The 127,577-nt window shown below is 38.9% G+C and overlaps 2 protein-coding genes and 1 pseudogene across 3 annotated transcripts; 2 read left to right on the top strand and 1 right to left on the bottom strand.

Annotated features, from left to right (window-relative positions):
• Positions 1-6,712: 6,712 nt before the first annotated feature.
• On the top strand, positions 6,713-92,667 carry CFAP43 (cilia and flagella associated protein 43). The gene is made up of 38 exons (XM_090279547.1): positions 6,713-6,888; positions 8,145-8,398; positions 12,156-12,252; positions 17,652-17,819; positions 19,467-19,617; positions 28,067-28,226; positions 29,882-29,949; positions 31,695-31,826; positions 34,147-34,263; positions 43,126-43,206; positions 46,579-46,727; positions 48,247-48,350; positions 51,676-51,816; positions 52,601-52,773; positions 54,112-54,261; positions 56,139-56,269; positions 58,152-58,299; positions 60,728-60,820; positions 61,559-61,636; positions 66,861-66,986; positions 70,832-70,936; positions 71,963-72,079; positions 72,977-73,204; positions 74,719-74,925; positions 76,543-76,616; positions 76,895-76,991; positions 77,461-77,586; positions 79,875-79,994; positions 82,108-82,215; positions 83,707-83,793; positions 84,692-84,780; positions 86,159-86,372; positions 87,506-87,618; positions 88,612-88,771; positions 89,520-89,684; positions 91,402-91,482; positions 92,136-92,289; positions 92,483-92,667. Exons 1-38 carry the CDS (start codon positions 6,815-6,817, stop codon positions 92,647-92,649), a joined length of 5,007 nt encoding a protein of 1,668 aa, XP_090135673.1. The 5' UTR covers positions 6,713-6,814; the 3' UTR covers positions 92,650-92,667.
• Positions 92,668-100,246: 7,579 nt separating this feature from the next.
• SFR1 (SWI5 dependent homologous recombination repair protein 1) lies at positions 100,247-103,602 on the bottom strand. Of its 2 annotated transcripts, none has more exons than XM_090279545.1 (4): positions 103,448-103,602; positions 102,555-102,676; positions 101,572-101,979; positions 100,247-100,562 (listed from the first exon to the last, which is right to left on the bottom strand). In XM_090279545.1, exons 1-4 carry the CDS (start codon positions 103,458-103,460, stop codon positions 100,371-100,373), a joined length of 735 nt encoding a protein of 244 aa, XP_090135671.1. In that variant the 5' UTR covers positions 103,461-103,602; the 3' UTR covers positions 100,247-100,370. The 2 variants fall into 2 exon arrangements, with proteins under 2 accessions (XP_090135671.1, XP_090135672.1); XM_090279546.1 differs by lacking the exon at positions 103,448-103,602 and adding an exon at positions 102,942-102,972.
• Positions 103,603-105,168: 1,566 nt separating this feature from the next.
• On the top strand, positions 105,169-106,078 carry LOC150010591 (calponin-2 pseudogene; annotated as a pseudogene).
• The last annotated feature ends 21,499 nt before the right edge of the window (positions 106,079-127,577 follow it).

Below are 127,577 nucleotides of genomic sequence, written 5' to 3'. Positions count from 1 at the left end.
TGGTACAAATACAGGAGAAGGGCAGTCAACATTTGCTTGTCTGCCTAGATTTGAGAGCTGACGACTGCTATGCCATTTATTTGCAAGCTGGAAAGGGGTCTTTTTATTTTGATTAGGTCTATTATGGGAGAAATAGAAAGTAGATGATAAGCAAACCTGTCTCAGAGCCTCCCTGCCTGAGTTTGACCCTTACTCTATCCCTGTATTTATTAGTTTGCTAGGGCTAGGGCAACAAAGCACCACAAACTGAATGGCTTAAACAACTGGAAATCTGTACTCACAGTTCTGGGGGCTAGAAGTATCAAGGTGTAGGCAGGGTAGGTTCCTTCTGAAGACTGTGAGATAGAATCTGCTTCTTGCCCCTCCCCTAGCTTTTGGTGGTTTGCTGGCAATCTTGGGTATTTCTTGGGGTGTAGAAGTGTCACCCTATCTCTGCCTTCATCTTCACATGGCATCCTCCTGTGTGCCTGTGTCCAAATGTCCCCTCTTTATAAGGATACCGGTCATAGTGGATTAGGGGTCCATCCTACTCTAGTAGACCTCATCTTAGTTGAACTAATTACAAATGCAATGAACCTATTTCCAAATAAGGTCACATTCTGAAGTCCTGGAATCAGAGCTTTGACATATAAATTTATGAATTCCTAATCCAACATATGAATTTTTACAAACTGTATAAATTATAATAACCCCTTATTAACCGTGTGACTATGGGCAACTTCCCTGTTTCAGTTTCCTCACCTGTAAAATGAGTTAGTAAAAACCTAACGGCTATCATAGAATTTGAATAAAGATTAAATTAGTAAATATATGGGAAGCGTTTAGAACAATTCTTGGCACAGAATAAGTGTTAAATAAATGTTATTATTGCAGATACTCAATGAAAAAAGTTGACATTTCTGCTAAAGCATGGGTCTTGCTTAACTCTTTTTTCAGAGAAGTAACTTTTTAGAAGGTCTTTTAGCACATTACTGTATCATGCAAATTAACCCTGTAAATTTAAACTTGACCAGGCAAAACCTCTGATTGCCCAAACTAAAAATTTCAGGTCAAGATATTATTTGAGAACTTTTACTTGAAATGGCCTGTTCCCATATTAGTGTCAGGGCAGCCTTGCTCTGAGAAATCACCCAGAGACCTCTGTGGGAGCAGGCAAAGGGTTTATTGAGGGAAAAGGGGGAAAGGGGTGTAAGGGCCACTTCCCATCCTCCTTGTGGGCAGAAGGAGTCACCCCCACCAGGACTTCTGCAGATGCGCTTTTTAAACTTGCCAACCTCACATTTCAGCAAGAGTGAGTTTGCCATATTAGTATATTCAGTAGATTGTTTGCATCTTGTTGTTGTCCTTCTGACCAGGTTGATTAACATATCCTGTTGTTGTCCTGACAGGTTTGCATCTTGGCTACCTCTATATTCTGACAATTAGTATGAATAGTATAATGTTTTGTTGTAATGATTTGAAAGATCCAACTCATTAATCAAGTAAAAAGTTAATTCCTCAAAGAAATAAATTGAAAAGAAAATATACATCCCAGGAAACGACTGCACTATTAGCACTGCTCTACATTATAGTGGGTCATCTCCAAGCCTCCTGTGGTTATGTGCATGGCATGTGAACATATGGATACACACTGCTGTTAGCCACAGGGAAAAACACAGAATTGCACATTTTGCAGCTATAATTGTCAGTAATTAACCTGAGTAGGCTAATCTCAACTGATTCTGCCGGTTAAAGATCCAGAGTTAGCGGTCCAAGTGAAGAAATGGTTTTCTGCCTTCTAAGTACCACCTGTCTTTACTGATGATATACATTGCTTGATACAACATTCTTTGACTTTTCAGAAATGTTACTTGAATAATTTTATACTTTTTAATGTATAATAAATTGATATTTATAAAGTATTTTACAGGGTAAGTTAAGAATATTGAAGGTCACATGAAGCGTTTCACTGTTATTATTTTAATTACTTATATTTAAAATCTCTTTTAAAAAATTAGGGGCCCTTATTTTGTGAATACAAATGTTTCTTTAAAAACTAACATGCTATGACAGTCCATAACAGGGAGAAATAGCCTTCATAAAAGAGATTCCATGGAAAGATACTGGCTGAATGATTGAAAGTATTAGTAAGGCCCAGAGTGAGGTCAAATGAAAAAAAAAAAAAAAAGTATAATCCTCACAATAAGAAGCCATACATATAGGGTAATATTAAAAGTGCATTGAGAGTAGAATGGATAAGTAAATTGTGGTATATAAATTGTGGTGTATTCATATAATGAACAACTACCCAGCAATGAAAACTAATAAACTATAGCTACAGCTAGCAAAGTAAATGCTTCTCAAAAACCAAGACTGAGTCATAAAAACAAGTCACAAAACAATATATATGGTATGGCTATATATTAACTTTAAAAACATGCAAAACGAAAAGGCATATTGATTCTGGCACATGAATATGTAGTAGAATTGAAAAGCAAGAAGCAATAAACAGAATTCAGAAGAGTTGCTACCTGTAGGGGAAGGAAGACAAGAAACAGGGAGGGGGTATGTATGGCATGGGGGGTGCTTTCCTGGTACTGGTTCATTCTATTTCTTAAGCTGGAAGGTGGTCTCTGGACAATGAAATTGGGAGGAAAGGATGAGGTGAGAAGAAATGAGGTGGAGACTGCTGTCATTTGAAAACCTTCCTGTAGAATCTGAATTTTTATTATATGCTATAGTAAAAATTTAAATTTAAGAAACTGATTTTAAAAAGAACAAAATAACAAAAAAGAAACCTAACGACTGTTCAAAAGCGGTGAAGTAGATCTATATATACTGATGCAGAAACATAGTCAAGTATTTTCTTAAATGAAAATGTGGTAAAACAGCATAGATAATTCCACTGTTAAATGTACACTGCCTGCCAGCTCTCCGCTAAGCATTCTACATGAAAAACTTTTAATCCTCACAACAACCCTAAGAATTAAATAAGAAACCCTGTTAATGTTACCATCTCATGGATGAAGAAACTGGAGGATGGCAATTAAATGACTTACTTTACCAAGAAAGACACACTTTTGACCGGTGGAACTGGTTCTTCAACTATGGACTGACTTCAGAGTCTGATCTCTAACTACTATCATATTTCATCAATTCTAAGCTGTACACTTCTTCACTTTTGAACACCTCTGAAAATTTGGGCTATATCTTCAAATCAATGTAGGCTGAATGCAGTCCTGACATATATGTTATTGCTTAAGGTTAAATTTGTAGGATGGATGTCAATGGCTTGGAAGAAGATCCCAGAGATTATAAGGGGGCACTCTTAAATGAAATGCTTTCGTTGGCACATCAGACAAGGCTGGGGTGGAGGATATAGGGGAAATGAAGGCCTATGACTCTAATTTAAATAATTATTATAAAAAACTGCATTCTAAAAGTGATGATGCTGTAGAAATACCATAGCTTATGTCACTTATATTTTTTTATACCTATACAAGAGTAATATAGGATAAAAGTCTACTTCCATATAAGTTTAATTTCTTTTGTGATAAAAAGTCTACATTTAAAAGGATTCTTTCAATAAGTATAAAATTAAAATTCTAGGTGATGAGAAAGGATTCTGTTGTAATTTCACTGGTATATATTTTTCCCATTTATCATTTTATCTTAGATTTGATGAAATACAATATTTGGTGACCTTTTAAAGGGAAAAGTACATTTTATTTAATTACCAAATACAAAATTACAAATATACATACACGGATATCTGAAACATTAATTTACCCTTACCATGTGGGGTGCATTGTGAAATTTCCTGTTTCATGTTATTTCATTAAAAAAAAAAAAAAAAAAACTGGTCATGACTTAGTAAACATATCATACCACAAATATGTTCCAATCTATAACTGCTCTAGAACACAATCTTGTGTTACTGATGCTAATTAATAATTTAAGTGAACTTGATAATCTTCCTTCTTAGAATTAACTCACTATAGTAGTCTATGTACTCAGAGAAATAAATTTAGCCGTCCTGTGACCAGGTAGCCAGCCTGAACATGATGTATGGAGTCAGCGTGCACATAAAATCATGGTCCTTCCCAGGCTCAGTAGCTGAAGGAAATGACTGGAAACTAGGTAACAAGACCATGTGTCTGTATTACACATTTTATATAAAGTTCTTTTCATATATATTATTTCATTTTATTTTCCTAATAACCTTGTGAAGGAAAGCAGAGAAAATATCAGATTCACTTTACAGATGATGAAGTTAAATTTTAGAAAGCTTCAGTGACTTTTCCAGTTATCACATACCTTAGTAAGAAGCAGAGACAGAATAAAAACCTGAAATTTTAGGTTAATGGTTCTTTTCTCTAAACCACATAGCCTGAGAGTATAATCTGAACTCAGATATTTTCACCATTTCATCTTCATTTTCTTGTGGACTCAAGTTATAGCCATAGGGTATTCTGAAATATCTGATTCTAACTTTGTCATGCCAGGTTTCTACCAGTAAAAACTTATGGCCACAAGGCATATATTTTTTAAAAAGCAGTTTCTCTATCTCTAGTCTAATGGAACACAAGTAATACGAGAAACCCTAAAGGCAAAGGAAATTGAAGGGTAGTCAGATGAAAGGACATAAAGTGAAATATGTAGTGATGGATTTTAGTGCTTATTAACCTTTTACTTTTGTGAGAGGTTCAATGGAGAATTTAATGCAGATGAGATGAAGCTTTCAGAGAGGATCTTAAGCCTTGATGAGGTTACTCAAACTCAAATCTTGAATGTGTAATGATGGTAAACCACAGTCTTCGAAAACCTGAACTTAATGCTCTCCTAAAGTGCTGTTTTAACTGATATTTATGCCACAACATAAATTAATTCCTGTTTTTCTCCATTAATGGCTCTTGGATTTCTTTATGAAGTCCATGTTAGAGTCCATTGATATCAGGGTTCCGCAAAATTCCAGGGGATCCAAATCTCCCAGCAACCCCGGAAGTCCCACCCCACCCAATACAACACCTCCGTGTCCTTGTATCACCGGCAGGGGTAACGTTCTGACTTTTTGGTACATTTTAGAGTAATTTCATCAGACTTCTTATAAGCTCTACTGTTTCCCCTTTTCACCAGTGCCTGCAGTTTTCCTTCTACATTATTTAATCTTTCATTAGCGCATAATTTGTCAGACATGTGACATAGTGCCACCTACAGATGCTGCAATATGTGACCTTTCCATGCCCCTTCCGCCCACCCCTCTGTCACATGGCTACAGATCTCAACATTCCCCCAGCACGACTACAACCCTAAAGATATATGGTTGTGACTAATCCCCTTTCCCCTAAGAGAAACACTTCACTTTTGGCCCAGGTCCCTGAAACAAAAGACTACCTAGTGTCTGAAGAATGTGAGGTTTGTGTGTTGCACCTCTATCCAGCCCAAAATGCCAGTAGTGCTTTGGCTCACCAAGAAATGGACTCCTAACAGATCTTATTTCTAGTCTCCCTACTCTCCTACTTAATTGGTAATACTCCTGTAGCCAGAATAATCTTTTATAAACAAATCTGATGGTCATTTTCCTGTTTAAAAACATGTACATACATAATGCCTTTCCATGGCTCTTAGGATAAAGACCAGAATTCTCAACCTGACCTTTACCTGGCCCTTGGCTCCTTCTCCAGCCATACCTTCGGTATTTTCTACCCATCTCCCTCTGCTCCAATCACACTGCCCTTCCCAGTTCATCCAATCTGTTGCCCTGCTTTAATACCTTTACGAAACTGCCCTCTGCGCATTCCCCGCCTCCCCCGCCCCGCCCCACCCCCATCACTCCTCATCCCTTGACTCACAACAACACATGAACACAGAAACCATCTCTGACACCACCCATCCAACTAGGTGAGGGCCCCAACATAAGCTCTCATATATCATGTTCCTTTTCTTATTTCAATCTATAGTTCTATATTTGCATAATTAAGTGAATGTCTACGCCACCCACCCCTCACCCCTACCAGTCTCTTAAGTTCCAAGAAGGAAGGAATTTTACCTGTTTTGCTGATTATTTTGTTCCAAGTGACTAGCATAATTCATAAATATTTGTGAATGAAATGATGGGGAGAGGATGGCAAGACAGGAAGGAGGGACTTGAGAGGACTGGAGGGGAGGAAGAAGGAACGGGAGCGATGGCTAGGAAGGGTCTGAAAGGGAAAGGAAGAAGCAAGGAGAAGCTGTTGACCCTTTGATCGGGTTATTTTCAGAAGCTGTCTGCCTCCTTTAAGTAGCAGTGGGTATATGTGGAAGTGTGTACAACAATAAAGGCTTGGAACTTTAGGTTTGGATTAGTCCTTGATTTAAATCCCACTAAGTGTTGTAGCCTTAGACAAGTTACTTTTCTTATCCTCACTTTCCTTATCTGTAAAATGGGGTCAGTTGGGGGATTTGAAGATTAAATAAAATAATGCCTGCATGGAGCTTGGAGCAACGTCTGGCTCGGCCAGCACTCAATGTTAGTTTCTGTTATTGATGTTTATTAATATTGTAATTATGTGCCGTGAGCTGGGTGGGGGCCCTCCCGCACCCTTTCCAAGGGACCGGCCCCTCGCTTCACTCGCCCATTGGGTGACACAATGCAGGGCTTGCACCAATCCGCTCTCCTCTAGAGGGACGGCTAGAAGGACAGAGCCAATGGGCGCAAGGGTTACGGTCTCCCGGCTACGCGGCAAACAGTGGAGGCTGCACCGGCCGGACCGCTTGTGGCCCCGAGTAACTGTTGCAGACTCAAATCCGGGTCCAGCGTTTGCTGCCCGGGGCCCAGCTTCGAGAAACAGGGCCCATGGCTCAAGGTCAAGGCCGGGAGGTAGAGGAGACCCCCTACGCCAGCGCCAGCAGCGCGTCCCTGTCCGTGAGGTGCGGCTTCGCCGCCGGGCGACTGATTTCGGTCTCGCGGAAACTTCCTCTGACTTACATCCCTTTCCTAAACTCTTCTTCCTCCCATTCTGTAGACCTGCTTTCCCAGACACTTTGACCTCTTCAAACGTTTATTCAATGACTCCATTGCCATTTTTCCCTGCCCCACCCCCTTTCGTTTTTCCCTCCCCTCCCTCGTTTACCCAGCATCGCTCTCCCCCACTCTCCAGTGCTGCCTCCTTTTCCCGGCCCCGTATTACCTTCAGTGATCCTTTTCCCTTCGACTTTTCATAAATATCCCCCCCACCCCGCCATCCCAGTAAGAGCCCCCATCCCATACTTGTAGTCTTTGGTGGTTTCCCTCCAAATTTAGGGCCGTCCTTCCTCCTAACTTCTGACCACTAATTTTGGATTTATTTATATTTATAGTGGCCTTTGAAAAGCATAAACTTCTGCACAAAGGTGGTTTTTCCTTCCTTCCGCGTTCCAGAGTGTTTCCTGCAGTCTGTTCCACACAGCATACTCCCCTGGTCTGGCTCTTCTCTCCAGTCTCTTGAAGCTTCTTACCAACCCAGTGTCCTTCCCTTAACTTCTCTATCATCCATCTTGAAGCATATCCTTAATATTTAAATAAAACAAGTATCTCCCCGCATCTCAGACTCTCCTTACTTCTAGCATATACCCTCATGCACTCCTTACTGAAAAGCATGTTCCTTTTGTGTTCTAATCTTTCATTCATGTTGGCTTAATTCCTTTTAGTTTCTACATTTATCTATATTTTTAGATCTAAAATATTGGCTACATATTCGTAAAGAAGAAAGTGTCCTACTCTGCTTACAACCACAAAGCAGGATGTCCTATTCAAAGTTGTTTTTTAAAGTTTATTTTTACATTCAGAGATAATTATAAAACAATGGCCCAGGATACAGCCTATTTTCTATTAGGGTCAAGCTTTTTTCTCTGTGTGTTGTTTTCATTTTCTCAGGTTTGATCAGAGGATTTGCTTCACTGAAAAAGTTCTGAAGAAGGCTCCTGAGACATATGGAATTTTAGGTCTACATTTAAATTTTTATAGTACCTGGACTTAGACTGGCCTCTCAGATGGCATAAGTGTTCTTTTATCTTAGAGATTGTTTGGGGCAGAAAGGGGGTGAAAACAGATGTGTTTCAAGGATTTTGATGACCTTTTGTTTGCTTTGTCAAAAAAAAGTATTTGGAATGTATTATATTGATGGTGATATATCTTTTCCCTAAAGGTGGGTGCAAGGATTCCCTAAGCAGAATGTCCATTTTGTCAATGACAACACCATTTGCTATCCTAGTGGCAATTTCATAATATTTATTAATATTGCAACGAAGAAAAAAACTGTACTCCAGTGTATGAATGGAATAGTGGGCGTCGTGGCAACTAATGTTCCTTATGAAGTCGTGGCTTTTTCTGACCGGAAACTAAAACCTCTCATCTACATATACAACTTTCCTGGATTGACCAGAAGGGCCAAATTAAAAGGTAGCCTGCAAGACCCTTCCTCTGCCATAACTGAAGGATTTTGTTATAAGATGTAACCAAACCTAGTTCTTATAAATGAAGAATTTTTTGGAAGGTTTTTGTTTTGTAACATACATTTTTAAAGAAGGAATCAGGCTGACCACAAAGTGTTTAATTAATTGGGCTAGAACCTTGCTACTCATAGTATGGTCTGCTTACCTTCAATATTGTCATCACCTAGGTTATTGTCATAAATGCAGTAACTCTGCTCCCAACCCACACTTAACTGAAATAGAATCTACATTTTTAACAACATTCCCCAGGTGATTCATATGCACATGAGCTAGAAGACTCATTTATAGCACTAAATGCAGTTTGAAAAAGAACTTTCAGAACATCTTTTTCCTTTCCTGATATTTTATTGAAAGTCCAGGTGGATTGATGTTGCATAACTTCTAAAGATAAGTCTCCGAGCCTCAATTTCCTTTTCTGTGAAATGGGGATAATGGTAATATCTACTGTTAAGGCTGTGGTGATAATAAATGAAATTATATATATTATTATATATAATGTCTTATAATATAGGACATATGTAATATATATGTCAGTCAATGTTATCTACCATTTAAATTATCGATGACTCATTCTTAGATACAGCTGACCCAGTCCGGGCTGCTGCACATCTGTTAGAGCCCATCTAACGAGTCCCTCATTTAACACATCATGGAGAAAAAACTCAGGAGAGAGTAAGGCTGGTCTCGGTTCTATTCTATAGCCCTTCTGGGTCAAATCAGTGTTTGGGTCAATCCAGCAAACTTCACTCTAATTTGACATTTTATCTGTGGGGAAATTTGTGTTCTCACAGATTAAAACAACTTTAAAACCCATTTGTACATTGGGAACTGTCTGTTTGTACTGTAACTACTGTTCATCTTTCAAATTTCCCCAACTTGGTTATCTGGCTGTAGCCCTGTCTAAGAAATTGAAAGTTAACTCAAAACAATAGCCAACATTCATATTGAATCACGAAAACTCCAGAGACATTCACAATAAAATTAGGAATAAGTAATCAAATATATCAGTTGTTTCCGTTGTTTTTTAATATCAACCTGGAAGTTCTAGCCAATGCAACAAAATGTGAAACTGAGAAAAATTATAGCTCTGAGAAGGGAGATAATAGGTAATGCAATAGTCTACTAGGGCCCATAAGAGTGCTCAGTAAGATGCTGGTCTCAAAATAAATACCCAGGCAACTAGAAGATTTAAATACTTTGCAATAATCCAAAGAATAACTGTGATTGACCTCAGTGAAGGAAACTACAAAAATCACTGATTTAAAATATTTAAAGATACAGAGACATTCCTGGATGGGAAGCCTGGTTATTATAAATATATTTTTTATATTCTTCACAGAAAGTAATTCATAGGTTTATCATATGTTTTAGAGAGGCAGGAGTACTTAAATGAAATGATTCCAAAGTTCATCAGGAAGAACATAAAATAGAGAATGGAAACAATTTGAAAGAGAATGATGGCCAGGCAGGGGCCCCTTTAACATCACGGTGCTACAGTAATTAAGGTTGTGGCATTGGTGCAGCGATCACCAGACCAATAAAAGTTGAAGTCTGGGGACAGAGTCCAGAATACATAAAGCCAAGTATATGATGAAAGACATTCCCACATAAAAAAAAATAGATGATATGGATTATTCAACAGTGGTGTTAAGGAACAATCTGAACAGAAGTATCAAGTTAGGTAACTCATGTTATACTGTACATCAACACGTATCAGATGAAAATAAGAATTCAGCAACAAACCCATTGAAAAGGAGAATAAAACACAGTAAGAAACTGAAATAATTTCAGGATGTGGAAGAACTTTTCATACAAAGGAAAAATTAAAACTAGATTGACACTTGATTACATACAAATTTGAAAATTAGAAATATAAAAATTGCCATGGAAAGTCAAAGGGCAAATAATAAACTGAGGGAAGTATCTGGAACAAATATGATCAGATATTTTCAGGACATTAGGAAACAATAAGAGAAAAGACTAATATCCCATCGTAACAATGGGAAAGGAACTTGCCCACACCATGAACTACAAAATGGTCAAAAACATCAAAAAATGTTTCATTTTAAAAAGCGTCATTTAAATCAAGATGAAATTTTTGTGCTTATCAAGGTCACAACTTTTTTTTTAAACCTGATAACTGCTAGGCAGAGTGCAGTGAAATTTTTGCAGAAGGTGGGACTGTAAATTGATACAATCTTTCTGGGAAGTAAATATTTTTCTGACTCAGACCCACTTCAAGAACTAGACTTCACTTTTAAGAAAATAATCAGAAATATGGTCAATGATCTGTGTGCAAAGGAGTTAAAAGCACTCATAGCGAAAGACTGGAAACAACTTACATCTCTAATAACATGAATATGGTTAAATAAGTTAAAATATCCCAGAAAGGGATGTTCTATGAACATTAAAATTCACATTATTAATTACAAAATGCTCAATGTAAGGTAGACAACAACAACAAACCAATAGGAGTAGCATTATGTATAAGTCAAGTTTCCTTTTAAAAATGAATTATGTGTAATATTTAACCTGTGATTATTACAGCTATAAAAGGCAAAGTTATATTTAAAGAAAAAAAAAACATGTATTTTTACAAGTAAACACAGAAGAAAATGCCAGAAAGAAGTATACCAAATTTGGTAGTAGGATTATAAAGGATATATTTTCCCTTTTATGCACTTTTTTGTATTTTCTTCAAGAACCATGCATTTTTAAAAATTTAAAATAAATGAAAGGTAAATATAAAATTAATAAGCTTCAGTTTGGGAAGGAAATTGTAGAGCAAAGATAGAAAGTTATTCTATTAAGGCCTCTATTCCACAGAAAAATTATTTTTATTTTTACATTGAATGCTTAAAAAATAAAAGCTGTTTTCTTTGTTGATCAGACTATGCTAAATAAATTTAATAAATAACAATTTGGCATTATATTATGATCATAATGGTAAAAAAAAAAAAAGCAGAACCATTAAAAATACAGAGTAGCAATAGAGACCTGAATGTAGAAAATTTAAAAAGACAGGCATAGGGAAAGGTAAAGCTTGTACTTGTGGAACCATGCTGAAGAACAGCAGATAAAGAAGAAAAAGAACCCAGAGCCTCAAATACAGAGAGGCAGAAGCAGGTGCTTCTTGTTTTAGCATCCTCATGGTGTACATTTGAACACAATGTTGCTAAGACTTTTAAAGTCATTTTTCATTTCTTTAACTATAGATACAAATGAGAATAGAAATTTTTATGTTAGTTCCAAGCAGTGGAGGATATTAAACTTAGGGCCAGATATGGCCTAAGGTATGGAGATACAGAAGTAAGCTAGAACTGTTTCACTTCCTCAAGGTATTAAAGTTGTTTGAGTAATGTTTCTAATTATAATGTTTCATATATTTATGGAATATTTTACAGTTCTTGGATCATTTCAAATCACACTGGGACATGCAAGCTGCAGTTTGCTTAGTTGTGCATTGAAGTCTAGGGACAGTGAACTAACAATCTTAATTCACTGTAGTATCTTTTAAAAATGGATCTTAACTTCACTCTTAACTTTCTGTTCCTTATGTTAGAAATCAGCCAGGAAATCTCTTATTCCAAGAGCTAAATGTTTTTGAGTTATGTGTAACTTATAAGAATAGGAAAATAAATGACAGACTATAGTTAATCTCAGAATATGATCATTAAATCCTTGTAATGGATTTTATATTTTAGGCAATATTCTTCTGGACTATACTTTGCTTGCATTCAGTTATTGTGGCACCTACCTGGCTAGCTACTCCTCTCTCCCAGAATTTGAACTGGCTGTCTGGTAAGTTCCAGCATCCTGCAGAATTCCTTTCATTTGACTTGGTAAAGGAATTTACAGAATTCCTTATGTTAGGTTACTTGTCCTGGCTTTTATCAAAAGACATATACATGAAAAAATCTGAATCAAGGGGAAATGGGAGAAGTAAAAGTCTTAATCATAATGTCTAATATTAGTTACAGCTTTCAGGCATAATATTTGGTAGGGCAAAAGCTATATGGGAGCTAAATTAATGATCATATTTCTTTTTATTTATGTATTATAGTATTTCCTTTGTCAGGTAAAGAATACACGTATAAATGTGTAAACTTTAATCTTTTCTTAAGTAGTACCTTTGAGTTGTTTACATATTTCCCACTAATAATGAAATTAAGATGGTCTCTATGTTAGACCTCAGTTTGAAGTAATAGTTTTTAGAAACATTAGAACAATTCTGTGTTCAGAGAGTGGAACATTATGACATATTTGCTAGCGGCACAGGAAAAATCTATGGATAAGACATATCTGTGGTCTTTGCTGGGTTGACCCATGTGGCCAGCTTCAAAGCTGCACTTACTCTTCCATCTTTAATATACACTCCTTTGGGGGAGTCTTATTAAGTGGAAGTGCAAAATGTCCCAAAAATGATTGAGGATGCTCCTTACATATTAGTATTTCTTATGTAAAAATGTGATAATATAGGTTCAGTGAGCCACATTTAATTTATGCAGTTTCTTTTTTTAATAAAAAAAGCTTTATTAAGGTATAATTGACATATAATAAACTGTTTAAATATACATATATACAATTTGATAAGTTTTAACTTATGAATAAACCCATGAAACCATCACCATAATCAAGAGAGTAAATGTATCCATCACCCCCAAAAGTTCCCTGTGCCCTTCAGAGCCTTCCTTATTGGCCCCTGCCACACATACCCTTACCCCATTGCTGCCCTGCCCTCTGCCCCCAGTTCACCACTGATATGCTTTCTGTTACTCTTAATTTGTGTTTTCTAGAATTCCATAAACAGAAAATCATACATTATATATACTCTTTTTTTTGGTTCTGGCATCTTTCATGCAACATAATTATTTTGGATTGTCTCATTTTGAAACTCTCTTATGCTATATAGTTCATTCCTTTCTATTCTATGGTATGGGTATGGCACAGTTTGCTTATCCACTCACCCGTTGATGGATGCATTAGCTTGCTAGGGCTGCCACTAACCAAGCACCACAAACTGAGTGGCTTACATAACAGGACTGTATTGTCTCATAGTTCTGGAGGCTAGAAGTCTGAGATCAAGGGGTCAGCAGCATTAGTTCCTCCTGAGGGCTGTGAGAGAGAATCTGTTTCAGGCTTCTCTCCTTGGCTTGTGAATATCTCTTCGCACATTCACATGTTCTCCTTGCATCTGTCTCCAAATTTCCCCTTTTTATAAGGTTACTACTCAGATTGGAGTAGGCCATACTAAATGACCTCATTTAACTTTAGTAAAGATCCTATTTCCAAATAAGGTCATATTCTGAGAACCTGAGCGTTAGGACACCAACATATGAACTTTGAGGAACACAATTCAACCCATAGCATTATTTAAAGGATGAGTAGAGAACAGCATTCTGAGGAGAGAAGGAAGAATATTCCAAGCAGAGGAATGGCATGTGCAAAGGTCATGAGGTCAGAGCAAAATATAGCAGGTTTGAGGATTTAATTAAGCTATTAAGAGTGCATATGATGAGAAAAGATATTAGCCATAAGAGACAAGCCCAGAAGGGCTGTCTGAGGGCAGCTCATGAGCAGCCTTGTAAATAAATGACCATAGAGTTTATGATCCAAACCAGGACACTTTCAAGAGTGAAAGGGGATGTTATTAATAATTAATATAGAACAACAGGTCTAATCTGAGTTTGTCCTAGACATACTGGGTAGGTTACTCACCCTGTGCCTTATGTAAGCCATGCTAATGGGCAAGCACATCCTTTACACTAAAATCAGTGGGAGGCTATTAAAGGGTTTTAAGCAGAGATGTGACATGATCAGGTCTGCATGTAAGAAAACTCCTTCCAGTCATATCATGGAAAGTATATTGGGAAATAAGACGGACATCAATTAGTAAGCTGTGGTGGTCCAAGTGAGAGGTGATTGCAGTATGGACTAGGGTGATGGGAGTAATGGAGGGAAGTGGAGATAGTTGGCAGGTGTTTAGAAGACAATTCCATGGGAGTTGGTGGCTGACTGAATATTGGGCATGGTGCTGAGGGAGAGTTACAGTCAAGAGTTTGACCCAGAGTTGTGACTTGAGCAACTTGGGGACATTATGGTGTTATTCAGAAAGATGATAAGGGCATGGGAGGAGGGAAGATGTGTTGGGAGGAAATGGAGTTGAGGGTGCCTGAGATAAATAAATGGAGATGTCTAGTAGGCACGTGATATATCAGTTAGAATTTAAGTTCAGTAGCTCTCCCAGAAACCCAAGTTACCCTTGAAAACTGGCTTAAATAAGACAGAAGTGACTTCCTCTCACATGCAGTGGTCTGGGTACAAGAACTCATGGCTGGTATGGTGGCTTCCCAGAGTCATGGGCCAGTCTCCCACTATCTTGCTCTTCTACTCCTAGGGTGTTGCCCTCATCACTAGTGTAAAGTGGGGGCACCACCCATCAATTTTTAAGAGCAGTGAGAAGGGAATAGGGTAAGGAAAAGGCACAAACCTTTGTTGGAGTGCATAGCCTGGAAGTTGCACACATCACTGACACTTAGGTCCCATTGGTCAGCTTGGTCACAAGCAATGTTGAGCTGCAAGGGAGGCTGGGAAATGTTCTCCTGGTGGGTGACTGTGTGCCTGGCTAAAATCCAGGGGTTCTGTTACTTGGAAGGAGGGATGGAGAATAGGTGTTGAGGGACACAACATGTCTCTGCTACAGATACCTGGGATGGGAGCTCAGGATAGAGGGCTGGAAATAAACATTTGGGAGTTGTTAAATCAGATTGGTGATTACAGTGCTAAAAGTGAGTAAGAACACCTAAACAGGTCCTTTGGACAGAACTTAAAGTAACACCAATAAAAAAGGGATTTAAAGAGGAAGAGGAACCTCACTGGAAACCCAGGAGCAGTCACGGAGGAAGGAGGGTTCAGCAGAAATCAGAGCCTATGGCAGAAGCTCAGGAGCCTCGTTAGTAGGGAGTGCAATCTCAGGAAAGAGGCATGCAGGAAAGGAGGAGGAAGGCAGGGAAGGAGACGAGCTCATATAAGTGCGCATTACTTGGCTGGCCACCACTCGGTACCAAGTGGCAGTTGCTTGCTCTGTCCCGCAAGTAGTCGGTCATCTGAGAGGCTGTATGAACAGGGGGCTGGGAAGGGGAGAGTAAGATGAGACCTTATTCACCAACTCCTGTTACCCTATCAGTCAAAGGCCCACAGCACATGGTGTTAACTTCACCACACATTTAGGTTTATTGTGACCTCCTGCATGTCACGCTCGGGGGCTGCAGGGAAGCCTGGGCATGTGAAACAGGCATAAGGTGAGGCCCAGGTGGGTGTACCCACAGGAAGTTACTTAAAGCCTACGGAGTTGGACAGCCACCAAGTAAGCTAGTAAGGACAGGCGGTCTAGGCCTTGGAAACAGTGGGAGACGTGACGGAGAGTCCAAGAGTTGTTCCAGAAGGTAGTCACAATAAGCAGAGTCAAATCCTGCAGAAGTAAAGTTAGCAGGACTGAGAAGTGCCTGTTGGATTTAGGATGAAGGTGCGTATCAGTGGATCTGGGAGACAGCTGTGTCAATGAAGTAGTGGTAGTGGGATGCAGATATCCTGGGAGGAGGAGTGACCAGGAGTGAGGAAGAGGCAGTGAATTAAGAACAACTTGCTCAAAAAGTTTGGCTTGAAGGGGACAGGAGAGAGACATGAATGCATGAGACTGAGGGAGGACTTAGAAAAAAAGATGGTCCAGATGAACACTCCATGTAAGTGTTGACAGGAAGGAGTCAGGAGAGGATAGTCTGAAGATGCAGAAGAGAAGGACAGACTAATGTTCCTAAGAACACAAAAGTTGTAGGATCCAGAGCACAGGTGGTGAAATTGACCTTAGGCATGAGGGACATGCTTTCCATTGTAATAGGAAAGGAGGAAAGAGTGGTACAGATCCCGAGCAGGTTGTTACGCTTGATAGCGGTTATTCAGCTGATGACCTCTACCTTCTTCGTGGAAAACAAGGCTGTTTACTGAGAGTAAGGTGGAGAGGTAAGAGGCTTCGGGAGTATAGAGAATATTAAAAACAACCACTTTGGAGAATAGGAGACCAGAGGAACAGTAAGAGCTGAGGTTATATTGAGACTCCAGGGGAGGGTGGCAGCCAGGAATGGCTAATGTCAGTGACACACATAGCCCTGTGGTCCTTGTTCCTATGTCCCCAGTAGCCCAGACTTTCAGTTGTATCCATCCAGGCTTGACAGTTTTTGCCAGGTATCTACGGCATAAAGTCTAAAGATCCAAAGAACAAGCAGAAGACTGGTTGATATGATGGGCAGGACATTTGTGACAAGGATGAAAGGAGGTGAGAGCAGGAGGAACCCAAATGACCAAGCAAGCTTCATACATACTAGACCCACTTTCCCAGTCACAACTCTGAATGGATAGCTCGCGTTAATATTTTTCTCTTTATTTCATCTAGCAAGGGACCTTGCCTATGGTAGGCATTCAAGATATTCTCTCAAGTGAATAAATGAATTAATCAATTTTGAAGTACTAATACTATGATTTAAAAAACTCAGTGAATGACTGCCCTGACTGGTGTGGCTCAGTTGGCTGGGCATCATCCCGCAAAGCAAAAGGTCACCCATTCCAGGCACTTTCCTGGGTTGCAGGTTCAGTGCCTGGTTGGGACGCATATGAGAGACAACCGATCGGTGTTTCTCTCTCACATTGATATTTCTTTCTCACATCGATGTTTCTTCCCCTCCCTTTCTCCCACCCTTCCCCTCTCTCTAAAAATAAATAATTAAAATCTTTAAAAAACCTCAGTAAATGATCAGTTGTCATTAATGTATACAGTATACCCAGAACCATAGAGTACTCATATGTATCACAGAGACATAGACACCTATACTTATTTTTCAGCAAATGTGATGATATATTCCCTTTTCTAGATTTGGATGAGTTAAATACAAATTTAATAAGGAAGATAAAATAGCCTTGGTAGCATATGAGTAATATTTTAAAAACAGTTACTTTGCTTTCTTAATAGGTACAGTATAATGATAAGCATAATTAGTTATAAACTTGATATTAATGTCATAGATTATATAAATTGTATAATGAATTGTCTCAATTTATGTAAATTATTTTCAAATAATTAGATAAATGTTCTCAAGATATGGAATTCAGACAATTTTTTTTTTTACCAAATGCAATTTTTCTCTAAGGAATTGGGAATCGGATGTCATTTTGTGCAAGAAGTCACAACCTGGTGTCGATGTCAGCCAGATGACTTTTAACCCCATGAACTGGCACCAGCTGTGCTTATCAAGTGCAAACTCAGTGACTGTGTGGACCATTGAAAGAAGTAACCAGGAGCATTATCTCAAAGCAAAGTGAGGGACTTCATTGCAACACAATATAGTGGTGGTTTTCGTTTGCATTCACGTAATGTGATTAGATCAGTTTGATGCAAATGGCTTTATACATACTTCTTAAGTTATAACATCTTTCTACATATATAACGACCTTGGAGTGTTTGTTTGCATTTGTAAGAGATTCTCTGTGACTTGATTTCCCAATGAGGTTCCTTTAAATATCAAGTCCTCTTAGAGCTTTCTCCAACATGGTTTAATTTTCCAAATTTTTATTTGCTCTTACTATTTCAAAACATGACTTTTTGCTCCTACTATTTTGATGCCCAACTGAAATCTCCAAAATTATAAACTTTTAGATATGGAAATTTTATATAGATTATACCTTCAGCCACATTATCTATAAACAAAAGAGTAGTTGCATATAGTGGATCATTGGAGTTACCATTTATTAATAAATAGAACTGGATCAAAGATAAATTCTATGACCAATGTCCTGGTGATAGTTGATGATAATGGTGTCTTGTTAAAAAGGGTTCAAAGACCCAAGATGCCCCTGACCTCACCATACTCTCCCAAGTCAAAGACTTGTAATTGCAGTTTTGAAAACTTCAGAGAAATATAAATCTGATAAATAAAGTTTTCTAAATGGAGAACCCTAAGAGAGACACTTGTTTCTGCTCAGTGCTGTTTATGTCACAATTTCATTTTCATAAGGACCCACTGAATAGCCAAAGCTGTCTCCAGGCAGAGTTGGCAACACTATAATTTCTCATAATGTGGGCGACAGCTCTAGCAGATCCTTGCCAGGGTAGGCAAGTAATTTATTACGCCCTTCTCTCTTTTTGTTTCCTTTGAATGTTCTCTTCTAAATACTGAGTTGTGATTTTTTTAAACAGTAGGAGGCAAAGTGAATGGATTTTCCAGTTCAGAAAGCAAGAAGGATTTAAAAATACTTAAGCTTTACATTTGAGTAGTAGGTACTATTTTTGCGTGGTAATTTTTACAAAATTATTCATCATTCACCAAGTATAACCAAGAAATTTTTACTTTAATGCATAAAGCCATGAATTCTCCAAATTCATCTTGACAGCCATGGTATGAGTTAAAAGTAGATATATGGTAAATTTGGAAAGGAACTCTTGATACCAGAGGTCACAGAGGTAGCTGAATACAACCTACATATATGTTTGTTTTGACCCACAGTGTTTTTTATTTGAATTGGTTGTCAACATCTAAAATTTGAGAGATTTCTCATGATTATCCAGATTATGTTCATTCTCTCAAAATTTTGGAACCAGACTTCTCACATGTCAACAAGCCCTGTTGGCTGGAAATGAGTGGAGCCTGCCGCCCGCAGGAGGGAAAACAAGAACCCATTTGCCACCATTGCCTCCTTGCCACACACGACCTGCCTGACCCCATCGACGTTCAGAGTTACAATCTTACTTTAGATACTAACTTAGAAAAATTTTGAAAATCCCTGTGTATTTAATTTGTATCTGTGCATTACTTACCTTTTATGATACATGTTTTAAAATCTAATATTTGGCCTGTATCTGTTTTGTTTGTTCTTTATGTTATAACACCTCCCCATCAATAAGCAGCAGTTACATTAGTTACTAGGTTCTGTTAATGTGATTATTCTGATGTTTCTTCTTTCTATAGGTCAGTAAAACTGCCTATGGAAGATGGGTCATTTTTTAATGAAAGAGACATAATTTTCCCTGACTCATTGCCCAAGGATCTTATCTATGGACCTGTGCTCCCACTGTCAGCCATTGCTGGGCTAGTGGGCGAAGAGGCCGAAACTTTCAGGGTAATTACCTGGCACGCCTTCCTGTTTGCCTTCATGTAATCATCCCGTGAGACATGCAGGATAGGGAGAATCATCCTGGTTTTTAATACAGATTAGCCTGGAGACCATGAGAGACGAAGACTAGAGTTTCAAGTTTGGGTGACTGGGAAGATAATGGCATGCTAACTGAAACAGGAAGCCCAGATGTGATTTCAGTTTTGAACCTACTGAATTTGGGGTGCTGGGAATGCCTCCAGGGGGAGATGCGGGTAGATGTTGGCAAAGTCACTTAGTGTTAGGGAGACGTCAGGGCTGCAGATACATGATGTCAGAGTCTTTCCCACAGAGGGGACAGTGGAAGCACTGAGTGGAGGGGTGTGAAGAAAAGGAGAGAAAGGGGGTCAGGGAAGAGAGTCAATGAGGAAACCAACTGCCGATAGTTGGGAGGAGGAAGACGAGTCTAAGACGGAACAGTCACAGAATAGGAGCAAGTCCAGGGAAGAGCAGGACTGGAAAACAGTGGAAGAAAGTTTCAGAAGAGAGTTTGTCAGCAGTTGCACACTCATTTATTCATTCATCCAACAAATTTATCAAGCTCCTACCACATAGCAGGGACTGTTTTAGGCAATGGGGTCCCATGGTGACCAACCAGGCATCATAATCCCTGCCTGTTGGAGCTTACGTTCTATCAGGAAGACAGAGCAACACCACCAAAAGTAAGGAGGTACATTAAATCATTGCAATATGTGATAATTATTTTAACAGGATAAATGGGGGATGGAGGTAAGGACAAGATCAACATTTGCTGGTTTGGCCTTTGGGGAGATCACACGTACCTAAGCTGAGACTTTAAAGCCCAGGAAGCCACACTACAAGCAGCGTGAAAAGTGTTTAGGAAGAGGGAACTGCGTGTTACAAAGGTCCTAGGGGAAGAAAATAATTCAGTGTGTTTGAGGAACTGAGGAAAGACCCATATAGCTGGAGCAAATAAATGAGGGCAGCGTGAAGTCCAGGTGGTGTTCAAGAGGGAGGCAGAGAGCGGAGAGGCCATGCAGTGCCTTTGAGATGAAGGTAAGGAGTTTGATTGTTAGCCTTTCCAACCTGCATTATGCTAATGCTTGTGTTGAAGATGGAGATTCCCAAATGGTTTTGACCACCACAGAGGATTAAGCTATAGATGTTAAAAATAATTCAGTGTGGTAGATTATTAAAAATAAGCCCTGGCAAGCAAGAGAAAAGATTGTATGCTCTTTGTGTTTCTTCTCAAGAAAGACAATTACTCACTTTTTTAAATTACAGAAAATTATTAATTCCTTTTAAGAGCACAGATCTTAGCCTTGGAAATACAACCACGCTCAGCCACGGTGGGGCAGCAAAGTAAACACAAATAGAACAGCCATCAGAATTTACAACTTAAAAAAAAATGTTTCTATGTTTAGTATTTGATACCTAGGACTCCAAATATTCAACTATCTCAAATCTTTGTTTTTCTGTAGAAGTCCTCATCTTACACTTTTGCAGCAACATGATAAACCCTACATAAAACATGTAAATTTCAGGCAATTGTCCTTGTGATTTGAAAAATCCTATAGGGATACCTTCCTTAAATATTAAAACGTGCAGTTACAATTTTTAAAATTGCTCATAGTTATACAGACAGCTTTATTTCCCAGGACTTTTGTACTCAGCGCATTTTGACCTTGTTTTAAATTTAATGTTAAAGTTCGACATCTCTAAATCATACAGGGAATATTAATGAAGTCATATACTTTGCATTTAAATAGGAAATTAACTCTCCCAGTTTTTATTTCTTCATTTTATAGGTAAAGAAGGTGAGAAAAATGGCTACAACATTAATTAATGTCTATACAATGAGTGAAGGCATAAAATAGATCTCGAATGTCTTGATTCTCTTCCTTTGAATGGCATTTTTTGTGGCCTGGGTACCAGTGGCAAACAAATCAGTAATGACTTTATCTATATAAGAGTCTTAGACATTGACAAGCTGGGTACTTTTACAAAATTACAAACATTAAATGCTCTCATTATATCTCTTATAGCTAATAATAGAAAGGCATGTTATAGGTCGCTAAATAGGCTGCATCACATTACACAGCTTATTTAGGGCATTAGAAACGTATCTAGTAGTAGTGTGGGGGAATCAAAGGCAGATGTTATCTGGCCAGAAATTGGATCCAAAATAATTAATTTAATCTCAAGTGTCCAGTTTCCTTTTTCCATCTACCTTTAAAAAAAGAAAACAAGTTGCTAAATAAGAATCTCTTTTATAAATTCAAGTATTCTGAAACATATTCAGGTGCTTACATTTCCTAAAGCAATATTAAACTGGACTCAAGTTTTTCATGTTTGGTCTTCAAGTGACCAAAATGTTTGAATCATGATTCCAGAGGATTAAACAAGGAGGTGGTGTTAGCAACAGATGTTTTTAAATACTATTGGCACCTTTTCTTTTATAATTCTCAAAATTCTCAAAATTAAAAATTATTGTTTCTATTCACATAATCCATATAATATCGCATTTACTTTTTTATTTATATATTTTTATTTACATATTTTATTTATTTATTTTTTAGAGTGAGGGGAAGGAAGGGAAAAAGAGAGGGAGAGAAGCATCAATGTGTGGCTGCCTCCCACATGCCCCAAACGGGGAACCCAGCCTGCAACCCAGGCATATGCCCTGACTGGGAATCAAACCAGCGACCCTTTGGTTCACAGGCTGGTGCCCAAGCCACTGAGCCACACCAGCCAGGGCCACATTTACTTTTTAAATGGCACAGAACAGATCTGGCTGGTATAGCTCAGTTGGTTGGAGTGTCATCTGCACACAAAGTTCGCAGGTTTGATTCATTTATACCTAGGTTGTGGGTTCAATACCTGGTCAGGGCACATATAGGAGACAATCAATCAATGTTTCTCTCATGCATCAATGTTTCCCTCTCTCTTCCCCACCCCCCTTCCTCTCTCAATATGTTTGGCACAGAACACACTTATTGATGAAAGGAAGTAACAGGAAAACAACCCAAGGTTTATCTTAAAGTAAGAAAAGCCACATATAATACTAATTTGACATACCAAGGCCAGAAAATCCCAAGTTTTAATCCCCACCTTCTGTTGCACAGATTCGCTGGTATTGTGGGGACCAGATATGTGTGTTCTTAAGATTTTAAGCTCATCACAATACCAGGTAGAGTCTGTCTTTTGTGATTTATAGGCTAAGGTTATAGATCATCAAGACACCTAAAAAGCTTTTAAATAATGGTATTTAGTTAGTAATTCTTTTCTATGAGTCGAATCTCAGACACTACAAAAATGTCATTAATTAGTAGCAGTTTAGACTTCCAGCCAAGATGGAGACCTAGACAGATACACTGTGTCTCCCTCCACAACTAAGAAGGAATACAACTACCTCAAAACTAGAGACAACTAGAAGTTCTAGAAAATCGAGCTGAATGGAAGTCCAACAAAGATATAAAGAAGAAATACTCATCCAGACAGGTAGGAGGGGTGGAGCCAGGATGGAGAGGACGCAGTGTGGTGAGGGGCAGCAGTAGTGGCAGGCAAGCAGAAAGCGCAGTCACACGTTTTAAAAACTAGGGAGGGGCACCTGGGGAGCACTCCCAGCATCAGACCAGATCGTGCAGCTCATGGTCCCAGTGCCGGGGAAAATAAAGCCTCATTGCTTTTGACTGTGCAAACCAGTGGGGGTTGGGGCAGAGGCAAAAACTGCTGGTCTCTCAGCAGAGTCCACTTGTTTAAAGGGCCCCCACAGTCCTAAAATATTCGCAGACCCACCCATTCTTGGAATGACAGCCAGGGCAACAGCTAGAGGGGTGCCAGTCCCATACAAAGTGGGAGAAGTGCCTGGAAAAGGGGCAAATGCTGAGCAAGCAGCATCGTTCCCTCTTTGACCCCTCCCCCACAAACAATGCCACAACGTGGTGAAACTGATTGCCCTGCACTGACGAACCCCTAAGGCTCCACCCCTTACAACGTAACAGGAGTGACAGCTCTGCCTAAGGCACAGAGGCAAACAAATACAGGAGCCTGTCAGCATGAGGAGAGAGAGAAGTATGGCCCAAAAGAAGGAACGGATCAAGGTTCCAGTGGGAGAACTAAGCGATGAGGAGATAGCCAACCTAACAGACGTAGTGTTCAAAACACTGGTGATAAAGATGCCCACAGGCTTGACAGATATGCTTAAGTATGGGAGACACATAAGGGAAGAAGTGAAGTCTATGCTAAATGAAATGGAAAATCCATACAAAACCAATGGTGAAGGGACTGAAACCAGAGTTTAAATCTATGATTTGGAACATAAGGAAGAAAAAAACAGTCAACCAGTACAGAATGAGGAAACAAGAATAGAAAAAAATGAGGAGAGGCGTAGGAACCTCTAGGACAACTTTAAACATGCTAACATCTGAACCAGAGGGGTGCCAGAGAAGAGGAAGAGCAAGAAATTGAAAACTTATGTGAGAAAATAAGGAAGGAAAAATCTCCAATTTTGGGGAGGGAAATAGACATACAAGTCCAGGAAGCACAGAGAGTCCCAAAGAAGCTAGACCCAAAAAGGACCACACCAAGACACATCATCATTAAAATGCCCAAGGTTCAAGATAAAGAGAGAATCTTAAAAGCAGTGAGAGAAAAGCAGAGAGTTTCCTACAAATGGGTGCCTCTAAGACTATCTGCTGATTTCTCAAAAGGAACTTTGCAGGCAAGAAGGGACTGGCAAGAAGTATTCAAGGTGATGAAAAGCAAGCACCTACAACCAAGATTACTCTATCCAGCAAAGCTATCATTTAGAATGGAAGAACAGATGATGTGCTTCCCAGACAAGGTAAAGCTAAAGAAGTTCATCATCACCAAGCTTTTATTTTATGAAATGTCAAAGGGACTTACTTAAGAAAAAGATCAAAATTATGAACATTAAAATGACAACAAACTCACAACTATCAACAACTGAATCTAGAAAATAAAAACAAAATCCAACTAAGCAAACCAGAATAGGAACAGAAGCATAGGTATGGGAATTGTTTGGAGGGTTATCAGCTGGGAGGGGGAAGAGGGAGAAGTGGGGAAATGGTATAGGGATTAAGAAGCATAATTGTTTGGTACAAAATAGACAGGGGGAAGTTAAGAATAATGTAGGAAAGGGTGAAGCCAAAGAACTTATATGCACGACCCATGGACATGAACTAAAGGGGGGGGGAATTGCTGGAGGAAAGGGGGGTACTGGGTAGAGGGGAGCAAGGAGGAAATATTGGGACTATTGTAACAAAATAATCAATAAAATATACTTTAAAAAAGACCTTAAAAAAATTAGTAGCAGTTTAATCTATTTGGTTTTCTCCCTTTGTCCTACTGATGGCCAGATTGATATTCAAGTTTTATTTTTAATTTTTAAGTATATTTTATTGATTATATTGTTATCAAGTTTTTTTTCTAACAATCTAAGGGTATGAGGGCATGAAATAGACCAATTATATAATCAAAGTCAATTTATTTTTTTTTTAATTATCATGATGAGCCCTGGCTGGTGTAGCTCAGTGAATTGAGTGCTGACCTCTGAACCAAAGGGTCGCCGGTTTGATTCCCAGTACAGGCACATTCCTGGGTTGTGGGCCAGTCCCCAGTTGAGGGCAAGCAAGAGTCAACCATACATTGATATTTCTATTCTTATCTTTCTCCCCACCTTCCCCTCTCTCTAAAAAAATAAACAGATAAAATCTTCAAAAAAATTATCTTTAAAAATTATGATGATTGTTCCTGTATATGATTTTTGCCTTACTCATGTTTCAAGGTCCATCCCAAATGATAATTCTCTTTCTCTACACTTCCTTCATTGCAGCAGGAAGAACCAATTGCTTTCTTATGGATGCATGTACAATACAGGGGTGGGCAAAAATAGTTTTACATTTGTTTGTATGTAAAATAATATAATAATGAATTTTAAATAGTTGTTGTTGTTGGCAGCCGTCCGTCTCGAGAGACGATGGTGTAGCTTCTTAAGAGTCTATCTGCACCGCTGAGAATGGCTGTGCAGTCCAACTCGGGAGTGACATGGTATCTGTCTCCTCCCGTGTTGAATCGACATCTTGTGATGACGCTGAAGCTACAGAGCCTGGGCAGGGTGATATGGAGGGTCTGCTGTTGCCCATGCAGCAGACCCCCCCTCTCTTCGCAGCTGAAGGGTCCAAGGGAAAGACGGAGTCGATACAGCTTGGGTTCAGGTGCGCCGCAGGAGTTGCCGGTGTTGACTACAACGTCAAACCGCCTTAGGGACTCCGGCTCCGGATTTTCTGTCGGGGTTTACTCCCTTAGCCTTTCCCCTGAAGAGGTATGCCGCAAGGCAGCGGAGGTTTTTTGGAGTCAGAGTTTTCCTTCTCTGATGTACCCTGACTGGAAGATTGAACCAGCGACACTTAGCTCGCAGACCGACGCTCAATCCACTGAGCTAAACCAGCCAGGGCATTTTAAATAGTAATTAACTTAAAATAATACAATAATTAATTTAAAATAAACTGTTTCATGTACTGTAAACCTACTTTTGCCCACCCCTGTATTTAAATACTCTCCTCTCCTATAACATGACATGTTTTCTGGTTCTGATATTTGTTGATAGTAGTTCTTCCCTCAATAGGTAATTATCTTACTGAGAAGAGGAATTTCTGAGGTCTTGGTGCAATGCCTGGTATATAACCAAAACCCAATGAATGTTGCATAATTGATATTTCGATTTATAGAAGTTGAGAATCTAGTAGAAATAGTTACTTTGACAGTGTCACACCTGCTTTACCTTAAAAGGACAAAGCTTTCCTAAATTAAAAGAGCAATATATAATATTTTATTCAATTATTGAGTAATTATTAGAAAGGTGACTTGCATACACTGGGAAGTCCTGAGTAGAAAAATCACTGTCTATATGGGGTTGAAGTATTCCCCAACTGTGGAACCAATTCCAGCTTGCCCTGCTTTATTTTTCTCCACAGCACTTTTCAATTCTATATATTTAATTAATTAATTTTTTTCTATTTCCCCTCACCAGGATGAATGAGGGCAGGGATTTTTTTGTGTTTTGTTCATTGCTGCATTCCTGAGCTTGGGATGTAATAAGTATCCAATAAATATTTGTTAGATAAATGAATAAATAAGTGAAATAAACATGGAACTCTCAAGGAATTTAGCAAGTCTGGTAATTTAGCTAATGGCTCATTTAAAATGTTTTCTATTTCTATGGGTGTAAGGATGTCTAAAGAAAACAAAGATATGTTGTAGCTAATGTAATTCTAAATATTAGTATATCATAACAAAAAGCTCAAATAAGTACTAAACCTTATGTTTTTGATACAAATTAAACAAACAAATTTAAGCTCCATATGTTTGATTGTTTAAAAGGAAAGAGTGCCATGTTATTGGATCCTGAGTTCACAATCTTAATCAGTCCTGCGGCAGTGGGAGACATGCCCAAAATTGCTGTTACAGCTACCTTGACCTCCAGGAAAGAGAACAGGTGGTCCTAGAGTCTCCCTAGAGCAGGGAGACCTGCTCTGTCTTTCCAAAAGGGGGGAGTTTCCTCTGCTCTGCTGGAAACAAGCATTTGAGACTGAGGGAGGCATAGTACTGAGGTATTACTGTCTAAGTCAGCAATCAGTAGACTATGATGTGCTTTTGTATGGCCCCAAGCTAAGAATGTTTTTTACACTTTTTTAAGGGTTTTTAAAAAGGGGGGTTGGGTATGTGGCAGAGAGCAACATGGTCCATAACACCTAAAATATTCCTTTATAGGAAAAATTTGCCTTATATCCTTGGCCCATATTATTTTATAGTCTCCAAAGCCAGCTTTTTTTTTTTAGGTACATCCCATAGATTGTGTGCGTTTTTCTTTGAGTTTTCTATAAAATCAAAGGCATGTAGGATGTTTCATTAACCGAATTAGAGAAGCACCAGAATCAGACAAGGAATCCTCATCTCATTTGCCATGAAAACTAAGCCAGCGGTCTAGGCAGACCTTGCCGCAGCCACTCCAGGAGAATCACATCCGTGCCCCTTGCAAAACCAGGAGGGAGAAATGTATAAAAATCTCCTTCAAAAGATTGTAGCTAAACAATGACTTTCTTAGATTCAAGAGACCAAAAAAAAAAAAAAAAAAAAAAGTCCACCAGGAAACAGTATAGAAGTTATGACTCAATACTCATGAGAATCTGTGACACGAGACCCCTGAATGTGTTGGCAAGAATAGCTTATTTTTTTTCCTAGTGAATTAAAATGTAGAGAATTGGAGGGAAAAAGGAGAAGTTCAGTTAGTTCTTGGCAAATGGTGGGGCCAATCAATGTGTGTATGTACATATTCATTTGTTTCTTCTTGGAAATTGTTTTAATGGGTATTTCTCTGGCTTTTAGGCCATACTTGTTGTCATAACACAAGGTTTCTAATCTTTCCCTGAAGCCCAGAGATGATGTATATCCTTTGCTTCACCCAACTATGCACTGCTGGACTCCCACAAGTGATCTATACATCGGCTGTGAAGAGGGTCCTCTTTTAGTGGTTAATGGAGAAAACTTGAAGGTGGCTGTGCTTGCTAAGATAGAAGACATACCTACAAAGGGTGAGAAACCGCTTTGCTTTATATTCACAGAAATGTAGAGGCATGGGTAATGGTTTTGCACCTGAAGATGAATGTTTTATTTTCTACTTTTCTCTTTCTTAGAGACATCTTTGATTCCTTCTTCTCCTTTATCCTTTAGTTACCAAGTCCTAGTCCTTCTAGCTAGCGAATGCTTCTTAAATATTCATGCTCCAGACATTCTGCTATCATCTATAATGCAGATTTCACGTGTTCCTCAAACAGCTTTACAAGGAGATGCATTTTTTATCTCCATGATATAGATGAGTAAATGGAGGCATTGAGGGGTTAACAGACATGCCCAAATTCCCATAATCAGTAAACTGTGGAGCTGAAACCTGAACTCAGGCTCTAAGACTTCAAATTCTTAACTACTATGCAGTATCCTTTCCCATACATATGCCCATTCTGTTTAATAAGTTAATGTGTTCTTTCATGCCCTTCATCCCTCTCAAACCCTTTCTCTATAATGGTCTTGTAAGTCCAACTGCCATCTTGAAAATTACCTTTATGTTAATTGGTTAGAATTTTCAAGAGAACCTGATCTATTCTCTTTAGATCTGGTGTCTGTTCCTAGTCCCATCAGCTCTGGCCAGAATTGGGTCTGGGTCACCGAAGGGGCTAGGTGTAGACCCTTTGAGAAGGGAACCTTGCCAGGGCAAACTGCCCAAACCTGTCCATTGCACTCTTATTTCTTCACACCTTGATTTTTGCAGCAATCTTACATCCGACTTCATTAACCTTAATCAACAACTGGCTCAAACCGGGGAGCTCATTCCCACCAAACTGCTCTTCTTGAAGACCGGTTTTCACATGTAACTCGAAGATTCTAGAAGCAGGTGGCTATAAGCTGCAGGCACCTAGACTAGGGGAGGAGTCATAAGAAGCTTGACTCTAGTAGCAGCTGGATTAGGAAAGAAGAGACTACCAGGAAATGAATAGTCCTTGAAGGAAAGAATAGTAGCCTTCTTAGCATCTGGCAAAATGACAAGCACCTAAAATGCAATAAACAAATAATTTGATGGATACAATCTGAACTTTCAATCTTGAAGTTCTTGTGGTTTTTCTACATAACAAATAATATACTTTTGTTATTTCCCCTCAAAGACAATATTTTTTATTGAGGTATAATTAACATGTAATATTATATTAGTTTCAGGTATACAACATCCAAGGCCAATATCTTATTAATAACAAGTGCTGTTATAGAACTTTTTCTTTCTTTTATCCACTGTGCTTTATTTATTAGGTATAAATTTATACACCATAATATGTTCAGATCTTAAGTCTACAGCTTAATGATAATAATATAGTTTTTTTCCTGGCCTCTTAAAATCTCTGACAATGCTTTCCTAAAAAAGAAAATATATTTGCTAACTCTACAGTGTTCATTACATAGATCTGATGATAATGACCTTAAAAAAGTTTTGTGTGATTTACATCAGTAATCATTGCTAAGCAGCATTTATTATTCATTGTTTGGGAGGCATCGTAGCACATAGCACAATGAAGTTGATTTTTAGGAAAAAAAGGATTACAAAGAAATGAATAGTCCTAGGAAATCGAATGCAATGAAGTACTTTGTACTGTTCTTTTAATTGTGTCATCTGTTTTACCTCGTTTTTCTTTTTCAAAAGATGGAAGAAATCTTATCAGTCCAATCACCATTGCATATCAGAAGGGAGGTGTGCTTGCTTCTGGAATGGTAAAGTATTTTTTCTTCAAAATTAATTGCTTTCAAGAACATATACAACTTCCATTTGTTGTCATTTACTGTTATGAGCCATAATTTGTGATGTCAGGTTCTGTCAGATTATTAATTAAAATTGTTTCCTTCTTGGATGCTATTATAAAACTTTTTTAATGAGAATTTCAAATATATACAAAAGTAGTGATCACAGTATAATGAACTACCATATATCTTATTGAAAATAGGCAAAACTAAAAATTTAAAAATCCACGCCTCCCCCAAACACCTAGTATCAATTACCCAATTTTATTCCCGTTTGTGCACTTAATGTGTTAAGTTTTCAGATGCAAATGGGACCTTTTGTCCAAGCTTTAGTTTAGTCTCTTGTGTGTGCCCATTTAGTTTACCTGTATCATATTGTATTTGTCCATGACAGGATTAGTATTAATAGCCATCATTTACTTGATGCTTATTTTGTGCCAGGCACCATTCTAAGTGTTCTCCTTGTATTATCTTATTATTCTTTAAAAAATTTTTATTTTATATTGTATTTTTATTACCATTTATCTCCCCTCCACCTTCACAATGACCCTAATGAGTAGAAACTATTGAGGAAGGAACCAAGTCTTGCTGAGTTCCCTCAGCCTCCACAGGTCTGAAAAGGGGTCAGACCATGTTACTTTTCTGTGCTGTGGTAATCAGTGGTAAGGTCTAGACCTGACCTACACTAAGATCTCAGCCCCATTGGTAGCTGTCCTGAGACTACTGTTGAGTTTTCGTCTTCTGTTGCCACAGATCACATCCCCAGGACCCTGAGGGCAGCTGGTTAATGTTGCCGGAGTGAGAGATGCAGCTCCACCAATGAGAAGCAATCTGGAGCTTGTAAACCTATACTCAGTTCATAATCCCTTCCCCCAACCTTGCAGTGGACTACCCCCACCTCCTATATTGAGCCCGCATTTATGGCCTTTGTGTTTTCTTAAAACAAATTTAAAGGAAAGATTGGAGCATCTGCTCTGGTGAGGGGTACAGAATGATGATAAAAATGATGAATTCACCTTGCATGTTCCCCTCAGTGTATGACCCAGGCATCTCACAAATGCTTACACTTAGTTATAATGGGGTCTACTCTAGAAATTATGAGTGGATTTGACCAAAGCCTCTCCACTACTGTAGAAGTAAGTCAAATTTCTCTTGAGAGTAGTTAAACTAACCTGGATCTCTTCATAATCAACTAATCAACCAACAAACTAACTCATTTTTATTGGATACTTGAATAATATAAAGGAAAGAAACAGCACATCTCTACTTTTGTGTCATTTAGGAAGACAAGAAATTCCACATAACCATGATTAAAGAACATACATTAAGACTAGTGTGATTTAAAGTAAGGAGACTGCTGTATATACAAAACACACAATAAACTCTGCCCCATTTCCCCACCTTCTGTATAATAAACAAGGAAATAGGAAGATAGATACTAGAAAAGTTCAAAGAGAGGACAAGCCAGTAAAATTGCAGGTAATTGAAAAATATGTCACAAATGAGATAAAATTGAAGCTTGACCAGGAAATATGGCTATAAATTGTCTAAATAAAGATAAGAAACAAGGCATTCTAGATAATATAAATATAGATAATGATTCCAAAAATAAACAATAGATGGTAATCAATAATTCTTAGCTTGTCTGATAAGGAAAGTATACTGTGCATTGACTGAGACTGATTTTCTGCATTTATCTCATTGTTTTTGGTCTCTAGGATGGCTTTGTGTATTCTTTTATTATTAAAGATTCAAATTACAAAGTAGAGGATTTTCTTCAGGTTGAAGAGCCTGTGGAGCACTTGATGTTTTCTCCCAGTTACAAAATGTTGCTGATTCAAACAGACAAGGTACGCTAGATGGTAGTTTCTCGGTATGCAATTTTCAGATATTATTATCATCATTGCATCACAGGAGTGAAGGGCAGGGTATGCTGCATAATGATACTCTCCATGTCGGGACTCTTTTAAGTTGCAAGTGGAAAAAAAAACAATTTAGAAGCCTTTACTAACAAAGGGAGTTTTGTTTGTTTTCGTGCATGTAGCTGAAAGGGTGAGGAGTTTGTCTGAGTTCAGGAGCTCCCATAAAAGCCACTGGCCTTGCTTTTCTGCCATCTCTTGACTCTGTTTCCTTGCTGCTGTCTCCCTTCCCATGCAGACTCACCACTAGGAATTCTAAAGAGCCTCCTGTAACTCTAGTTTATATTTCTGTCTCTTTGTTGACTGTGGTAGAAAGATACCAAGTAGAAAAAATGTCCTTGAATCCAGATTCCTTGTACTAATATGGGTTGCCTCTTCCACTATGTGTCAATTACTATATCCAGATGGATTCTAAACTCTGATTGGCCAGGCCTACCCTTGGACTCTGGGTAGAGTCAACCCACTCAAATGTGGACTGAGATGGGCATCATGAGTGGTTCTCTAAGGAAAATATGGGTTCTCTAAGAAAAGAAGGAAGGGGAATAAATACAGGATAACATCAAATGTCCACCTCAATTACACTGTTCAAAAGACTCCTAATTAATCACATGACCTTCAAAGGTCATGAGTAGCAGCAGTTTATATTGTTAGGCAACAATCTTAAATGAATTGCAAAGTTCAGTGCTTTTCTGCCTAAAAGAAATTTACATTTAAATATGGAAAGACTTAAGTTTCTGATAATTACCAGAAATTTACACAGCTGTACTAACTATATTTTAATAAATGACAAGTAAAGGACAAACTTAAAATATTTAGAACAGGAAATAATATTAATTAAAAGGTAACATAACAGAAGGTAGAAAGACCCAAATAGAACTTCTAAAAAAGAAAAAAATACTAAAAAAAGTAAAAATTAAGTTAATATGTCTGACAGAAATTGGACACAGCCAAAGAGAGAATTAATGAACTGGAAAATAGATTAGAAGAAGTTATCCAGAAGGCAGCCCAGAGCCACAAAAGGTAGGAAATACAGAAGGGAAGATATGAGACATGAATGATACAGTGACAAGATCTAACATATGTTTGATTGAAATCCCAGAGAGGAGAAAGAGTGGGGCAGATGCAATACTTAAAGTGATATTTTTCAGAACTGATTGAGGACATGAATTTACAAATTCAAGAGACCTAGTGAATCTCAAGCTGAAGTCCTAAAAAGATATCCACACTTAGAAATTGTTGAAAACTAAAGAAAGAAAAATCTTAAAAGAAGTCAGAGAGAAAAACAGGTTATTTCAAAGGAATTTCAATTAGACAAACCACTGACTTCTGTGTGGCAATAATATAAGTAAGAAATAATGAATATATCTTCCATGTAGTGCTGGGGTCAGCAAACTATGGTTGAATTCTTTAGTAGAATGTAAGCTCCACGAGGGCAAGGACTTTTTGTCTATTTTGTCCTCTGAGGTAGCCCCAGCATCCAGACCAGTTTTTGGCATAGTGTACCCATTTAATATTTGTTGAAATAATGAGTGAAAGGTGAAATCGGTAAGTATCTACCAGATTTTAGAGTCTACAAAGTTGTATTTTTATATAAATAAGAACAAAAATATTCATGTTTAACTCAAACTCGAAGAGCTTGTGATTGGTAGAGAGCAGACTTCTTATTGCTAGTTAAGTGACCATACCATATTCCAGCTACTTCGCAGGGATGCATAATTTACAGGATAGATTTCTTTTCTTTCTTTTTTTTTTTTTTTCTTTTGAGAAGTGAATTTTGGAGCTGGGAATGATAAGTCATAAAGTTACAGCTTTGGCCACATCTTCACAGTGCCCACGAAAGCTTGTTAGAAGTTTTCATTAGTGTCCACCATGATCTAGCATGTGATAAGACTTGGTTCATCTTAACAACTTTTCTGGTTTTCTACATTTTTCAAATTTTATGCAAAAATGAGTTAGAAAAAAAAATTTTAGTACACTTTATAACTTAAAAAACAAATGCCTGGAATTGGAGGAAAGAACACAGTCCCATTTATTGATTATTGTAAATAATGAATGAATTAATAAACAAATATTAAGCATTTAGATTTTAAGTTCTTCAAGACCAGGACCTTAAACAATTGATTTCTAATATTCTATCACCTAATCCCATGCAGTTCCTTGCTCATAGGAGGTATGTAATAAATATTTGTTGAATTGCTCGCAAAACAATTGCACTAATTTTTTTTCTTTTTTTCTTTTGGTATACTTAAAGGGATCCCTTTATATTTACACTTTTGGTGAGGAGCCAACCTTGGATAAAGTCCTAGAGGCTTGTGATGGGAAATTTGAGGCAACTGACTTGATCACACCTGGAAACGAATACTGCATGGTAAGGAATTTTCTGTTGTGTCACAGTAGGATTTAAAGATGAGATTTTGGATGTTCATGGGCAACCTGATGCAAATAGGAGATAGAGGTTATTCTTGAAGATGTGGTAGAAATGCCAACCACTTTCATCATCAAATGTACTCCCCAGTTAAAATGATATTATCATATTGAAACTTCAGAATATTACATCTCTATAAATGGCCAAGGCAATTGAATTAGGGACTATTTTGTTTATATCCACCATACAAACTTTGCAAGCCAGACCTTTAAACACATTCATTGTTAATGAGGCATCAATGCTTATTAAACTAGTAGCATTTGCCCTTTTCAGAGTGATGCAGCTCCATCTGAAGATGAAAATGAAATAGTTGCCATGCACAAAATATGAATTGAGTCTAGTTAGGAAAAAACCCACCATTGACATTTAGAAAAGAAACCTTTTTACCAGGTGTTTAACTTTTTACCTATTGTTTATCTCAAGAAATGTATTTCAATCCTATAAACTCCACTAAAAGACTACTCGATATAATAAGTGAATTTGGCAAAATCGCAGGGTACAAAATAAATATACAGAAATCTAAGTCATTTCTGTACACCAACAATAAAATAGCAGAGACAGAGACAAAAAGGAAAATACCATTTACTATAGCAACAAGAAAAATAAAGTACCTAGGAGTAAACTCAACAAAAGAGATAAAAGACCTGTACTCTGAAAATTACATAACATTGAAGAAAGAAATTAAGGAAGAAACAAATAAATGGAAGCAAATACCATGTTCTTGGATGGGAAGAATCAACATCATCAAAATGGCCATACTACCCAAAGCAATTTACAGATTCAATGCAATCCCTATTAAAATACCAATGACATATTTCACAGACCTAGAACAAATACTCCATAAATTCATATGGAACCAAAAAAGACCCCGAATAGCAAAAGCAATCTTGAGACAGAAGAACACAGCAGGAGGAATCACAACACCAGATATCAAACAATACTACAAAGCCACTGTAATCAAAACAGTATGGTACTGGCATAAGAACAGACATATAGATCAGTGGAACAGAATAGAGAGTCCAGAAATAAACCCAGGCCTCTATGGTCAACTAATCTTTAATAAAGAAGGAAGGAACATAAAATGGAGTGAGAAGAGCCTCTTTAACAAATGGTGCTGGGAGAACTGGATAGGGACCTGCAAAAAAATGAAACTAGACCACCAACTTACACCACACACAAGAATAAACTCAAGATGGATCAAAGACTTAAATGGAAGCCGTGACACCATAAAAGTCCTAGAGGAAAACATAGGCAAGAAAATATTAGATATCTCACGTAACAATCTCTTCACGGATACATCTCCTAAAGCAAGAGAAATAAAGGAAAAAATAAATAAATGGGATTACATCAAACTGAAGAGTTTCTGCTCAGCAAAAGAAAACATCAGCAAGATGAAAAGGAAACCAACCATATGGGAAAACATATTTGCCAATGACATCACAGACAGGGGACTGATTTCCAAAATATATAAAGAGCTGATACGACTCAATATCAAGAAAACAAACAACCCAATTAAAAAATGGGCAAAGGGGAGAAACAAGATGGCGGAGGAGTAAGTGGAAGCTACACTAACTTCCTCCTAGAACTAGTCTGGATTTACAACGTAATTTTGGAGAAATCATCTGGAATAACCAACCGAACACCAGCTGGAGAGAAGTCTTATAACCACGGAGAGACAGAAAAGGCCGCTACATCACAACGTGACCGGTAGGGAGTGCGGAGACACGGAAGGGCTGGCTGGGCTCACACGGGTGGCAACTGAAGGGACTGAGAAACAGCTCAGCAGCCGGGGATTCCACCTGAGAAGGGCAGGGTCTAAACCCCCAGCTGAGCTTCCCAGCCTACAGCAACAGAGTGGAAAGTAAAATAGTATCCAGCTGAGAAAAGCGAAAAGCCACAGGGTTTCTTGCTAGCCGGAGAGAAACAGCTGGAGAAAAAGAGCTCTTAAGCGGATCACATATGAAAATATTCTGCCCCCACTTACCCTGGGCACAAGCAGAGGAAAGACAGAGAGGACTGGAAATGCTTGGGGAGAGTTTGGTGTGGTGGCTTTGAGGGGAGAGCTGGGGAAGCGGCCAGCCGGGTCCCAGTGCTGACTCATCCCCACACTGCAGGCAGACCATTTCCGGCCAAGTGGCGTCAGCCTGAGGGGAAGCAAAAGCCCCGCCTACAGGAATTAAGCTGCCACACCCACGGTCCTTAAACCTGACAGCTAATCACAGATTGAATAGATTATCAACTAAAGGAGTCAGACAAAGGCAGTAGATCCCTGGAAGTCTCCAACAGGCTGCCTAGGCCCAGACTGGTACAGGATCTGACGCCACCAGGGGCAGATCCAGGAAGTGCAGATCATTCTAAGAAGCACCAACAAACAATAGGAGTCACAAAAATGGGGAGACAGAGAAACAACCCCCCATCGAAAGGAAAGGTAGAGTCCCCAGAAAGAGTGCTAAATGAAATAGAGGGGAGCAAACTATCAGATATGGAATTGAAAGCATGGATTATGGAGAAGCTCAATGAGCTCAGCGGAAACTACAAAGAACTCCAGAAAAACTACAGTGAACTCCAGAAGAACTATAAAGAACTTACTGAGAATTATACCAGCATCAAAAAGGACATGGAAACTATCAATAAGAGCCAGGAGGAAATGAAGAATACGATCTCTGAATTGAAGAACACAGTAGAAGGAATTAAAAACAGGCTAGAGGAAGCAGAAAATCGGATCAGCGAGCTGGAGGACAACATAGACAAAAACTCACAGACAGTGCAACAAAATGAAAAAAGACTGAACAAGACTGAAGGGCTCTAAGACAGCTGCAGGACAACATGAAATGTAACAATATCTGTATCATAGGAATTCCAGAAGGAGAAGAAGAGCAAGGGATAGAAAACCTCTTTGAAAAACTAATGACAGAAAACTTCCCTAACATGAGGAGAGAAAGAATCATGCAAGTCCAGGAAGCACAGAGGGTCCCAATGAAGATGAACCCCAACAGCCCCACTTCAAGACACATCATAATTAAAATGCCAACATTCAAAGACAAAGAGAGAATCCTAAAAGCAGCAAGAGAGAGACAACTAATAACATACAAGGGAGCTCCAATAAGGCTATCATCAGATTTCTCAGCAGAAACACTACAAGCCAGAAGGGAATGGCAAAATATATTCCAAGCAATGAAAAACAAAGGCCTACAACCAAGAATACTCTACCCAGCAAGGCTCTCATTCAAAATGGAAGGTGAAATAAGGAGTTTCCAAGACAAAAGAAGGCTAAAAGAATACATCTCCACCAAACCAGCATTGCAAGAGATGCTAAAGGGTCTGCTTTAAGAAGATGAAGAAACAGAGAGAGACAGAGAGGAACACGAGTACAAAGGGGGAAAATGACAATGAATAAGTACTGAAAGAAAGAAGGAACTTCTACCATTTGCAACAACATGATTGGAACTAGAGAGAATTATGCTTAGCGAAATAAGCCAGGCAACAAAAGAAAATTACCTTATGCTATCACCTGTTACAGGAAACTAATGAACAACACAAATGAGCAAAATTGAACCAGAGGTATGTAAACAAGGAATAAACTAACAGTAACAAAGGGGGAGATGGGAGGGAGAGAAGTGGTAAGAAGGGGAAGGGTCTAGTCAAAGAACATGTATAAATGACCCATGGACATGGACAACTGGGTGGAGACTGAATGTGGAAGAAGGGGGGGCAGGGTGCAAGGAAGCAAGAGGGGGAAAAAAGTGAGACAACTGTAATGGGAAAACAAACAAACAGAAAAGTTTTTAGTGGGGGGAAAAATAAAAATATAAAGAATAGAAATGCAAGTTCAGTGAATATTAGAAGGACAAGGATTTTCCTTCACACTGTATATTTTTCTCCCTATCTGATCCCTCCAGAATTTGGCATTCTAAAGAAGTAAGTAATGACCTAACTTTCTTTGCATAAAATTAATAAGACCAGTTGTTAATAGAGGTTTTTTTTTTTTTTTCTTTTTTAACTAAGACTTTGAATGGAATGTCATGCCTAAAGGAGACATGCTTGGGCTTTGGTTGTTACCAAAAAGCCCTGAGCAACTGGGACTGACTTTCAAAGGTAATAAAAATCCACGAGATAAAAGGCCTGGTACCTTGGATGGATGAGCGGTCCATAGCAATCTTTCCAGGGAAGGAATGAAGGTTGTTTTCCTGAAAGATGGCTAGGAGGGACCTTAAGGCACAATGGAAAACCAGAAGGACCTGGAAAAGACAGGTGTTTACAGGCAAGGCTGAATGCCAGGTATGTGGCTCAGCTTCTGTGCCCTGAAGGGCAGACTGAAGGTCACCCTAAATGTTCCTTGCGTAAGTTCCAGCAAAGCAGAACTAAAGATCATAAGTGATCGTTTGCTGCTCTTGTTGTGTTTATGCAAATGAACAGGATAAATTTAAAATGGACTTAATGCAGTCCCTTTAATGACAAGGAGGGTAATCTTAGGGAGAAAAATCATTATTCAAGGAAGATCACAATGCCCAGTGGTAGACTATAAAGTAGTGCAGCTAACCATCTTTAAAGTTTCTTTTCATTTAAAATTTGTTTTCATTTGAAAGTTAAACTATGTGGCATTATCAAAGATGTTTAATTTACAGGCAAGAAGAATGTCAAATGCCTTGCAACTGGATGTCTTTCTGATAAGACAGTCCTACAGATTTAGAGACTTGTATGTGGGTTATGTTACATAAATTAACATGTGTTTTCTGTTTTCAAAGGGCATAAGCCTACGATCTCATTACCTGAGTGATTGTCTGTACGTATAGGCCTCACTTAATCCTGTCTGCATTGCTGCCTCCTGAGACTCAATGGTTTGGCTGAACTAAGTGGCTGGGTTGGTGAAGAACGGGGTGGTCTGTGGGCTTCACTTTAAAACTGGTTTCTCTTTTCTATCCTAATGGCTTGGACAGAAAGAGCCCAGAGGCCTGAGGGGGGGGGAACCTAAAATATTTCCCTCAGTCCAAACTAAGTATAATGGGCAAAAGGGTTTTGGACAGGTGAGATGTACTTGGCATACCTTCCTCCAAAGAAGCCCTTTTTTTCCCTAATGTGGGACATTGAAAAATTAATACCTGTCTTTTGTCATCTAGTGGTTACGGATTGAATGATGTCCTTTAACCCTGTTGCCCCCAGAATACAACAAGGATGCCAGCCTGTTAAACCAAGCATGCCGTTGTCCAGAGACAGCCAACCAACCTGGAGTCTGCACGATCCTTCCCCTTGTGGGAAGGCCACCCTCCCCTCCACACCCCCACTCTTATTAGGGATTTCTTGACCCAAGGGTAGGTAGGACGACGACCATGTCCAGCTTGAAGCAGCTAGAGGAGCTCGAGACCTTCGTCCATTGTCCTTTATAAGATTGTAAAGGGTCTTAAGTCTGAGAGGGAGGGATTGTTATTTTTTATTGTTAAAATATTTAACTAATTAATTATTTAAAAAAAAAGAAGAAGAATATATGAAAGGGTGAGGCAGGAGAGCTTGTATGTACGACCCATGGGCATGGACTTGGGGAGGGGATTGTTGGGGGGGGGTGCTGGGCGGAGGGGAGCAAAGGGGAAAAAATTGGAACTATTGTAACAATATAATAAAATATACTTAAAAAAAATAAATAAATAAAAAAAATAAAAAATGGGCAAAGGACCTGAACAAACACTTCTCCGAAGAGGACATACAGAAGGTCCATAGACACATGAAAAAATGCTCAACATCATTAGCCATCAGGGAGATGCAAATAAAAACCACAATGAGATACCACTTTATACCAGTCAGAATGGCCATCATCAACAAATCAACAAGCAACAAGTGCTGGCGAGGATGTGGAGAAACGGGAACCCTACTGCACTGTTGGTGGGAATGCAGACTGGTGCAGCCACTATGGAGAACACTATGGAATTACCTCAAAAGATTAAAAATGGAACTGCCTTTTGAACCAGCGACTCCACTACTAGGATTATACCCGAAGAATCTTGAAACACCAATTCAAAAGAACTTATGCACCCCTATGTTCATTGCAGCACTGTTTACAATAGCTAAGTGCTGGAAACAACCTAAGTGCCCATCTGTAGATGAGTGGATCAAAAAACTGTGGTACATTTACACAATGGAATACTATGTAGCAGAAAGAAAGAAGGAACTCCTGCCATTTGCAACAACATGGATGGAACTAGAGAGAATTATGCTTAGTGAAATAAGCCAGGCAAAGAAAGAAAAATACCATCGTCGGCAGCCGTCCGTCTCGAGAGACGATGGTGTAGCTTCTTAAGAGTCTATCTGCACCGCCGAGAATGGCTGTGCAGTCCGACTCGGGAGTGACACGGTATCTGTCTCCTCCCGTGTTGAATCGACATCTTGCGATGACGCTGGAGTGTCCTCTCCAGTGAAGCTGAAGCTACAGAGCCTGGGCAGGGTGATATGGAGGGTCTGCTGTTGCCCATGCAGCAGACCCCCCCTCTCTTCGCAGCTGAAGGGTCCAAGGGAAAGACGGAGTCAATACAGCTTGGCTTCAGGTGCGCCGCAGGAGTTGCCGGTGTTGACTACAACGTCAAACCGCCTTAGGGACTCCGGCTCTGGATTTTCTGTCGGGGTTTACTCCCTTAGCCTTTCCCCTGAAGAGGTATGCCGCAAGGCGGAGGTTTTTTGGAGTCAGAGTTTTCCTTCTCTGATGTACCCTGACTGGAAGATCGAACCAGCGACACTTAGCTCGCAGGCCGACGCTCAATCCACTGAGCCAAACCAGCCAAAGAAAGAAGGAACTCCTGCCATTTGCAACAACATGGATGGAACTAGAGAGAATTATGCTTAGTGAAATAAGCCAGGCAAAGAAAGAAAAATACCATATGATATCACCTAATACAGGAAACTAAAGAACAACACAAACAAAGGAACTAAATAGAACAAAGAGCAGAATAGCAGTCAATAGTGGGGAGGGGAGAGGGAGAGAAGGGGGATAAGTAAGGGAAGGGTTTAATTAAAGAGCCTGTATAAAAGACTCATGGACATGGACAACGGGGAGGGATATGATTGCGGGAGAGGGGGTGCGTTGGGTGGGGGAGAGAAATTAGGGGAAAAGGGGACAACTGTAATTGAAAAACCAAAATTAAAAAAAAAGAAAAGAAATGTATTTCACTTTTCATATGATTTATCAGCAAATCCATAAGATTTTGGGAGTTCTAGCAAATAAAAAATACATAGATTGTGAAATAATTACACTTAAGTTTTCTTCCAATCTTGAAATTCTTAATTATGTGATTTTTTGTCCAGATGTTCTCTAATAAGCATTATGTATGTGTTTATGGTTGTTTCAACTCAGTTAAAAATTCCATACAAGATCTTCACATTTAGGATTTATATACTTGATCCACATTTTCCTGTTACCCACTCCCTAGTAGTCAGAAAACAGAACTTAAATTGTATTACATTATAGTTACTTTAAACTGCTTTTAGTCTTGATCCTGTGAAAAAGTAAAAATTATTTGTAAAAATTAGCAATATGAACTTCAGGTTTCCAGTCCAGCATATAAGGAGACTTACAACAAGAAAAAAGCTGAATGAATTAAAAATCAGCAATTCTTCTTAGATCCATCAGAGAATTGAGGTCATAGGGAAGACCACTGCCCCCAGAATTATAGAGACAGACAGGCAGATCCAGAGAACCACAGCTTATGGAGCAGATTCCCAGAACTAGAAACCACACTGGAGCCAGTATGGGGCCGGTGGGGAGAGGGAGAGTGGGCTGCGACTGAAAAATATGCAGATCTCTGGTCTTATTTAAGAAATCTCATGAAAATTTAAAGACAGAAGGGGGAAACAAAAACAAGAACACCAGAGGAAGCATCCAAGATGTCCTTCAATAGAAGAATGAATAAACAAATCGCGGTATATCCATACAATAAAATGCTATTCATCACTAAAAAGAAGTGTGCTATAAGGCTGTGAAAAGACATAGAGGAAACTTCCATGCATATTGCTAAGTGAAAGAAGCCAATTTAATAGGGCTGTGTGATTTTCTCCATATGACATTCTGGAAAAGGCAAAACTAAGGAGGACAGTAAAAAGATCAGTGGTTTCTGGGGGTCCACTGGGAAGAGAGACAGGGAAGGAAGAAATGATGGAGCAGAGGATTTTTAAGGCGCAAAACTGTTGTGTATGATCCTGTGATGGTGGATCCAAGTCATTAAACACTTGTCAAAACCCATAGAATGTATAGTACAAATAATGAACCCTAATGCAAACTATGGGCTTTAGTCAATGATAATGTATCACTATTGGCTCATCGATTCTAACAAATGTACCACATTAATACAAGATGTCAATAATATGGGAGTTAATTGTGTGTATGGGGGAGGAGGTAAGTCTCTGTGCTTTCTGTTCAAATTTTCTGTCATCCTAAAATTACTCTTAAAAACAAAGTCTATTAATTAAATAAATAATAATGTGTACTTTCCTACTTCTAGGTTTATTCTCTAGGCAATAATCCCACTGAATTTTCAAGTAATTTTTATTTCAATTATGTTACTCAAAAGTAATCTTTATTTCACTTTTGTTATCCTAATTAGTTTTTATGTTACGTAAGTCATATTAAAAATAGTAGTTAATATTTGTTAAAATTAGAAGTATTGATGTTGAGATTGTGAAATAATTATAAACCACATAAATAAAAGAAAATTTTATACTAAGTAATCAGTGATAGATGTACTAGAAAGGGATTTAGAACATCCTTCCAAAGTGGAGTCTTGTTTCCCATTTTGAGTTTTTTTTTTTTTTTTTTTTTTTTTACAGACACTCACATACTCAGGGGAAATTTGTGTTTGGTGTATAGAGGATGGTTCTTGTGTCAGCAGGATTTATCTGAATACCCCAGTACGTATGCCTTTGATATGGACTTTAAAAAATAATGAATTAGGATCCAATCTACTTTTTCATATTCACCTGTCAATCATCTGGGGCAATGATTGTTACAAATGCCTTATTGCATTTTTGCCTTATATATTTAGAGTAATTCTTGTGCATAAAGTATATTCCACAGCCCAGAGGATGGAACTTAAGGTACTACATTGGTATAGAGGAAAGGACCAGTTTTTCTGTGGTTGCTGTTATTTCTGAAAATCTACTAGTTTATTTCTCATTCATGCCATAACTTCCCTGTGGACTGGCAGGGCTTCTGCTCCACTCAGTCTCTCAGGGAGACAGGCAGATGGGGGCTCCACCAACTAATCACTCCTCAGTGCCATGGTATGCGAAGAGAGTGCTAGAGGGTCTTGAATTAACAATTAAGTGCTTTTCTCAGAAATAAAATATCCCCTTGGTAATAACTAGATAAATAGCCCCACCTAACCTCAAAGGAATTAGTTAGAAATGAAAGAAAACTGCCCTGGTAAGCAGCTTCAGCCAAATATTAAAAAGTAGAGTTATTGGGTCAATCAACTATAATGTATAGAACTTGTCTGGCCTCGGGTGGGCCCAATCCAGCTGTGCACTGTTTTTAGTTTCATCTTAGGCTTCATGTAGCGGTACCCAAATGCCACAGGTGCCAAGCTCACATCAGCCCATCAGGAAACAGTGCCCACTACAGTGGGAGGAGGAAGAGAAAAGAAGCTTCTCCTTTTTAGAAGGCTTATTAAATATCTTCTAATTCCCTAATAACACCCCAGAAATGCGGACAAGGGGATGAGAAATGATAATTGGTCTAAGTTCAGCCCTGGAAATGGAAGTCAGATTTATTCAACTCAACCCTGAAAGTAGGAGAAAGATGGATTCTCAAAGGACAGTCAAAATTTTTCTAGTAATTACAGGAAGGCAAAGTACTGCATAGGGAATATATTCAAAAATATTGTAATAACTATGTACAGTGCTGGTGGATACTTGGACTAGTGGGGGAACACTTTGTATAGTATATGATTGTCTAGCTACTATGCTTTACACCTGAAGCTAATACAAAATAATGTTGACTACAAACTGTAACTGAAAAATAAAACTTAAAAAATTTAGAAGGAAGGAAGCTATCCGAATCATGGGTGGCAAACCACAATTTCTCATAACGCCTGCCAGAAGGTGATACCATTTTTCCACCATGTTCACAGTTCACTGTGCATTTTACATAAAATAGAATTTTAAAGACATAAAAGGACCAAGGGACAATGATAACTGTCTCTTCTTAAATTATCATCATTTGCTATACTTACACAGTTTTAGATGAGGTACGGATTTTGGCAATAGGTAGGGAAATTACAGTCCTTCTCACTATAAAATTAAAATCTCAACGATAAAACAGGATGAAGCATCATATCGCATATAAGGAGTTTACAAAATAAAAAAGACATATAATTCAATGGGATAAATAAAAATCATCCCAAAAGGTAAAGATAAAAATTCTTCCCTAAAAGACTGAAATATAATTAGATCCCATGATCTGTGACAAAGGCTTGTATGTATTTGTTTCTGTTAGATTACTAGAACTAGAAAAGATCTTAAAATTCGTATGATCACATCTCCTTTGACAGAAGAGAGACATACAGATTTAACAACCCACCCAAGGGGCTGCATAATCGGGACTTGCCTTCTTCTTGGCTAAGGAGGGAAATAGGCACCATCATCTATCTGGATGGCCTGCTTTCTGCTTTAGACATCTTCCCTTCATCTGACCAGAGGGCAGAGCTTTGGATGACTTTCACAATGAATTCATCAAACCTTCATTGAGCTTTAAGCCAGGCATGCGGTTTGGCCTGCACTAGGGAGAGTCGGCGGTTTTTCCTCAGTGGAGGATGCTGCTGTCCTGTGGGGAATTGATAGGCTGGGGCCAGATCTCCCTGCCTGGGCCCACAACTGTGACCCCATGAATGTTTTAGGCAGTGCTTCTCAGAGGACCCGGCCCAGCACTGTGACAGCAGGATACCTGGACACTACCAGCAGCTTGCCTTTATGTCACCTGCAGGGGTACCTAAGAACCCTCCAGATATTGCTGTACATTTTAACCGAGCCCACTGTTGCCCTGGAGAGGAGAATAATTTCAACTGATTATTCTGAGAGCTCACACCACACACATACATGCACACACACACACACATTAAAAGCTCTATAAAGTCTTTCAGTTTAAAAAAAGAAGAAAAAAAAAAACATTTTGTTTCTGATTGCACACTGAGATGCCACTGAAGACTTAACCGGGTTAGGCCTTGGAACACTCACTTTTAAAACTGGAATAAAAACCTGCTCATTGGGGAAACTGTGCATTTAATGGGTCAGGACACCTGAGTTGTCATCTGAGCTGTCACCAGCTATGAGATCCTGGGGCACATTGCTGCCTTTTTCTTGGCCTCTATTTCCTATTCTGAAAACATGATTATCCCCTAAGATATTTTCTAACATTCTATGATTGTATCCGAAACAACCTACAAAGTTTAATTTATACAGAAATGAATCTGATTTCTTAAGGGTCATGAAAGCAAATTCTCTTAGACATTATGTTCTATAAATCATCATGAGAAAAGCAGGAAACTGTGATGTATTCTTTTTTTTTTTTTAAGATTTTATTTGTTTATCTTTAGAGGAGGGGAAGGGAGGGAGAGGGGGAGAGAAACATCAATGTGTGGCTGCCTCCTGCACACCCTGAACTGGGGACCTGGCCCACAACCCAGGCATGTGCCCTGACTGGGAATTGAACTGGCGACCATTTTTTGCAGGCTGGCACTCAATCCACTGAGCCACACCATTCTTTGGTGCATTCTTTGGTGACTGAATACATAGCCCAATGGTAATGGCTATTTTCTGAAGTCTTCTTCAGTCATTCCAGCACCCCAGGATCTACCATAATCCAGCAGATGAGTGATGATATTTAAAAATCTCTTAACATTCTGTAAAGATGTCCAAAAGGTGCTAGGAATTAATTTTAAATTTCTTATTTTATTTTTCATAATATTGGTGTAATTTTATAATCATTTAGGGATAAAACTAGAGCCATGGCTTAAAGTTCAATAAATGTCTATATTTTTATCACTTTAATGTTATGGTAAAAGAACAAGATGTACAAATTCCTGTGACTTATTATATAATCTATTAGTTCAGGAATGTTGAGTATATAATTTGTCATACCACACAACACTGGTCACTCTTCTCCAATTCTGCAGGCTTTCCAAGGAGAATTCTGATGTGTAGGAGAGCCAGCTTAGCGTGTGTGTGTGTGTGTGTGTGTGTTTTCGGCACAGTGAAGTTAAGCATCTGGGGGTTTATTTTTAACAGACAACAGTTCTGGCGTGTTCTCCCTCCTCCCTCTCTGTGGCAGTGGGCACTGTGGGTGGCTCTGTCCACTTCTTTGACATCCGAGATGCCAAGTCCCCTCTGGCAGTTCACCAGGCATTTCTGTCCGAATCCTCCGTCCAGCACCTCCTGTAAGTACTGTGTGCTTCTGTCAGCGACTTCGTCGGACTTGTCTGTTGAGAAGTCCAATGAAGCCATAATTCCTTTACATTTTAAGTTTCATATGTGTTTGTTTTGGAAATTAATGTCTTGACTCGGTTCAGTGATCAAAAAGTACAGAAGGGCGTGTGGAGAAAGGTGTTCTGCCCTTGTCTCTGAACATCCAGTTCTTCTCCCTGGAGGCTGCCTGTTATCAATTTCTCACGTCTTTTTTCCAGAGATATTTATCCATAAATAAGCAAAAAGATAAGCATTTCCTCTTATTTACACAAATAATTATCCAGCACTTAGAGCATGCCAGGCACTTCTATTATTTTAGCTTTATGAGGTAGAGACTCGTCTCCACTTTACAGATGAGGAAGACGAGGCACAAAGAGTTTAAATAACTTGCTTAATATTACACAGATGTAAATGGTAAATGTCAGGATTGAACCCAAGCTGTTGGGCTCCAGAGTCATTGCCTTTGCTTTAAAAAGAAGCTAACTGTATACAGTGTTCTGCATCTCTCTTTTTTTTTTTTTTCAGAATGTTTCCTATCCACACGTAATTACCTTCCTCTTTCTTTTTTACAGCTACATAGTACTTCACTATATGAATATACTATCATTTTTAAAAGATATATTAATGGGCATTTAGGTGATTTTAAATGTTTTGAAGCAAAACTTTTAAGAAGGCAGCATAGAGACATTGGTTTGGATGCACGTGTGGCTGTTCTTTCTTTTGTTAATTTCTCATAGTAATAGGAATTAATAAGAGCTGACACGTGTGTCCTGTCACACATTGTAGCTTATTGAACGTTATCCTCACCCCACCAGTTAGGAAGGTATTATGCTTGTACCCATTTCACAAATGAGGGAGTTCAGGTTCAGAGAGGTTAAGGGAAGCATTTGCTTGGAGGTTACCCACCCAGCGCCTGGAGGACCTGGCCTTCCACCTGCACTGCTCCTGCCAGCCCTGCTGCCCCCAGCTCAGTGCAGAAGGGCCTGTCACCTCCCTCCAGTTACGTTCAGCTCCTCTGTACCTGAGTTTTTGTTGTGTCTCCTTTTTCAGATCCTTCTCCCTTATCCTAATTTGCATTTCCCCAGTTTTTCTAATTTGATGAAGGTATAGAAACATTTTACTACATTCTTCCTCCTCCTGCCAGGTACTGCTCCTGAAAGGTATTGAAACATACTCAACGCTAATTTGAGAATTGCTTATTTCCACTTGAAATGTCTAGAAAGCTCTATTGTCATATTTCATTCACTTATGATGAAATAGTTGCCCGTCTTTAGTGAATCTTCTTGACTGTGTTGCAATTTGGAAATGACATTAGCCTAGAATGTAATGATTGTATTTATAAGTAATTGCTTGGCTTTCATAAGGTCAAATAATATTGAAAATCGCTGACCATAAGAATGACTGATTTTGAATGAATCTCTGTGCTGTCATTCAATAAATGCTTACCATTTCATTAGTGGAACAAGTAAAATCAGACTTCTTCTTTTCTAGTTATGACCAGCGAGGAATGTATCTATTAGTTGGAACATCAGAAGGATACATCTTTCTTATCAATGCCAGCCCCTCGAGCTCCTTTGAGATTCTTGGATTCATAGGTACTACATAAAATGCTTATTTAAAGTAAAATATTGGTCACTTTCTTCCAAAGAACTTAAGGTGGTGAAAATGGGGCTATAGTGAGATAATTTTTGTGGTATATTTTCTAAAAGAGAAACACTTAAATAACGGTTTAAAGTTACTTTGGAGAATTCCCATATCATATTTAGAAGTTTTTGGTATATCTGCTTGGTGCATAGTTGATCCTAAATAAATTTTCTTGAGTCAGTCATGAATTAATTAATGAAATGGCTAAATATATCTAATGTTATAGATATGTCACAGAAGTTGGGTTTTTTATCCCTGAAATATTTTTAAAGATATTATTTGATCTCTATTTAATAAACTTATGTAAAGAAAGTTTTATGACATGAATCTGTAATGTTTCCTCTTTAAACAAAATGATATCTAGCTTTTTTAGTGTTGTTTATTTAAATGCCCAGGTAAACTGCAAATCTGGTAGACAAGATGGCACTTACATGATAAATATTAAGAACTGATACATTTCTCTCTGACTTTAAGTACTAAATACATATGTCTATTTACCCCAAACATGTATTTTTAAATCCATTATTAATTTTTAAAAATTATTGAGTACCTACTAGGTATAAAATGCTGAATCTAGGCCTGGAATTTAGGCACAGAAAGGTCAAAGAGACAATTTAGTGGAGGAAGAATAAGCGGAGTGCTGTGTAGGCTCAAAGAAAGAAGCGATTAATTCTGCCAGGTGTGAGGAAGCGAGTGGAGGTTTATAAAGGGGGCATCGATGGATGGAGGGGTGCAGAGGATAGGGAAGAGTTTTCTGAGGGCTTAAAGTAGTGGAAGATGGACCGTGTTAATATTTCATCTTGAGATAAAAGTCAGAGGAAAAGCCCTTGGAATGGTAAGAAGACTGGTATAACAGGTAAACAGAAGAGTTTACTAGATGATGACTTGGCAATGAAGTCTGAAAGAAGACAAAGGGTCTTGAGTATCATTCCAAGGAGTCCAGACTTGGTTCTGTGGTTAAAACAATATCATCAAAGGTTTTCAGGTGGGACTAGCATGATTTGACTTGGTTTTTCCGAGGATGACTCTGGCACAGGTGTGAAGGATGAGACAGAAAGGTAAGGGAATGGAATAAAAAAGTTAGGCAATTATTCTAGTAGTCCAGGCATGAGGCAATATTAATCATGACAAAAGCCAACATTTATCGAGGGGTTTTAGTGTTTTAAGCACCTGCATGTGTTAATTTATTTAATTCTTTTTTTTCCATGATTTTATTTATTTATATTTAGAGAAGGAGAAAGAGAGGGAGAAAAACATCAATTGGTTGCTTCTCGCACACCCCTCAACCAGGGACCGAACCCACAACCCAGGCATGTGCCCTGACTGGGGACCAAACTGGCCACCTTTTGCTTTGCAGGACAATACCCAACCAACTGAACCACACTGGTCTGGGCAATTTATTTAATTCTTACTGACAATGTTTATGAGGTGGGGACTGTTATACTAATTGACAGATGAGGCAGCTGAGCAGAGCAAGGTTAAGTACTGCTCAGGGTCATGCAGCGGTGCAGCCCAGACGCAGGCTCAGGAGATCTGTCCCCAGGCTGCTGCTCCCACTCACCCTGCACTCACCCACGCAGCAGCCATAGAGAGGAAAGGGGAGAATGGTTGTGAGTGACAGAACTGATAGGACTTGGTATTTCATCATATGTGAAAGGGAAAGAGAAGGAATGACTAACATTTCTAGCCTGGATGTCATCCATGGAAGTAAAAACTCAAGAAAAAAGGAAGTTATAGATGTTGAGGAATAGGGTGAGCTGAGGAGCTCTGTAGATTTGAAGCCAATAAGCTCTTCATTTGAGGATCTTTAGTATAAATTTGGAGAAAACAACTTGTAGTCCACAGCTTAATGATAGAATTCTGATCTTGAAATCATGGAAGCTGTTGAGATGGCATAAGAAGACAGGGTAGAAGGAAACCCAATTGCTTAATGAGACCAAACAGGTAATAACTTTAATATGTAAATCAGATGACAGAGTGTAACAGGACCTATGGCTGGCCTCAGAGTGGATGCAAGTTCTGCCTAAATATTTCATTTTTGAACATATCTGGTCAGTCAGAGTATGGGATGGGAAAAAGTATTTCCACTGAAGCTGTGGACAGAGAAGGACAAGGCAGTGAAGAAAACTGGGAGTTGCCCACCCTAGACAGAGCATGAAAGAAGAAGGCTGGGTGAGGGGGTACACTGTGGCAGAAGTGTGAGCGGGGTGAGCCCTGGGAGGAGGCCTTGATGTATTTGCCAATAATGAGTGACCCCTGGAAGAGTCACTTCTTTGGGACGGAGAGACAAAGAGGTTGGGGAGGGAGTGGAGGTCAGAAAATGAAGTCAGTAAGTGGCAACCTTTGTTCTGAGAAGTTTGCAGTAGAGAAAAGAGAATTGGATGGTGACTGGTGGGGAAGCAGGGCTGAAGGAAGGCCTGATTTGAAAATAGGGGGGTCTTGAGGGCAGAATAGAAGAAACCATAAAAGACACAAGAAACCAAAAAGAGGTCATTGATAGCACATGGTCTAACAGGACATTGGAGGCATGAGCTGGAAATCACAGCTGGAAAGGGTTACATTTTGTTCCTACAAAAATGTCAGGAGGGTGGGAACACTGAGATTTGGATAAGAAAGTTGGGGTCAGATTTCTGTCAGATGTCCTCGTCTTCCTCGCTAAGAAGAAACGTCATCCACTGAACACCTGAGGGGAGGGGCTGATACTGGGGGCCTGAGAAAGTGGACACATGCAGGACAGCCCTCATGGAAAGTAGGAGCAGTGGAGAGAACCCATGGCGGGGCCCGGGCATAAATCTTGCAGAGGTGGAGTTACTTAGGTTCCTGGAAGACAAACTCAAGTCCTGCATATTTTCACCACACCCTCAGTACCTTGACTACAGGTGCAAAGAACACTAATGGCTGAGTTCGTCCAGTATTAGGAGTGGGCAAACCAGCCTGAGTGGACATTCAAGGGGCCGGAGCATGTCGGTGCTGCTGGATGGGGTGGTCATGGAGAACTCCCTGGAGTAGGCCTCCTGCCAGGGAAAGAAGCTGAGTCCATCCAAGCTGGGTTGAAAAGGCCAATAGACATCTTATCAGGAGACTCCTTTATCTGTTCATCAACAATGTCCCTGTCACTTATGTTGAAAGGCTACTTTAAATATCTAGTAAATAAATTCGGATCTAAAGATTTAGCGAAGGCGATTCTGTAATGTGGTATCTTGCTTGGGAAGAAACGATTCTTTAAACCTATCGATGACCACTAGTGGTGTTGTGTTGACTTCCGTTTTCTTTCAGAGGTGGGCAGAGGCGTTTTACAAATATCCACAGTGTCTCTTTTGGAAACAGACATAGTGGAAGTGATGGTGCTTTCATCACTTCCAGGAACAGGAAGAAGCAGGTTGGAAATATTTACTCTGCCTAAAATACTATCACAAGGTAAAGAAAAGACAAGCAACCAGTTCTGTCCTGGGTTCAGACAAATAGTTGATATAACTTTTTTTTCCCCTGGTGATAGCATTTTTTTTTTCTTAACACGTGAAGAGGTAAAGTGGCCATTTTTTGTGTATCTTACAAAGTGAAACTAATGAGGCTGCTAAACAATGTGAAACGTGGGCTTTCTTCTAGGCCTTGTCATTCATATGAATCTGTCCAATTACCAGAGAAAAGAGGCAGGACCGACTGGCACTTTTGTCAAATCGATTTGTCATTTTGTGATGTCTCTCTTTTGTAGTTTTAAATTTACATAGTCAAATTCATATAGGTTACTGGGTAGTTCCTTTCACTGATAAAATTCTAAAGAAAGCTTCCTGGCTAGAGTTCTGATAAAAAACACTCTGTTTTAGGTAACTAATATCTGGGTAGCTATTTTGCAAATATATAATTATAGAATATAAGATAGCCAGAATCTCAAAGTACTTTTATATATTATTAACCATGTTTTAATTAAAGATCATCATGAGTTTCTTTTAATATGTCTATTTAATTGATGTAATTAACCAAGGCCTTATAAAAGATATTTTATTCACTATCAATTATTTAATATTCAAGTGTTTCTAATGGAGCCAAGTTGTTTTTAAATCATTTTTATCACCTAATAGCCTCTGCATTATTAATTGAGTATTTAAATTCTTCATATCACTTTTCATAGTTGTTCATAATAATTTAAAAATAAAATCAATATATGGTGCAAGTGACCTCTCTTCTTCCTTAAATCTTACAGTTTCTGAAACCTTTGCTGATGAAAGAGGGAGGATGAGAGATGAATTCATTCATAGGTTCCTGTATGAGATAGAGCACAGCCTGTCCTCTGCAGTGCTGGACTTCCAAAGTAACCGGATATATGGCTTCTGTAGCGAAGTGCCCTACGTCTGCAGCTACCTTCTTCCTCAAAAAGTATGCCAAAACTGCCCTGGCTGGTGTGGCTCAGTGGGTTGAGTGCTAGCCTGTGACCCAAAGGGTCGCAGGTTCGATTCCCAGTGAGGGCACATACCTGGGTTGCAAGCCAGGTCCCCAGTTGGAGGTGCATGAGAGGCAACCACACATTGATGTTTCTCTCCCTCTTTCTCACTTCCTTCCCCTCTCTCAAAAAAATAAATAAGTAAATTGTTTTTTTAAAGTATGCCAAAACTTAAGCTTACTATCATATATCTTAGCGATCAAGATTGACACATTGTATTAATTAGACATGATCCATGCCTTAATATTACAGTCCAGTTAACAAATGGCTTTATTGTTGTAACATAATTGCCTTGAATTAGATATGTATTAGCATGATTTGTTAATCCATTAAAATATGTTTGAGCAACCTCACACTTGTGCTACATCTATCATACTTGTCAGATAAACATGCAAATGACCCAATATTAGTTCAGTGCCTTGAAAAACCAATCTAACATTAGAAAATCTATCCCACAGGTGTCAGGAGCTACAGGGTTGGTGATTTTTCAGTGGAAATTTGCACCTAGACCCTAAGCAAAATTGCACAAAGTAGTTAAACTATGTTTCTGGCACCTTTCATCTCCCTCTCTTCAAGCCTCTCGCATATTGCATCACCTCCTGACACATACTCTGACCCAGATTATTTACCATCCTTCCTCCCAGAACCCTTCAGTCAAAGCCCTTCTCTCCCAGAGTAGCCCATGTCAGCAAGGTGTGAGACCAAGAAACTCAGGAAAGGAAGAAATGGCTAGTGATAGGGGGATTCAAGAAAAGCTTCATGGACTAAGTAAAACGTGAACTGAACTTTGAAGAATAGGTTAGGTGAAGACATGGAGAAATATTGTGGACCATGTTGGTGGGGGTGGGACTGGGGTTGCTGAGGTCAAGAGGGGCTAGATTGGTGGGGATGTGGAGGGGAAGGGCATTCCAGACAAGTCACGGCTCGTGCAGAGACTTGGAGGTGGAAGTGCATGAAACACATAGGGGGCATAGTGAATAATTTATTTTGACTTGAGCATGGGGATATATGAAAATGATTAGTGAGGAAGATTGTCAGTATAGTCTGGGACCGGTAGCTAACATGTAAAGACTTTCCTTAGTTGGCCAAATTTTATTTTCAAACAAAGATGAACAAATGTGATACAAATGCAGGTGCCCACTTTATCATGTATCAATTTATTTCCAATGACAGAGTTTGCAAACTTGAATCTGACTGTATATGCACAACTGCAAACCTTAAGTTGCTGCTCCCCTGATCTTTTCTGTAATGCAGTCATTTTCTTTGATTGGCAGGAACATAGTGGTATTTGCATTCTTAAGCCATACCAAAAAGTGCAGAGCAAACAATATGGACCTGGAGTGCTGTCTCTGTCTCCGCATGGATTGTGGCTCATAACAAGAGCAAAATGTGGAACTCTGTGTATACGAGACGTTCACACTTTGGTAAACTTTTTTTTTTTTTTAAATAATGGAGTGTATATCTTGATCTCATATAAGAGGCAAAAGCCCTTAAGATAGGAATTGGAATTCTTCATTAGGTAAATTGAGCCATAACTTATTACTACCGATGGTGTCATTGACTTTAACACGAGGTGTATTTATGTGCTGAGGTTTGAGTCTCTGAGGGAAGAAACACCAGCCAGGGAGTGAGATCAGCAAAGAACAAGCCTGGGGCAGTTCTGCCGTAGGTGAGCTCCAGCCCAGCTCCTCCACCACTTAGTTGTGCGCCTTGGAAACTCACTGAGCTTCAGATGCTCCTCTGTAATACTTGGGAAGCCTGCTTGCTCTCACCCTGTGGGATTCTGGCAAGAGCCAGGGAGAGGGTGTACGCAAAATTGCTTTGGAAATAGTGAGTCGCTGTGCAAACCTATCTGCCTGGCCTGAAGGGCCTCTGGGCTGGTTGCTGCTGCTCCTGCCTGACTCTATGTGATGCTGGAAATAAATGCTCCGGTCATCGGTATAATTTAATGCAATCAGTGACTCTTACCCAGCATCTTACCCCACACATGTGAAGCATCGCAATGACCCACATGACACATGCCTATGGGTCCGGATCAACTGGGCCCTGGCTGTGCCCATCCAGCTCTCCTTGCTCACACACGCAAGAAAGCACATTTGGAACACAGTTGGGCAAAAGTGATATTATTGTTATACAGGAAAAACCTTAAATCCCTTAGAGATTTTTTGTAAGTGAACAATGCAAACTTTGTTATGCTGTCTCTTATTTAATTGATTTGTAATGTACACTATGACTGACAACAGCATGATATGGCAAGGCGTCAAAGTTTTGGGGGGCTATTCTATGCAAAGCACCTAATATAGGAGGTTACCGAGGGCAGCGCTGTTTGTACGGCAACCTATTGTCCATCAACAGAGGACTGGATAAATAAATAATGGTACATAAACAATGCATAAGTAAAATGTGGAATAGTGCACAGCTGTAATGCAGAATGAGGAGATCTTTATGCAGCACTATTGAAAGAACCCTAAGATATTGTTAGGGAGGAAAAGCAAGGTGCACAATATAGGTATTATACTACAATTTATGTTAAAAATTACTTTTGTAAAAATTTATTTATATGCGTAAAAAAACCTGAAAGTATGATATATTGAAGATACTGCCTCTGAGAGGTGTTTGGGGAATGGTGACAAGAAGATTGCACTGTGTGCGCTTTTATAGTTTTTGAATTTTTAACCATTTAAATGCATTACCTATTCAAAAGTGTTTTTAAAAATTAAGGTATCAAGGTCGAGAAGCAGTGTGACCCAGAAATCCCAGTGTTTAGCAAGGGGCTTAAACTATCACCTTGTGTACCAAATTACGTAGTGATATGTTTTGTTTGGGTTCCAGTTAAACAGGTTTCATTAACATTCTCCACGTGGGGCATATTCTTCTTTCTTCACAGTGCCCATCACTCTCTCATCACACGCAGCCTCTTTGCACAGGGGCAGAACTGGCCTGATGCTTAAAGGCATCTGAATTTGCCCCCTTTGCTTGTTCAAGGCCCCTCCCTTAACTTCAGAGCCGTCCACAAGTTCATTCGCTTCTCTGTGCTGGATTTTCCTGGTACAGATTGGTGGAGGTCACCACTCTCCTTCCATACTGGCACAGATGGGAGGATGAGTCAGCATGGCGAACATGCTTTGAACCAGGGGTTCTGAGTACCCAGTGTTACCCAAAGGTGACTTCCATACCAGCCAAAATGCTGTTGACAAATAAAAAGAAGTTCATCAACAAGCAATGTGCATGTAACACCCTCAGCGAAACCATGTGATGGAATTGTTTGTAACTTTTGCACTTTGTTCCTAAAACTATTAAGGAAACATTTGTTCGGTGTCAGAGTCATTCCCATCAGGCGCATGGAATTCAGTCTGTGAGAATTTCAGTGGACGGCCAGAACATTCTGGTGAATGGGAGAGATGATGGCACCCTTGTTTGCCTAAAGTGGAGGTACGTTCAGTAAACAGTGAGCAACCTCACATGGTACGGTGTTTTAAAATAAAGATTGTGTTATTATTTAGGTACAGCAAGGCCAGTATAACAAGAGACAACTGTGATTGAAAGGACTGTTATACCCACAGTCCCAAGAGCAGGGGGCACGCTGTGCTATTGGGGAGCCACCTAGAGGAGAACAGGGTGGGTAAGGAGGCAGAGGAAGCAAGGACACCATGGGCAAGAGCCTTTATATGGTTTCCATGCAAAGGAGCGGGCAGATGAAGAATTGACTGCTTTGGATAATTTCAGAGGTTCTGGGGCACAGGGGCTGCCCCAGGTGTCTGGTGAGGTGATCAGGGCAGGGAAACAGTGGCCCTAACTGTGGAAGCCAAGTGGAGGAGATGCTTGGGTGGAGGTTCTGGATTAGTTGGTTTGCATTTGAAAGGTGATCTCCAAAGTGAATTGTTTACTATTTCTAGGAGTTGGCTAACCCTGGGAAGGGAGTCCCTCCAGGGTCAGCATGGCCCCAGATGTCAAAGCATCAAAATACAGACACAGAAAAGATATGGTTAATACATATGAGATGATCAGTCCTCTTGTTCATAACACTTGTTGGAGGAGCACAAGAAATGAGGACAATTCTGAGTAGTCGCTGTCTTTAAAAACTCCCGCTTATCCCTGAAAACCCTTATGTAGATGTGTATGTATGTGTACACACATACAGACTGACTTGCCTAATGAGACTTTGCTTAGGCAATATTAACTTATTTAGACTTTGATTATACTAAAAGTAAAACTCTAGATAAAACAAATACTACTGAACATACAGATGATGACCAGAGAGCATGAAGGTGACAGCCAGAACTTTAAACGCTGCCTTGTTTGATCTGCGAATGGGCATTACTGGGTAAAGTGCAATTCACTTCCACAAAAATAGTGTCTCACAGGGCCTTATGTGATCAAAACTATCATCAAACATGGCCTTTCTCGGTCATGTTTAAAAATGTTAAATATTGAAGAGATTTTATAACAATTTTGGTAGCCACATAGTTCAAAGATTCACTTGAAAACTGCACCATCATGCCCATGTTACACATGAACTGTTAATTAACTTGTATTTCATATGTGCCTTAACTTATTCTTTATAGTCAGTGAACAAATAGCATCTCAGGTAACACCAAACAAGTGCAGGAGCCCTATTTATGGAAATAAAGACACTTACACCCATAGTAGTTAATCGAGTGGACTTCTGACTCAAAACAAAGTTGACTTTGAGGCCTCAGTCCAGGAAATCCTAGCTTATGACCTCAGGCACGTGACAACCCTTCCAAATCTTTGATAACAATGTTATTCACGGTGGGGTTTGCAGCACCTGTGAGTTTGTTAGAAATTCATGAGCCCTGCCCAGACTTTCTGAATCAGAATCTCCAGGAATTTGTTTTCATAAACCCGCCAGGTGATGCTGGTGTTCCCAAAGTTTTGAGATGTTCTGGTATATTGAGTGGGGCGGGGACTCTGAGGGTTGAACGTGACAGTGATTATGCACGAGACGGGTTCATGAAGCAGCACAGCGCCTAGGACATTTTAAGGGCTCAATCAGAGGACTGGCTTTTCTGGGCTGTAGCCACGGCGGGCATGGAGGACATGTAGGGTAAGGGTATGGGGACAGCATGAGGGGAGGGCCACCCAAATAGGTCAAGTGGCTCGTCGTGTCCTGGAGCCATGAACAGGCTCTCCTCTCAGAAGGAGGGCCCTAACAGCTACAGGGCAGCGCGGAGAGTTATGCACATATTTCTTTGTGTAGAAATGGTTGTGTACCTGGAAATAATCCTGCTGAGTGTGCCGTTTTAAAATTGTGATTCTATATCCTGTGTGTTTTCTCTTTTTATTAATATAGGCAGTTTGGAGGAAACCTAGCCAGTGAAATTCTTGAATATTGCCAGCAACTTTTAACTTCTCTGAGCGACACCATGGAGGAAGAGAATAATTATTTAAGTATAAGACAAAGCGATTCCTTGGATTTGGGATCAAAACCTGAACACACAGTTGAGTTCCCATATAGTTCTTTTTTTTTTCCTCCTTCTGTTGATGTAAGAAATGTCCAAACCCGTAAAGAATTTTTATAAGAGTTTATTTGAGCCAAATTGACAATTGCCAGGAAGCCAGATCTCAAATGCTCCCCAGGTGGACAGTTTTGCAGTTTATTTTATGCATCGTAAATTAGGAAAGGAACTAAGGAAGGTCAGGTGGGTGGTGGATTCCAGGGTAGTTAACGAGACTGTGTGCTCCATTGAGGGTGGTTACCCTTATTTCAAAGTCGTGTTGACCTGGATTCAGAAAAACAATGGATAGGGCTTGCTTAAGACGAAGATAAATTTTTTACTAAAAAAGTTATCTGCCTGGGACATGACTACCCACCGTAACCTGCCCATTTAAGAATTTATGATCAGATCACCCTGTGCGTTTCCTTCCCATACACCCCCCTTTTTTATCTCACTTCCTTTCTTTTTAAGTCAGCTATCAGTTTGCAGTTTTCTTGAAGCAGAAATTCAGTAATTTTTCTCTTTATCCAGGTACACCATTATTCTCAAAAAGAGCATGAGCTACATATAAGAGAAAAGTCAGCCTTTCTCAAAGCAATGGCAAATATTATACCTCAGGTCTTATTTAAACCATAGTACAAGATTCAGTCTTGCCTGGAAAAAAAATCTTACTACCAATTTTGATTTGTCAAAGTGGTCTGTCTTTTATACTTTTATGTCACATACATTATTTAGAAAGTACCTAGCCAGAGAACAACATTCATCCATTCAATCATTTAACAAATATTTATCAAGCACCTACAAAATGCTAGGCTGTGGGAAGTATAGGCATGAACAACATAGAAAAAGTTTCTGTTTTCATGAAGCTTACATTCTAATTGAGGGTTGGTAGTGAGCAGACAGAGAGCTAAATAAGTAAATAAGAAAAGGAGATAGTAACAAGATCTATTCAGTGAATAAAAATGGCTTGGTGTGATAGTGTTTGTCCGGAATAACCTCTCCAAGGAGAAGATGTTTAGGCAGAGACCTGAGCTAAAAGAGGGTGCCAGCATGCAACGTGGGGCAGAAGTACTCAGGGCAGAGAGAGAAAAGAGCTTGACGTGTCTGAGAACCTAAAAAACGCATGTGCAGTGGAAGGGAGCAGGAGAGAATGGTGGAGATGAGGCCCTCAAGGTGGGAAAGGCCAGGTAACAAAGGGCTTTGTAAACCAGGTGGAGTTTAGATTTAATTTCACATTTAATGAAAACCTATTAAAGTGTTCCAAGGAGAGAACTTATAAGCTCTTATTTACATTTTTGAAATAATTACTTCCTGCTGTGTGGAGGATGCTTTGTGTAGGGGACAGGAGTGGAAGCAGGGAGATTAGTTAAGAGGCTAGGGCAGAGATCCGGGTAACAAGGGTGGAGGTGGAGGAGTGTCGTGGACAGGAAGAGGTAGATTCCAGGTAGGTTTCCGAAGTAGAGTTGGCAGAACTCCCTGGTGGATTAGAGAGAAAGGGCCTTCTAGATTTTTAACTTGAACAACTATGCAGGAGATAATAGTAGTGAAGATGAGGAAGACTGTGGGTCAGGGAGCCACAGTGGGGAGAAAGAAGAGAATCTGAAATCAGTTACTCCTGCCAACCTTGAGAAGTCAAGAGAAGATACCAAATGGGCCACTGGATAGATGAGCCTTGAGTTCTGGGGAGAGGCCAGGACTGGAGATGTTGATTTGAGAGTCAAGGCCTGTGGATGGAATTAAAGGCCAGAAAACCAGGTGAGGTCATCATGGAAGAGTGAATGATAAGGAACAAAAGGGACCAGGACAGAGCATCTTCTAGAGATCCAGGAGAAGAATTTGGGGAGGCAAAGGAGACTGAGGAGGGGTGGCCCATGAGGTTGCGGGGGGCAGGAGAGTGTGACATCCCAAACTCGCAAAGACATTTTGCTGCGAAGAGAATAGAAAAGGGGCAGGAGCTGAAGGGAGATGCAGTGGTCAGTGGAGCGTAGCTTCCCTAGGACAGGAGATGCCAGCGCACACTTGGGAAAGGTTCAGTAGAAGAGAGAAATGGATGATGCAGAAGGGCAATGGGATTTTTTTTTTTAAGTGTAAAGGCCTTGAGAAGGTGGAAAAGATTAAGATCCTAAGTACAAAAGGTGGAGCAGGCCTTGATAGGAGCATTTGGTCTACAGGAACAGGAAGAAGAGTGATTTGGTGAACATGTGACCTATCTGATCATTTTTTTCTCAGTGAAAAGTGTAGCTGATATAAGGATGGACGGGCAGGAATTAAATTAATAAAATATTACATCTTGCTTAGGCAAAATGGTATTTTTTCTTTTTAAAAAATACAAGTTCAAAAGGACTCCAAACAATTATAGGAAGTAGCATGGGAGAAAAACTTGATGGATTTTAAACTTAAGAAATGCCTGTCTTTTTCTAAGGTGAACGAGGATATGGATTTAAGCATTGACTCATCACAAGAGGAATTAGTCCAAGTTGATAATACAAAGGAAATTCCCTGGATACAACAAAAAAGCCAAGAGGTATTTACAAAACATGGGAGAGGTTTGAAATAAGGCTTTGTAGGTTAGATTAGTTTCCTGTGAAAACCTGTTGGAAACATAGAAAGTAGCACGAGATACTACTTGGCAGAGCACTCCATTATACAAGTGTAACTTTCCTGAAAGCAAACAAACACCCTAAATACAGCCCAGTCTTTTAGATTAAGTTATAGGAGCTTTAAGAACTGTACTTAAGCTAATATGAAACCCAACAAAGCTGTCCGTGTAAGTCAAAGCGAAGAATGAATTGTGATACCTTGTGCTGGAGGGAGTTTTGGGGGAGCCGCACAGCTGATGTAAGAAAAGGTGGGCCAGGAGAGGGGACATCCCGGCTTCAGGTGTGCAGAAAGGTGACAAAGGTCGTATGGTAGTAGCTCGTGTCTGGATTCAGCCTGCTTATCTAGTCTCACTCAAGTTCCCACTAAAACAGCAGACTGCTTTTCCTCTGTCAACTATTCTCTATTTAATTTTTTTTACTTATTTCCTTTCCCTTCACCTTATAATGGAACAAAACTACTATGTTGCTTCAGTTGATGTGACAGCAATTGACTTAAGCAAGGTCTTGCAGTAGTGTTAAAAAAAATTTGTTTCTAGAGAAGCACTATTATGTATCTGTCTATGTATATTTGTGTCTGTATGGATGTAGGTATGTGTGTAGCTGTCAGATGCCCCTCTACCATTTCTTGTGCCTGTTTAAGTGAAATACTTGTCCCATTTCAGGCCCTCATAAAGGAAATTAAACTGTTTTCCAACAAAAGGAGAGAGATAAAAAGAGGAATCAAAGAACTTGCTAAAACTGTAAGTGTTGTGACTTCATATACTAATACATTTGACCCTCAATTTTAAATTACTTTTTGAACTTTTATTTTGCTCAATACAGCATGAACGGTACCTGTTTTTTTGTTTGTTTGTTTTTTCTGGCTGTATGTAAGCTCAGTTTTCTGAGGTATTTCCACAGGGTAGAAATTTTACCATATCACGCTACATGTAAGCAGCGGTTTGCTTCTCTATGTCTTCTCCAAATACTGTATCTTATTTTATAATTATGCTAATCCAAGTTATATGTTTACAATTTTATAAATTAAATGAGTTACATAATTAAAAGTAATATTTTAAGGCAGCACCTGCCTTACCTTTTTTCACTGTGATTCCTGTACTCTGGAGGTAACTGTTTTCAATTCTTTCAGGTTTTCTGTTTGGCTGTTTACCTCCATCTTTCTAAATAGTTTTCTTGATCCTGCTATCTCTCAACATTTCTCTTTCGACACTAACTATGGACTTGCTGGTGTGGAAAATCAGCGTTTCAGTTCTTTTACACCCACCCCATCCTTACAGCACATACATAAATTCATACTTAGTATGCACATTATTGTAGGTACATAAATATATTTCAAAGCTTAGCCACATGGTATATTATAATTACATTTCCATTTTTACAATTTTATTTTTCCTGAAACTAATAATTTCCTTTGTTTTGGATTGCCTATTCAAACTCTGTGAAAAATTTAAACAGCAACAGCAAACAACTTCTCACTACAAATGCCTGAGGAAATTAGGCTGTCTGAACTTTTTTTTTTTTTTTTTACAGTATTTTGTGACCTCCCTTCTAGAGTTTTCCATCTTCCAGCTCGAGTCTAATCACCTTGCTCTCTAACCAGGCACACAGTTGCTGTCCTAAGGGACTTCTCTTGTCCATCCTCCTGGAAAATCCTCTCACCTGCCTCCTGAATTGGAGCTCCTGTTTTGGAGGGTCCCATGGATTTTCCTTTGTTTTCTTGGTGTGCACTTTCCAGTAGCTTCCTAAGCAGGCCTGCCGTGTTGTCCCATGCTTGGGAACATCATTTATTAGTGGCTGTGCTTCCTCCTATCATTTACACGTAATACAATGTAAATGTCACCGCCCCCTAGAGTTGTACAATGCTTTGGCTCTTGAGAAGGAGTACACTTGGTTTTTCTTAAAACGTCTTTATCCCACTCACACACTCATTTGAGAGTTTGCTTCAGTGTTTTCTAGCTCTCAGCATTTGCTTTAAAGAATGCAATACTCTCTGATTCCCAGTTCTTTGTAGATAACCAGATTTTTCTATCTGAACTCTTATAGGACCCTTCCTTTTTTCCTGCTGTTATGCGCCTTGAGATGTCTGATGGATATTTTTGGTTTGCTGGTACAGATGTGCTCTCCACCCTGTCCTGAGCCTCAAGAGGCTGGCCTTTGTGGTGGCATCAATGAGCTGTCTTTCCTTTGGCTCCTGTTTGAGTTTAGCCATCGAGTAGTAACAGCAGGCAATCAGAGGGCAGGAGATGACTAGGATCAGGGTTTTTATTCCTCCTGTGGTGTTATGAGTTGGCAGTGACTGCCAGCCCTACCCTACAGCTACTTACCTCTTCAGGTTTCATTAAACACTCCCTACCGTTGCCCTTCAGACCTGGGAGTGGTGTCAGATTTCTTGCGGTTGCTGGCCTTAGATGCCTAGATGCCTAATTATGCCTTGCTGGTTTCCCTTACCCAGCCAAATCTTTTTTTTTTTTTTTTTTTTTTGACACTCTCGCTCCTCAATTACCCCATTTGAGTGTGCCATGTGTTTCATACCAGGACTCTAGTTTTTTTAAATTTATTTATTTATTTTTAGAGAGAGAGAGGAAAAAACATTAATTTGTTTCACTTATTTATGTATTTATTGATTGCTTTATATATGTGCCCTGACTGGGGATTAAGCCTGCAACCTTGGTGTATCAGGATGATGTTGTAACCAACTGAGCGACCCAGCCAGGGCAAGGACACCAGTTTGTATTTTGGGGTTTTTGGTTTTTTTTCCCCTCTTTCATATGCTGGGTATTGGTGAGTACTTTCAATAAGAAACTTGTCTTTCACTTCTGGTTGTTCTTAAATTTTTCTTTGTTAATTTCCTCCCCTTTGTTTTATTTTCCTGATCATTAATGAGGTTGAGCATCTTTTTATAACTCTAAAGACTATTTATATTTCCTCTTCTGCAAATTCCCTGTTTGTATCCTTTGCCTATTTTTTTCTATTGGGTTGTTAGTCTTTTTCTTTTTGACTGTAGGAGTTCTTTATTTTTATTATTAATATATTTATTTATGATAATTAGGGTTAGCAGAGCTGCAATAATAACTAAACTCAAAAAACATAATGGCATAGAAATAAGAAATGTATTTATTTCCCAAAAACAATTGTGGGTGGATATTGAAGTCAGAGCCACTCTGTTCCATGCGGTCGTTCAGAGACCTAGGCTGGTGGGGACTGCTAACTTCCCCACATGGCTTCTAAGGTTGTCCTGCATATCTCATCCCAGGCAACTGGAAGAGGGACAGCAGGGAGGTATGCGTGGGGCAAATCTAGAGGTGGCCCTGATTATTTGATTGAACTACCTGAAATTGCCGTTTTATATGGTTCAGCCTAATATACTACAAATATTTTCTGTCTTCTCTCAACTTTTATAATATGCCTTTTTAAATGCAGACTTTAAAAATTATGACTCAAGTGTATCGATCATTTTATGTATAGCTTTTGTCTTTGTGTCTGATTTTAAAAGGGCTTCCAAAGTCTTTATGTGTTTTCTTCTAATACTCCTTTATTTCAGCCGTAATTTATTTTCATGAATGGTATGAGATGTGGATCTAATTTCTTTTTTTTCAAGTAAATAGCCCATTTCATCAATGCTTTTTATTGAATATATAGTCCTTTTTCCACTGATTTGCAACTCCTCCTCTATCAATCTCTGGAGTCCCATGTATTTGAGATTGTTTCTAGACTCTCAATTCTGAAATTGAGTATTGATCTTTTCCTGGGATAATTCCAAACTATTTTGATTATTATAGCTTTATAAAATATTTTTATATATCGAAAGTAATTCTCCCTTTGCTTTTTTTTACAAAAAAAAAAAGTTGACTTTTTATGCACAGTTTTTCATTTGAATTTTAAAGTCAACTTGTCACACTCCATGAAAAACTGATTTAATTTTGATTGAGAATATATTGCTTATAATATGATTTGGGGAGGAACTTATATAATATATAATATATATTAATACATTTAACATACATTTATAATATAAATCTTATACAATAACATACATTATATAACTATAATAAATGTGTATCTATTCAATTTTTTAAGACTATTCTTTTGTAAAGTTTTGTAGTCTAAACATGACTATGATTTTTTAATTAAGGTTATTTTAGGTATCTTATAGTTAATTTTGCTTTTGTGAATGAAATATTTTTCTATGACATTGTCCAATTGATTATTACTGGTATACATGAGTGTTACTGATTTTACATCTGATCAACTTGCTGAGTTCTCTTTTTAGTTCTACTGTTTTATCAGTTGAGTCTCTTGGATCATCTAGTTACACTATTGTATGTTCTGAAAACCACATGTCTCTTCCTTATCAATCTTTGTGCTTCATTTCTTTTTCTTGTCATATGGCAAGGGCCTCTAACAGAATAGTGGTCATGGCAGCAGTCATCCTTCTCTTCTTCTTAAACTTAACAGGAATGCTACTAACTTTTAAGTATGATGTTTGCTGCAGCTTCTATCCCTTGTTACCTAAGAGTTTTTCTTATGAATTTTATTGTGAAATTGGTCAGATGCCTCGTAGTCCTCAGATAGACATTGGTCATTTTAAGCACCAAACCAGATTCCACTTGCAAATATTTTACTTAGAATTTTTGTATCTCTGTTTATAAGTAATATTGGTCTAATTTTCTTATAGTTTATTTGTCTAATTATGGTATCAGGGTTATACTAGCCTTATCAAGTGATTTGAGTTTTCTACATTTTCCCTCATTCTCTGGTACAGTTTATATAAAATGGGCATTCTCCTTTTCTTTAATATTTGGTTAAAAAAGCAAACAACCTGTCCTCCCTACACATATATAAAACCATCTGGGCCTAATGTCTGTCCAAAAGTTGATTCTTTCCTACTGTTTCAAGTTTTCTGTGGTCATTAGTCTTACTAGGTTTTTTTTTGTTTTTTGTTTTTTTCAAGTATAGATTTGATAAATTTTATTTTCTTAGAAAATTATCCATCTCATCTAGATTTTTTAATATATAATATAAAATTATATAATCTAATGTTCAAGACTCTTAAGTTTTTATTTATAGCTCTCTCTTTATTCCAATGTTGTATAAGTACACCTTTTATGTTTTTTCTGGATCACACTTTCCAGGAGCATTTCTATTTTATTAATATAATGTGGTTTTTATTCATTTGATTCTATTATTATGAAAACATTATATGTAATTTTATACTTACACATTTAATTAAGTTAGGATTTTACCAATTTGGAATTCTGTTCATGTTTTTCCTACATTGTTCAGGTTTATTTGTCCTCATTTTGTTTTTTTTTGTTTTTTTTTGAGTTGAAAACTTGGTTTATTTCCTATCATTTTTTATTGTGCATGTCAAGCCATAAATATTCCTCTGTATACCACTTTGACTACATTACATTGATTTTGGTATTTAGTCTTCTCATTATTACTTGTAATTCGATTTTTAACACATCAACCAAAGAATTTCATAGAAGACTATATATATTTTCTGTTCTTAGTTTCCAGATTGTTTTGTATACTATTTATACATTGTTTTATATATCTTTCTTTTGCTAATTTTGAACTTAATTTCACTATGGTCAGTAAATAAAGCTTGTTTGAGGTTGTCTTTGTGGCCTTGTATCTGGTCACCTTTTGTGAATGGTGCATGTGTGTTTTGAAAGAATGATATTTTGCACACCTAAATATCAATAATTACTCAATATCACTCAATGAAGTGACAAATTTGCACATTTTGTTGTTGTTTATAGATGAATGAATTTTAAGGATTAAACCATAAAACTTAAATAATCACAAGAAGCACATAACCTAATTCTTCACTCAAATGTTAAATTTAAATGAACAGAACATCTATTTTGTTTTTATTTATTTCTATCTCAGAGTTAGAAAACCATGTCTTTAAAGTTTAATTCTTCACTTGTCACCATCCTTTCCTATTTTAAAATTCAGGTTCTGAATATGATGGAAGAAAATGAAATAGTAGATAATATTGCAAAATTAGAGCAACAGGAATTTGGCCTAGACCTTGAGGAACTGGAAAGGCTTCAAAATGAAAGTGAGGAAGAAGTGGCAAAGGTATGGAAAAATCTGATTTAAGCACCATAATAAAGGAAGTAAAGAGAAAATGGGAAAAAAACTTTTCCAGAATTATGCAAATAAAACAAAAACTTTTTCAATACAGTGTGAATAAAGCAAACCTAGTATATATGAGTGGAATGAGACAGAGAATTACTGAATTTGGGGGTTCAGAGAAAGAAGAGCATCCAGGCCAGCCAGACATGGGATGTTTGTCTTTCCTGCATGTCATTCACACTAAACATCTTCCATCATGCATTTGAACATTTTTAGAAATCCCCTCAGCCACCTCATGTGAGCTTTGGACACTCTGGTTTAATAATCCCTTAGAGCTGAAATCATTCTCACTACACTCACTGATCCTTCTATTCTTTGAGCATCATCTACCCTCTGGCCACTCTGAAAATGGTTAGAGAAGATTAGCAATTACCGTGTGTATCTTCTCTTGTCTCAGCTCCTATCCCAGCTCCTATGACCATCAAATAATGTACTTTCAATAGCTTCATCATATCACACAGTTTTTCTCTGATTTTATTATACTTGAGTCTTGCATCGACAAAAGAATTCCAATTATTATCTGTCCAGTTTAGAGGAAAATATAAACTGAAACCTCTACATTACTAGATACTATACATTTATTAATTCAGCCTTTGCATCTTTTTGTGGCAAGAATATCACATTCTTTACTCGTATTCATTTTATTTTAAGTAAAAGCCCTAATTATGTTTTATACAGGATGTTCTTAAGCTACCCCTTTCTCAACATGCACAGTACATTTGAATTTTTGAGTGTGCATGTATAAACACATTTTTCCCTCTGAGCAAGAGAATGAAACATAGCTGTATGCAACAGCATTTAAGGTAATTATAGTTGGTTAAACAACTACGCAAAAAGAGACTATTTGATTTCTCTAGGAGAGAGGTTTCCAATGATATACATCAGGACTCTGTCCTGTTAAACATGTTTATTAATGGCTGGAGTGAAGATGTAGAAATGAGGCAGATTTGTCTAATTGGTGACATGAGGCTCAGAATAAGAGGAAATATATTGGATAACAATCAGGATCAAAAGGACCTCAACAGGCTAACTCAAGGAGAAGAAACTTACCTGATTTATTATTCACCTATTCATTAATCCATTCCACAACATTTATCGAATACTTATTACATGCCAGACACTATTGTAGGTACTGGGAGTACAGTGAATAAAACAAATATGTCCTGTTCTGGCCAGTGTGGCTCAGTCGGTTAGAGCATTGTCCCGTAAACCGAAAGGCCAAAGGTTAGATTTCCAGTCAGGGCACATACCTATGTTTCTGGTTCGTCCCTGGTCAGGGCGCATGAAAGAGGTAGCCGATTGATGCTTCTCTCTTACATCATTGTTTGTCTGCCTCTGTTTCCCTCTCTCTAAAATCAATAAGCATGTCCACAGGTGAAGATTACAAAAAATATATATATAACAGATAGGTCCCAGCTACATGGGGCTAATCTAGTGGAGAAGACAGATCATAAATAAACAAATTTCTCTATATTGTGTAATTAAAACAAACTGGGCACTGTGATAGGTGTGGGAGATCTACTTCTGTGGTCAAAGATCACTTTCAAGGGGCGACTTTTCAAATGGAAGCTAAAAGAAGAGAGAGAGCTGGCTATGCAAAGTTCTGGGGAAGTGAACGTCAGGCCAATGGGAGCAGCAAGAGCAAAGACCCTGAAGTAGAAGTGGCTTTGGGTATTCCAGGAAAAGAAAGGCCAGAAAGGCTGTCACACAGTGGACAGAAGAGAGCCTCACTGAATGATGTGTAAGAGGTAGGCAGAGCCCAGCTCTCAAGTCCCTGTTTGTCATGGTGTAGAATTTGGCTTTTGTTATTAAAAACATAATGGGAAGCTATTAGAAATTATCCCATTTTTATTACAACAAATAAGCACCAGTTTAGGGGCTTTTTGAATGTTTGGTTGTTGCAACTATCCAAAAGTATAGGTTTTTATTTTCCCCACTTGCAGAAACTGAGGCTTCAGACCTAGAGTCACTTGGCTAAGATCTCACAACTCGGATCTGAGTCAGGAAGTGCCAGTCTGCCCACCAAGTTTCATTCAGGCCTTTCTTCCTTGGCCGTGGCTTCTCTCAGACCCGGAATGTTCCTTCCTATTCTGGCATCAGATTCTCCCAGACCATTCAGCTGGACCACTCTGCACTGAGTCTGGGTTGGGTGCCTATTTCCATCCTCACTCTAGTGTTGCTTTTTGTCTCCAGACTCACATCTGTCTACCTGGCCCCATGCACCTGTTCCTCTCACCTGCTGTCCTGCTGACCACTGATGAACCCACCCTGCTCGCCTGGCCCTCACCCCGCGCCTCTGTGGCATATCCCCATCCCCCACTGCCCTTGCCGCTTATCAAATTCCTGCACATCTCACACGAAGCCTCCTGATCCTCTGGGGCAGGCTTAGGTGCAGAGAAAGGCTCTCCACATGCTCATTTCCCTGATGTTGTTTATTTTTTCTGAGCAACAGGGTTGTGAAGAGATATCAGCCCCAGAATGGATATGAGAACAGAACCAGATGGTCCGGCACAGAACAGTGTTAGCAGGTGGCACCATAAACCCAGCTGGCTTTTAGAACGTTTGGGAGCAGAATACTAGTCTATAGGAAGAGTTAGTGGCACCTACCAGTCCTGGATCCCAGTGCTAAAGGGACCAGGCTACTAGACATCCTAGGCCATTATTTCAACAATATGGGAAAGACCAAAGCCCGGTAGACAACCTGGACAAAGTATTAGGGACTAAGTCTGGGGGGGTAGATCCAATAGCCTCAGCAGTGGAGACGGGAGGGCTGGGAATCAGGTTCTGACCATGGATATGCCAAAACAGTTATTTAAAACTTAGTGTTTAAAATCATTTGAAACTATATTAGCTATTATCAATGGATAAAAATCAAAAAGAAGTAAACTGCAAAATAAGCAAGTATTTCTTCGGACAATGAATAAAATGAACATGAATAAATGAATAAATAAATAAGACAGTTTCTAATCTGGTGGGCAGGTGTTATTTTTAGCTAGGTTTCTAATAATTCTACCAACAAAATAAAATGCACAAAAGGTTCTGAAGAGTATCCTGAGGACTAAAGATTGGTGGGTCTCATCTTCATATCAGCTTTTTGCCAAACTTTATTAAAATAAGAATATTTAATCACTTAAATATTAATTAATAGGATTACTTAAAGCAGATAAAACTAATTGAGGTAACACATATGTTTCTAAACAGAAAAAAGGTAACTTATGTGATCCCCAAGAGCAGTAGAGTTAAATCATAGAATTAAATGCCATGAAGACCCCAAGACAGAGGTCACAAACTAGCACTTTAAATACACATTGACAAAAATTAAACCAACATGTAGACATCTGGCAGTTCCATCACATTACAAATTTCATACTTTCCTAATAAAACAGAGAGACTTGGCATAGCAGGTTCACTGCCCCGCCCTGCACGCACCAGCCAGCACTGCGACAGCGAGCCTGGGAGCTGTCCAGCCCACCGCAGCCGGACCACGGTCCACGCACCCGCCTTGGCTCGTGTGTGGGACCTGCCTGCCCTCAGAGGTGTTTGCGCCGCCACCTGTGTCCTCAAGGAAGGGAGTCCCCGGCCTCCAGACTGAATTTCAGGGAAGGTTCTCAAAGACGGGGAAGCATCCCCACCGAAGTGTGTCTCAGTGCAGAGCGGCGGCGCTGTGTGGGGAGAGAGAAGAGCGAACTCTACCAGTGCTATCTGGTTAGTGAATTTACAAGTGAGATTTTTTTTTTTGTGAGCCCACATTTTCACTTTTATTCTCCCCTTCATCTATGTTCTTCAAGATGAGGAAAGACGCGGAGATGTATAACCTAGCCAAGTGTTATCTGACTGAACTTATTAAAGAAGAATGCTGGAATTCAATGGCTGTGAAAGGGCGAGCTCTTAAGGTAACAGCTGTAACTCCAGATGGACGGTACCACTCCTTAGGTTAGCCAGTGAGACTTTTCATCGAACGTCTCATGGCAGAAAATGTTTTTAAAATAATTTTAAGGAACTATATACACCAAAAGGCCTTTAGAGCATACCTTGCCCCTTCCTGTGCTGAAGTCTACCTAAGTGGGTCACTTTTTCTTGTCTCCTTCTTCCCTCTCTGCTCAGTCCCTGTGCACTTCCAAGCTAGTATCTCTTAAGATTTGTCTTAGCCACTCTTTATACTACCTGCATCCAGGTCTTAATATGTCTGTTTCAAATGACCACTCACCATCCACAGAGACTGAAAACTAAACATAATATTCTTCACATTTCTACCTGTGCCTGCCCTCACATGGTCTAAAGGACTGTTTTTCATGTTTTTTCGTTGAGATTCCTCCCAACACAATTTCCCTCTTTGTGTAGGGTGACCAAAAAGTCCCAGTTTATACCTGTGGTGCTAGAGTAACTATTAACAGCACCCTCTTCATTTTTAAATATGCCCCCTACCCCATTTGACCAATAAAGTATATGGTCAGGCTACATTGAAGTGGTTGTGTATTGCTCAAAATCAGTATTTTTCAAGGGCAGCATGTTTGGGGCTAGGTAATTTTTTTATGGCAGGAGTTTTACAACATCCCTGACCTCTATCTACTAAACCCCAGCTGCATCCAGTACCTGTATTAGTAAAAATCAAAAATGTTTCCAGACATTGCCAAATGTTCCCAAGGAACTGGGGTGGGGGGGTGGCCAGCAAAATCATTCCTGCTTGAGAACCACTACTCTGGAAGTAAATTCTTCACAAAAGCACAGTATTTTTATACAAAGTTTACACCCGTGCTAATGGAATACATTGTTTTATTTTAAAGAAAGATTCCATTTTCAATTTTATTTATGCATGATAACCTATGAATTAATTTAAATCAGGGAAATCACCCCTCACCCCGTTCCAGATACACACAGCTGTACTAAAAATGGACTTATTTTGTGTTTTTTTCAACAAGGGCTTTCACATCCCCTACATGGTTGAGAACTTCCCAACAAAAGAACGCACAGATGAAGAGCTAAAAGAAGTGAATAGAGTTTTGCAGCAAAAGAAGATCGAAATGAAGTGTTTAAAGGTACAATTTTAAATAAAGGTGTATTTATATAAATGATGTGCTTTATTTCAAGGTCTCCTTCACATAGACTGGAGTTGGGATACAATTTAGGCTAAGTTTAGATATTGTCTGTACTTATATTTTCATTGCTTGTTAATTTGCAGAACATATTCTAATCAGTAGAAGAACCAAGCCCACACAATCAAGAAGCCTATATCCTATACAGCACTGGCTAGCCTTTAAATATGAGATTATACTTTTTAAAATGGCATTTGGGGTTTTGTTCTTGACCTACTCAGAAGTTGTCTTCATCCACCTGTGCTCTTTTTATCTTCTCTTATCTGTAGGAATTGTATTTTAAGATAATTGACCAAAGATGAAGTAGTGTCTGTTTTGATGGAGTGACACTTTTTCCTAAAGAATTCCAGCTTTTAAAAAAGCAGCAACCTCTGTCAAACCCCTGAAAAAACACTGCCCCACTGGTATAGTTTTGTTTTGGCCAGAATCTTGCATCCATTCTTTTTCTGAAACATAAAATGAAGGTATACTTAATTCTTTTTAACCTGTTCCCACCAGTCCTATGCAGATGTTTCTTTGTAAAATATGAAGAGAAGGTGAATTTTGTTAATGCTTAAGTTTCGACAAAGACTCAAAATATTCACAAACAGCTGTCATCCTGACAGCAAAATACTAACAAGGACAATTTTTTACTTTTTTGACTTACCCACAGTTTATCAGTTTCCAAAGCTTTAATCTCTTCTGCAGCAATTTCAAGATCTATTCATCACTTTGAATCTGTTGTTGACCAGATACTTATCATCTTAAAGTGATTGTTGAAATAATTAAGTTGTCACGAAATCACCCTTTAGAGAATTCTTATTGTTGCATAACTTCCATGTCATCTTTTTCTATATTTAGCTACGGAAGGAAATTGTAGAGGTTCAGTCTGCTATTACCTTGGTTAAAAAGCATCACGAAGAGGAGGATGAAGAGGAGGAAGAAGATGTAGCAGTAAGAGATACCAACTTGCCCAACTACCTGCTTGGCAGTCTAAGTACTGATTTTGGGATACCTGCCTCTTTGTTGTCAAGCCAACTGGAACTTCATTCCAGAGAGGAGAAAATCAACCAAATTATATTACTGAAAGTGGGTGAATTTGTTTCTTTATCCCTGAAAATCTCTAAAAATCTCCATGAGGTGTCTTACAAAGGCTCAGGTTGAAATCTCCTGCCATTCAAATGATGTCTTTACAGTACGCTGGGAGATATCCAGAGGGCTAGCATCTGTGTTCTTTAAGCAGAGCTTGGGTACAAGAGTTGCTTTCAACCATTTAGACTGGGTTCTGTGAAAACAGGTTTTATAAAAATCACCCTACACTGGCTGACATCCAAACAGACCATTCTTCTACTTACATCTTCAGTAAACTCAACGATTAAAGAAATCCTTGAATGCCATCTTTTAGGAAACCCAGATGTCAATTAGGACCTCCTCGTGTGATGGAGATGTGATTACTCTTCTGTGCCCTTAACCTGGGGAAATACGATTTCCTTTCTAAGATCTGTGTGACTTCTAGGGCTCAGGGGTAAGGTGCAGCACCCCTCAGCCACTAAGCTCAAACTCCTCGCTTCCCACCAAACAAGTCAGTCTCGGAACACGCCTGTGCATGCCTACTGAAGGTTTTTGAAAACTCAGTCACTGAGATTACTCCAACACAAAGGGTCTCAGGTTAACATCAGTTACTCCTGATCCTGAAAGTCCTGCAGCCATGTCTGCACTTGGAGCGCTAGCCTCTTGCCACGTTACTCTGCTTGCTCTTCCTCTCTTTTTCTCTTCTTCTCCTTCAACCCCTGAAATTCCTGTGCACGTGTACTAAGAACTGTTTAGTTATCTCTTGTTGCTCAACTTCTGCTGACCCATGTCCTCAAGGCCTCACTTTCCTGCTGCTTTATTAAAACCATTTTCCTACAAAAAGGTGATTTCAGCCCAAGAGAAATTATGGTGCCAGTAATTAAGATCATTTCCCCACCCTGTTTTAACCACTTCCTCTTCAGTAGGACTGATATATAGACTGAACTCAGTTGGTAAAATAAAGGTTACTTAGAATGGACCCACTGTACCCAGCAGAGATGGGAACAATCCATTTAGATCCACTGCCACCTCAGTAATCAGCCAGCCTGCGTCTCCTTCCAACCTGAGAATAACCTGACTGGATATAGGAACAACATTGTGTGTGGTTGTGCCTGTCTGGTGGAGTCTCCGAACGGTCCCTATGGGCCATGTCTTCCTCGCCACATCTCCCCCAAACACAGTTCCAAAGAAAAGACATTTCCCAATTTAGGTACTCTATATTGCTTTTTAAATATTTTATGATAATTTTTCAGGATATACACAAAGAGCTTCCAACTATTCATCACCCACTTCAGCATTTATCAACATAACTTTGTATTGAGTTTAACTTACATTTTGGGAAGTGGGTTATAGTATAACAGTTTTTGCCTTAATCCTACATGCAGTGGGATGGCACTGGAGGTTACAGAACCGAGAAGTGACTTAATATAAACAGCATTTTAGAAAGATTACTTTACTGGAAAGTAAAACTGTGGGATCATGTGACCAGCAGAGATACATGTTGTGTATTCAGTAACAAATTGATATTTCAGGATATCATTTACAAGGTAAAAACTGTTTTCAATAAGGAGTTTGATGCTGCCTATAAACAAAAAGAGTTTGAAATTGCACATGTGAAGGAAAGAAATGTGAGGATTCAAGAAATTATTTTTAATCTGGAATTGGAAGAATCGATCTGGCAGCCAGAATTTGATGACTGTGAGAAGCCAGAGAGGACCCTTGTCGTGGAAGATAGTGAGGTACTGGCGGGCTACTTTACCCCTTCCCTTGTTTCCCTTGACATGTCCCCATCCTCTTGTTTACTCACCTTGTTTGCACTCCTGGAAGTTACTGTATTTGGTAGCATTCTCCATGACAAGTAACAAAAACAGCTGACATAGCTTCAGCAATAATGAGGGTTTCCTTTATGAGTCCCAAGGAGTTCATGGAAGATTTGGACACCAAGTCTAGGAAGAAGCAAAAGCCTCAGACGGGAATCTTGTGGGGAGTCTGGAAGCCTTTCTTCATCTCTTAGCTCATTTCTTTCTGCATTCTAGCTTTCTCTAGCAGTTTCTACTTTATATCTCCTACACTCAAGAGAGCAGCTGATCTGGACTAGACTCTCTTAGTCCCAATTCCAGATTTACCTGGGAAGGGGCTCCTTGGCGTAGCTCCGGCCCAGGGCTTGTACACAGGGAGGGTGGTTCATATCGGGGGGGGGGGGGGAGGCTGACAGAGCTCCAGTAATTATCTAGGTCATGAGGGCAGCCTGGGTCCCAGAGAAAGGGGGCTTGCTGGACAGCCTTCTTGCAAGGTGTTTAGCACAGAGACAGTTACAAGAACATGGATGCTTAAGGAAAACAATTAAAATATAACTGTATTTCATTTCTAACCTCACTTGAAACCAGCTAGATTATTTGGGGGGTAGGGGGTAACAATGTTGCTTAAAAGTAACAACAAACACACAATCCTGGTTAAAATCCAGGCAGGGTTCTAAGTGTCCTAGATAGATTGAGACTAATTTATCATTGTAAGACCTTATACGATAGGTACCACTGTTACCTCCATTTTACAGAAGAGGAAACTGAGGCACAGAGAGGTTAAGTAGCTTGACCACAGTTACAAAGCTAGTAAGTGACGGAGCTGGGTTTGAACACCATCATTATACTTCAGAGTACTTCCCTTCTACACTCTGTTGCACTGGTTTAAGGAAGTCCTTTCTTCCAGAACCAGACTCTGGCCATAGGACCTGATCAAGGGCCCCACTCTGTGGCTCTCACCAAGGCCCTGCCCAGGGCAGTCACTTTGTGTGTGCATAATTAACCCCACCCACTTCCTCTCAGACGCTCATTCCTTCTGCCTTTAGGAGAGTGATCTTATAAAGCAAACATTTTGCCCTTCTCCCGCTTCACCCCTGCAGTGGCTGCTGCTTTCACTCTGGATAACACCGTGAGCCCCTTTCGGGATGCCCACCTCGGGCCCCTGCACTCCTGCTGCTCCCCCAGCCTTGCTCTGTTGTAGCCACACTTGCATTCTCGCACCTCCTGGGCTGTCCCAAACTTGGACCTCTCAGGACCTCCCAAGACCTCCGTCCTGCAGGCTTTGGCTTAGATGACACTTCTTTGGACCCCTTCCCTTCCAATATAAACTAAGTCCCCTGTTATAATTTCTTTAGTGACAGAGTTGGATTTAGAGCGCTAATAGAGAAATCACAATTATTTTGCCAACCCTCCCATTTCAAAAATACGAAACTGGTTGTAAAATCTGGATATACCCTTTGTCCCCTTGATACCTTCTAATGTTCTCTTGGTGTGTGGAAGGAAAGTTCAGTTGAATGTTGTAAGAATAACAGCAGGAAACTATGTATTTTCTTTCAGATTGCAGCTCAAAAACATGTTAAACCATGGCAAAAGGCCAAAACAGAATTGATTATGACCCATAAAAAGGAGCAATGGCACCAGGTATGCATTTATGCTCAGGACCTAAGGCCCCCTTTCCTTCAAGGACACCTGGTCCTAACTTGGTCTAATAGTCTTGTACTTGAACTCCACTGTAGAAGCATGTCGACACATTTGTCATGGTCGGAGAGCACTAGAATCTCAGTGGTCTTCCCCACCCGCTACCCGCTCACTCTCCCCAATCCTAAACGCAGCCATTCTAACACTGAGTGGGTGGCTGCCCGTGGTGCCACCAGAGTGTCCCATTCCTGTGTCAGCTCCCCTCACTGACCCTGGCTCTTCCTCAGGCCTCTGATGTCAGACGGCGAGCCCTGATGGACATGATGGGAGGAGTTCTGGAAGTCAAGAAGGAGGACATTTTGAGAATGGTGAGATTTCTGGACCTCCTTATGGGAGGTGGAATGGGATGACGAGAACTACTTAAATTTGACCATTTTTGTCTGCGTGAACCTGAGTTTCAGAAATTCTATAGCAACAAATCCGCAACCTCCAGTACCTTATAAACACACCACTGAAAGCAGGCGTAACGCTTCACCTGTTATTCTCCCAAGAAACATTCCCTTTGATACCTGATGTAGGTGTCCCTGAAGCTCAGGCGTAGTTCTAGCTCTGAAGATAACAATACAAACATCCAAACCTGTCACCTAAGAGTCTGCATACAACCCAAACTGCCCAACTTCACTTAAGTTACAGAAGAGCAGTTGTTACATTTTTTTCTTATATTTTGGTCAAAGTGTCGGGTCTTGCTCTTGCTTTTAACTGTAATAACACTGAGCTGTTATTGTACTGCTCCATGTAGGTTTGAACTACAGTATATGCTTTCCTTTATATCTTCAGGTGATTTCTCAGCCTGCTTTCGTGGTAAAACCTGATGCTGTATGGACTGAAGAGGAAAGGAAACAATTCAAGGACTATGAGAAAAAAGTCAAGGAGTTAAATGAAGAAAGAGATAAGTATAGAAAGGTCAGAAGAGCAAGGGATTAATATACCCTCCCATAGCCAAGTCTTTTTAAAATATATTTTCAAATTAAGTGTGCTTGATTTTCTCATTGTCTTTAGTAGTTTAAGGATTAGTGTTTCAAATGAAATTGTCAAGAGAATTTGGGGAAGTGAGTGGAGAAAAAGTTAAAAAGTTAAAACATTTTTTTTACAAAAAAGAACGTATGTCAATGTTTTTTGAAGTTCTTATTAATATCAACATTTCTCCATGTCATTAAACTCATTTGGCCTTCCAGGTGCTAAATGACCGCCTGTCACAGTGTGTCCGAGGCGCCGCTCTGTGTCGGCGGTGGCTACATGAGTTCTGTAGGGCTCCTGCTGGAACTGCGTTCAGTCGCAAGGACAGGTCTTAAGGGAAGAACACAGTCAGCGCAGCGCATGCTTTACAGTTCTAATCTGCAGTTTTTGCAAAGCAGTTCTTTTACTTTTATCTTCTTTCACCACAAAGAAACATGCCCACATTAAAATCACTTACAATTATAATGGAGATATAAAAGCTGATGGTATATGACTGAATAAATAATGTTTATTCCTCAGTGAAGAAAGTGAAGTCATAGCGTCATTTGAGGCAGGACAGTTTGTCAGCTTTATAGTGGCTGCATTTCATGAACAACTTATGTGAACCTGTTGTTAACCTGTCCTGTTTTTATTCACTGCAGTCCTCTAACAGTGTCCTTGCATTTTATCCTAAGATAGCACCTACCTGAAAGCCAAAATGAATGGTTCTGAGTGCAGTGAAGATTTCAAGGAGTTAGGGAATATAAGGAAGGGGTGGCATTTACTCCATGATCTGCGCGCTAAGATAGTGCACTGCCCGCATCCTTACCTCGCTGTTCCGCGGTCATACTCACCTGGTCAAACCAGCCTTGTTTAAGCCCAGGACTTGGCCTTCTCTGCACCTACACCTGCAGTGGGTAAAGAAAAAATACTGACTGGTTTCATTCTAATGGCCTTAATCTTCTTTTTCTATTTTTTCTTTAGTTTTTTTTTTTTCACTTTTATTGAATTTATTGGGGTGACACTGGTAAACAAAATTATATAGGTTTCAGGTGCACAATTCCACAAAACATCATCTGTACACTGTATTGTGTGTTCACTACCATGTCTCCTTCCATCACCATTTATCTGCACCCCCATACCCTTATCCACCTCCCCTTAATCTGTTAGGTCCTGAGAGCTGCTCAGAGATGCTAGTCCATTTCTCAGCTAGCTTAGTCCACAGCACCTTGGGGATCTGTTAAAAATGCATATTTGGATTCCATCATTCTGAGGAAGTGGAAGCATCCTCAGATTTCTAACAAGCAGCCAGCTGGTACAGCTGCTGCAGGTGAGCTGACGACACTTTGCGTAGCCAGGTCCTGGAGGACCACTTCACACACTGTCTACCCATCTTCTCTCTTCTCCATCTTTAAAGAGAGAGAGAGAAAAAAGGGCAGGGGAATAGGTATCGAGCAAGTGTTAAAGCAAATGGGGCAGAATATTATAACTAAATTGATTAAATGTATATGAAAATTGTTTGTATTATTCCTGTAACTTTTCTGTAAATTTGAAATCATATCAAAATTTAAAAGTTACAAAAAAATTAAAGATAAAAATTGATTGTAACAATATGTCTAGAATTGATCTGCAGATGTTGTTGGGTTTTTTGTTGTTTTTTTTTAATATAAATTTATAGCTTTTCACTTACTTATTGTGTGCTTAGCTCTATATCCCAGTGGAATTTTTTAAGAAGTAGGTGGGACTTTTTCCGCTAATGGAGAACTACTTGGAAAGGCCAAACATACAAAACAGAAGACAAAAAAACAAGAGAGAGTGTAAATATATACACACTTCTTATCTCCTTAAAATCTAAAAAATTCCCTTAAGATGTATTTACAGCTTTTAGGAAAACCAAGATATTTTTCCAGGCCTGATTGTGTGCCTGGAAATTTCTGTCCTATACAGTCAAAATTTGCTAGAAAAATTTGCTGTCATTGGTTTTACTAGGCCTACTTCCACCTGCATCATTAGTAATGATCAGTGATTTTACCTTCTTTTCTTTCCAGTGTAGTCTTTTTTAAGCAAAAATCTCAGACTCACAATATATTAAAACAAATCCAAGTGGAACACCACTGATTGAAAGGGACCGGAGCACCCAGAACACCTCACACGACCTGCCCTTCACTTGCCCATCCTTGTGGAAAAATGTAAACACCACTTCCTAGGAGCACTTGATGTTCCTAAATGTTAACTTGCTGTTGACTTCCTTTCAGTCCTTAGAAACAGAATTGAAGAAACTTCAAAACTCAATTCAAGAAAGCACACAGAATTTTGATGAGCATTTGAAAAGACTCTTTGAAAGGAGAGTGAAGGCAGAGATGGTTGTCAACCAGGTAAGTAAAAGTTTACCTACATAATTTCTTTTTTAAGGAGCTTCAGGTCCTCTCGGTGTTCTTGGGATAAAGACCAGCACCTTCTCTGGCACCAAGATCCTGCAGACTCTGGGCCTGGCTCCTGCTCTGGCCTCATCTATGCCACCCTCCCCCTCACTTGCCACTGTCTCTCCTTTGGTGTCCTGAACACACCAGTTTGTCCTTCCTCCCAACTCTGCTTGTAATATTCTCTGCCAGCTTTTTTGAATTCTGGCCTATATCTATTCATCTGTTGGGTCTCAGTTTAAAAGTCAATTCCTCAAACTAGGTTAGTGCTTCCTATTATATACCTTATTCTCTTGTTTTCTATCACTTATTATTACAACTGAATTTTAACTTATGTGAGATTACTTTTTAGTGTTCCCAAGACTATAAGCTCCATGAGGATAAGGACTAAGTCTTACTTGTTCATCCCTGTATCTCCAGCAACTAACAAAGGGGTGGGCTCATCTATATGCTTAATGAATGAATACTCCCCATGCCCAAAAGGTCAGATGAAAAATCTGGCTTAATTTGATTCAGCAGTAACAATATCAATGAAGTATGCAGTAACTAGAAGCAAGGAGATGAAGAACTGAAAAACCTTTAAATTCTGAGGGAAAATTATTCCTAATGTTGGATTCTATACCTTGCCAAACTATCAACTAAATGTAAGAGAAGAAGAAGATTTTGAGAAATGCAAGGTCTCAAAAATTTATATGCACCTCTTCTCAGGGAGCAATTGGAAGCTGTGTCTCAACAGAACAAGAGGACCAACCCAAAAAGATGAGGGTAGTTAAAGGAACATTCAGGGGGATGTCTGTATCCTCAGCATCCCAACAAAAATGGTCTACTGAAATGATTTCATTTAAGACAGTTTAATGCAGGGATTCTTTACTGAGGCATAGGCAGGGTTAAGGGAGACAGCAAGGAATGGTGGAGCACACGGGGACTAGAAGCAATTGGAAACCAGTATCATCTCTAGAGCTAAAGAGCTAAGGGAAGGAAGCTGCTCCTTGGACCCAGAAAGACCTGTAGATGTGGCAGAGGTTCACTCCTCAGCAGTCATGGCCATAGATAGAACATAATGAGTAGCCCAGCAGGAGGGGAGTGTATGTATGTATGTGGTAGTTAGATGTGGGAAGATCGGAAATGAATACCGCAGTGTTAGACATAAGAGTAGCATTAGTCACAATGGCCAAAAAAGCAAAAATAATCCAAATGTCCAACAATTATGAATGGATAAATAAAATATGGCTTAACAATGTAATAGGATATTATTCAGCAGTAAAAATAGTACATGCTACAACATGGATGAACCTTGAAAACATGCTAAGTGAGAGAAGCTAGACACCCAAGGCCACCTATTGAATAATTCAATTTATATGAAATGTCCAGAATAGGCAAATCCATAGGGACAGAATTAATTATTGGTTGCCTTGGGGCTGAGGTAAGGAGGCCTTTGGGAGGTGGGGGTGGAAAGAAATGGGAGATGACTACTAAATGATTTCTTTTAGGACTGATAAGTTCACCATAAATACTAGGTGAAACTGTAGCTGACTACAAATAAATGTAAGGAAAAGAAAGGGATGTCAGGCAATCTGAGGGGTTTAAGAGACTTTAAAAAGTGACAATTTTTTAATGGACAAGTCATATTATATAGTGCTTAGAGATACATACTTGGGTAATAAAACCATAAGGAAACACAAGGCAGTGATTACTATAAGTTGGAACAGTGGTTATTGGGACTGAGATTATGATGGGGACATGTGGAAGGGGCTTTGGGTGGTGGCAAAGCTCTGTTTCCTGAACTGATGATGACTACAAGGGTGTTTGCCTTTATAACTTGTTAAACTTCACATTTGTTTTGTATATTTTTCTGTATGTATGTCTTATCTTACACTGAAAACATGAAAAGTGCAAAACAACTGAGTAGTTATTGTAACAGTTTATATCCTCATTTTCTTAAAAAGGATTTCTCTTACTTGTATGTCATGAGCTTGCTTGCTAAGTGCCAAGTCTCTGACCCTCACTAGAAAACCCTTTCTTGGGTAAGAGTATTGATCACTGCCTCCTCTTTTAAATATTTCTACAGGAGGAATTGAAAATAAATAACCTTGTTTTTTCTTTACTGTTGGATGAAGAAATAAGCTCCAGAGAAATGTTCCTAAACAACTATCTTATAAGGAAGCAGGAGGAGAAAGTAAGTATAGTATCTGATATCCAAGTACAGCATTTTTGATAGACATGCTCCTTGTTAGCAAGAGTATACACACCTAGACCCTTCCTTCCTTCCATATTCCTAACTCAGCTGCATTCATGGTTCCCTGTCTGGAACTTTGCCCCAGGGTCAGGTTTAAGACTGCACTTTAATTTGTTAGTCAAGGTATGTGATTCTGCATTTGCAGTCATTTAGACAAAAGAAACATATACCTTTTTATATGACATGGGGTTTACAAAATGAGGCCATATGGCTTCATGGTTGAAAAGACCTGCTTTTATTTTTATTTTTATTTTGAAAAGACCTGCTTTTAACCACTGACTAGCTGTAGGACTTTGGGCAAGACTTACAGCATTTTAAGCTATTTGCGAGCTCTTCACAAGGGAATTTTGCTCTCTCTGGACCTTTGGCCCTCTAAGTTTTACTAATCGTGTAAGCAATGGGTTATCTTAAAGAATAAAACTGTCATATTCTGAAAAACTCTAATAACCAGAAGCATGAATAGACAATGAAAGAAAAATGCTTTCACATAATTTTCAAAATATGTCAGCTTTTATTGGTAAAGTTAATAAAAGGCATTTATGAATGAATGATTTAAAGTGTCATATATGACAGACATACTTACTTTTTGCTAAGAGTCTGTTAAACAGCGTATGCAAGGCACCTAAATACAACCCTCCTCATAACAACCCTACAGGGTTTTGGAGTTCCTTCACAGACGTGGAGATCACCTCGGAGAGGCTGGCAACATGCCTAAGTCACCCACTAGTATAAAGTAGAGCAGGAACTGGAACTGTGGAAACAAACAAAGACCACCCAAATGAGAATAAGTGGACTATGCATTCAGAGCTTGGTATAAGAAGGGAATCGGCCACCATTATTTGTGTTTGGCAGACACTCAAAGGCAGGCAGAGGGATGGGAATGCGTTACAATGAATGAGAGACAGGGCTACCGGTACCCTCTGATCTGAAGATTTTGGAATGAAGAATCTGGGGGCAAGTTAATTAGAAATCTGGCAACCTACATGATTCATTTAGGGAGTATATTGACTTTCTCTGGTTGGTTCTAAATGGGCAAAAATTAAGAAATCTGCAAGTTATTTTCTAAGTCTTGGCAGTTTGGGACCAGTTGCTGCAGAATTGTGGGTCAGTGGTCTGCCATTGTCCTTTTATATGTTCTGTCCCTCAGAACCCAAGTTCAGGTGACTCCCAAGCCTGTGAGACAATCCATATGCCCTGCCAAGAATGTAGCTAGCTCCATGGTCACTGCCACACTCGCATACAGAACTAGCTATACTCAGAAACGGGTGATTGGATGTTCGTTCTTCCAAAGTCTCCAGTTGGTTTACTTTCCTCTATAAATATTGTCTTGTCTTGTACTAGGAAATTCCTTGTTATTTTTAGTACCTCTGATATTTCTGTTTCTTCTGAAAAATATACACTTACAACTAGCTATTCCTCATGTCATTATAGGGCCAGACTTCAGAGGCCATCCGAAAATCTAGAGAAGACCTCGATGCGTACAAGGAGAACTATGACAACTTACTGGCAGAAGACAAGGTGAGAGGCACCGTCTTAACCCCCCACCAGTGCAGTGCAGTGCTGCTGTCAGGATTTGTGGGAAGATTAGAAGGAGTATAATTTAACTTCCTCATAGACTTTTCTCCTATTATAATTCTCAGTTATGGGTGAACTTCATTCTATGCCACTGTATATTTCCGAAAATCACTGTAAAATAAATTTTTGTAAACTTCTCTGGTTTGAGCTTTTTAAAAATGAAAGAGATTGTCTACACTTTAGGGCTTTGCGAACTTCAGATTGCAGGCCCCGTTAGCTGGTCATGCTATCAGTTTGGTAGACTATGATCAGCAGTTTTATAGTGAAAAATAATAGAATAGAAAAGTGTATAAAGAAGAATGGAATGGAATAGAATAAGAATAATAGATTAAGGGGAGAGGGAGAGAAGGGGGATAAGGAAGGGAAGGGTTTAATTAAAGAGCCTGTATAAAAGACTCATGGACATGGACAACGGGAAGGGATATGATCGCGGGAGAGGGGGTGGGTTGGGTGGGGGAGAGAAATTAGGGGAAAAGAGGACAACTATAATTGAAAAACCAAAATAAAAAAAATTAAAAAAATTAAAAAAAAAGAATAATAGATTAGAGTACCTTATATGTTCTACAGGTAAATATTATTTTGTAAAATTGCAGTTCTGAATGATTTTTAAAACCTCTTTAATGAAATAATATTTTTAATTCACTGATGTGCTTCCTATTCAAAATAAATCTTTAAGAAATTCTTGTGCAGTGAGTAGTCATTTCTTAAGTCTATTTTATAAACGAAGTTTACATGGATTTTAAAAATCAAAGTGATACAACCCCATATTTTAAAGGATATTGTCAACAAATAAAATGTTTCTGAAACATTGCAATTCTGGCAATGATCTGTTTGTGTTTAGGTTCTGGATCGCAGCTTTAAAAAGGAGTTTTCTGAAATTCCCAGTCATCAGGTGGATATGCTCTACAAACTTTTTAAACGCCGACCAAGGTTTGTTTCTCCTTTGCTCTCATGTTTCTGAGAAATAGTTTGTAAATGAACAGGAATGTTATTAGATTTCAGCTTTTTCTCCCAATTAGATGGAAATATTCAGTCTAACATCTTTTACATGAAAATGTTCAAGTGCCTTTATTATAACTCAGTTTTTTTAGATTATTCTTATATCTTAAGGCAAACAATGAAGAATAATAATTTCTTTTCATTATTTAATAATAGTTTTAAAAAAGCGTTCTAAAAATATCTGATTTTTTTTAGTGAGAGTAGCATTTTTATGCTAAGCGTAACATTAGAATCACATTCCTGTTTATTTCCAATTTTTTATTAATTCATATTTTTGTAATTTTCAAATGTAGTCTAGAAACCAGGATATAGGCTTATTTGTGTGTGTCTGAGATACAAACTCATTCTCTCACCTTTGAGAGGTTCCATGCAACCTGAAGAACTCAACTTAGAACTTGCCTCATATCTTGATTTCCCTATTTTTAAAGTAATGAGTTATAATAAGCCTTGTGAAGAAAGTAGCAAGACCTCTCATATATTGGGAGGCAGCAGTGGAAAAAGCATGAGTTTTATTGTCAAACAGAATTAGCTTTAAATCCTAACTTTGCCATCAGACCTCTGACCTTGGACCAATAGCTTCTCTCAGAGCCTCACTTTCCCCATCTAAAGAAAGAAGATAACAATAGTAACTTCACGGTGTGTTGTAAAGCATTTGATAGTGAATTCCCTTTTCAGCCATAGACCAGGGAAACAAAACTAATCTATTAATGCAGATAAATGAGGCGCTTCTTGAGTTGCGTATGTATCTGAATATTGTCTAAGCTACTCACCTGCAAAAAGGATACCAGCAGAGGATGTGGGACAGAACAAGGAAACATCCACCCTTCTCTTGGGCATTTACTTGCTAGCTTAAAATACACAGAAGGGTGTATTTTTTAATTTTCATATTTTCTTATTTCTGGTCATGTCCTTTCCTTTACTGTTTAGAGAAGACTCTTTAACATTTCTTGTAAAGTTGGTGTAATGGTGATGAACACATGTGGTTTTTGCTTATCCGGGAAACTCTTTATCTCTCCTTCAAGAAGGGAAACATTTCCTGATCCAGGCACATTTGTCAGTGCTGACAGAAGTTAGGGATGTCTTACCATCCAGCCAAGGTCATGCCTGGGGATCCAGAGAATATGGAAGCAGGAAAAATGGGTGCTTTTCTCTTTGGAATAATGCACCCACCCACCCTCAAGTGCCAAAGGAAAGTGTCATGCAATGTTATACCTATGCTAAGGGTTATATTATTTAACATTGTTTTGTTTTGTTTTTTTGGTATGTGTGAGAATATGAAAGGTTGATGGGCTTTTATTGGTAATACCAGGATTCACAAATCGAAAACACACGCTGATATGACCAGTATTGTGCCTTTTGGAGAGCGGCCAGGATCTGCGAAATTGAATAAAGATGCCTTTGCCCAGTTAATGAAAGGCATGGATGACCTGGACAATATTAATAACATGCCTGAAGGCTTGAACCCCTCTGTCTGGAATCATTTCTGTATGACCAGAAGAATGAAAGTGGAAAATGAGCAAAAAGTATACAATAACATTTTATTTTATTTTATTTTCTGTACTAATATAAAATATATAGTTTATGGTGGTCAGTACTTACAGAAAATCTAATTATCTAGGTTGTCCTACTAGGGTAGTAGTTAGTAACATTAATAAGAATAATGATGAAAGAAAATACTCACCTTAGTGCTACTGAGAGCTAAGTATAGGTCTATAGTTGTATGGACTCACACTGTCCAAAATGGTGGTCACTCGCTACACGTGCTACTGTTTACTTGAAATAAATAAGGCTACTCCTAATGGAGACATGCCATAAGGGAAAATACAGATTTAGAAAACCTAAAAATAATTTAAAAAACAATAGAAAAGGTCTCAATATTTTTATATTATTACAGGTTGAAATGAAAATGTTTTAGATATATCATGTTAAATAAAATGTTTTAGTAAAATTAATTTTACCTGTTTAATTCCACTTTTTATAATGTGGGTACTACAAAATTTAAAATCATCTATGTGGCTTCTCGTCACGGTTTACATTATCTTTCTCTTGGATACCACTGTTGTACACCTAAGTTCCCTTTCCTCTCTGCCTTGGTCTTGAGTAGCCTTCATCTCCTTCTGCATAGATTAGAATTATATTTCACCAGAAACAACTTTATAGTTTTGCTAGAATTTTTTTTTAAATGTAGCAAAGGGTAACAAGTTGAGAATGTGTTTGATTGGAAAGGGAATCCTTCCTCTTATTGCTTCTTAACCACCCCTTGCCACCCCTCCCCAAAATTCAGTGCCACAAACATCAGGTTGTCATATTTTTGGTAAGGTATCTATGATTTTCTTATTTTATCTTAGGTGGTAAGAACACATTTTAAAATAAGATATAAGAAAAATTCTAGTTGCTTGCATATTTGACTTTCAGCAAGAAGCAAATTGATACTTTTCAAATAATTCATGGGATATACCATATACGTTTTAGATATCTTGTATCATTACATAATGGTAGGGATTTAAATTTTTATTAATCGCTTAGAAAGATGTAGTTGTTAAGATTTTGTAGCAAAATTAAAAGAACTATGTTTTCTAAAGCTCTTTAAAACTTAGTTTGTTTTTATTTCTAAAGCTCTGTATGTTCTGAGATGTTTGTGGTTTGGTTTCTTCAGGTAAAGCAGAAAGCAGCTGGCTTAGTGGAAATGGTGGCTTTCTTCCGGAGGAGAGTTGATGAGGATGAGAAGGTGCAACAGGAAATTGAAAAAGTGTCCCGTGAACTCATTGTGTAAATTGAACCTTTCATTCATATTCATTTATTAAAAGTCTAAGCAAGGGCTAAGTTAGCTTGTGTCATTATAGGGGAGGAATGCCTACACACTGACTTACAGCTAGCAGAGACTTATCTATCTCTTTGGAATTTAGACTTTCTCTTTGAAAAAGTGTATCTTGTTACATAATACCTTATTTCAAAGTGGAACTTGCCTCTATGTTCCATTATTATTATAACAAATAGGTAGCTTTTGGAAAAATCTTAGTATTTTTTTCATTTGCTCCTTCCACATAAAACTATTCTATACAAAGAATTTGTTTCTGCTAATGAGTACTTTTGGACCCAAACCATATGAACAACTGTGTGGAAAATTAAGCAGATACCCAAGAAATTTCCATTTAGACACCTAACCAGCCAATATCTTCTTCTTTAGGGGAGCTTATTATATTTTTCTGGGTGATGGGGATGCTGTTTGGTCCTTGCTTTACTTTTGGCTATATTTATAGCCACATTGATAAATACTTCTCTGATGTCCCCAAATTCAACATTATACATCATTTTAAGATCTAGGCTAAATGGAGAAATATGAATTACCCAGAAATAGACTTGATAAGTAGCATATAGGTCATTGTTAATATAATATATAATATCTGAAGTCAATACATAGAACCTCAATAAATTTGTTTTTTGGTAGTATCTCTTTTTTCTTCTACTTAATGATCACAATTATATTAATTATTTTAAGTCATAAACTGAAACTTTATGAATGCATATCTGTCCCTACCATTCTTTGAGCAACCCAGGTGTGATTCCAGATCAATAAGAAGATGCATCACAGATACCTCTAGAAAAAACTCATCGTTGAGGAAATATTTTCCACATTAATTTCCAGCATGTTTTGCTTCAATTAAAGGAAATTTCAGTTTGAATTTATAGTCTCAGATAATATGTGAAATTTGAAATATAAATATATTGCAACTACTTACTTGGAAGTCTTTTTCAATTTAGGTTACAGGAAGAGAAAGTGAAATTCCAATTGAATTTGACAATCCAAATTCTCCTTAAACAAGGACAAGTAGAACTGGAGAATTTCCAGTTATTGCTGGATTTTTCTGATGCAATTCTCATCAACAGGAACATAATTGAAGACCTGAATTCTGTGATCCGGGTAATTATCATTTTTTAAAGAGAAAAAAGACAACTACGTATTACCTACTGTATCAAATGTTATTTATTCTTCCATTTTCATGACAAAGGTATCCATTTTCTTCTGGTTTACAGAGTTTCTGACATGATGCCTACTACATTTAAAAAAAAAACAAAAACTTTGTTCACCTTAATGTGATGTGTCTGCCTTTGAGATTTTATTTTTGGTTTTCCACAGTTTATAGTGTCAGGAAACAGTGCTTCAAATGCATACAGATTGGAAGATTGGTGATTGGTCTGCCTAATCATTGGCAGATACATTGGCTATGCCATTCACATTTATCTTATACAGTATTCCCTCACTTATCTAGACTCCCCGCGAAGTAGGAACCTTACATTTATTCTACACTCTTAAACCTACATAACTTTAACAGCATACATATACAGTACCGCAAAATCCCGTGATATATTGAAAAATCCGCCATAAATAATTAAATGTAATATTTTTAAAAATCCCGCAAAACAATGAGGCTGCAATAAGTGAACCACGATATAGAGATTATTACTGTAATTCCTTCTGTTACGCAACTATCAGATTACAGTGATCAGATTTTTCCCAAGAAGTAATTTTTAAATATTTGCTATATTTTTAAGCAGATAAACTTATCTCTGTGATCTGATTGTTTTCTAATTATAGAATACAGCTTCAAATATTCTCTATTCTTTGTGCAGAATCATATAACTATTAGAATGTGCCTTTTTTTTTTAAGACTCAAGGACAAAAGAAAGTTACTAGTATGATGGAAAGTAAGGATATCCACAAAGGAATATTTCATATTGAGTGGGAACATAAGAAAATGGAGATGGAAATGGAAGATCTAAATCAGAAGGCTTGGGATATTCAAATGCTGTTTTTTTCAAGGGAACGTCAAAAGGTAAGTTCTCCCTGCCCCACTATATAATTTTAATTTTATTCATTAATGCATTTATTCATTCCACCAGTATTTAATAAGAAGCCTCTGTGATATCAAGCATATTCTAAGCCAGTAGTATTTCATGGTGTGTCTATGAACTCTGTCTTTTTCTTCCAGTAACTTCATTTGCTGCCTTGGGTTCCTCATGATCCATTCAGTTCTACAGTTCTACCTTGCAGTTCACTGAGGATTTCTTAATTGTCAAATCCAGTGGTCACTTTCTCAGTCATCACCATCCTTCACACCCTCTATAGAATTTGATCATCTTAATTGCCCATTCCTTTAGCTGTTATCATCCCTGTTTTCTCCTTTTTTTCTTCCAACATGTCAAATGACTTTGCCTCTGTTACTGATTTCTCTTTTGCTTCTAACTCTTAAATATACCTATTTTTGAGACTCTACCCTTAGCTCTGCTTGTGTCTTTCCATGTTCTCTCCTTTGGTGATGTCTGTTTTTCTAACTTTAATGATTACTTTTAAAAGACTGGATTCCAATTCAATTTTAATTCTAATCCAAGCTCTCTGGCCCTGACCTCCCTCAAGCTCTATTTCTATATTTCCCACCTACCAATAATAAATCTTCTTAATTTGAGTATTTCTGTTCTTTTCAGCCATTCACTGAGGCTTAAGGTTGTGGTCATCTACGAGTACCCTCTTTGTTTTTCCTCCCATGTCTTGCCTAGTTTATCTCTGTATTTCCTCATTCTCTATCCCTGCTGCCTTTCCCCTAGTTCACGACTTCCTTTCCAATGATTTAGACTATTTTATAATAATCTCCTAACTGGCCTCTTGACCTTGGCTCTTCCTCTTATCTAACCTATACTATATACTACTGTCAGATTAATATTCACATTCAGCTTTAATAACATCACTACTCTGCTCAAACATTTAAAACTTCCACTTCTTAACTGGCAAATGAATTAGGAAATCCCTAGGTGGGTGTTCAGTGTTCTTCAGCCTAACTCTTCAAATTCATTCCCACTGTTCCTCTCATACATCAGTATTCTCAAACTCAACTGATTACTGTTATCTAGGATTTTATCTCTGTGCCTTTGCTCGTTACTGGTTCTTCTCCCTAAAATATCTTTCTTCGTTTTGCTTCACATCCCAAATCTATTTTTCAAAGTGTAGCTTCAATGCCACCTCTTTCATAAAACATTTTGATTTCCTCAAATCCAGAGAAACTACATCCCATCCCAACTTTTGAATCTGCATGTCATTTTACATATTTTCTGGCACCTAATTAATTCTACATGCTCTCTCTCGCTTTCTCTCTCTCTCTCTTTTTTTTTTTTTTTTTTTTTTTTGACGGTAGGTCATGTTACTTATCTTTGTATTTTCCTCAGTGTTTTTAACTGGAACACTGTTAATGTGGGACTCAAATGAGACAATAAATATTTTGTGACTTGAATGAATGAGAAAATGAGTCTTAGGCATTTATAATTATTAGCATATAGGTGATCATTTCAGTGACTAAATACAAGTAAGTATAGCACAAAAGTTAACTGAATCTTAACTTAGATGTATAGTTTTTATGGATATAGTAACTTCCAAAACTAAGATAATCATTATAAAGTTATCTATTGAAAGAAATAGAGAAAAATGTTCATATATATATATATATATATATATATATATATATATATATATAGTGAAGTTTTCTTTTTCTTCTCTCAAAGTTCCTAAATGAACCAAACTATGAGACTCTGATTGCTATTCAGATTGGAATAATGGAACAAACCATTGCTGTTTTAGATAAGGTATGTGTCATTGATATTGGCTATTATAATGTCAACAGCTGTGATCATTTGTACGAAGTAATAGTGTTCCAAATCATGAATTCAACCAGAACCCAACAAAGTTGAATTGAAATCCTTTATTGATATTCAGGATGTAATTAGAGATCCCTGAATAGTGTCTTTGCAACCATAACAAGTCTGGTAGACTGAAGTAACTTCTTTTAATATTAGAATTAACCCCTTGAGAGATGTCTGAGTGTAAGTGAATTTCCTGTTGCACATTAGGTTATGATTTGTGTAATTGAAATGTTGATAGTCTTTCCTTGGCATTGTAAAAGCTTTGTTTTGTTATAACTGCTTAACAAATGCTCAGTTTTGATTGTGTAGTATATGTAAAGAGAAAACAAAGTAATTGTAAGGCTATGTGTTTTAATCTCTCATTTTTAAGAATATACAAGAGTTTTTTCTGAAATGTGGTATTATCATACTATTCCATCTTTCAACAAATAATTTAGGTACCTACTATGTGCAGGCATTATGCTAGGCACTGTGGATATGGTGATAAGATGGTATCCTAACGATGATAATAAATTTAAATTTTAAGAATAATGTCTTTATAAAATATATTTTTTCAAAATTATTTTTGTGGGGTGTTATGGGGACAAAAATTTCAGACCCACAAAAAGAATGTGGAAAACTGCAAAAAACTACTAAAAAAACTGGAAAAGGTCAGCAGTCAAAAAGATGTAGCAAATTATACTCTAAGCTGCAATTTACGAGAAGAATTGGTAGCTGTCTCAGAGAGAAAAGACATCTGTAATGCCGTGGGTAAGCTTTTTTTTTTTTTCTTTACTCAACTGTAGGCTTCTTTAAATGTAATCAGCATTTCTGAAATCTGTATAGTTGTTATGAAGCTACCAGCACTTCTTCTACATGTTTAATCAATTCTGAATACTATTTCTATATTTGAAAGTACAGAAAATAATCTCACTAATTCTTTTATTTGTCATTTTTGGGATAGGGTCTAAATTGACTTGTGAAAAAATTGCCCAAGAACGATATAAAAACATGATGGAACAACAAAAGTTAAGAAATACTTCAAAAGAACAAGCCAAACAGATTTCAATACTGCAGGCTGAAGTTGAAAGATTAAGGATGAAAACGTTTCCTGCTCTTGTTCCATTGTAAAAACACTGGTGGGAAACACAAAGCCAAATCAATCATTTAAAAAATAATTTGATTAAAATGATGTTTTGTTTTTTCATATAAGGAAATTTAAGTAGAGCATCTTCTCAGATGTGTATTTTTAATAGCAAATTATTTATTTTTTGCCTTAATAATTATAACAATGTTTATCCTGCATAAGTCAGTGTATTAAATATCATAAGTTGTTGTTTTTAAGAATGAACAAGATTTTAACTTGGAAGGGATTCAAAATCCATTTTATTTAGCCTTAATTTGATCAAAAATTATTTTCACAGTAACAGTATAGAAAGTCTTAAAGACAAAAAAGAAATTATTCTTATTCGTCAGTGACATTTCTAATTTTATAAATTACCTGAAGTTATGAGACTATGGATGATTTTTATACTTTTTTATATTTTCTAATTTTTCTTCAACAAGCATTTATTCTATTGTATAATCAGAAAAAATAATTGCCAGAACATTTAAGATTATTCCTTGTTCTAGCAATGAGAACACAGTGAATTCTTTACTTTTACCAAACCCTAAATCATTTGTAAGTTACAACATATTTTGTTCTACATAAACATACCATAATCCTCTACATGTCATATTCATTGTAACAGAATTTAATTTTGTGTCCTACCCAGTAAGATTTAGCAAGCAGAAATAAAAAAAGTGTTTTCTGATTTCCATGAAAAGTTTATTACTATATTCATGCAGATGAGAATTAAGCAATGAGATTAACTGGTCAGAAAACTGCTTTGCCCTTCAATAGCCTGTGGACTAACTGCTGCATTCCGAGATGACACCATTGGGAAGACTGACCACAGTCTTCAGGTGATGTCAATGTCTCATTGTTCTGCAATTTGTGAATTAATTGTTAAGTTTAATCTGCAACACCCTGTTCAATGTACACTGTTGTAGGTAAAGCAAGAGAGCTATTATAAAACCTTCTATTTAGAAAAAAAATCTTTAGGAGATTTAAAGTCTATTTAGAAATTGTCAGAGTAGTACCATAACTGACCACCCATACACTGATCAGTGCTGGATGGGAATAGTAAGAGAAATAATAGGACCAACATGTCTGATACTTTCCCTCCTTAGTACTAGAATGACTCCTGAAGTCGTCAGTTTTTCTGATTCAGCAGGAAAGAGCCCATTGGTAACAGTTCCTGCATCTAAGATCCTTCAAAATTATCTGACAAGTGGATGACGTGGGGGTGGGAAGATGATTCCAGGGGTGGAGAACCATGTGAAGAGTACAGATACTTTATACACATGATAGGATTGTCAGAAGTTCTCTATCCTGTCTCTTGGAGTCAACCATGAATATACGAGGCTTTTTTCCCCCTGGTGATACATATTCTATGTCACCTAAATTAGCTGCCCGGAGGCTCCATTTGCTCATAGTCAGTTCCCTAAGTTTCACTGGTTTATGCTCTGTGAATTCCCAGGTCTTAACAAACCAAGCAGCCTGTGTGATTTCTACTTCTTAGTAGCCACCCTGGGTGACTCTGGCAGTGTCCGTTGCTTAAATGTCACAGTTTTGAGGCATATATAGAGTGGAGGTTAGCAGGAACCTCTTGCCCCCAGACTATATTCTAATAGCAGCACTTCTCAGTAGGAGGTACCCTCTGGTTTGGGGGGGTTGGCTGTGGAAGGGCATGTTGGTCATACACCCTGACCTACTTTTAATACTGTCCGTGGTAGTGATTGCTCTCCCCTTCTGCTGAACTAACAGCAATTATATCCATATTTTACAGCCCTTTAAAATAGTGTCTATATTATTTAAAAGTAATACAATTAACTGGGTCAAATATAGCACAGCTTTAAGCACGGGACTTAAGGGTAGGGCTCTGATGTTGTGTTGCCTGGTTTCAAATTCTGGCTGGACCACTTCAGTTTTAAATAACTACTTAGGTTATTTTTTTTCTCTTTTTTTTAATCATATATTTTTGATTATGCTGTCACAGTTGTCCCAATTTTATGCTTTTGCCTACAACCCCCCTTCCTCATGCAGTCCCCACACCTTTGTTCATGTCCATGGGTCATGCGTATAAGATCTTTGGCCACTACATTTCCTATACTCTACATCCCCATGGCTATTCTGTGACTACTTATTTGTACTTCTTAATTTCCTCACCTCTTCACCCATTTCCCTACCCCCATCCCATCTGGCAATCATCAAAACTCTCTCCATATCTGTGATTCTGTCTCTGTTCTTCTTGTTTGCCTTTTTTTAAAAATTCAATTGTTGGTAGGTATATGTTTATTGCCATTTTATTGTTCATAGTTTTGATCTTTCTCTTAACATTTCATATAATAATGGTTTGGTGATGATAAACCCCTTTAGTTTTTTCTTGTCTGGGAAGCTATGTGCCCTTCCATTCTAAATGATAGCTTTGCTGGGTACAGCAATCTTGCTGTCTATAGGGCCCTGCTTTTCATGACTTTGAATATTTCATGCCACTCCCTTTCTAGCCTGCAGAGTTTCTTTTGAGAAATCAGCTGACATTCTTATGGGGACTCCCCTGTAGATAATTAACTTCTTTTCTCTTGCTGCTTTTAAGATTCTCTCTGTATCTTTAATCTTTGGCATTTTAATTATGGTGTGTCTTGGAACGGGCCTCTTTGCATCCATCTTGTTTGCGACTCTCTGTGCTTCCTGGACTTGAATGTCCATTTCCTTCACCAAATTAGGGAGTTTTTCTTGTATTATTTTTTCAAATAGGTTTCCAATTTTTCTTCTCCTTCTGGCACACCTATGATGTGACTGTTGGAATGCTTGAAGTTGTCCCAGAGGCTGCTTATACTATCCTCATTTTTTTGTTTCCTTTTCTGTTTTCTTTTTCTTTCTTTCTTTTTTCCTTTCTTTCTTTCTTTCTTTCTTTCTTTTTTGGATTTTTCTTCTTCTTGTACTGATTATTTTTTATTTCCTTATGTTTTATATCTTGATTTGATTCTTGGCTTCATCCACTCTACTGCTGATTCCCTATAAATTGTTTTTTACTTCCATTAGTATATCCTTCATTTCTGCCTGTATCTTTTTTATGCTGTCAAGATCCTCGTTAAGTTCCCTGAGCATCCTCATAACCAGTGTTTTGAATTCTGCATCTGATAGATTGCTCATCTTCATTTTGTTTAGTTCTTTTTCTCGAGTTTTGATCTGTTCCTTCATTTGGACCATGTTTCTTTATCTCCTCATTTTGGCAGCCTCCCTGTGTTTATTTTTATGTATTATGAAGAGCTGCTATGACTCCCTCTCTTAGTAGTGTGGCCTAATATAGTAGGTGTCCTGTAGGATCCAGTGGCACAGCCTCCCCTATCACCCAACCTGGGTATTCAAAGTATGCCCTTCATGTGGGCTAAGTTCACCATTCTTTTGTAGTTGAGCCTTTATTGCTGTTGGCAGATCAATGGGAGGAATTTACCCAGGACAGTCAGCTGCAAAGACTGGCTATGACAACTGACCACCAACCTCCACCCTCCGTGGAGGATCGGCTGTGCAGGGGCAGGGTGGTGGTGCTCTGATGTGGTATGTAGCTGTCCACTGGGTGTGCAGGCTCTGGGGTTTCCCAGGTGATATAGGCCAGGGTCAGCCACCTCCTGTGTTCTGCCCAGGGCCACCCAGCACCAGTTACCAAGCAATTTTCAGGTGGCTGCTACTTGTGCTGGGCTTGGAGATCCCTGGGTGAAGCCAAGCTGTGAATCTAGGCTGGCTGCTGCTAGTGCCATGCCTGGGGACGCTTAGCAAGAAGTATGGGTGCTGGGGGCTCGCTGAGGCTGGCTATTGCTTGTTTGAGAGAATTTAGGAAATTGTGAAGGATGAGCCAAGACCAGCCATTTATATGGAAAAAGTACCTGTTATCAGCTTGTGTGGGCCCATAATTTGGGTGGGATGGAATCTCAGGGAAGCTCCAGGGTGTGGCAGAGTATGTTAGCCAGGTTGATGGAGTCTCAGATATGGCACCTGTCTGCTGGCTTTGTTGTGGGGAAGGTTCAGAAAAGGAACAATGGCCTCTGCCCCCCTTTATCTTTGGGATAAAATAGTCACTGAGCTCTCCCTATATGCCACTGGTGCCTTTCAAGCTGCTACCCTGGTGCTGATGAAACTGGAAAAGCCGGTGTTCATGCTGCCTGTCACCTACCAGACCCAATAAGCAGAGACAGGGATTGAATCTTTATGGGAGCTTTATTCAGATGGTCGGCAATCTGAGAAGACTGCAGGTCTGTACCCTAACAGACTGTCTTCAATTCCATTATAAGCAGACCCTTTTTATACGGAGAAGAAACATGTAGGTAAGGGGTTTGGAATTCAGGGAAAAAGTTAATCATATAAAAGCTGCAGCATTCTTTCACCTGTGCCCTGGGCAGTGGTCCTTGTGCCCTGGGAGATAGTCTTTGTGTCCTACGTTGTCTTTGTGTCCTGGGGTGGTGGTCATCTCACCCTGAAGCACAATGGCTCAGACACAGTCTTGATTTCTTGCTGCCCTCCTGAAGCACAAAAATGGAACTGCTTATGGTGTTCTGGACTCAAAGTGGGTCATACCTCCAGTTCCTGAAACAATAGCTTTTTACCTATGTTGATTACTAAGTTTATTAGCTGTTACTGAAACTAAAATTTTCCAACATTTGAATCCCCCATCACTGGAGCTCAGATGGAGTGAGTCTGAGTAAGTGTGTGTGTGGATTCTTTAAGGGGAACTGCTTGGGACTCCAGAAGTTTCTTCCACCGATTCAATCCCTGTTGGTTTTTGCAGTCAGAAGTCATGGGGACTTACCTTTTTGGCACTGGAACCCTGGGCTGTAGGGCCTGGTCGGTGCTGGGACTCCTGATTCCAGATACCTCTCTCGAATGTTTATCCACCATATGTGAATGTGGGACCAGCCTGTTCCACATCTCCGCCCCTCCTACTAGCCTGGATGGATGTGCATCTTTAATTCCATAGTTGCCAGACTTTCATTCAACTCGATTTCTGAGGGTTCTAAGGGATGGTTGTTCTATAGCTTAATTGTAATTTTGATGTAGTTCTGCCAGCGGGTGAGCCGTGTTTGTTATTCCTCTATCTTGACTGGAAGTCCAGTTTTTAAATAACTACTTTATCTTCTATTTCTTCATCTTGAAAATTGTAATACTCAAGTGAGTTAACATACTTTTTAAACACAAAGCAAGTGCCAAGTGGTAGCTTGTGTTTTTATTAATAAAAATGTTATCCTGTGGTTTTTAATACAACATACCTTGTTTCATTACACTTCAGTTTATTATGCTTCAAATACTGTTTTCTTTTCTTTCTTTTTTAACAAATTGAAGGTTTGTGGCAGCACTGCCTCAAGCAAGTCTATTGGTGCCATGTTTCTAACAGAATTTGCTCACTTCATGTCTTTGTATCACATTTTGGTAATTCTCATATTTCACACTTTTTCATTGTTATATATTTGTTATGATCTGAAATCAGTGATCTTTGAGGATACTACTGTAATTATTTGGGGGTGCCACAAACCATACCCATATAAAATGGCGAACTTACTGGATAAATGTCGTATGTTCTAACTGCTCCACCCTTAGCTGTTCCTTTCCTTGGTCCTCCCTATTCTGAGACACAATGTTTAAACTACTCAACTAATAACCCTACAATGGCCGCTAAGTGTTCAAGTGAAGCCAGAAATCTCATTTAAGTCAAAAGATAGAAATGATTAAGTTTAGTAGGAAAGACATGTCAAAAGCTGAGATGGGCCAAAAGCTAGGCCTCTTGCACCAAAATTAGCCGAGTTGCACTGGGAAACCAAAAAATTCATGTGACTCACTTTATTCATGTGGTGGTCTGAAATTGAACTGTTCACAATACCTCTGAGGCAAACCTATAAATATATCCTATGGAGATGAGATTCAACAGAAATGACTTTTTAAAGAGGACCACCTCCTGGGCATCCCTATGCCCCAGACTCTCCCATAAGCCTGATCCATATGCCATGACCTTAGCTCCTGTTGCTGGAGGACCCACTCCGCATCCAGCCATCACTGTGCCTCCATCTGCTCTCCCCAACTCTCCCAGAGCCAGACTCCCACTGACACTGTAGGTCTCCCCAAGTAATTATTTAAGGGTGACTCCAGGGGATGTGCTAAGTCAGCAGTGGGCAGCTGCAGCCAAATGCCAGCACCATCAGCAGCTAAACCGCTCCCCCTGCCACATTTAGCCCAGTGTCTGAGCAGCAGTTGATGGAGGCTGGTGGGCACAAAACAGCACGGCCTCCTGGGGGTACCCATGTAGGAATCCCAGGGCCAGGGGAGGCCCACGTGAGGCCTGGCTATCCCTCTTGGGTTCACAGAAGCCAATCACAATGGCGATGTCTAAGGCAGCAGGAATTTGTGTGTGGCGGGGGCGAGGGTAGGGAGATGGGGTAGGTATGTGACAGTTTGTCATGGGCACCAATTACAGTGGCTGCAAGAGAAGAGTCCTTGGGTCTCCTGCTATGCCAAATGTTTGTTTATTTTAGAGACAGAGGGAGGGAGAAAGAGATAAACATCAATCGGTTGCCTCTCTCACGCTCCCTATTAGGGACCTAGCCCACAACCCAGGCATGTGCTGACTGGAAAGCAAACCAGCAATCTTTCGGTTCACAGGCCTGAGCTCAACGCACTAAGCCACACCAGCCAGGGCTGCTCTGCCAAATATTAGCCGTTCGTTAGATCATGGGGAGGGAAGTGGGCTGAAAGTGGGGTACCCTTGGAGGAGGGGGCCTAAAAGTAGGGAAGTACTTTAAGTTTCTTTTAAAAAAAATTGAATAAAGCTGTTTCTGCCCTTAAAAGGATCCAAAAGCAGAAATCCAGAAAGCCCTCAGGAAAGGCTTTCTGGAAGTACACCAGCTTCTCTGCTTCCAACTTGACACACCACAGTTTCAGCCACAAAAAGAGATGAGCTTTCTTTTCTTGAGCACAATTCCAAATTCGCAGAGCCTGGGCCAGCTCGGGTCATATTTCTGTATATAGTCAGGACAGGTAACACCGTAAAACAGGGCAGCCAGAAACACAATCGAATGAAGGTGGGTTTCTGGCTGAGAAGTAACTGTGAATTAAGTAGACACTCTAAGCTTAATAGATTTCTCAGATGAAGCTAGAAAGGTAGATGAATGTGCAAAACCTCACAGGCCACGAAGTCTTGAAGTGGGAAAAGAGGACATGTGGCTTTATGAGTTAGATGGTCATTTCACTAAATGAGATGAGGCATATAAGAAACAAATTTGAAGAGACAGGAAGCATATCATTTTGGACATATGAGTTTAATTATCTGATAGACCATCCAGATGGAAATATGTGGTAAATGGATGGAAACAAGGTTCATAAACTTAGGAAGCAGGCAGGCGTTTTTAAACCAATTTAGGTTTAGACATTGACCGGAATGGCTATTTTTTAACATTTAAAATAAAACTTCTTTTACCATAATATACGAAACAATGATTACAACTAGCTGACTTCCAGAACTACCCAAGTTATTTTTTAAAACGTGATTTAAATTTTTCACATTTCTTTAAATGTCAAACTTCCTTTGGCAAATTTATACAAAATACTTAATTTTCATTTTAGAACTTGTATGTTTATCTGAGTGCCCTAAATTGATGTTCATCAATATAACTTTAAGCCCTAATGGTTTATATATCCTCTTTAAAATGTATAAGTATTTTTTAAGTTGTCATTGTCAAAGATATTCTGGGAAAAAAATTATGAATTAAACACCCATAAATTCTTCTTCGTTTCGGTTATAGTGTAGCAACGTATCATCTAATCCATAGTGGTCTATCAACTGAGTAAGGCTGAGTTTCTTGTCCTCCGCAGACATAGCCGACTGCAACTCATAAAGTAACAGTTGGCTACAGCTTCTCCACTTCTTTATTAACAACTGTAACTGAGAGAGGTCATTCTGCAACAGGAAAAGACATAAATGTATACGTTAATAACTAAATAAGCATCCTATTTTAATTTACTTAGTGAAAGCTGTTAAATCAATCAAGAGTAGGTTTAAAAGGTACTAACATATTTGGTCATGAATGAGCCTTCCACCAAGGAAAAAGTAGGATGTTTTTACAATGACACTAAAATTGAGTTCTATGGTTACTTTGTTTAGTGCAAGCTCTGGGCCTTGCCTACCCTCAGGAAAAAGATCAAATCAAATATGTAGAGAAGCAACAATATAGATTTTGAAAAATCCACTTTTTCTATTATAGCTGTACTTATACAAATGAGAATATTCAAATTAAGAATATTTTTCAGCATCCACTATCTCATAAAACTCAAGTAGTTACATTTAGAAAAATCTGAAAAATGAAGAGAGCAAATAAGACATACTATTCCATCATTTATTCCACATTGCTAGGGAAGGAGCTATGGTATATATATGAATGATCCGGGTAAATAAAGGTTATCTTCTTCAGAATGCCCAAGTTCTATTTAATTCAACCTATCTGGGTTGAAATATAAAATCTAATATATGTTTGTTGTTTTTTCAAATAAAATACCAGGAAATTTTAATAATTTGGATTTTTAGATCACTACTAAAAATATTATACTCTGTGGCCCATGTTTAACTTTTTTAATTATCCATGGTCAGCTGTCACTTGTTATCATTGTACCTGTATCTAACATTCGATACTTCTAATGCTGCTACATGCAGCTTCAACTGTATATTAAACAAGGGCTGGGACTTTTAAAAAGTTGAATCTGGTGTTTTAGAGGCCTCTTCTACTCTACTCTAAATCTGACATATTTGAATTACAAGTTGTTGGAAGCCAGGTTTCTGGATACTTGGCTTATTGCTTATTTTGCTAAAAAATTATTTTCTCTTTTTGAATGACTTGTCTATCATTTATCTAAATTTAAATAAATTTAACAATTTTAAAAAAATTATGCAATGACTCTGAAATTATTCTCACCTTTGATCTATACATTTTAGCTAGTTTTAGCCTCCGAAGAAGGTCTTCTTTCTCCTGAATCTGCTTCACCAATTTTGCCTTTTCTTCATTTAATCCTTTTTTGGAAAGATTCTCATCAAAATCATTCTGCAGATCACTGCAAGACCCAGTATCAAGGGATTTAGATTCACATGAACTGATATTCTTGAAGGTATTTTTCAAATATGAACTTTCTTCAAGTTCACTGTCTATGTGTTTAAAATTATCTTGAAACTCCAAACAGCTTTCTTCTGTTGAAGATGCTGGTTTCTCTGAAACGGCCTGATCATTTTCTTCATTCTCTACTTTCAGACGCTTTACCACACTGTAACAAGAACTAAATGAAGATCTAGTTTTCCTTAACCGTTCTCTAAGTGTTGCACTCATAGGCTGTAAAAGGCATAAACATTAATAACATTAAGAAAAACATTCTCGATCCAAAAAATCTACTAGAAATAAAGATACACACCACTAGATGGCTTTCTGTCTCCATATATCTTAAGTAACCATCACGAAATGTTTTTAATTTCTGGAAGCTCCATTGTTTTCTTCTATTTTAGCAACGTCAGCACTCTTCTACAATAGTGTTGAGACTCTTACCCCAGTAATCACAAACATTTGTTCAGCAACTTAGCACAGGCCTGAGGCTGCTCTAGGGGCTTCAGACACACATTTTAGAGAAGACAGCCTGACACCAGACCTTCAGGCCATGGCAGGTTCAAACTTCTTCCACTTGTAATGTTATAATTACCTGATGTGAAACTGAATAATTGATTCAAAATGAACATTTGGGGGTGGGAAAAAGCCAAATACATTATCTTAGGAGAAAGATCTAAAAGTATTCAATACATTTATTAATGCTACACATTATGCTCATTAACAATCTTCAGTAGACTTAAAACCACCACTGCCACAAAAACTAGAAATACAGAATTGATCCACTGAAAGAACTAAGATTTTCATACTTGTTTTCTTGAACTATTTGTATGGGGAGATGGTAGATTGGCACAGCCCTGTGGAGTGCTAGGTAAAATCACAGCTGAATCTGAAGGACTTTCCATCTTGAAACTGAAGTCTTGGTTTACCTCTATGAAACAAAAATAATCACAAAATGGAAATCAAGTTAACCCACATCTCTATAGAACCCTCAGTTTTTATCAAGAGAATGTTTTTATTGTAGGCAACATCAAGTAAGCCAGCATCTTCTCTCACTTAGCTGTCGTTTTCCAATTACCCTCCCAAATAAGGTGTTGGTCCACATGGTAACTACTAGTTCTTCCATGACCAAGTAACGAGCTAGTGTCTCATATAAACAAGGACCACTCCGCCCCCATTTGTTTTCATCAAAATACCTTCAAAACCTGCCACAGAGGAGTTGGGGAGGAAAACGTTGGATAGTTAAAAAGGCTTTCATTTCGTTCCGCCAGCCTCATGATGAAAGGAAATAAAACTGAAATCTTGACTCAAAGAACATGATTAGAGCTTTCACACTACCCTAAACCCTGAAGGCTGTGTGCCTAGAACCAATGACCCTCCAGGCCTGCGGGATAAGGAACGCAACTGAAGATGAATTTACGCCTGTCCGTTCCGTTTTCGTTTCAGTAGCGAAACGACCCTGAAAAGAAGGGTCGACTAAAGTTTGTTTCCTGAAACAAAGGCATCAACTTGACTGGGGGGGGGGGGGAAGAATTCCTCCCTGCCCTCCCACCGTTGCAGAAAACCACACTGGCCCTGGAGGCCCCAGGCTGGGGTGCAGTTGAGAGGTGCCCAGACCAGGGGAACGCAGGGGTGTTCTACTGCACCGCAGACCCCGAGGCAGTTCAGCTCTCACTCATCCGCTCGCCAGCCCGTACGCTACCTCCCTCCGCCATCCCCAGGGCGCAGAAAACCCGCCCAGCCGCTCCTGCTCCAGGGCTTCTCGGGAGACGGAAGACGCTCGTGATTGGTCGGATTGACTGCCGCGCGCAGCACGGCTTCACCCAGCGCCCAAAAGCGGCAGGACTGCGCGCGCGCGGCCTCGAGCCTCCGCGAGGGGGCGGGAACGGGGCGGGGCAGCGTGACAGGCGGCAGAGACGTGTGATTGGCCAGGTTGACGGACGCGCGCGGTTCTGCTCCGCGCAACGCCCTGGAGCCGCGGGACTGAGCGCGCGCAGGCGTCCGGGCGGGTGGGCTGCTCTGCGGCACGGTATACTCATTTAAAGGGAGCGTGCCTTTCTTTGCGGCTTCACCTCCCTTCTCTTTCCGTGCAAAACCTTTCTTCCTGCTTCCTTGTTTTTGTGTTTATGAAGAACATCTGCGAATGTCCCTCCCATTCTCCTGGCTCCCGTTTGTCTGGTCTCTTCGCTCATCACAGCCAAGGATTTTCCTCAGAATTGACTGCACCAAGAGCCGCTGTGTGCAAGGACGGCTGTGTGTTCAATTTACAGCTTGTAAACTCTCCAAAGGCAGAGACCACAAAAGAGCAGCGCTGGGTTAGATATAATGCCTGTTGAGAATCCAACATGTTAGCAGTCTCTCGAAGAGTGCCCGCGAAGGCAATTGAGCTCATTTCTAGCCTTTGCTGCCGCAAACGCGGCGGCCCAGTCTCAGGTGTTCTACCGTGTCTACCTTAAAATTTAGATTTCCTCAGCTTGGCTTCAGATCTGAGGGAAAATGTAGCCCAATGAAATATGTTGTGGTGCCATACAGGAAGCAGAACAATCCCTAAGTAAGATCATGTTCCAGGAGCAGACGTTTGAAGCAGACATGGCCCTTGCTGAATACTGGGCAGCGACATTCTTAGTCTAAAATATCCCCTTGGTTTCCTGTGTGGTGATGTGGCTGTGCAAGAACAAAGTTAACTAAAATGGGTGGAGTCCCGCGTTTAGGGAAAGACCGTTTGAGTAATTTCTGAGTCACGAGGAAGGTGGGAATTTTAAGGGGCCAGTGTTCTCAGTCCTAGCAAATGGCCATTTTAAACTAGTTGGCACTGCCTCTTTACTAACATCTATAGGACTTTGGCTTAGAAGTAGCCAAGATTCAGGAGGGTTTAGCTGAGTCCTAAACAGTCGGATGTAAATACAAATTCAGAACCTGAAGCCCTGGCCAGTGGAGCTCGGTTGGGTGGATCGTTGTCCGGAGCATGGAAGGGCTGCAGGCTCAGTTCTGGTGGGGCGCATATGGGAGGCAACAAATCCATGCCTCGCTCTCTCTCAGAGCAATGGGAAAATGTCCTTGGGTGAGGATAAGAAAAACACGGCATCTGAAGGCAACCTAACACACTGATTTAAAACTTAAATGTGCCCCCTGGCTGGTGTGGTGTGTGGCCCAGTGGATTGAACACCCGCCAGCAAACCGAAGGGTCACCTGTTTATTCCAAATGAGGGCAAGTGCCTGGGTTGCAGGCCAGGTGCCCGGTTGGGGGCGCCCAAGAGGCAACCAATGGTTGTTTCTCTCCCTCTTTCTCACTTCCTTCCCCGTTCTCTAAAAAGAAATAAAATCTTTACTTAAAAAAAAAAAAAAAAGACTTAAATGTGGGCTACCCTGCAGCTGCCGCCACTGCCCTGAGCTCCACCCAGTTTAACAAGGGGCCCTCCTATGGGCTTTCCGCCAGATCAAGAACCTGCTCCTATCCAAATATGACCCCCAGAAGGAGGCATAACGCCGCAGCTGGATGGAGGGACTCAGGGGCCTACTGGTTTTGACTTCCAGAAGGGTCTGAAGGACAGGATTATCCTGTGCACTCATAAGATCAACTGCTCCATATAAAACTGGCACCAGCTAGAAAACTCTTCAACTTCATCAAGACCATGGTCAGTTACAGCATGAACTCCGAGGATCTGTTTAAGGCCAATGACCTGTTTGAGAGTGGAAGCATGACACAGGTGTAGGTGTCTCTTCCGGCTCTGGCAAGGAAGGCCATGACAAAGGGGCTGCAGAGTGGTGTGGGCATCAGCATCAAGGACTCAGAAAAGCAGGAGTGGAACTTTGATGACGCTACCATGAAGGCAAGCCAGTACATCATTGGGCTCCAGATGGGCACCAGCAAGTGTGCTAGCCAGTCAGGCATGATGGCATATGTCGGCTCAAGAACCATATCCTGCCACTTGCGGACCACTCAACCATCAGCCTCCAAATGGGCACTAAGAAGTGTGTCAACCAGGTGGGCATGACGGCTCCTGGGACCCAGCGGCACAGCTATGACACCAAGTTGCGGACCAGAAAGTGTGACAATTCCTCCATGTCTCTGCTACATGCAGGGCGCCAGCCTGAGTGGCCAGGTCTTTGGCTTGGGTCAGCAGATATACTACCCCATGTATTGCTCACATGGCCCAGTGGCTGACAGGGATCCAGGGTCAGCACATGACTATCCAAGCCCAGGGAAGGCCCCAGAGTACCCCACCCCCCACTACCAAGAGGAGGCAGGCTACTGAGGCCTCCCTTGTGGGTGATTCCCTATATCATCACCCCATCTGGGACTTCAGGATTTTCTGTGTCTTCCTCTTGTTTTTCTGTGTGTTCAAGTTCTTCCAGCTGAGGATCTCTGAAGGCCAGACCCAGATGTATATGGGGTGGGGGTCCCTGCCAGAGCACATGCAAGTAGCATATCTCCCAGCAGGTTTTGGGCCAAGCTGTGGGGTTTGGGTGGGGGGAGAGAACTGTGCAGGAAGGGAAACTGGCCCTAAATGGATTCCTGTTTCTTCTGCCCCTCTTCCCTTTTCTCTGCTGATTAGTTTGTGGTTTCTATACCCAGAAAAGTTTCAGGCAGTTTTAAGAAAAGTAATTTGGGGGAACAGGATGGAGTGGGGATGGTGGAGGGGGTGCTAGGAAGGAAGTCTCCTAGAAGAAGGCTAGTCCACAGTCCCCAGATACTTTAGGCATCACGAGGAATTGGATTTCCCCCAGGACCCTCCGAGGAGCCCAATGAGGAAACTGAGGCCCAGACAGGACTGTGGAGTTCCGAGTGGTTGAGGCAAAGCCAGACCACCCTTTCCATACTAGTCCCTTCTTCTCAAATGAAGTACTGCACAGGGATCCCCCACCAGGAGGCCCTCTCTGAATCCAACCCCACCCAGGAGCCTTGGGAACAAGAGATAATGTGAAAAACCAACTGTGGACCAAAGGCAATAAAAACCTTTTTTAGCCAGAAAAAAAAAACACCTTAAATGTGGGAGTCAAATGGCCTAGGTTCAAACTTTGGCACCATTATTTTATGTGCTTTGTGATGTAGTGTATCTGTGCCTTGGTTTCATGATGGGTAAAATGGGTTTATAATATTGACCTCCTAGGTATCGGAAGACTAAATGAGAATTCATTACAGGCAATGAGAACAGTGCTAGGTATCTAGGAAGCACTCAATAGCTGTTATTTTATATAGCAACTATTTCACCATTCCCTGACTTAAAGAAATGTGTCACATAATTCTTTCATCCCTTCACTTACCTTTCCAAAAAAGGCCACTGATCTTTTAAAATGGGGCTGTGATCTATGAGATCTCTCACAATTTAAGCCATAAATAGAAGAAAACTTGGAGCCCCCACAATAATTAATATGGATTCCACTCCTAAATTTTTCAAGAATTATATAAATTAACCTCAAGAAGTTTACAAAATGAAAGCAAGAACTCATAATTTTGTGATATGGGTGTTATTCACCTAACCAAGCCACAGGTCTCAGTCGGTACTTTTATTTCTCCCTTTACTCACCCGTTGGCATCAGTTACTTGCACTGAAAAAAGGCAGAATGACTTGTCCTGACACTAGAAGTACAATGCAGACTCAGCATATTCTTTATATTTTGGGGCATAAGGTTGGGTTGTTTTTATGATTCCCTAAAATCAGCTGCTCCAAAATCCTTTCATCATTACAACCTAAGCTTAGAGCTGTTTTTGTTGGCTGCATAAAGGAAAACAACATCTTGCCTTACAAATGTTCTGACTTGCTTATTATGTGAACTGGTATATTGAATGGGAATGTTTTGGCCAGATTTTTAAAGAGCTTCAGAATAACTATTCAGAAAAACCTGTTTGTCAGACATGTGCATTTGTTGGCCTGCATCTCTGACTTATATGTGTTGTTAGAATTGAATGATCTTCCCATATATGCTTGTATTTTATTGTACTTTCTCCCATCACGTACCAAAATGGAAGCATACAATCCACTCTCAATTTAATGTAACGTATCTGGGATATAACCCCTATAGTTTTCACTGTACCTTTATAGATAAAGCCAAGCAAACATTTTCATGTCTGTAGGAACCCAAAATCTATTGCCCTTTAAGGAGTTTGATGTTTCTGACACAGGACATTTTGTTTCCTGTGAAACTTTCCAGTCAGGGAAAAATACTGCTCCAAAGAGCCAGAAGGCAAAGACTCCTTACCCTATCATGGAGAACAATTAGAGCAATGGAATGCAATGATAATAGTGATTAATATCAACCTAAGGCAGGTTTTCTCATTGTGTTTTTAAATTTCCTCAGTACCCAAGGCTACTGTTTGTTAGTCACTTTGTTATTCATCAAGGAGTGGTAAAATGTGTCTTTTGTTCTTCTCTGTGATTATTGTTGCTGGGATGATGACATAGACCTAAAAAATCTTTATGAGGTTTTTTATTCTTTTTTAACAGCAAGAAGAGAATAGTGAATAGTGTCTCCCTCTCCCCTCATCCTTTCTCTTTCTCCATACAAACACACACATACTTTTAAGCCACAATTTAAAATTTCATTTCAGTATATATATTTTTGAAATTCTTGGCTTTAGTATTATTTTTTAAACCTTAATAGTAATCTCAGGATGACTTAAATTCCATTTCATTGACTTTTCTGTATTAACAAAAAAATTATGTAGACATAGCTAGCATCCATAAGTATTTTTTAAACAATTAAAAGCATAAATACACACTTGTAAAACCAGATTTAAATCCACTTAGATGAGGAGTTATGCAGAATACACATGATTGAGCTGATTGATAATGTCCATTACAACAAATTAAACAAACTAAATATAATACAGATTTTATAACACAAGAAAATTTACTAAATTTTCTTACTTGGCTTTCCATATTTCTTACGACATTTGTATATAACTTGAAAATTGCCTTCAAAAACTCTCCTCTAGGTTTCTCTCGCCATGAATTCAAGTATCATAAGACCTATCCATGGTAAATAAGACATGTTTTATTTAGTACTCTGTCGTCTCATAAATTTCCCTAAATACCTCAAATGAACTTCTATAATGTTTAATGATTCACTTGTAGAAACCGTTGAAGATTTTGTTATCAAAGACTTGTGGGTAAACTGTTTAATATTCTTTTGCCAAGTTAAGAAGGAAAAGATTTTATTTTCAACCTCAAGATGAAAGAGCCCTTTACTTAGCTATAGGCATGCCTGAGAGGTTGCTTTACTGAGCAGGATGTCTACTGAGAGCATGGAAATATGGGGATGGTCAATAGTATTATTATGATTTTTTTAAAAAACCTGTCTACCACCAGGCAACTAGAAAATTATCTGGTAAATAATATTGAGGATAACATACTGAACAAGAACCTAAAGAGCTCTCTTCACCTCAAGTTCTTTTCCTTTTATTCTCTCAGATCTGGCATCTTGTCAAATCCACTAGAGGCCAGAGAAGCAGAATGTCTATGATTCACTGCTATTACTGGGGTGTGTTCTCTTGGAGAAGAATAGAGTGATTCAAGTTAGATTAATAACAGTGAGGAAGGGGGTAGGGTGTAAGTGGGTGGGAGGGTTGTGGCAGAGGAGTTAGATTGTGGAAAAAGTAATGGTAATAAAAGTATTGCTTGGGGCCATGTCTTTCTCAGATCCTTTATTAACTCAGAAATGTCACCACTGCATTTGTTTGGGGTTGGGGTTGGGAGGGCATTAGATGTAAGCAAATCCTTAAGCAACAGAACATGCCTTATAATCATTTTTAACTATCTCAAGTTTGAGGGATAACTCCCAAGATAATTTCACAGTATTGAAATCTGTTTGAAGTGCCAGCAAAGAAGTCAATTCCGTTTTCTACCTTGGCCTCTCATTTTTGTTTCAATCTTGAGAGTATAAAAGATTTCTTCTCAGTGACGTTTTTTAGATGGGGAGCAAGGGGATCACTGGTGCCAAGAAAATAAGGAGTTAAGAGACCATTCTACCATGTTTTAGGAACTTTTCAATTTTTTTGCTTCTGCTTTTCCATTCCTTAGCAATCTTTGAAGATAGTATAATAGTAAAGAAAATCATTGCATTAGCCAGAACCAGGAATTCTCTGACCCAGGTCAGGATCTGAGAGCTAGCTTGAAACTTAATCCCTTTTCCACCACTCCCAAAGGTAACATAAAATGTCTTCCATTTTCATCATGGACTTTTATGTGCAGTACCAAACCCACTGAATGCAGACCTCCCAGCCAGCAGGTCTGCAGCTCCAGGCGGTACCCTTTGGATAGGCATGATCAAAGATGGTGGAGGTGGTGGAAGCAAAGCCATCTCTTCTTTGATCCTCTCTCTCCCACCTTCAAGGTTGTGCCTAGTGCCCATGTCCCCCACATCGTGTTTAAATCACACAGGTCATCAGTGACATCAACATACCCAGTGCTCTACCTTTGTGGCTACCAAAAAAATTGTATGAAGTTTAATAATGATGCTGGTGACCCTCAACTGGCAAATGATATTGCAATTTATATATAGGGAAAATATATCTTTCCCACAGATAAGATCTTGGAAAAGAAGCATAGAATACAGCTACATTCACCCTGACCTGGGCATCCAAGACTTTACCCAGCTATTTAGACTGTGTTAATGCAAGATTAAGACAGATAATACTTTTCCTTCAACAGTTTGCACCTTCAACTCAAGCTCTTCCCAACCCCCCCTCCTCCCCAAATTTCCTTTGTGTGCCACTCAGGTTATTATTACAGCAGCTTTCACTTGATATAAGTGGCTCTGAATCAAATTATCCTTTTCTTATTTTTCTCATTTTTTTAATCGTGAGAAGGTTCCTTAATTGTTTCCCAATACTGCATATTACAGGGGAATGATGGCTTAGTCTATCTCCATTGAACTGTTTACGCTCTTCCTTACACTCTATTATAACTTGTGATCGATGCCCTTCTGTGAATGCTGGGTATTGAAAATTCAGAGATCTGCTGTGAGTGAAATTCATACTAAAGGCAGGGATAACACTCACCAGCAGAGATGGTCTTCTCAGACTTTTTAAAGCCGGTCATTTGGCAGAGAGCACCCATGATACCAAAGTACACAGGTTTGGGTTTTGGAGGGAAGGTAACTAATCGTGACTAAATTTATTAAGCAAATTTTTATGAAACTACACATTATAAGCTGCGTACAGGTTTTGTTTGTTTGGTTTTTTTTTAAGAAATAAGCATTACTACAGGTAATTATCTGAAATGCTTTCCTAGCCACTGAAATAGGGCATTTTGAACCTGCACAGACAAGTTTAAGATTCTTGTGAGGCTGCCAAATCTTTAATATAACAATAATTAGCATGAAGCTTGTGCCACTGAGCTGCCCCGAAAGGAACAAATTTGAATCTTTGGCAAGATGTTCCTCCTTTTAAAAAAGCAGTTTTGTCAGTACACACTATTTTCACTCAGAGCCGTTTTTCTCAAGTTTGGAAGGTTTTTAAAGCTGGCTTTCTTTCATTCCAATAATTGTCTACAGAGATAGCGATTTATTCTCAGTCACTAGTTTCCTGGATGAATCAATCAACCACTTTCACCCATCAACACAACCCTGTCTGCTAGGGAAGATTTCCATTTTTATAGTTTGAAAGAATCAGACCTAGATAGAATTCTTCTGTGCTCAGAATGGGATTAAGTCCCCAAGATAAACTCTAGGAAGAAAAGTTACACAGAAAAATACACTCATGGATATCAAACAGTAGATGCAGTGAGTCTGTACCTGAAGTGACTTGATTTTAAGGAGTGAAAATCGCATGTTATCACAGGTTTGAAAGACCACATATAAGAATTATGTGGACTAATGAGCATGCTTAGGAGGCTGAAATTGAACATTTGAATACTAATTAGCAGCTCTCAAGGCAAGGTTTACAACCCCGTCACCTTCCAATCAATAACTGCTTAAACTAAGACTACAGGAAGCTTTCCTGGACCACTACATTCGTAATAAAAGTTCTCCTTAAGAGCTCAGAATTCAATGCCAAAAAGGTGGTAGGAGGAAAGGGAAGGAAGGGGAAAGGGGAAGGAGGACACAGAAGGGGCGGGGAAAGGGAGGAAGGGGAGTGAGACATCTTTACTACATTATTTCTTGTCCTTAACCAGAACAAAACTCTTGTGTTTTAAAACACTATGTTATAACAGATTACTGATTACTCAGCTTGTTTACTTCATACTATAAATTATTCTGTAGATTTAACCTGGGTTTTAAGGTCTAAATAGTACCTCAAACACCTCAAAACCTGGGCACATTTAATTGAAGTCAAATTCTGTGAAATAAGAAATGCATATTTTTTGTTATCAAGGCCTTTTGATACAATTGAATAAAAAAGAATTATAGAAGTGCAACATTTTATAATTAATAAAGATGTGAATATGCATTATAGATATACATGTGCTTTCATAGGACTGATGGAATATTATAATAGGGTAAGTCAGATTATATCTTGTAAATTACATAAACCACATTTTACAGTAGGTGAAATTTTAAATGAGAAGGCTGTAAGCCACAGACCTTATTTACTTACGTTTTCTTTAGCATTCTGAAATTTTTCTTTGTTGATTTTTGTTGCTGTATGCAGTGAATTGAGGATAATTTCTGTGGTCACAAATTGTGAAAATGAGGTTGCTTAAAACAGTACTAAACATGACATAATCATGGGTTGTCAGTTTAAATTGGGGAAACCGGGGAAGCCATTTGGGATTTGTGTTTGAATACAAGTTTTGGTGAATACAAATGACGTTTACAACTCTTTTTCTCTGATTCATTCATTGTGATGGAAATATGGCTGTAGGAGGGGTTAGGACTGAATCGGAGCAGCTAACTCTTTACCGACCCTGCCACTAAACAGCTAACTAGCTATGTGACTTTGGCAGATTCAATTAAGTTCTGTAGCCTCAGTTTTCTCACCTATGAATTGTAGAAGGAAAGGTGGTCTTTCCCAGCTCTGAGTTTCCCAGATTTTAGTTCCTGTACATTTTGGTAAACCTGAAATTACCAGTTTCCACCATTATTTAGTTCATAGAGGCTTCAAGTTCCAGATACAATACTCTATGGAAACAGCGACTTTAATGATCCTATGGAAGATGTGCTAGATTCTGAAGATGGAAAAAGTGTATTTTTTTAGACATTTACAAAGACGAATTGGATACATTGGTATTTATCACATAGATTCAATCTGCATAAGCCCTGGGGAAAAAAAATATTTTTCTTCCTCTTAGGGGCCCTCCCACATCATCTGTGTCCCAATCGCCCAAGCCCAGGACTTCAGGCTGAGTTCCATTACCCTCCCCCTGCCATTGCAGGAAACACTCCTGGTTGCTCTGGTTATGGTTACCTTTGCTGTCATCTTCTGGAACCCATACGCCCTTGCCTCTATTAACATTTGATGCTACCACAGGTGCTCAATAAATGTGTTTTGAATGGATAAATGTAAGGATGAATAAATTAGGTACTTAATCAGTAACTCAAAAGGTGAGAATCCCAAATGAGGAAAGAAGAGAGAGTGATAGTGTAGCAGTCTAATAGCGGGAGGGACGGGAATTTTAACAGCAGCTAGAACTTTCACTGTGCCCTTCAAATTACTGATAAATGACTAACTTTATATCTCTTTAAATAAAAATAAATGATAAAATGTAAATGAAATATAGTCAATACAAGCAAAAAGGCTAGTGAATTTCATGGCATGGTGAATAGAGAGTGAGTTATGGGAGAAGCAGTTCTAATCCCCACTGCCTCCAGGCAAAATCCCATTTTTTTAAATTTCTTGCACTGCTGGTGGGAATGTAAAATAGTATAGTCACTAAAATAGTATAGGAAAACAGTATGGTGGTCCTTCAAAAACAATTAAACAAAATTACCATATTGTGAGATAATAGACAATATATATTGGTCTCTGCCTTCTCCCACCCCCCAGTTCCTGGCATAGTGCTCCTGAAACCCTTGTAAGTTTCTAGCTGATAAGAGCACTTAGTTTAAATTTTGGTCTTGGATCTCAGTGTCTGACACAGGGTTCGTAAATTCCTTGGAGTTTTCTGGGTGATAGGAGTGTCTTTCCTTCTAATGAGGGGACTCTGGGTGGGTCCAGGATGCCTCCTGGATGGAGGCTGGTTAGCAGGAACAAATTTCGAATTTTCAGTTCCACAACTGCCACTCCCCACTTCTCTGGAGAGTGGCTGAAAATACAGTCAGTAATTGATCATGCCCCCTGGCTGGTTTGGCTCAGTGGATTGAGCGTCGGCCTGCGAGCTAAGTGTCGCTGGTTCGATCTTCCAGTCACGGCACATCAGAGAAGGAAAACTCTGACTCCAAAAAACCTCCGCTGCCTTGCGGCATACCTCTTCAGGGGAAAGGCTAAGGGAGTAAACCCCGACAGAAAATCCGGAGCCGGAGTCCCTAAGGCGGTTTGACGTTGTAGTCAACACCGGCAACTCCTGCGGCGCACCTGAAGCCAAGCTGTATTGACTCCGTCTTTCCCTTGGACCCTTCAGCTGCGAAGAGAGGGGGGGTCTGCTGCATGGGCAACAGCAGACCCTCCATATCACCCTGCCCAGGCTCTGTAGCTTCAGCTCCACTGGAGAGGACACTCCAGCGTCATCGCAAGATCTCGATTCAACACGGGAGGAGACAGATACCGTGTCACTCCCGAGTCGGACTGCACAGCCATTCTCGGCGGTGCAGATAGACTCTTAAGAAGCTACACCATCGTCTCTCGAGACGGATGGCTGCCGATGAATTGATCATGCCTACTTGAGGAAACCTCCATAAAATCCCAATAGTATGGGAGCTGGATAGCTTCCAGATTGGTGGACACATGCACAGATTAGGAGGATGATTCACCTAACTCCATGGAGACAGAAGGTCTTGGATCAGGACCCTCCCAGACCTCACCTTCTATATCTCTTCATCAGGTACTCATTTGTATCTTTTATCATATCCTTTGTTAAACTGGTAAACATATTTCCCTGAGGTCAGTGAGCTGTTCTAACAAATAATCAAATCCAAGGGGAAGAAGGTCATGGGAAGCTTTAATCTATAGCTAAATTGGACAGAAGTTGTGGATAACCAGGCGGCCTTAACCTGTCGGATTTGATGCTACCTACAGCAGATAATGTCAGAATTGAGTTAAATTGTAAGACACCCAGCTGATGTCACAAAGAATTGCTTGGTGTGGGGAAGAAACACACACATTTGGTGATCAGGTGTTAGAAGTAGTCTGAGAGTAAAGGAGAGACACACAGGAGGAAAAAGTATTTGTTTTCCTAATACACATGATCTAGCAATTCCACTTCTTAGTATACACCAAAAAGAACTGAAATCAGGGACTCAAGCAGATATTTGTACACCAATGCTCATAGCAACATTATTCCCAATAACCAAAGGGTGGAAACAACCCAGATATCCATCAACAGGTTAATGGACAAACATAATGCAGTATTATACATATAATGGAATGTTATTCACCCTTAATAAGGTGTAAATTCTGACTCATTTTACAATGTGGACGAACCTTGCCCACATCAATGGTTAGTGAAATAAGCAAGCAAAGCACAAAAGGATAAATATTGTCTGAAACCACTTCTATGAGGTACCTAGAGTAGTTAAATTAATAGAAACAGGAAGTAGAAGAGGGGTTTTCAGGTGCCAGGGAAAGAGGAAACTATAGAGTTTTTGCTTAATGGGTGTATTTTCAGTTTGGGATGATAAAAATGTACTGGAGTTGGATGGTACTGTGATGAAGGTTGTACAACAATGGGAATGTGCTAAATGCTGCAGAAATGTACACTTAAAATGGTTAAAATGGATAAATATATATTATGATATATATACATATGTTATGATATGTATATATAAAACCACCATCCAAAAAAATGTCCAGGGAAGAATATTCTTTGGCATAACTGATACCAATACTGAACAGCTTCTGAGGGGATAACTGTTCCTCAAATCTAACCTACACATTTCAGCTGCTCATCTTACCTTATTGTTGCTTCTGTCATTGGACCAAGGAATTGTAGAAATATACGTGAAAGATGTGCTTCCTTTCTGGATGATGCAACCAGCTTTCTTGGAAGTGGTGCCTTTTGAGTTGCTTTGTTCACAAAGTGCAGGTTTTAACAGGTTTATCTTTTCTGCCACTTGCCCAGTCCACCTGTGAGAGGTAGTATAATTTGCAATCTGTGTAGGCAGGGAATGGGGTAAAAACAAGGCCAGTTCATGAAAATCAACCCATAACGTTAGCTTCAGGAAAAAAAGTCAGATGGTGCATCAAGAAGTCAATATAGCCCTGGCTGGTGTGGCTCAGTGGATTGAGTGCTGGCCTGCGAACGGGGGGGTTGCCAGTTCAACTCCCGGTCGGGGCATGTGCCTGGGTTGTGAACCAGGTACCAGTTGGGGGCACATGAGAGGCAACCACACATTGATGTTTCTCTCCCTCTCCTTCTTCCTCCCTTCCCCTCTCCTTAAAAATAAATGAATAAAATCTTTTTTAAAATTATTTTTTAAAGTCAATATATGTTGGGCTTCATGCAAAGAACACCAATTCTATTAATTCTGCTAACTGCGCTAATAAACCAGTAGTACGAACTCTGGAAAAGGTAGAGAAATGTGTATTTTTTCAGGGATAACATAAAAAGGTAAATAAGTTATGTATCTGAAAAGCTAATATGCATGTTAGATTTTGCCCCATTTATTCATTTCACTTTATTTGCCTAAATGTGTCTTGTCTCTCACTCCTCTTCAACATCACTTCTGCCCCCTGAGCTCAGGTCTGGCCAGGATACCTGCCTGGAAGAGCTTCCTGACTGGTTTCCGGGCTTCCAGACTTGCACACCACTTTCCCTGTGCCATCTCATTTCCCACACCCTTCCGTTCTCTACCTGGCTGCCAGGATGATCTTTCAGTGACACCCAGTCCTTGTCAGGATAAAATCCAAACTCTTCACCAGCTCACTCATACATACCTTCCCAGCTTTATCTTGTGCCATTTCTCAGCCCACACCCCACATACAAGCCTTCTCAAATTCCGTACCTGCAGTTCCCATGACGGGCCAGGCTCCTTTCCTTCTTATCATCTTGCTTGTGCTTTCTGCCTAGAAAACACACACATGTGCATGTGCACACACATTCACACACATACACACCTTCTCCATCTGCCGAAGTCCTGCTCCCAGCTTCAGGCTAGGATCAAGGGTCAAAATCCCCACTCCCTCACCCCAGTGGGCCACATACTCCTTTATTCCTCTCTCCCAGGTCTTACAGCTAGTTAGATGCCTCTCCTTTTTCACAGCACCTTGTAGGTACCACCTGGAGCTATTTGAGAGCGGGGACTGGGTCTTTGATTTCTATATCAACAGCAACCAAAGGCTTAGCAGACTTTCAGAGGGGTCAATCAGAGATAACATGCTAGGGAAAGTGCTAAGGAAGTTCTGAGAAGGTTGAGTCAAGGAAAACCTTATGGGGAAAAAAAGTGGTATTTCAGTTATATTTTATTGTCTTTACAACAGTCTTGATAGAATCTTCCTTCTTGCTTTTCAATCAACAGCTAATTTTGTAAAAAATATTCTACAAGTATACAAACCTGACTACAGGAGACAGGTACGCTATGAGTAATTTAGTGATATATTTATGATTGAGAAGTTTTTTAACACCTGATTAACGGGCTATTGACAGGCTTACAAAACATAATGAGTTGTTATTTTCCACTCTTGTTGCTGCGTACTGAGTCATAAAGAAGGAAGTATAGGGTAACAGTTAAGAGAACAGATAGTGGAGTCAGACATACCTGGATTTACATCTCAACTCTGCCCTTCTAAGCTATATTAATGATAACTTTACTAAAAAGGTTTTCTTATCTATAAAATGGTGCAAAAATATCTATTCCACAAAATGTGATGACATGAATGAAGTGCTTACTGTGGAACTTGGCAAATGGTCACACTTGGCAGAGTGGGAGTGAAGATGGTGATGCTGGTGGTGATGAACTTCAAGCTGAGGATGGAAGCTGGTGGCAGGGACAGTATAAGAAGGCTGTTTGATGAGGGAACTTTACTCCTATCTTTCATTTAGCTGAATTTTCTCAAATTTTGCTCCAGTAGAACAATGGTGTTCTGTGAGCTGGTCTAAGGTGTCTCACAGGTAAAGTTAAAATTAGGGTGATCTTTTCTAAATTCATAGAAAAAGACAAAATAAGAAGTAGAATGTTTTCAATTATAATTTTTCCTTTATATTCTTCCTAAAACTATCTTAATGGATGACAGATGGAATGAATAAGTAGCAAATTAATATTAAGAGAAAACACCAGTAAATTGATTAACTTGAGTGTTTATTCAATATTCAACAAAAATTTGTTTTTTAAAGGGACATTTTTGGTAAAGACTTTCAAACATGTACTTTGGTCACTTTTTTGCTAGTATTATTGTTCCTAGTTCATATGACAAAATTAAATATGGCTTGATTTCATGCTGTCCCACAAAAAGCACCAGGTCAATACCCATGCTCAACCACATGCAGAATGCATGGTCTGTTATTGCTGGCATACTATTGTCTGAAGCCTCAGAGTCCTGGTTATTAGGGCACTCTCAAGACTTTACTGAAATACCCAAAGAATGCCCAACTATTCATCCCTTTTCACCTGCCTGCAGCTGGAGATTTAACCCACAACCCAGGCATGTGCCCTGACCAGGAATCGAACCTGTGACCTTTTGCTTTGCAGGACTACACTCAACCAACTGAGCCATGCCAGTCGGGGCTTCAGCCGTTCATCTCCTAATCCACATTTACATCAGAAGAGGAATACCTTACCAATATAGAATTTTAAAAAACAAACACCCCAAATCTTGGTTGCTACACACTTGTTATTTATGGTACATACTCTGTATAAGTGAGTACAGCTATACCTCCTGGAGTTACTGTACATGAGAATACCTCAAAGAGTGGGAGTCAGAAGACATGGAAAACGTGTCCTGCTTTAGCCCATGCTCAACACCAGTCGTCCTCAAGAAGGGGGAACCATGCTGTTCGCAGCTAAGGACTGAACAAGGCAGCTTCTCAAACTTTGAGAAACACAAATGATTACATCTTGATTCAGCTTCTCAAAAATCCTCTGAAACTCAGAACAACTTATTTACTGCTTGTTCTTGATAAGTAGGTAAGTCTAGCACATTTCTAGGTGTTGACTGGCATGACTGATCCCTAAGGACTGCAAGAAGCCAATATGCTGAATAGCCTTAGATTCACGGTGTGGCTCGGTATTACTTTGTCCCTGTTTATTCTAGTAAGTCTTCTATGCTTATTCTGAGGCATGGGAGAAAAAGATTTGGAAACCTCATTATCCAGATACAAATGAACTGGCTCAAAGAATATGGCATGAATTTGGAGACTCAAGTCTAGCTTTTTCAGGTAGTTCCAGACTGCTGAAAGCTGGATGAACATTTCTGTTTGAGTCAAGTTTGGTTTTTGCAAGTACTGCTTCACATTCAAAGACCTACCATAATTATAAATTTAATTATTTGTATTTCTGTTAATTGTTTATCTCAAGTCTTGGCTGTGAAGTGAATCTGACATGCTAACAAAAACTAGGAGTAGCAATCTCTCTCCCTAAAGCTTCTGTACCCAGACCACAGCTGGATTTATAAGGAAGTCTTGATGGTTAGCTTTAATTTTAAAAAGAGAGAATTTAGAAGTCTCTTGAGAAAATTTTCAGGGAAACTCTTTCTTATTATAGCTATATGAGCCCTGATATTGCTAAATATACCATAAACAAATCCTTACATCCATAAACTCTTTTCTACACTGATAAAGCATTTGATAAAGTTCAACATTGATTTTTGCTAAGAAAAGCAAATCAGTAATTAAAAGAAACTTATTTACGTAATAGAAGATTTAATTTTTAAAACTATGGTAAATACAATGGTAAAATGTTGAAAACTTTTTCTTTAAAATGGCAGCTTGCGATTGTCACTTCCAACCATTTTTGTACTAAATGATGATGTAATTCTTGTTATAAAGTGTAATAAGGCAAGAAAAAATGTTTAAGGATTGGAAAGAAAAAATAAAATTCACTCCTTCCAGTTGATATAATTATGTATACAGAAAATCCAAAAGAATCTTCACATAAATTATTCAAAATAATATGTGAACATAGCAAGATAACTACACATAAATAATATAAATTGTATATAATATATACAATTAATAATAATAATATAATATGTATATAATTTATATACATATAAATAATTTATTAAACTTCCAATAGAAAATGAAATTTTAAAAGACATTTCCAATGGAATCAAAAACATCAAATACCTATGAGACATAAAACCTCTATACAGAGAACTGAAATGTATAAACTATAAAAATATGGGACACATAAACTATGTGTTTATAAAAACATAAAAGCATATAAAGTATAAGCATTAAAACATAAAAACTGTATCTCTATAAAGCACATAAACTATAAAATACATACAACTATAAAACATTCCAAGAAATCACAGACCTAAATAAATGGAGGCATAGACAGGGCTCATGAATTGGAAAACTACATTTTAAAAGTGTTGATTTCCCTCAAACTGGTATGTGGATTTTGTGCAATTTCAATTTTAAAAAAATCTTGGTGTGTGTGTGTGTGTGTGTGTTTGACAAGTTGATTCTGCAGTTTACCTGGAAATGTAAAGACCTAAGAACAGCCAAGATGTGTTGATAAAGAACAAAAAGGAACAACTTTCTCCACTATACATCTCGATATCTAGGTAGTGTGGACTTGGAAAAAGGATAGCTAAATACCAGTAGAACAGAGTCCAACAACATACCTATGCAAAGGTGGAGGCTTGATTTATGGTAAAGATGTCACTACCGAGAAATGGGGAAAAGAATTATCTTTTTAATAAATGGTGCTAGGTCAATTGGGTAGCCAAATGGGAAAAAACAAAACAACCTTTAACTCAAACCATCCACAAAAATCAGTTTGAAGAGGATGAAGAGCCAAACATGAAAAGTTTAAAAAAATGACAATTTAGGAGACTTAGAGGAGAGAACGTCTTCATGACCTTGGGAAATAGAAAGTTTTCTTAGATAAGACATAAAACACACTGACCATTGAGGGAAAGATGAAATGTTCTGTTTATAAAACGCATCTAAGAGAGTTGAAATGGGTGCCACAGACTGGGAGAAGGTATTTACAACATAGTCAACTAACAAAGTATATGAACAAAACAAAAACAATCCTAATTTTAAAATGGTCATGAAACTTGAACAAATATTTCACAAAAAGGTATATCCAAATGGCCATTAATAAATAAAAAGTTAGAAAACCTCATTAAATAAGGGAGGTTCAAATTAAAGCCATAATGAGATACCCATACAGACCCACCCAATTGGTAAAAATGAAAAATACTGAGCATACCAAATGTTAGTGTGGATATAGAGCTTACACACGACTAACGAGAATGTAAATTAGTGTAACTCCTGTGTAATATCTGGCATTAGTTACCAAAGTTAAACATGTACATACCTGTTATTCAGAAAGTACACTCCTAGGTATAGATCCAGCAGGAATTTTGTGCACATGTTCAAGAAAAGACATGCACAAGAATGTTTGTAGCAGCATTTTTCATAATAGGCAAAGTCTGAAAATATTGAAATGCCAACAAACATATATAAATAACATGTAATATATTCATACAATAGAAAACTGTATAGCAATAAAAATGAATTACATACAATAAGAATAAATCTCATAAGCATAATGTTGAGCAAAAGAAGCCAGACACAAAAGATTACATAATTTATAATTCCATTTTATTAATTTCAAAAACAAACAAAACTAATTTATGAGACTAAAATTCCTGAAAAGTACAATTTCTGAAGTGCTGGTGATGTTCTATTCCTTGCCCTAGATTTCTTGCCATGTTGGTTACGTGGGCATGTTCACTTTGTGATTATTTATTAAGGTGTATATTTATGATTTGTGTACCTTTCTGTACAAATATTTTCTCAAAAAGCAGTACAAATAAAAGACAAGCAGCCCATGAATCAAGAACTTTCTCTACGTGTTTCAAGTTTTGCTACATTTTTGAGTTCAGGAGTTTTGAGGCAGCAACAAGTATTTCTATATATTAGCTACATTACTGAATTTTTTAAATCTTTCTATTAATAGACTTTTTTAAAGCACTTTGAAGTTTACAGAAAAATTGAAGAGGAAGTACCAAGAGTTCCCATATACCCACTCACTTCCTCTCCCCACCAACCACAGTTTCCTCTGTTGCTAGCATTTTGCATCATTAGTGTGGCACATTTGTTACAATTGGTGAGCCAATATTGATACATTATTATTAACTAAAGTCCACAGTTTACATTAGGGTTCATTCTTTGTAATGTATATTCTATGGGTTTTGACAAATGTATGATGACAGGTATCCACCATTACAGTTGAATGGATTTTTAAATTTATTTTTAGTTTAAGTTGCTACATATTTGATATCTTAGCTTTGTACAGTTTCCATAAAAATTACTATTTCCCGTTGCTGATTGCCTTTCTTTTCTTTATAGCTACAGGTATTTCCCAGAGAGGATGTAAATTTTTTTTTGTGCGATTAGCCAATGGTTTAAGTTAAATACCATCAAGTTAAGAATTTAGGGCCAAGTGTTAGGGTAAAAGAATGGGCTTCTAGGCCTAAAATTTCAGGGTTAGCCTACCATTCATTGTCTTTGGTGATTAGAAGATGTATCAACATTCTGGTGAAAGACTCTATTATGGTGTTTCAGGAAGGACTTGCCACCGGCCATTCTACCCTCAGCATCAACACTGATGATTACTGAGTCACACTCTGAATCAACACAAGACTCAGGACAGGATGTGGAAGTTCTTACTCCTGGCAGAGTCATCCCAAGATTTAATACACCTTAAAGTCTAAATATAGACCATGCTCCACCTGGAAAGGGTCTGGACAGCAGATTTGTTTTCTGTGTCTCCCTTGCATTGCTTAGCCAGCAGCTCAGAAATGACTAACATGACAGGCTAGGAAGATAACTGTGCTCACCTGCCTTAGTTCACAAAGAACAAACAGGTAGTGGTGGCTTCTAGTAAGTACTCAGGACTGACAGGGAAAATCTAATAACTGCATTTTAGTCTTAGAGTGAACTTTGTTGGATTTGTAATTAAGAGCACTGGATTAAAACTAAATCCACTTTTTAGTCATTGAAAAGAACATACTGTAAGTGTTGATTAGAAGAAAAAGCAGATATACTCAAATGTGTTCAGAAACAACCAAAAATCTGGTCACAGAAACACAACCCATAAAGAGAACTAATGAATCCAAAGTCAAGAATAACATCAAAGACAGATTAAAGTTTTCATGAGGCAGAATGGGTTTACCAACATGTTAAGTCAGATAATAGCAATATTATCACTAATACAGTCTCATTATAATACTAATTTTACTAAATCAAAACATTGGGAAGGATTAGATTGACATTGAAGGACCCCAGGCTTAATAAACTTATTCTTCGTGGAAAATATTATTAATATGTGGAGCAATTATTTAGAACACTAAGAAAATAAAACTATTGTTAAAACTTTAATATCTATTTGCATACCTACAATCATGACAATAATTACCTAGTCAATGAAACAGCCTCAGCAGTTATAACAAAATAGTATGTTACCTGACTTGAGTTACTACAAAGTGAGAAGTGAACTCATTACATTCATGAATTCAGATTTTCTTCTATATCATACTCCTTTGCATGAAGATCATGGAAATTCTCAAACTAGTCTGAATTATATTTTCTTTCTCTATCATCCATCACTGTTGTTACTTAAGAGATTTTCATCCACTAGATCATAAATCTTGTTTACAAATAGAAAATATATGAACAATCTTTTTTTTTTTTTTCCTGATAACATTCTCACCCAATGGAACATTGTGACCTGTGGGTTCTGGTGTGGCTGGAAAGGTCTCTGAGATACCAATGAGGTTTCCTCATTCTGAGGCCAAGTCTGTCCTCTGACAAATGCCATTAGCTGCTTTCTGAAGTGCGAGGTTCTCTGATGTGTTTAGGAAAATATACCTGCACAAATATAAACAGTGGTAGTGGAATGCAGAGTTCAAATATGGTGTTCACAATTTGTGGACTATTGGGACTCATCTGAAAATGAGCTGTGCTCATTTCATTTGCTGTGTAGTGGATGCCATTTGCTTTATTAAGAATGAATGAGTTGTTATTCTTACCTGAAAATTATTCTTGCCTATGAACTCCAATTGTTTAGAACAATCCTTTAAGTTGTATGGGACTTTAGCAAGTCCTCAACTATACTGTTGCCCAGTTTCCTGGTGAACACCATGCCTGAAGACAACAAGCTGACTTGTGTTTTCAATATTCACTTTCATTAGAAACCTACAGAAAACTCTTAATGGAGTTTGTACCATGTACATAATTTATTTCTATGAATACTTGTACTGTTTTTATCTAAATGCTTGCAAAAAAAGAATATGCATCAGGTGTCTAGGCCAGGGATTTCAGCAAGAAAAGACCTCCTGATTTTGGTTCTCTCATCTTGCCTCATGGGTTGACTGAAGGGGTTGGTTCACCAATTCTTGCTTATATTTCAGTCCAAGGCTCCATTCCAACAGAACACCCTCTCCCAGGGGTGCCAGGTATCTGGGGTGCATAGATTTATGCTCAGCATGTGAGGGCAGCTGCCGTAGGAAGAGCACGTGCTTTCACCAGTTTAAAAAATCACAAGAGTCCTTTAAGCCTCTTTTTTGGAGTAAGTGTTGAAAAAAAATAATTTATCTGGAAAACATTCTTTTCATAGATCTAAGCACCCTTGAAAACTTCCAGATGTCAGCATGATTTTATCAAGTCCCTTAAAATGATGGAATATATCTTACACATTTCCCTGTGGGCTATAATGTCCCTCCCACAAATAAAATAAAGGTGTGTCTATATCTTGCCTTTACCTGAAAATGTCTTGGGGTTACAGTTATGACATGTCATCACTCAAAGAGATTAGCACATCTGACTTAAAATAATCTGGCAACAGATCCCCAAAAGAAAACATACAATAAGTTACAAGACTGTAAAAACTCTAGAGCCAGCAGAGCAAGCAAGATCTTGTCCCTTTACCTACCCAAGGCAAAATGGGGAATCATTCCCCATGGGGAAAACAAACAAACCTCAACCCCAAATCTTCATTTCACAGCCTCATCTCAACAACTAGGAGGTTTAAAAATGAGGAGTGTAATCACACTTTCAATTTTTGCCAACTATTTCATATGAACATGCCCCATAGTGGAAAGTACCCAGCTTCTGATACCTGTGTATGTGGGAACAGCTGAAAAGGTGGGGACATGCCCTCAAGTCCCTTGCCTTAATCACATTCATAAGCACTGAGAGTCTAACCCAAACTGGAAGTGGTTCAGAAAACCCTGGAAGGGAAGTGGAGAAGACAGGAAAGTGTTCTAGCTCTTCTTTCAAGGTCTCTAGGTACATTTATCCTATGCCCCCCTGGGTTGGGAAAAACCAACTTAAAATATCTTTCTCACATTCCTATCCACCCTCTTCCTCTCCTCTTCCCACTTTTCTCTTTGTTGCCTTATAAGTCCCTTCTTTATATTACTATTTTTTTTCTCATAGTTCTTTTCTGTTCTCTTTTCCCTCACTCATTCCACTTTGAATGAATATTTTCCGAATACTTACTGTGAGCCTGATACAGACCAGGCCCTGCAAACAAGCACATGAATACGACACCAGAGGCATGGGGGGGGGGGGGGGACAAGAGGGGGAGAGTAACAGGTTTGGTTTTTAACATGTTAAGTGTGAAGCGCAGGTAAGACATCCAGGGACGTAAAGAGTAATAGTTGGAAATACTAATCAGGAGCTCAGGAGAGAGGGAGTTTGACTGAATGCCTCTGGTACTATAGGCACTGCGTTTGGTGCTGGGCATATGGTGAAAAGATAAAACCCAGCCCATTTCTCCAAGGACTTGAAGAACACACACAGGTATACACAATGGTTAGAGGCACGGAGGTAAAAAGAATGGGCAGATACTGAGGAGATACAAAGAAGAAGTGGTCCAATGTATCCCAGATAGGGGTCTGGGGTGGTCAGCCCTTCAGGTGCATTAAGCAGATCAGCCAGGGTGGTCTCCATAGGCATTAAATTTGGGGTTGGCCCTTGAAGCTCTATCGATACCAAGTTGTTCCAGCCAGTCTCACCCATGGGATGTTTCTAACTGGATACGGGTCTCCCAGCACCAGAACAGTCCCCATCTCTACACAGAGAGGGGAAGTCCGTGGCTACCTGGAAGGGCTCCTTCCCAAGTTGTTACAAGAAGCCTGAACTTTATAGCTTAATTGTCAGGCTTAACACTATGGTGAATTTCAAAATAGACAGTGATCTCTCCCATTTCTTCCAATGTATTTCCTGGGCCCTGCAACAAGCCTGGGTATTCCTGGATGAGTGCCAGGGCTGTAAGAACTTCCTGGAGCTTCTCTGTCTGTGAGATCTGATGAAATTAGCTTCCTCATTCAGGAACCCTTTCCAGCTTTTGTGATAAGTCCCTGTGGCTATCTATTTCTCAGATCTTAGAAGCAATGGAAACTCCCTCCCATCCTACCCTATCCTACCCTATCCCCGTTTGTTTGACCAACAGGAAAAACCCTCCACTCTTTCATCATTGTGTCTTTCTTCACCTTAAAAATCTCTGGAGGCTGATTAGAGAAGTTAAGGTTTATAAAAACAACTTAACTCTCCCAGTCTTTTCTCAGATGCCTGAGTTAACCCAGACAATCCAAAAATGGAAACCCAAAGGTCACACACCTGCTTCATTTTTATCCCTTTAAAGGAAAAGTCTCCTTTTGTACTTTTCCTGTGCCGAGAACATTGCTGTCTAGCCGCAAGTTACTGCTAAGGAGACAGGCAGCCTTGAACATTGGCGTGGGGTTCTATATATAGTAAATCAATATGGCTACCATCAACTTGGATATTTCTTCCCAGTGATATCTGGGTTTGTTTTTCCAGGTATTCAATTCAGATTATTGACACTTTTCCAAAATTACCTATTGAAATGTTATTTAAATTATGGTAGTATGTTTTAACTAATCACTTCTTGAAATTTATTTATGATACTCTTGCAAGTTACACAGAATTATTATGAAATACATATATTGAAAATAAAGCTGCTTCTTGTTAGTTTTGGGAAAAGGGAAGGGTTGCTTATTGACTCTCTGTGTCAAAAGGAAGCCACAAGGGAAATTAGAAGATATCTTAAATCAAATGAAAGTTAAAACACAACAAGTCAAAATTTATGGGATGCAGCTAAAGCAATGCTTAGAAAGAAATGTATAGCAGTAAGTGTGAGAAAGGAAGAAAGATCTAAAGTCAATTTTCTAAGCTTCCATCTTAAGAAATAATAAACAAAGTTAGAAGCAAGTAGAAGGGGTAAAAAATAAAGGGAAGAACAAAAATCAATAAAGCCAAAAACATGGAAACAATAGTGACTTCCAGCTTCTAGTTCCACATGAAGAAGCTTGGAAGTTGTCGCTCCATCATAACAAGTAAGAAACACAAACAGACTGAAAAGGCAAAAACTCTTCTTGAATCCCTAAGACAGGGGAGAACATGGGCAAACCACTGACCCCAAGACTGGAGGCCAATACAGGGAACTGAGACCTAGCCAAGCGGAAACTCACCAACCAAAACCGCCACAGGAACCGGTGCTGGGAAGAAAAACCTGAACTGTAACTGACCAGTTGCTGGAAACTCATTGGGGACAATTTTGAGACTTAAAAACTCCAGGGGACCCAGTCACAGGAG

Source organism: Furipterus horrens, unplaced genomic scaffold (genome assembly GCF_987537825.1).
Source record: "Furipterus horrens unplaced genomic scaffold, mFurHor1.1.pri manual_scaffold_5, whole genome shotgun sequence".
Classification (NCBI taxonomy): Eukaryota; Metazoa; Chordata; class Mammalia; order Chiroptera; family Furipteridae; genus Furipterus; species Furipterus horrens.
This window is presented reverse-complemented; position numbering and strand designations above follow the sequence as displayed.

Excerpts from the sequence above, each read along its gene's own strand:
- CFAP43 (XM_090279547.1), top strand. The coding sequence starts at position 6,815 with ATGGCTCAAGGTCAAGGCCGGGAGGTAGAGGAGACCCCCTACGCCAGC. Across the intron at positions 17,820-19,466 it reads GAGCATTATCTCAAAGCAAA|GTCAGTAAAACTGCCTATGG; the intron begins GTGAGGGACTTC and ends TTCTTTCTATAG. Across the intron at positions 88,772-89,519 it reads ACCTGAATTCTGTGATCCGG|ACTCAAGGACAAAAGAAAGT; the intron begins GTAATTATCATT and ends TTTTTTTTTAAG.
- SFR1 (XM_090279545.1), bottom strand. Across the intron at positions 101,980-102,554 it reads CAAATAGTTCAAGAAAACAA|CCTATGAGTGCAACACTTAG; the intron begins GTATGAAAATCT and ends TGCCTTTTACAG. Across the intron at positions 100,563-101,571 it reads CTAAAATGTATAGATCAAAG|AATGACCTCTCTCAGTTACA; the intron begins GTGAGAATAATT and ends TTCCTGTTGCAG.